General features: G+C 36.3%; 1 protein-coding gene and 1 pseudogene across 1 annotated transcript in view; one reads left to right on the top strand and one right to left on the bottom strand.

Moving 5' to 3' along the window:
• Positions 1 to 65,955, bottom strand: part of LOC149261677 (agamous-like MADS-box protein MADS2) — a 270,101-nt gene extending 204,146 nt beyond the window's left edge. Inside the window, exon 1 of the mRNA XM_089370321.1 lies at positions 65,774 to 65,955. Within this exon, the coding sequence (XP_089226447.1) occupies positions 65,774 to 65,955 (182 nt within the window). The remainder of the gene's footprint in view (positions 1 to 65,773) is intronic.
• Positions 65,956 to 71,329: 5,374 nt separating this feature from the next.
• On the top strand, positions 71,330 to 128,797 carry LOC149261676 (uncharacterized; annotated as a pseudogene).
• The last annotated feature ends 15,382 nt before the right edge of the window (positions 128,798 to 144,179 follow it).

Raw genomic sequence — 144,179 nt, 5'->3', positions numbered from 1 at the left:
ATTTATAGGTTGATGGTTAACAAGTAAGCATGATGGTACATAGGGAGGCTGAAAGCTTGAGACAATCTTAATCCTACCTGAATAGATTTCCCTAGTTAGGAATCTAGTCCATGGCATTGTGGCACCTAAATTCTTGAGAGACCAATGGATAGATTGCCCTCGTCAGGAATCTAGTCCATGGAATTGTGGTGCCTAAACTTCAACATAGATGATGTTGTTTGAGATCTTCCATGTACTTCCTTGGTTATATGTAAATATGAATAATTCCCTAGTTAAGAGGGAGTGTTGGAAAATGCAAGTAGGTTCAATCTTCATTTAAGGTACTTGAATCATCTTGTAAGATATTTCTCAAAAGAAAAGTAAGAATAATTTTATTATTATTTTATTTGACATATTAAAGCATGTGTTTCATGCTTGGGACAAATGTATAGGTAAAGCCTTCATTGTAGGATTTATTGTATTTTCAAAGTCAATTTGTGAAGACTCCTCCATCAAGCCAAATTCTCTCCCGCTATCAAACAAATCTCCATCAAAGTCGGCCTACCAGTCCGTTTTCAAGTTAGCCTAAGATTATGTGTAGACACCACTATTCAAAGTACTCATGTCGGCTTATTTACTATGGAGAATAAAGATAAAAAAGAGTGAAACCTTTGACTGAAATCATAGAAATAAACTCATGTACCACAGATGAAAGTGAGGATTTCAGAGAGATATGTTTTGGTGTTATTACAGAAGATAAATTTGGATAATATTAGACTTCGGTGCAATTATAGTCAACCTCACAATGGTAATGCAGATTGCAATTTGGTATTACCATAGAAGTCATATGTTAGCACAAGTTCGTTGCTATTTCTTTCTCGATATAAATACAATGTTAAGGGCTCGATGTTACAATGACAAATATCTCAACACAATTTTGTCTCAAGTCTAAACACAATGATGAGGGTTCAAAACAGTGGTGAAGATTTCGGTACATTTATAGTGATGAAATATTGGTACTTTCTCAATGAATTAGTTACAAGATCTCGATGCTATGACACTGATAAGGCTATCACAGAGACAAAAATTTGGTACCCTCTCAATCAAAAGGATGTGATGCTGACAAAGATGAAGGATGACTTGATGGAGGGAGTCTTGTCTACTTTGTAAATGGCTTCTTCATTTCATCTTGAATCTAATGAAGGAAGTGTTAGCGCTCCTTAGTTTCCCAAGGCTGAGAAGAGAAACCAAAGGGGTAACCTCAGACCAACTTTGGACTTGGATTCTAGCCCTGCCAAATTAGAGAGGGCCAATGGAAATGACTGGAGAACATTAGGGTCTTAGGCTAGGTCTCATCTTACTAGGGTTTTGATTTAGGGTTTGCTTGATAAAGAGCATTAGGTTTAAGAACTAGGCCAAGTATTCCAAATGATTAGTTGCAGTCATAGAATGAGGCAAGGTAGGTGTAATTGGAGACACAAATGGATATTTCGTTGTAGTGTGGTGAGGAGGAAATCATATAGAAAAAGTTAAGTGAGCATAATGAATTCACTTGCTTAGAGGATAAAACATTTATGTTGCAATGTCAAATAAAATAGAGCATAGAAGGAAATGTATTATGTTTAAAACTTAGGAGATTAACACAAGAAGAATATAGATGGATGCTATAACTACTTAATCTTCAAATTCATAAGGAAAACTGGAGAAAAACGTGTCACTAACAACATCACAAGAATCCCATAAAAATAGCCACAATTGTCTGTATTATTTCTGTCAAAATCAAGTACATTGGTTCATAATGTAGAAGCTTCCAATATTAGCCCTTCCTTTGAATTCATTCTGTCTACATATAGATGAAAAACAATTTTTCCCCTCCAAGGGTTCGAATGCTTCTTCCTAGGAACTAATTACATGATTCTCTCTAACCAGTACCAAAACCTAGGGGAGATAGAAGCCACTTCCCCTTTTAAACTAACTAATTGAGTTTGTCTCTCACAACCTTTATTTATAAGATTCTTAACTATTTAACCCCTAACAAACTCATTTACATAAGATCAAATCATAAGGTAACCATTAACATCAGTATATCTTGACCTTTCACCATTGCAAGCAAGAAAATAATCAAATTCACTGAATCACAACAAATTAGCAGAAGCACAACAAGTCCAGCAGAAGAGCAGCAAGTCCAGCAGAAGCACAACAAGTCCAACAGAAGTGCAACAAAACTCTAGAGGATAATTTTGAGGCCTTCCCCAATGATTATTTTTTGCTAGAAAAGGTATGTATGGAAATATGAAGTTTTCCTCTACACAATGGAGTAACTAAGAACTAAAAAACCCTGCTTAAAACCCCTTAAAAATTGACTTGAAGTCAGACTGTCCAAAAGCACAGCGAGTACTGTCAAAAATTGGCAGAAAGGTGAAAAATACGCATTGTTTGTTGATTTTCTGAAACTTTATGACTCTTCATGAATCCTAAGGTACTTTTCTGGTATCCTTATGCCTTTAGATATCCTAACATGTTTGAAAATCTTGATTCTGACCGTCTGAGAAAAAGCATGGGAACTAGTTGTTGCTTTTATGGGCACTCAAATTTTTGTATTTTTGTAAAAATAGGGGTCAAAGATGAACTAATATATCTAATAAATCTTATAAAAATAGTAGACATTTTTGTAGATACGATTGTTCTAGAGAAAAGCCTCTCTCAATATTTTGAAATTTGTTCCCATATTCTCATAATCCGTGCCATAAAAGAATGACTAGAACAGGCAATTAAGTATTTTTGAAACATAGGCCTCAAATCTCGCTACATATCTCCCAAACCATGACAATTGTGTAGAAATGGAGAGAGGTTTTTGTTATTTAGCTCACCTTTTACAAACTACTCTTTAACTGTTTAAAATTTCATCTCCATTTGGTCATGAATCGCTTTTGAAAATGATGATAAAAACATAGTGAAAAGCGCAACGACTCTCCCGTAGCAGGTTGTATTTTGGGGATATCTCCAAAATCATGAAGTATATTAGAAAACAGAGAGAGTTTATTCTTTTTGGGTATATTATCAACATAAACCTCCTCTATTTTTCAAAAATAATTTCCCATTTGTTCAAACTCCAAGCTTGAAGTTGGCTCATACAATTGTTGTTGCATTTCTATAGGATACTTTTTGCCTGTGTGCCCAAAGACTTCAAAATTTTGTCTTCTCTTCTTTGCTTTTTGCCATGCCTTCAAAAAAATAGTGATGTATTAGCTAAGAGAATAAGGTTATCTCTATTCTTAAGCTTCCTTAGGGTTCTCTTGAGTTTATTCTTCATGTTCTTAACCCTAACTTTACACACCATGTTACTTGCATATTAGTGTCTTTCCATATTTATCTGCATGGAAATATCTTTTTTTTTCCTTGTTCAAAAGCTTCTCTAGGTGCACATTCACTTTCTCAAACAAAAACCCCTGGTCTTCTTCAATTTCAGTAGCTAAGAAGTCATCGAAGGTTTTTAGGGTTTTAGGAGGAGAGGGATTTTATGCTTATTGTCCCTTCTTGGCCATGGCTCTAGTTGTAGGTTGAGACCTTACCTTTGTCCTTTGCTGCTTTGCTTTTCCGCACTAGGGTTTGCTTCAATTGCATGTTCCCTTGTTGTTCTGCTAGGTCAACCATCTCTATTTCAAGATGTACCCCTTGATGATGTTGAAAGAGAGAATCATCTATATGTCTAGTTGATTCTTCTCTCATTGTTTCAACCTGAATTGTTTCTTCACCCACGAGCTCCCTAGGTAGTCTTTTTTCTTAAATGTTCTTCTGATGAATTATAATCCATTTACATCTTGCATATGAGCTAGCACATATCTTGAGACCTTTCCTCCTTTGAAATTCCTTTTTTCACACGGTATTTTCCATGATTTGACTTCACTTTTGACAAAAACACTAATTTCCAACAAGAAAGGGCAAGAGAAAAACAGGGCTAAAAGTGCAACAACTTGAGGGAAGGGAATGGAGGTGGAGGGGGATAGGAAAAGTTATGAAAAAATTAGGGGGGGTTGGGACATGTGTTAGGGACACCATGAAAGTGGGATTTATCAAAATGAGTGAGGAAAGATGGGTGAAAAATAGAAAACTTAGTCGTAGGCCTGAAGTGCAGTAACTAGCTAGGGTTGTGAGGGAAAATGATAAAATGAGTTAGTTTGAGTGTGGGGAATGGTTTCAAGTACTTGATGAAGGTGATTATGGATGTGAATTCTTAGAAACAAAAGTATTTCTCTATCAAGTGAAGCAAAAGCCCATAAAAATGAAAAGCACAACAGAAGCACATCTAAACCCTAGGCAAGGATTTTAATCATCTTTCTGAGGAAATTGATTACATCAAGGGTTTCTAAAGGCTCCACTTACTTGTTTAGAGATGCTTTGAAACAATGAGATGAAGATTGAACCTGTTCTTTCCTCCTTTTGGCCTCCAAATCAAAAGCGCAACAACTCTGCCAGAAACGCAACAGACTGATGAAACAAGCAATTGATGATGAATTTCGGAGTTCTGATGGTTGTGGCAAGTCTCACAATGGCAGAGAGGAGCTCTTGGAGATTTTGGAAGGATAAAATGAAGTTTTAAAATTCTATGATGCTCCTTTATAACTTAAAAAATAGATTTTTGGCTTGATGATTGAATGACATCATGTGTACTTTTTGATAAAATGACTATTGATTCATTTGACTGCAACATTATTTGTTCAAAAGGAAATGTTTCTTTGATTTAATTTATTCCCTAATTGCTAACTCCCATGATGATGACCAAAATGGATGACCTGACTCCCTTGTTTGATATTTATGACTTATATCAGGATGAAAATTCAATGTATATCCTATACCATTACCTATATGGTGACCCACTAACTCTTTTTATGACCTAGGATAGGGAATGATGACATGACCATGATGGGTTATGATGACCTTGAACAAGTGGAGGGAGTAGCAATGATACCTAGACAAATGACTTTGGGACCTATTGACAACTAGGAGAGATGTCAAATTTTATTTGAAAATATAATAATTTGACCCTAAGACTCTATCCACAATATGAAAAGAGTACATTTGATCACTGTGAATATTGGACACTAACAGGAAGAATTTGTAACTGGATTTTTGATGTGATTTAGAATATTAGACTGTTGTGCTAAGCTCCTCCTCATATTAGAAACAAAAAGCTTTCATTGTGCTTAAGGATTCATAAATTTTGGCAAGTGAAATGATGAGTTTTTATCTTAATTTTATGATAAAGTTAACATAAATAAGAGACTAAATAGTAGAATAAACATGTACAGAACATCATCAAAAACACATTACAACAAGAACATGATAAAGGCGTTCACCTCTCCTCTACTAAATCTCCTTGGTCTAGCTTCCAATGGTTTGGGCCTCTCTATTATGCTCAAAAGAGTAAAATATGTGTTTAGAATGCTCAAATGCTTCTGAAACCTTCTCCAGTGAGTCAAGAAGACTCAAAAATGGTACCCCATCCCCTTTTTCCTCCTCATTTGGTTCAAAACTACCTTAGTTATGACTTATGCCAATCTTTCCACAATTTCCTCCTCCAAATCTTGCTAATTTCCAGTTAAATTCATTATCTTGAATTAATTCTCACAGTTCTGCCGAAATTGGCGGTCTTGCCAACTTCCTTGCCTATCTCTTGGATAAGGTCGAGTGGTCACATGCAAGGTGGTTAGGTCCCACGGTTAAGGCGACAGTTCCGACAGCTCCATCACAAATCGCAATCAGTGAGAACCGACGGGTCTTATGGTTTGTGAACGCAGTGTGGGCGATGTGTGATTGCGATAAGTTGTGGACCCGACAGAACTATCAACTGCAGTTTTAACTGTATCATAGCTAGAATATATCACAATTGGCGGAGCCAGGGCAATACATGTAACAGGGATTTATTCTACACGATATACGATTGTGATATAGCAATCACAACATGATCATGTCAGGGCCAATTCTGTAACACCTCCCTTCTGCGATGTGCAATTGTGATCATCACATCACAACCGTGACTTGTCCTGAGGCCGATTCTTTAACACCAACACGCCTATGATATGTTAGTTAAGAACTAGTGTGCGGCATGGCAGTAAATATTGGTTTTGTTGTGGGTGAGGTCACGGGTTCGACCCTAGCCTCGCTACATAAAATTTTAGATGACCTTTGAGAGGGCATGTGGCAGCCAGGGAAAATTTTAAGAACCCCCCCAAATTTACATGTATAATAAATGGGCGAATCTCCATGGTATATAGGAAAAATGGAAGGCGATTTTATCAATAATATGATGTGTATATATAGTTTTTTGGCGAATCTCTCACCAGGCATGGCGAATATTTTACTCAATTATAAAATCTTGTGTTTATTGAATACACAAATGAAATCATTGCATTTCTTTAAAATATCTTTTGAAATCAAAATTACCGAAATTACATATCGATAACCTAGTGGGTGTAGGATAAAATTCACCCATGCCATTCACAGAAAGCATGAGAAAAAACCTAATACTATATATAAAACCAAGAAAAATTCAAATTCATCACTTCTAGGGACCTCGTAACCACCCTGCCAATACACAAGTATGTTCATGTTTGCAATTAGAAAAATTACCCAAATTACAATCTGTTTACTCCAGCATATGTTGGAAAGTTATAGAAGGATGACTAGTGCAATCAATCCATTCCTTTTAGCCCTGGATTTGTTTCAGTTTAAAATAGAAGTATACAAATATACTTGTCCAATGTCTATGCTTTAACCATTCACCTTAAGATGTTTTTACAATATAATTTCCTAAGTCTATTTAATATATTCATTATCATAATAACCAACCTATATCCATCTTAACTCCACATCTACCACTCTTAGGGGGATGAAATCTGTTTATCCCTCTGAGCACTTGGTAGACCCAAAATTAAGATGGATCTAATATTATAGAATTTCCCCTTTAAATAGTCTATGCTCACATGAATACCATGGTATTACCATGGGTTATCATAATCCTGGAGCTTAGAAATTACTATTAGTAATTTATAAAAATTAATAAAATTAATAGTTGATTTTTATTTTATTTTTTATTTTAACCAAGCTAAAATGTTTAGCATACATTAAATTACAACATCCATTTTTACTCTTGATTGGATCAAATATTTTTTCACTCTATGCTAGTTTGCATATCACGATATTTGATACCTATTTGGGGTTAGTAGATCCAGAGTAAAGATGGATCTATGTTGGTTTAATTCCCCCATTTAAATAGGCTACATTCCAGGTGAATACCATGGGTCAATACCATGTGCCATTTCGGTGAATACCATGGGTCAATACCATGTGCCATTTTTATTTTTATTAATACTAATATTAGGGTTAATAATGTTTTTTTGCATGGTATTAATAACAATCTAGTCCATGGTATTTGTCCCATAGTATTTTGCCCATAGGTTTCACCTAAATATAACACATTTTTTGAGTGTCCTTAAATATAAGGTGACTTATGGAGTAAATATAAAAAAATGTTTTATTTGTTTACCATACCTCTCGTTTATTTATATTTTTATTAATTTACCATACCTCTTTTACAAATATGGTATTTGGCCCATAGGATTCACTTAAATAAAACCTCTTTCTTGAGCCTTCATAAATAGAACGAGGGTTATGGACTAAATATAAAAAGAGGTTTTATTTATTTACCATGCGTCTATTTTATTTATATTTTTATTTATTTACCATACCTTTTGAGTAAGTACAAAAAGACGTTTTATTTATTTACCATACCTCCACTTTACTTATATTTTTATTTGTTTACACCCTTGCATGTATATAAGGTGACTTATGGAGTAAATATAGAAAATGTTTTATTTATTTACCATACCTCTCATTTATTTATATTTTTATTAATTTACCATACCTCTTTTATAAATATGGTATTTGGGCCTTTGGCCCATAGGATTCACTTAAATAAAACCTATTCTTGAAAATGGGCGAATGGATTCACTTAAATAAAACTTATTGTTGAAAATGGGCGAATGGAAGGTTGTAACTCCTAATTTCAAGGGCTAAATTTACCTTTTTTACCCTCTCCCTTAAAATAAGGTGGGCTATTTGAGGTGATTTGTAAAAATGTACTATGATACAAAATATTCGCCCACTCAAAATTTAAAACCCCTTAATTTCGCCAAAGGGCGAACATTCGCCCCTAAAATTTTCTATGGTGGCAGCCTCTAGGTTTTCCACGTGTCACCCTCTCATTGGTCCACCTGTATAGCCTTGAACCAATAGCATCCTACCAACTCATGCTTGTACAAACATGCCACATGGCACTCAACCATTCAATGATGAGATTACAGAGCCACCTCAACTGCACAATCAGCGACGACTCGACAACCTACTCAACAAGACAGACTACTGACTAGGTTGTCCCCTTTTTTTCCAAAAATTTACTTGTTTTCCAAAGTGAATAGAACACATTTTTGAAGCCATATGATATCTGTTTTGTGTGAAATTAGTTGCGCCAGTTTCATGATGACGAGTAGTATGCGGTCGTTCATGTTCCACACCATTCTAATAACTTTAATTTTTGAGCATAATTTTGAGCACCTGATCACTCCTCCCTACTAGAAGCATTTTTTACCCCAAAATATCACTTTTAGTTGTCCAGAAAGTGAGGGTATAGTTCCCAAACCTTTCCAATCTCACTCTATTTATCACTGACTTGGAACTTGTGATCTACACGATGCTTTTCGTGCCTTTCTTTGTACTTTGCTTTGCCCTTTTCAAGCTTATCTTGCACTGTTGGATGTACCATTTGGAGTATTTCAATGAACTCTTTCACTTTGTCCATGTTACTATTAGTAGCATCATCCTTCTTACCAAGATGATACAACACACTATGATATAAATGCTAAACAAATTCCTCTACTTGATTCCTTTGACCCAAGCTTGAATATACGTCTTGAAAGTATGTATTTTTCACAACATAACTTTCATGTAAAACAACATGATGCTTGAGAAAAGTAGTTATACAAACTATAGCCCTAGAAAGTACATCAACAAACTTGTCGCTTATACCTTTCTTATGCCCTTTGACCTAGTGGAATAGTAGGAGAAAACCCATCCAATGGAAGTGACTTTGTCGCCACAACTTAAACACTTCACCATTGAAAATTTCTAAATGAAAACAAATGACATTACCAAATTGCATAAAGACTATGCCCATGTCATTGTCACATACATCAACTTGAAACTTAAATGAACTTTTCAAGTTTAGAAGAACAAGTATAAAGTCTGAACTACTCTTTTGACTTAAAGGATCAAATGTCTCTTGTTGTTTGCCTCCCCACTGGAAGACGTTTTTCACAACTGCTAAAGAATGCAAATGAGCTACAATACAAGAAAAATTAACCAAATCTTTCCTCCAACATTGGGTTGCTCCAAAAAAAACTCTTATGCAAATGACTATCTTGAGCATTGACCAATCCATAATGGCATTAATCTTGGAGAAGTCTAACTTCAGCGCATCTTCTCCGACATCATGGCCCAAGTACATCAAAGAAGTTTTATCCAACATATGCTTTGACATCTTCAATAACAAATGTTCTTGACATAAGACATAAAGTATTTCCTTCACATACATGACATGTTCATAATGAAATTTTCTGAAAATCAAAACATCATCCAAGTAGACTATCATGTCTAGAAATCTCTATAATACATCTTGCTTCATATGCATGAAATTAGTATGAGCATGGCAAAGACCAAAAAGCATAACAATCCATTCAAACAATCCTTGCTTGGTTTTGAATGTCATCTTCCATATTTCTCCTTCGACAATTATACTTTGATTAAAACCAGTTCTTGAATCCCATTCAATGAAATGCTTACCATTCTTCTTGGGCATCCAAACATGAGGTGAGCCACATGGTAAATGATAAATTCAAATTATCCTTTTATTCAACAATCCTTGGATTTGTTTTGTTATCTACACACTTTCCATTATTAACATCCTGTGCATGTCAATGTTAGGAAGAAGACACTTTTGCTGCACTGGTATTTCAAGTTGGATTCTCCTCTTTGAGAGAAATCCTTTTTCTTTCTGAAACACCTCATAATCATGGTTAACTACATCAACCAAATAAGTTTTCAATTTTGAATTACAACCATCAAATGCTTCATAATTAATATCAACATTGGGATTGATCATAAGAAGCACTAAATTCTTGTTTGAATTCACTAGTCTTTTCATTTTCCCTATATTAACTAATGAAAGATTTAGTTTCTTGCGATGAGCTCTTAGAATATACTCCACACCATCCTTGAACAAGTGGTACTTGTTTTCATGACGATATAAGATTTATTTTTTATCATAGAGGAAAGGACTACCCAAAACAATTTTTGATATATCAAGCGGTACAACATCTAATTCAGCTTCGTCAATGAAGTTTACTGTGATTGCCAACCGAAGAATACATTTTCTTGTAACTTGTAATTTTGTGTCATTGCATATCCAACCCAATGGATATGGATTGGTATGTAAAATGGTTTCAAGATTAGGTTGTTTGACTAATTTATCAGATATCAAGCTGGCTTGAGACCTACTATCAAAAAGTGTGTCGATTTTTGTATGTTTTGAGATTACTCTGACATGAAATAATTAAATCCTTGTTTCTTCATTTGGAGTACTAGTGTGAAAATTTGATATGATGGACTCCGTAACTTACTTGAACCACTGAAGAGGTGTGCTGAAGTAGAACTTCCTCACATCAACCTGAGATATACGCGGACACATGCGACCCCTTCGCTTCCTCAACGCGCTTTACAATCTCCTACTCTGAGATGATCTTGGAACAAACTGTCCTCAGACAGGCAGCCCAACAGGCTTCAGTATTAATTCAAGCAAAATATTACATACCAAGTTAAGCATCAAGAGAAGAGCTTTCTAGTCTCTGGTCTCTGATAGCTGAGGATACACACACACACTAGCACTCAACACTCTTCTGCACACGATACCTAACTACTCACACAAAACCACTATATAAAGAACTAAAACATATGAGAATTATTGAGGGTCCTTGTTCGACATTTCTTAGCCGAGACGGTGTCTACTCAATATTCTCGGGTACAATGAAAAGAAAACGAACTAACTAAAAGTAAGATGCTACCAAGGTCCTTTCAGACTTCGGTCACTGTCGTAATCTGATCCTGGATCATGATCTTCGGATGATTGAGACGGAAGCTTTTGCTTTAACCAAGAGGTGTTCAACCATTTCAAATATTCGTCCTCCCATGTGGGGTCATGCTATTCTTGAGCATCTTGGTACGTGTCTATGAACACTGTTTCCTTTTCCTCAAATACCTTCTCTTTTCCTTTTCAGCTGATCATGACTGTAGAAGATTCGCCTTTGAGTGGTGCCCGTGAAGTTTGTCCGGTGTCAAACTTTATTGTATATGTTGTGACATAAAGATTCTTTTGAGGGAAAACATATTCATTGTCAACTTTAGTCCATCTGTTAACATAGGCAAGTGGATCGATTTCTATGTTAAGGAAAGAATCTTTTTTACTTTTACGAAACTCGGGCATTGTTTGAACTGACAACTCCACTCCATCTAATAATTCCCATTTGAAGATATGGAACATATTGACCAATTGTTCGATGGGATATTGGACCCACAACTTATAGTTGTGGCTTACATTTTCTTGCTGTTGCCATCCTAGTTCAAAAATCATAGAGGAGCATGTTGAAGTTGACAATAACAGATTGATTAGGCAAACTACATCATCATTCCAATTTCTAGACATTACACTGATCATAATGAAGGTCTTCTGATTAATTAACAATTTAAGAACGCCAAATTTTCCTTGAAGCGATTCCAATGTATGGATCAAAGACAATTTTTCTGGTAGCTTCAGGGTGTGGAATTCTTTAAGCCATAACGTAATTTTCTTGATTTCTTCTTGATTATTGGTGATCTTAGATGCATCAACTTTGCAAGAACCATACATTTGCGCAAAAGGATTTGGCACTATAGGAGTTTTGAATTCCATACTTTGATAATCCCATGGTGCAGAGAAAGTTCTCAAATATTGTAGTGACCTTTCTACACATTGAGAAGCTCTGTTTTGCGTCTTCTTTTGACATAGGCCATTTCAGATTTCCCAATCTGCAAATGGTGCAAAAAGCTCATACTGGGGAAATGAATCTATTCCTGCAAAATTTTCATCGTTGCTTTGGAGGAAAGCAGCTTCCAATTCTTCAAACAGATCAGCAATTCTCAAAGATTTCAAAAATCTTTCAACCTTCTCATTCATATTAATTTCTTCTAAATCTAACATCTTGGCAGTTGTATATACAGCAAAAGAAAAATCAACTCCTCCATTTATCTGATAATAATTCAAAATCTACAAAACTCTAATCATGTCATCAATATAGCTTTTACTCCAGTAATCATCAAGAATCTTGAAAAACAACTTTACTTCCATATTGGGTAAAGAATATACCTTCACCAGATCTTCATCTAAGCCTAAAAGAACACCAACATTTTTAGTCTGCCATGCTTGACATTGCTGTATCCATTGGTTTCTTCTAAGTCTCAGACCGACAACCTTTTTGATCTCTTTAACAACATCATTAAGAATAAGATCAAGGAGTTGGAATCTTTTGACAAAGGTTTCAAAGCTGTCATCCATAGGGGTTTTACCAGGAAGATCAAAAATACCTCTATGAACAAGAGCTTTGTTCATTTCTCTGGTAAGGGCATCAGCTAAATAATTGGAGTTACCAGGAACCCATTCAATATCAAAATCATACATCTGAAACCACATTTTCCATGCCAAGAGTCGTCCTCATGCAAGCTGTTTAGAAATCTTGGCTGTCAAGAAATATTTAAAATTCATAGAATCTGTTCTGATTAAAAATCTGGCAGGAGCTAAGTAAAGCTCGAATTTCTGTATACCATTGAATATGGCAAGGGTTTCTTTTTCAGCTGGAAAATAATTCTTCTGGTGAATTAAAAATTCGCCAGAGGCATATGCACATAACACTTCTTCTTTTTCTTCTCCTTCTCCCTTTCTTTCAAAAAGGACTGCTGCCCAAAAATTATCAGAGGCATCAGTCTGCAATATGAGAAAACCATTACCTGGTGGTTTGAGCTCAGGGAGATTCTGACATTCAGCTTTTAATATTTGGACTGCCTTTGTGGCCTCAGGTGACCAACCAGAATGTAGATGTTTACGAATCGGGGCAGTTTTTTCAGAGAGTCTAGGAATATATTTATGTACATAATTCAAAATTCCTAGAAAACGCTGAATCATCTTAACATCATGCAATTGATCAGGGAATTCAGACAATTTAGTTAGGACATGGGGCTGCATCTGAATTTTCCCATGGCTAACATGAATACCTAAAAAATCAATATTATCTTGAAAGAGAAGCATCTTCTTTTCTGACAAAACAAGACCATGTTGTTTGGCTTCCTCAAGAAAGATCTGTAAGTGCTTCATATGTGTTTCAAGATCAGTACTATGAACCAAAATATCATCAATATATACAACAATGAAATCATATTTACCAAAGATATGATCCATCCGTCTTTGGAAGAAGGCTGGAGCATTCTTCAATCCAAATGGAACAACTCCCCATTGATAAAAACCAGTGGGACATGTGAAAGCGGTCTTATGATGATCTTCTTCTTTGATTTGAATCTGATAATAACCAGATTTCATGTCGAACTTGCTACAGACGTTGTTGTTCTGAATTTTCTGCATTATTGTTTCTTGTCTGGGCAGAGGATATTTAAAACTTTTAGTTATAGCATTCAGAGGCTTATAATTGATGACCATTCTATCTTTTCCTTTAACAATTTCAGAATGATTTCTGACCAAAAATGCAGAACATGAATAATGTGAAGCACTGGGTTCAATCAACTGGAGATGCAGCAATTCTTCAATCTATTTTCTGATTTCTTTTTCATCTGCTGGAGTACAGGGTATTAATTTTCCAGTTACCCCGTTGTCATGGAGAGTAATTATGTCTTGTTGAGGACTCTCTATACTCCATAATGCTTTAGGATTCTCAGAACAACATTTTAACAATTCATCACAAAGATTCTTTTGTTCTAGAGACCACTCAGGATTTATATTGGATTTTTGTTTTGGCTGACTCCTTTTTTCATATATCTGCAACACTTCTTGCCAATCATGAGATCCATTTTTGTTTTTATTGATGCCTGCTTTCCTTTGACTATTTTCTTTTCTGGCTTCAGAATTAGCTAGGGTCAATCTTGGGACTGCTATTGCCTTTTTCTTGATATTACAAATGATCTTGTCTTCACTAATAGTCACAGGAAAAACAGAATTGATAAATGGCATTCCAAGGAACAAACTTGCAGAGGCATCATAATGTTGAATTGCAGACATTTTGACAATACTCCCCCCAATTTTTAAAGAAACATTATCAACATAATGGGTGAGATTTACAGAGCCACCAATGGTCTCAGAAACTAAGATATTCTGCAAAGGTTTCCACAAACCTTTAAATAATGACGGTCGGGCCAAATTATTGGAACCACCTGTATCAATGAAAGCATCAACAGAGATCCAATCTCCTTTAACAAGAACTTCAATAGGAATGTATAGGAGATTATTAGATTTAACAATCTTTTTGAGGAAAGAGCTTTCTTCTTTGCTAACAGGGGTAGCAACAGGCAGGGATGAAGATGAAGAAGCAACTGTCTTTGGATAAGGACAAAAAGAATTCAGAGTGGACTGTGGAGGCGGAGAAACAAAAACGGAGCTTGAATTCTCAGGGACTTGAGATGTAGAGGGGACAGTAGCATCTGAAAAATCTTCTGAAGTCTCATAAGTATATTCATCTGAACTGTATTCATCACTATAATGTAGTTCATCTTCTGATTCAGAGCAATCATTATAATGGCAAATATTCATTTTCTGACTCATGTCTTGGACAGACTCAGTATCGGATAGGGAAGCATCAGTTAAAATATATACATCTGACACTTCATCGTCGGAGTCAACAACAGACCAATTATCTACAAAATCTTCAATTTCAATTCATGATTTTAATTTGTTTAAAGAACTTTTAGGACATTTGCGAGCAAAGTGACCTTCTTTCTTGCAGATAAAACATGCATTGTCTTTCTTTGGTTGTCTGCGTTTTTTCAAATATTTGAACTTTATGAAAGGTCTTCTAGGATTAGCAACTATCTTGGGTCTATACTTACCGTATCTCTTGGATTTTCCCTTTTTAAAAGGCGCCCATGGCAACACAGAATGACAGATGTTTAAACCAGGAGAAAAATCTTGGGCTTGCTTCTGCCAACAAAGATATTTGACTTTTTCTTGACATCTAAACAAGAGATCTATCCAATAAGTCTGATCAATCTTTTTGCCTTGGATTTCCAAATCTTTCATTATCATATCGCCTAGATTTCCAGGCAATTTAGACAAAATGGAAATCTTTTGAGTTGCATCATTAGTGAGATTAGCCTTATAGATCTTTGCCATATAGTCATTGCCAAATTGATCTAAAAACTTTAGATCTTTTAGTTCCATTCTTGTTAGATCAGTGATGAGTTGTTTTTTCTCATCAGCTGGTTCAGGAACAAACTGAGTTAAAAGGAGCACTTCTAATGTGGCTAGACCTTCAGTAGCTACATTCATTCTCTCTTCTTCCGATGGCCCCATCCACCAATCATGAACAATACCGGCCATTCGTTTTTCTGCTAAGAGAAATATAGACATATTATCCAATTTTGAGACAACTTGCATCTGATAAAGGGCACCAATCCATATTCTAATAGATTCTGCTGGATTTGTAGATTTGTCTAGATCAAGCACATATCCAGATGAATTAGCAGCAAACAAATCTTCTTCTACCCTTGGGTATTTTTTGACATCACTAAAAACATTGGCTTTCTGGAGAGAAGGTAATATAAATGAAGGGAATTTAGAAGCAGCATTCTCTAGAGTGGCTATTTCACTTTTAGCCTTTTGGAATTTATTTGGCTTGGCTGGTTCTATTCTCTGTTCGGCTTGAGCACTTGACTCAGCTTCACTTCCTTCTTGGGTTTCATCTTTATCCCAATATTTTGGACTATCCATTGATCTAGAAAATTTTGGTGCTTGGGATTCTCTCCTTTTCTTTTCTCGTTTTCTTTTTTCTTTGGCTTCTCTTCTATGTTTATCTGCTTGTTGTTCATCATGCAACAGCTGGAGATTAGCCAAAATCAACTCACTCTGGCAACCTAAATCATCTAGGACTTCTTCTGCATGTGCACACCATGTTGTAAGATAGTTACCAATTTGGTAAGTCTGATCTAAATCGGTAGTGTTTTGTGCATTATGCTCGATGAGAGGGGCACAATCAGCTCTTGTGGCTGGCTGCTTTGAAGATGAAGAGGTTGTACAGAACTTGGTTCTAGGAGGCCATTTACCAGCCTTGACAAAACGATGGTTGGCATATTGCCATTCTTCAACAGGAGGATATCTAGTATGAGAAACACAATGCATTTTATTTACAGGTAAAAAAGGCTTGGACTCAGGTATATACAAATCAATTGGAGACAACTGTGGTTCAGCAGGATTATTTTCTTCAATCACAGATGGACCATTACTGCTAGAAGAAGCTTCAGTTGGAGCTATTGGAAAGACATAGCGACGAGGCCTGGTAACTGGTTTAGCAATTTTGGGTTTGGCAGGATTAAGCTTCACTTGACCATTATCAATTGAGACTCGTTTAAGCTTAAACTCAGGTGATTTTTCATCAGCTAGTGATTTATATTTGAAATACCAGTTGTTTGGTAATTCAAAAGGATCATACAAAACACCTTCAACTTGAGCATTTGACAAACCAACTGTAACACAATCTTTCAGAACAGGCAGTTTCAGCTTTGTATGAGCAGTATTGGTTAACTGGAAGGACGCTTGAACTATAGTGGAGAGATGTTCACTATCTTCTATCATATTTAGACCTTGAACTCCAGTTAAAAGTTTCCAACAATCTTTTAGATGAGCATCATTCAAACTGATACAATAATCAGGAAATATGGTTCCATATTGACATCCAGTAGACAGATTTCCCATGATAGTTCCTATGCGTGCACTATCATATGTTTGATGACGTGCATCAAATAATTAAGCAATACAAGGAGTGTTTATTCCATGCTGGAATAACAGAGCAAGACCAATTCTGATTCCACCATAATGGAGATAGGAATACTTGCCATCTTTTACATACTGTCTAAACTTTTTAATCTCATCATCAGAGAACATGTTCAGAGCAGTGATTTGAACAGAGGGACCAAAATTTTTTATGGTAACTTCCACCTCTTTCAAAAAGGATTTGCCTTTAAAAACAAAAGTCATAGGCAACTTATAAACATCAGTAACATGAAGGGCAGGAGGATTCCAATTTCCAGGAGTTTCAACAACTTCATGACTTTCAGTAGTTTTGACTTCAGTTTCATGAGAGCGAGCATAAATTTCAGTTATAATTTTACGATCAATAGCAGAGAAAGAACGTAAGAGATTGGCCATGTTTTACAAACTAGACCAAAGGTTGACTAAAGAAGCGTTTATCTACTCAGCAGTTGGTATCAGAGCCCTGTTCTAGTCCTGAGTTTATAAACTACAGACAGAGTCTAAAGAAAGCCAGGTAGCCTTCGAAAAGCTTTTGTTCTACAACTGCTGAGTAGATAAACGCTTCTTTAGTCGACCTCTGGTCTAGTTTGTAAAACATGGCCAATCTCTTACGTTCTTTCTCTGCTATTGATCATAAAATTATAACTGAAGTTTCTGCTCGCTCTCATGAAACTGAAGTCGAAACTACTGAAAGTCATGAAGTTGTTGAAACTCCTGAAAATTGGAATCCTCCTGCCCTTCATGTTACTGATGTTTATAAGTTGCCTATGACTTTTGTTTTTAAATGCAAATCCTTTTTGAAAGAGGTGGAAGTTACCATATAAATTTCTGGTCCCTCTATTCAAATCACTGCTCTGAACATGTTCTTTGATGATGAGATTAAAAAGTTTAGGCAATATGTAAAAGATGGCAAGTATTCCTATCTCCATTTTGGTGGAATCAGAATTGGTCTTGCTCCGTTATTCCGACATGGAATAAACACTCCTTGTACTGCTGAATTATTTGATACACGTCATCAAACATATGATAGTGCACGCATAGGAACTATCATGGGAAATCTGTCTACTGGATGTCAATGTGGAACCATATTTCCTGATTATTCTATTAGTTTGAATGATGCTCATCTAAAAGATTGTTGGAAACTTTTAACTGGAGTTCAAGGTCTAAATATGTTAGAAGATAGTGAATATCTCTCCACTATAGTTCAAGCGTCCTTCCAGTTAAACAATACTGCTCATCCAAAGCTGAAACAGCCTGTTCTGAAAGATTGTGTTACAGTTGGTTTGTCAAATGCTCAAGTTGAAGGTGTTCTATATGATCCTTCTGAATTACCAAACAACTGGTATTTCCAATATAAATCACTAGCTGATGAAAAATCGCCTGCGTCTAAGCCTAAACGAGTCTCAATTGATAATGGTCAAGTGAAGCTTATTCCCACCAAACCCAAAATTGCTAAACCAGTTACCAGGCCTCGTCGCTATGTGTTTCCAATAGCTCCAACTGAAGTTTCTTCTAGTAGTAATGGTCCATCTGTGATTGAAGAAAATAATCCTGCTGAACCACAATTGTCTCCAACTGATTTGTATATACCTGAGTGCAAGCCTTTTTTACCTGTAAATAAAATGCATTGTGTTTCTCATACTAGATATCCTCCTGTTGAAGAATGGAAATATGCCAACCATCGTTTTGTCAAGGGTGGTAAATGGCCTCCTAGAACCAAGTTCTGTACAACCTCTTCATCTTCAAAGCAGCCAGCCACAAGAGCTGATTGTGCCCCTCTCATCGAGCATAATGCAAAAAACACTACCGATTTAGATCAGAGTTACCAAATTGGTAACTATCTGACAACATGGTGTGCACATGCAGAAGAAGTCTTAGATGATTTAGGTTGCCAGAGTGAATTGATTTTGGCTAATATCCAACTGTTGCACGATGAACAACAAGTAGATAAACAAAGATGAGAAGCCAAAGAAAAAAGAAAAGGAGAGAAGAAAAGGAGAGAATCCCAAGCACCAAAATTTTCTAGATCCATGGATAGTCCAAAATTTTGGGATAACGATGGAAATCAAGAAGGAAGTGAAGCTAAGTCAATTGCTCAAGCCGAACAGAGAATAGAATCGGCCAAGCCAAATAAATTCCTAAAGGCTAAAAGTGAAGTAGCCACTCTAGAGAATGCTGCTTCTAAATTCCCTTCATTTATACACCCTTCTCTCCAGAAAGCTAATGTTTTTAGTGATGTCAAAAAATACCCAAGGGTAGAAGAAGATTTGTTTGCTGCTAATTCATCTTGATATGTGCTTGATCTAGACAAATCTACAAATCCAGCAGAATCTATTAGGATATGGATAGGTGCCCTTTATTAGATGCAAGTAGTCTCAAAATTGGATAATATGTCTATATTTCTCTTAGCTAAAAAACGAATGGCCGATATTGTTCATGATTGGTGGATGGGGCCATCAGAAGAAGAGAGAATGAATGTAGCTGCTGAAGGTCTAGCCACATTAGAAGTGCTCCTTTTAACTCATTTTGTTCCTGAACCAGTTGATGAGAAGAAACAACTCATCACTAATCTAACAAGAATGGAACTAAAAGATCTAAAGTTTTTAGATCAATTTGGCAATGACTATATGGCAAAGATCTATAAGGCTAAACTCACTAATGATGCAACTCAAAAGATTTCCTTTTTGTCTAAATTGCCTAGAAATATAGGCGATATGATAATGAAAGATTTGGAAATCCAAGGAAAAAAGATTGATCAGACTTATTGGATAGATCTCTTGTTTAGATGTCAAGGAAAAGTCAAATATCTTTGTTGGCAGAAGCAAGCCCAATATTTTTCTCCTGGTTTAAACATCTATCGTTCTGTGTTGCCATGGACGCCTTTTAAAAAGACAAAATCCAAGAGATACGGTAAGTATAGACCCAAGAGAGTTGCTAATCCCAGAAGACCTTTCAGAAAGTTCAAATATTTGAAAAAACGCAGATAGCCAAAGAAAGACAATGCATGTTTTATCTGCAAGCAAGAAGGTCACTTTGCTTGCAAATGTCCTAAAAGTTCTTCAAACAAATTAAAAGCATGTATTGAAATTGAAGATTTTGTGGATAATTGGTTTGTTGTTGACTCCGACGATGAAGTGTCAGATGTATATATTTTGACTGATGCTTCCCTATCTGATACTGAGTCTGTCCAAGACATGAGTCAGAAAATGAATATTTTCTATTATAATGATTGCTCTGAATCAGAAGATGAATTGCATTATAGTGATGAATATAGTTCAGATGAATATACTGATGAGACTTCAGAAGATTTTTCAGATGCTACTGTCCCCTCTACATCTCAAGGCCCTGAGAATTCAAGCTCCGTTTTTATTTCTCCACCTCCACAGTCCACTCTGAATTCCTTCTGTCCTTACCCAAAGATAGTTGCTTCTTCATCTTCATCACTACCTATTGCTACCCTTGTTAGCAAAGAAGAAAGCTCTTTCCTGAAAAAGATCGTTAAATCTAACAATCTCCTCTACATTCCTGTTGAAGTTCTTGTTAAAGGAGATTGGATATCTGTTGATGCTTTCATTGATACAGGTGGTTCCAATAATTTGGCCCGACTGTCATTATTTAAAGGTTTGTGGAAACCTTTGCAGAATATAAATCTCACCCATTATGTTGATAATGTTTCTTTAAAAATTGGGGGGAGTATTGTCAAAATGTCTGCAATTCAACATTATGATGCCTCTACAAGTCTGTTCCTTGGAATGCCATTTATCAATTATGTTTTGCCTATGACTATTAGTGAAGATAAGATCATTTACAATATCAAGAAAAAGGCAATAGCAGTCCCAAGATTGACCCTAGCTAATTCTGAAGCCAGAAAGGAAAATAGTCAAAGAAAAGTAGGCGTCAATAAAAAAAAAAATGGATCTCATGATTGGTAAGAAGTGTTGCAGATATATGAAAAAAGGAGTCAGCCAAAACAAAAAGCCAATATAAATCCTGATTGGTCTCTAGAACAAATGAATCTTTGTGATGAATTGTTAAAATGTTGTTCTGAGAATCCTAAAGCATTCTGGAGTATAGAGAGTCCTCAACAAGACATAATTACTCTCCATGACAACGGGGTAACTGGAAAATTAATACCCTGTACTCCAGTAGATGAAAAAGAAATCAGAAAACAGATTGAAGAATTGTTGCATCTCGAGTTGATTGAACCCAGTGCTTCACATTATTCATGTTCTGCATTTTTGGTCAGAAATCATTCTGAAATTGTTAGAGGAAAAGATAGAATGGTCATCAATTATAAGCCTCTGAATGCTATAACTAAAAGTTTTAATTATCCTCTGCCCATACAAGAAACAATAATGCAGAAAATTCATAAAAGAAAGGTCTTTAGCAAGTTCGACATTAAATTTGGTTATTATCAGATTCAAATCAAAGAAGAAGATCGTCATAAGACCGCTTTCACATGTCCCGCCGGTTTTTATCAATGGAGAGTTGTTCCATTTGGATTGAAGAATGCTCCAGCCTTCTTCCAAAGACGGATGGATCATATCTTTAGTAAATATGATTTCATTGCTGTATATATTGATGATATTTTAGTTCATAGTCCTGATCTTGAAACACATATGAAGCACTTACAGATCTTTCTTGAGGAAGCCAAACAACATGGTCTTGTGTTGTCGGAAAAGAAGATGCTTCTCTTTCAAGATAATATTGATTTTTTAGGTATTCATGTTAGCCATGGGAAAATTCCGCATGTCCTAACTAAATTGTCTGAATTCCCTGATCAATTGCATGATGTCAAGATGATTCAGCGTTTTATAGGAATTTTGAATTATGCACATAAATATATTCCTAGACTCTCTGAAAAAACTGCCCCGATTCATAAACATCTACATTTTGGTTGGTCACCAGAGGCCACAAAGGCAGTCCAAATATTAAAAGCTGAATGTCAGAATCTCCCTGAGCTCAAACCACCAGGTAATGGTTTTCTTATATTGTAGACTGATGCCTCTGATAATTTTTGGGCAGCAGTCCTTTTTGAAAGAAAGGTAGAAGGAGAAGAAAAAGAAGAAGTGTTATGCGCATATGCCTCTGGCGAATTTTTAATTCACCAGAAGAATTATTTTCCAGTTTGAGAGAGATTTTTCGGCGAAAATCACATGGAATATCATTTTTTGACACGTTTCGAACCAACTAGTGTGGTTCATCGTCAGGAAAATCTCTCTCAAAACTTGATATGGATCACAGAAGGCTGAACTCTATAATTATTTTCCAGCTGAAAAAGAAACCCTTGCCATATTCAATGGTATACAGAGATTCGAGCTTTACTTAGCTCCTACCAGATTTTTAATCAGAACAGATTCTATGAATTTTAAATATTTCTTGACAGCCAAGATTTCTAAACAGCTTGCATGAGGACGACTCTTGGCATGGAAAATGTGGTTTCAGATGTATGATTTTGATATTGAATGGGTTCCTGGTAACTCCAATTATTTAGCTAATGTCCTTACCAGAGAAATGAAAAAAGCTCATGTTCACAGAGGTATTTTTGATCTTCCTGGTAAAACCACTATGGATGACAGCTTTGAAACCTTTGTCAAAAGATTCCAACTCCTTGATCTTATTCTTAATGATGTTGTTAAAGAGATCAAAAAGGTTGTTGGTCTGAGACTTAGAAGAAACCAGTGGATACAGCAATGCCAAGCATGGTAGACTAAAAATGTTGGTATTCTTTTAGGCTTAGATGAAGATCTGGTGAAGGTATATCCTTTACCCAATATGAAAGTAAAGCTGTTTTTCAAGACTCTTGATGATTACTTGACTAAAAGCTATAATGATGACATGATCAGAGTTTTGCAGATTTTGAATTATTATTAGATAATTGGAGGAGTTGATTTTGCTTTTGCTGTATATACAACTGCCAAGATGTTAGATTTAGAAGAAATTAATATGAATGAGAAGGTTGAAAGATTTTTTAAATCTTTGAGACTTGCTGATCTTTTTGAAGAATTGGAAGCTGCTTTCCTCCAAAGCAACGATGAAAATTTTGCAGGAACAGATTCATTTCCCCAGTATGAGCTTTTTGCACCATTTGCAAATTGGGAAATCCAAAATGGCCTATGTCAAAAGAAGATGGAAACCAGAGCTTCTCAATGTGTAGAAAGATCACTACAATATTTGAGAACTTTCTCTGCACCATGGGATTATCAAAGTATGGAATTCAGAACTCCTATAGTGCCAAATCCTTTTTCACAAGTGTATGGTTCTTGCAAAGTTGATGCATCTAAGATCGCCAATAATCAAGAAGAAATCAAGAAAATTACATTATGGCTTAAAGAATTCCACACCCTGAAGCTACCAGAAAAATTGTCTTTGATCAGAACATTGGAGACGCTTCAAGGAAGATTTGGCGTTATTAAATTGTTAATTAATCAAAAGACCTTCATTACGATCAGTGTAATGTCTGGAAATTGGAATGATGATGTAGTTTGCCTAATCAATCTATTATTGTCAACTTCAACACGCTCCTCTATGATTTTTGAACTAGGATGGCAACAGCAAGAAAATGTAAGTCACAACTGTAAGTTGTGGGTCCAATATGCCATCGAACGATCGGTCAGTATGTTCCAGATATTCAAATGGAAATTATTAGATGGAGTGGAGTTGTCAGTTCAAACAATGCCTGAGTTTCGTAAAAGTAAAAAAGATTCTTCCCTTAACATAGAAATCGATCCACTTGCCTATGTTAACAGATGGACTACAGTTGACAATGAATATGTGTTCCCTCAAAAGAATCTTTATGTCACGACAGATACAATAACGTTTGACACCGGAAAAACTTCACGGGCACCACTCAAAGGTGAGTATTCTACAATCATGACCATCTCAAAAGGAAAAGAGAAGGTATCTAAGGAAAAGGAAACAATGTTCGTAGACACGTACCAAGATGCTGAAGAATAGCATGACCCCACATGGGAGGATGAATATTTGAAATGGTTGAACACCTCTTGGTTAAAGCAAAAGATTCCGTCTCAATCATCCGAAGATCATGATCCAGGATCAGATTACGACAGTGACTGAAGTCCGAAAGGACCTTGGTATCATCTTACTTTTAGTTAGTGTGTTTTCTTTTCATTGTACCCGAGAATATTGAGTAAACACTGTCTCAGCTAAGAAATGTCGGACAAGGACCCTCAATAATTCTCTTTTGTTTTAGTTATTTATATAGTGGTTTTGTGTGAGTAGTTAGGTATCATGTGCAGAAGAGTGTTGAGTGCGAGTGTGTGTGTGTATCCTGAGCTATCAGAGACCAGAGACTAGAAAGCTCTTCTCTTGAGGCTTAACTTGGCATGTAATATTTTTCTTGAATTAATACTGAAGCCTACTGGGCTACCTGTCTGAGGACAGTTTGTTCCAAGATCATCTCAGAGTAGCAAATTGTAAAGTGCGTTGAGGAAGCGAAGGGAGTCGCGTGTGTCCGCGTATATCTCAGGTTGATGTGAGGAAGTTCTGCTTCAGCACACCTGTTCAGTGGTTCAAGTAAGTTACAGAATGGACTCCGTAACTTGCTTGAACCACTGAAGAGGTGTGCTGAAGCAGAACTTCCTCACATCAACCTGAGATATACGCGGACACACGCGACTCCCTTCGCTTCCTCAATGTGCTTTACAATCTCCTACTCTGAGATGATCTTGGAACAAACTGTCCTCAGACAGGCAGCCCAGCAGGCTTCAACATTAATTCAAGCAAAATATTACATACCAAGTTAAGCCTCAAGAGAAGAGCTTTATAGTCTCTGGTCTCTAATAGCTTAGGATACACACACACACTCGCACTCAACACTCTTCTGCACACGATACCTAACTACTCACACAAAACCACTATATAAAGAACTAAAACATATGAGAATTATTGAGGGTCCTTGTCTGACATTTCTTAGCCGAGACGGTGTCTACTCAATATTCTCGGGTACAATGAAAAGAAAACACACTAACTAAAAGTAAGATGCTACCAAGGACCTTTTGGACTTCGGTCACTGTCGTAATCTGATCCTGGATCATGATCTTCGGATGATTGAGACAGAAGCTTTTACTTTAACCAAGAGGTGTTCAACCATTTCAAATATTCATCCTCCCATGTGGGGTCATGTTGTTCTTGAGCATCTTGGTACGTGTCTACGAAAACTGTTTCCTTTTCCTCAGATACCTTCTCTTTTCCTTCTGAGCTAGTCATGACTGTAGAAGATTCGCCTTTGAGTGGTGCCCGTGAAGTTTGTCCAGTGTCAAACTTTATTGTATCTGTCGTGACATAAAGATTCTTTTGAGGGAACACATATTCATTGTCAACTGTAGTCCATCTGTTAACATAGGCAAGTGGATCGATTTATATGTTAAGGAAAGAATCTTTTTTACTTTTACGAAACTCGGGCATTGTTTGAACTAACAACTCCACTCCATCTAATAATTCCCATTTGAAGATCTGGAACATACTGACCGATCGTTCGATGGCATATTGGACCGACAACTTACAGTTGTGACTTACATTTTCTTGTTGTTGCCATCCTAGTTCAAAAATCATAGAGGAGCATGTTGAAGTTGTCAATAACAGATTGATTAGGCAAACTACATCATAATTACAATTTCCAGACATTACACTGATCGTAATGAAGTTCTTCTGATTAATTAACAATTTAAGAATGCCAAATTTTCCTTGAAGCGATTCCAATGTACGGATCAAAGACAATTTTTTTGGTAGCTTCAGGGTGTGGAATTCTTTAAGCCATAATGTAATTTTCTTGATTTCTTCTTCATTATTGGCGATCTTAGATGCATCAACTTTGCAAGAACCATACATTTGCACAAAAGGATTTGGCACTATAGGAGTTCTGAATTCCATACTTTGATAATCCCATGGTGTAGAGAAAGTTCTCAAATATTGTAGTGACCTTTCTACACATTGAGAAGCTCTGGTTTGCATCTTCTTTTGACATAGGCCATTTCGGATTTCCCAATCTGCAAATGGTGCAAAAAGCTCATACTGGGGAAATGAATCTGTACCTGCAAAATTCTCATCGTTGCTTTGGAGGAACGCAGCTTCCAATTCTTCAAAAAGATCAGGAATTCTCAAAGATTTCAAAAATCTTTCAACCTTCTCATTCATATTAATTTCTTCTAAATCTAACATCTTGGTAGTAGTATATACAGCAAAAGCAAAATCAACTCCTCCAATTATCTGATAATAATTCAAAATCTGCAAAACTCTGATCATGTCATCAGTATAGCTTTTAGTCCAGTAATCATCAAGAGTCTTGAAAAACAGCTTTACTTTCATATTGGGTAAAGGATATACCTTCACCAAATCTTCATCTAAGCCTAAAAGAATACCAACATTTTTAGTTTGCCATGCTTGGCATTGTTGTATCCATTGGTTTCTTCTAAGTCTCAGACTAACAACCTTTTTGATCTCTTTAACAACATCATTAAGAATAAGATCAAGGAGTTGGAATCTTTTGACAAAGGTTTCAAAGCTATCATCCATAGGGGTTTTACCAGGAAGATCAAAAATACCTCTGTGAACATGAGCTTTGTTCATTTCTCTGGTAAGGGCATCAACTAAATAATTGGAGTTACCAGGAACCCATTCAATATCAAAATCATACATCTGAAACCACATTTGCAATGCCAAGAGTTGTCCTCGTGCAAGCTGTTTAGAAATCTTGGCTGTCAAGAAATATTTAAAATTCATAGAATCTGTTCTGATTAAAAATCTGGCAGGAGCTAAGTAAAGCTCTAATTTCTATATACCATTGAATATGGCAAGGGTTTCTTTTTCAGCTGGAAAATAATTCTTCTAGTGAATTAAAAATTCGCCAGAGGCATATGCGCGTAACACTTCTTCTTTTTCTTCTCCTTCTCCCTTTCTTTCAAAAAGGACTGCTGCCCAAAATTTATCAGAGGCATCAGTCTGCAATATAAGAAAACCATTACCTGGCGCTTTGAGCTCAGGGAGATTCTGACATTCAGCTTTTAATATTTGGACTACCTTTGTGGCCTCTGTTGACCAACCAGAATGTAGATGTTTACAAATCGGGGCAGTTTTTTCAGAGAGTCTAGGAATATATTTATGTACATAATTCAAAATTCCTAGAAAACGCTGAATCATCTTGACATCATGCAATTGATCAGGGAATTAAGACAATTTAGTTAGGACATGCGGCTGCATCTGAATTTTCCCATGGCTAACATCAATGCCTAAAAAATCAATATTATCTTGAAAGAGAAGCATCTTCTTCTCTGACAACACAAGACCATGTTGTTTGGCTTCCTCAAGAAAGATCTATAAGTGCTTCATATGTGTTTCAAGATCAGGACTATGAACCAAAATATCATCAATATATACAACAATGAAATCATATTTACCAAAGATATGATCCATTCGTCTTTGGAAGAAGGCTGGAGCATTCTTCAATACAAATGGAACAACTCTCCATTGATAAAAACCAGTGGGACATGTGAAAGCGGTCTTATGACGATCTTCTTCTTTGATTTGAATCTGATAATAACCAGATTTCATGTCGAACTTGCTAAAGACCTTGTTGTTCTGAATTTTTTGCATTATTGTTTCTTGTCTGGGCAGAGGATAATTAAAACTTTTTGTTATAGCATTCAGAGGCTTATAATTGATGACCATTCTATCTTTTCCTCTAACAATTTCAGAATCATTTCTGACCAAAAATACAGAACATGAATAATGTGAAGCACTGGGTTCAATCAACTGGAGATGCAGCAATTCTTCAATCTATTTTCTGATTTCTTTTTCATCTGCTGGAGTACAGGGTATTAATTTTCCAGTTACCCCGTTGTCATGGAGAGTAATTATGTCTTGTTGAGGACTCTCTATACTCTAGAATGCTTTAGGATTCTCAGAACAACATTTTAACAATTCATCACAAAGATTCATTTGTTCTAGAGACCAGTCAGGATTTATATTGGCTTTTTGTTTTGGCTGACTCCTTTTTTCATATATCTGCAACACTTGTTGCCAATCATGAGATCCATTTTTGTTTTTATTAACACCTTCTTTTCTTTGACTATTTTCTTTTCTGGCTTCAGAATTAGCTAGGGTCTATCTTGGGACTGCTATTGCCTTTTTCTTGATATTGCAAATGATCTTATCTTCACTAATAGTCACAGGAAAAACATAATTGATAAATGGCATTCCAAGGAACAGACTTGCAGAGGCATCATAATGTTGAATTGCAGACATTTTGACAATACTCCCCCCAATTTTTAAAGAAACATTATCAACATAATGGGTGAGATTTACAGAGCCACCAATGGTCTCAGAAACTGGGATATTCTGCAAAGGTTTCCACAAACCTTTAAATAATGACAGTCGGGCCAAATTATTGGAACCACCTGTATCAATGAAAGCATCAACATATATCCAATCTCCTTTAACAACAACTTCAACAGGAATGTAGAGGAGATTGTGAGATTTAACGATCTTTTTCAGGAAAGAGCTTTCTTCTTTGCTAACAGGGGTAGCAACAGGCAATAATGAAGATGAAGAAGCAACTGTCTTTGGGTAAGGACAAAAAGAATTCAGAGTGGACTGTGGAGGCGAAGAAATAAAAACAGAGCTTGAATTCTCAGGGCCTTCAGATGTAGAGGGGACAGTAGCATCTGAAAAATATTCTGAAGTGTCAACAGTATATTCATCTGAACTGTATTCATCACTATAATGCAGTTCATCTTCTAATTTAGAGCAATCATTATAATAGCAAATATTCATTTTCTGACTCATGTCTTGGACAGACTCAGTATCGGATAGGGAAGCATCGGTTAAAATATATACATCTGACACTTCATTGTCAGAGTCAACAACAGACCAATTATCTACAAAATCTTCAATTTCAATACATGCTTTTAATTTGTTTGAAGAAATTTTAGGACATTTGCGAGCAAAGTGACCTTCTTGCTTGCAGATAAAACATGCATTGTCTTTTTTTGGCTGTCTGTGTTTTTTCAAATATTTGAACTTTCTGAAAGGTCTTCTGGGATTAGCAACTCTCTTGGGTCTATAATTAACGTATCTCTTGGATTTTCTCTTTTTAAAAGGCGTCCATGGCAACAAAGAACGACAGATGTTTAAACCAGGAGAAAAATCTTGGGCTTGCTTCTGCCAACAAAGATATTTGACTTTTTCTTGACATCTAAACAAGAGATCTATCCAATAAGTCTCATCAATCGTTTTTCCTTGGATTTCCAAATCTTTCATTATCATATTGCCTAGATTTCCAGGCAATTTAGACAAAAAGGAAATCTTTTGAGTTGCATCATTAGTGAGTTTAGCCTTATAGATCTTTGCCATATAGTCATTGCCAAATTGATCTAAAAACTTTAGATCTTTTAGTTCCATTCTTGTTAGATCAGTGATGAGTTGTTTTTTCTCATCAGCTGGTTCAGGAACAAACTGAGTTAGAAGGAGCAATTCTAATGTGGCTAGACCTGCAGCAGCTACATTCATTCTTTCTTCTTCTGATGGCCCCATCCACCAGTCATGAACAATTCCGGCCATTCGTTTTTCTGCTAAGAGAAATATAGACATATTATCCAATTTTGAGACAACTTGCATCTGATAAAGGGCACCAATCCATATTCTAATAGATTCTGCTGGATTTGTAGATTTGTCTAGATCAAGCACATATCCAGATGAATTAGCAGCAAACAAATCTTCTTCTACCCTTGGGTATTTTTTGACATCACTAAAAACATTGGCTTTTTGGAGAGAAGGGTGTATAAATGAAGGGAATTTAGAAGCAACATTCTCTAGAGTGGCTACTTCACTTTTAGCCTTTAGGAATTTATTTGGCTTGGCTGATTCTATTCTCTGTTCAGCTTGAGCAATTGACTCAGCTTCACTTCCTTCTTGATTTCCATCGTTATCCCAAAATTTTGGACTATCCATGGATCTAGAAAATTTTGGTGCTTGGGATTCTCTCCTTTTCTTCTATCGTTTTTTTTTTTATTTGGCTTCTCATCTTTGTTTATCTAATTGCTGTTCATCGTGCAACAACTGAGGATTAGCCAAAATCAATTCACTCTGGAAACCTAAATCATCTAAGACTTCTTCTGCATGTGCACACCAAGTTGTCAGATAGTTACCAATTTGGTAAGTCTGATCTAAATCGGTAGTGTTTTGTGCATTATGCTAGATGAGAGGGGCACAATCAGTTCTTGTGGCTGGCTGCTTTGAAGATGAAGAGGTTGTACAGAACTTGGTTCTAGGAGGCCATTTACCACCCTTGACAAAACGATGGTTGGCATATTGCCATTCTTCAACAGGAGGATATCTAGTATGAGAAACACGATGCATTTTATTTACAGGTAAAAAAGGCTTGGACTCAGGTATATACAAATTAGTTGGAGACAACTGTGGTTCAGCAGGATTATTTTCTTCAACTGTAGATAGACCATTATTGCTAGAAGAAGCTTCAGTTGGAGCTATTGGAAACACATAGCGACGAGGCCTGGTAATTGGTTTAGCAATTTTGGGTTTGGCAGGAATAAGCTTCACTTGACCATTATCAATTGAGACTCGTTTAAGCTTAGACTCAGGCGATTTTTCATCAGCTAGTGACTTATATTGGAAATACCAGTTGTTTGGTAATTCAGAAGGATCATACAGAACACCTTCAACTTGAGCATTTTGACAAACCAACTGTAACACAATCATTCAGAACAGGCTGTTTCAGCTTTGGATGAGCAATATTGGTTAACCAGAAGGACGCTTGAACTATAGTGGAGAGATATTCACTATCTTCTATCATATTTAGACCTTGAACTCCAATTAAAAGTATCCAACAATCTTTTAGATGAGCATCATTCAAACTGATAGAATAATCAGGAAATATGGTTCCATATTGACATCCAGTGGACAAATTTCCCATGATAGTTCCTATGCGTGCACTATCATATGTTTGATGACGTGTATCAAATAATTCAGCAATACAAGGAGTGTTTATTCCATGTCGGAATAACGGAGCAAGACCAATTCTGATTCCACCAAAATGGAGATAGGAATACTTGCCATCTTTTACATACTGTCTAAACTTTTTAATCTCATCATCAGAGAACATGTTCAGAGCAGTGATTTGAACAGAGGGACCAGAAATTTTTATGGTAACTTCTACCTCTTTCAAAAAGGATTCGTTTTTAAAAACAAAAGTCATAGGAAGCTTATGAACATCAGTAACATGAAGGGCAGGAGGATTCCAATTTTCAGGAGTTTCAACAAATTCATGACTTTCAGTAGTTTTGACTTCAGTTTCATGAGAGCGAGTAGAAACTATAGTTATAATTTTACGATCAATAGCAGAGAAAGAACGTAAGAGATTGGCCATGTTTTACAAACTTGACTAGAGGTCGACTAAAGAAGCATTTATCTACTCAGCAGTTGTAGAACAAAAGCTTTTCGAAGGCTACCTGGCTTTCTTTAGACTTTTTCTGTAGTTTATAAACTCAGGACTAAAACAGGGCTCTGATACCAATAAAAGATGATGGACTCCGTAACTTACTTGAACCTCTGAAGAGTATGCTGAAGCAAAACTTCCTCACATCAACCTGAGATATACGTAGACACACGCGACCCCTTCGCTTCCTCAACGTGCTTTACAATCTCCTACTCTGAGATGATCTTGGAACAAACTGTCCTCAGACAGGCGGCCCAGCAAGCTTCAGTATTAATTCAAGCAAAATATTACATACCAAGTTAAGCCTCAAGAGAAGAGCTTTCTAGTCTCTGGTCTCTAATAGCTCAGGATACACACACACACTCGCACTCAACACTCTTCTGCACACGATACCTAACTACTCACACAAAACCACTATATAAAGAACTAAAACATATGAGAATTATTGAGGGTCCTTTTCCGACATTTCTTAGCCGAGACAATGTCTACTCAATATTCTCGGGTACAATGAAAAGAAAACGCACTAACTAAAAGTAAGATGCTACCAAGGTCCTTTTGGACTTCGGTCACTGTCATAATCTGATCTTGGATCATGATCTTCCGATGATTGAGATGGAAGCTTTTGCTTTAACCAAGAGGTGTTCAACCATTTCAAATATTCGTCCTCCCATGTGGGGTCATGCTGTTCTTGAGCATCTTGGTACGTGTCTACGAAAACTGTTTCCTTTTCCTCAGATACCTTCTCTTTTCCTTTTGAGTTGGTCATGACTATAGAAGATTTGCCTTTGAGTGGTGCCCGTGAAGTTTGTCTGGTGTCAAACTTTATTGTATCTGTCATGACATAAAGATTCTTTTGAGGGAACACATATTCATTGTCAACTATACTCCATCTGTTAACATAGGCAAGTGGATCGATTTCTATGTTAAGGAAAGAATCTTTTTTACTTTTACGAAACTCAGGCATTGTTTGAACTGACAACTCCACTCCATCTAATAATTCCCATTTGAAGATCTGGAACATACTGACCGATCGTTCGATGGCATATTGGACCCACAACTTACAGTTGTGACTTACAATAAAAGATGATGGACTCCGTAACTTACTTGAACCACTGAAGAGGTGTGCTGAAGCAGGACTTCCTCACATCAACCTAAGATATACGCGGACACACGCGACTCCCTTCGCTTCCTCAACGCGCTTTACAATCTCCTACTCTGAGATGATCTTGGAACAAACTGTCCTCAGACAGGCGGCACAACAGGCTTGAGTATTAATTCAAGCAAAATATTACATACCAAGTTAAGCCTCAAGAGAAGAGCTTTCTAGTCTCTGGTCTCTGATAGCTCAGGATACACACACACACTCGCACTCAACACTCTTCTACACACGATACCTAAATACTCCCACAAAACCACTATATAAAGAACTAAAACATATGAGAATTATTGAGGGTCCTTGTCCGACATTTCTTAGCTGAGACGGTGTCTACTCAATATTCTCGGGTACAACGAAAAGAAAATGCACTAACTAAAAGTAAGATGCTACCAAGGTCCTTTCGGACTTCGGTCACTATCGTAATCTGATCCTGGATAATGATCTTCGGATGATTGAGACAGAAGCTTTTGCTTTAACCAAGAGGTGTTCAACCATTTCAAATATTCGTCCTCCCATGTGGGGTCATGCTGTTCTTGAGCATCTTGGTACGTGTCTACGAACACTGTTTCCTTTTCCTCAGATACCTTCTCTTTTCCTTTTGAGCTGGTCATGGTTGTAGAAGATTCACCTTTGAGTGGTGCCCGTGAAGTTTGTTCGGTGTCAAACTTTATTGTATTTGTCGTGACATAAAGATTTTTTTGAGGGAACACATATTCATTGTCAAATGTACTCCATCTGTTAACATAGGCAAGTGGATCGATTTCTATGTTAAGGAAAGAATCTTTTTTACTTTTACGAAAATCGGGCATTGTTTGAACTGACAACTCCACTCCATCTATAATTCCCATTTGAAGATCTGGAACATACTGACCGATCATTCGATGGCATATTGGACCCACAACTTACAATTGTGACTTACATTTTCTTGCTATTGCCATCCTAGTTCAAAAATCATAGATGAGCATGTTGAAGTTGACAATAAAAGATTGATTAGGCAAACTACATCATCATTCCAATTTCCAAACATTACACTGATCGTAATGAAGGTCTTCTGATTAATTAACAATTTAAGAATGCCAAATTTTCCTTGAAGCGATTCTAATGTACGGATCAAAGACAATTTTTATGGTAGCTTTAGGGTGTGGAAGTCTTTAAGCCATAACGTAATTTTGCTTGATTTCTTCTTGATTATTGGCAATCTTAGATGCATCAACTTTGCAAGAACCATACATTTGCGCAAAAGGATTTGGCACTATAGGAGTTCTGCATTCCATACTTTGATAATCCCATGGTGCAGAGAAAGTTCTCAAATATTGTAGTGACCTTTCTACACATTGAGAAGCACTGGTTTGCATCTTCTTTTAACATAGGCCATTTTAGATTTCCCAATCTGCAAATGGTGCAAAAAGCTCATACTGGGGAAATGAATCTGTTCCTGCAAAATTTTCATCATTTCTTTGGAGGAAAGCAGCTTCCAATTCTTCAAAAACATCAGCAATTCTCAAAGATTTCAAAAATCTTTCAACCTTCTCATTCATATTAATTTCTTCTATATCTCACATCTTGGCAGTTGTATATACATCAAAAGCAAAATCAACTCATTCAATTATCTGATAATAATTCAAAATCTGCAAAACTCTGATCATGTCATCAGTATAGCTTTTAGTCTAGTAATCATCAAGAGTCTTGAAAAACAACTTTACTTTCATATTGGGTAAAGGATATACCTTGACCAAATCTTCATCTAAGCCTAAAAGAATACCAACATTTTTAGTCTGCCATGCTTGACGTTGTTGTATCCATTGGTTTCTTCTATGTCTCAGACCGACAATCTTTTTGATCTCTTTAACAACATCATTAAGAATAAGATCAAGGAGTTGGAATCCTTTGACAAAGGTTTCAAAGCTGTCATCCATAGGGGTTTTACCAGGAAGATCAAAAATACCTCTATGAACAAGAGCTTTGTTCATTTCTCTGGTAAGGGAATCAGCTAAATAATTGGAGTTACCAGGAACCCATTCAATATCAAAATCATACATCTGAAACCACATTTGCCATGCCAAGAGTCGTCCTCGTGCCAACTGTTTAGAAATCTTGGCTGTCAAGAAATATTTAAAATTCATAGAATCTGTTCTGATTAAAAATCTGGTAGGAGCTAAGTAAAGCTTGAATTTCTGTATACCATTGAATATGGCAAGGGTTTCTATTTCAGCTGGAAAATAATTCTTCTGGTGAATTAAAAATTTGCCAGAGGCATATGCGCATAACACTTCTTCCTTTTCTCAGGAAAAATGAAAAGAAAACGCACTAACTAAAAGTAAGATGCTACCAAGGTCCTTTCGGACTTCAGTCACTATCGTAATCTGATCCTGGATCATGATCTTCGGATGATTGAGACGGAAGCTTTTGCTTTAACCAAGAGGTGTTCAACCATTTCAAATATTCGTCCTCCCATGTGGGGTCATGCTGTTCTTGAGCATCTTGGTACGTGTCTACGAAAACTGTTTCCTTTTCCTCAGATACCTTCTCTTTTCCTTTTGAGCTGGTCATGACTATAGAAGATTTGCCTTTGAGTGGTGCTCGTGAAGTTTGTTCGGTGTCAAACTTTATTGTATCTGTCATGACATAAAGATTCTTTTGAGGGAACACATATTCATTGTCAACTATAGTCCATCTGTTAACATAGTCAAGTGGATCGATTTCTATGTTAAGGAAAGATTCTGTTTTACTTTTACAAAACTCGGGCATTGTTTGAACTGATAACTCCACTCCATCTAATAATTCCATTTTGAAGATCTGGAACATACTGACCGATCATTCGATGGCATATTGGACCCACAACTTACAATTGTGACTTACAATAAAAGATGATGGACTCCGTAACTTACTTGAACCACTGAAGAGGTGTGCTGAAGCAGGACTTCCTCACATCAACCTAAGATATACGCGGACACACGCGACTCCCTTCGCTTCCTCAGTGCGCTTTACAATCTCCTACTCTGAGATGATCTTGGAACAAACTGTCCTCAGACAGGCGGCCCAGCAGGATTCAACATTAATTCAAGCAAAATATTACATACCAAGTTAAGCCTCAAGAGAAGAGATTTCTAGTCTCTGGTCTCTGATAGCTCAGGATACACACACACACTCGCACTCAACACTCTTCTGCACACGATACCTAACTACTCCCACAAAACCACTATATAAAGAACTAAAACATATGAGAATTATTGAGGGTCCTTGTCCAACATTTCTTAGCCGAGACGGTGTCTACTCAATATTCTCGGGTACAACGAAAAGAAAACGCACTAACTAAAAGTAAGATGCTACCAAGGTCCTTTTGGACTTCGGTCACTGTCGTAATCTGATCTTGGATAATGATCTTCGGATGATTGAGACGGAAGCTTTTGCTTTAACCAAGAGGTGTTCAACCATTTCAAATATCCGTCCTCCCATGTGGGGTCATGTTGTTCTTGAGCATCTTGGTACGTGTCTACGAACACTGTTTCCTTTTCCTCAGATACCTTCTCTTTTCCTTTTGAGCTGGTCATGGCTGTAGAAGATTCACCTTTGAGTGGTGCCCGTGAAGTTTGTTCGGTGTCAAACTTTATTGTATTTGTCGTGACATAAAGATTTTTTTGAGGGAACACATATTCATTGTCAACTGTAGTCCATCTGTTAACATAGGCAAGTGGATCGATTTCTATGTTAAGGAAAGAATCTTTTTTACTTTTACGAAATTCGGGCATTGTTTGAACTGACAACTCCACTCCATCTATAATTCCCATTTGAAGATCTGGAACATACTGACTGATCATTCGATGGCATATTGGACCCACAACTTATAGTTGTGACTTACATTTTCTTGCTGTTGCCATCCTAGTTCAAAAATCATAGACGAGCATGTTGAAGTTGACAATAAAAGATTGATTAGGCAAACTACATCATCATTCCAATTTCCAGACATTACACTGATCGTAATGAAGGTCTTCTGATTAATTAACAATTTAAGAATGCCAAATTTTCCTTGAAGCGATTCCAATGTATGGATCAAAGACAATTTTTTTGGTAGCTTCAGGGTGTGGAATTCTTTAAGCCATAACGTAATTTTGCTTGATTTCTTCTTGATTATTGGCAATCTTAGATGCATCAACTTTGCAAGAACCATACATTTGCGCAAAAGGATTTGGCACTATAGGAGTTCTGCATTCCATACTTTGATAATCCCATGGTGCAGAGAAAGTTCTCAAATATTGTACTGACCTTTCTACACATTGAGAAGCTCTGGTTTGCATCTTCTTTTAACATAGGCCATTTCGGATTTCCCAATCTGCAAATGGTGCAAAAAGCTCATACTGGGTAAATGAATCCGTTCCTGCAAAATTTTCATCGTTGCTTTGGAGGAAAGCAGCTTCCAATTCTTCAAAAAGATCAGCAATTCTCAAAGATTTCAAAAATCTTTCAACCTTCTCATTCATATTAATTTCTTCTAAATCTCACATCTTGGCAGTTGTATATACATCAAAAGCAAAATCAACTCCTTCAATTATCTGATAATAATTCAAAATCTGCAAAACTCTGATCATGTCATCAGTATAGCTTTTAGTCTAGTAATCATCAAGAGTCTTGAAAAACAACTTTACTTTCATATTGGGTATACCTTGACCAAATCTTCATCTAAGCCTAAAAGAATACCAACATTTTTAGTCTGCCATGCTTGACGTTGTTGTATCCATTGGTTTCTTCTAAGTCTCAGACCGACAACCTTTTTGATCTCTTTAACAACATCATTAAGAATAAGGTCAAGGAGTTGGAATCTTTTGACAAAGGTTTCAAAGCTGTCATCCATAGGGGTTTTACCAGGAAGATCAAAAATACCTCTGTGAACAAGAGCTTTGTTCATTTCTCTGGTAAGGGAATCAGCTAAATAATTGGAGTTACCAGGAACCCATTCAATATCAAAATCATACATCTGAAACCACATTTTCCATGCCAAGAGTCGTCCTCGTGCAAGCTGTTTAGAAATCTTGGCTGTCAAGAAATATTTAAAATTCATAGAATCTGTTCTGATTAAAAATCTGGCGGGAGCTAAGTAAAGCTTGAATTTCTGTATACCATTGAATATGGCAAGGGTTTCTTTTTCAGCTGGAAAATAATTCTTTTGGTGAATTAAAAATTTGCCAGAGGCATATGCGCATAACACTTCTTCTTTTTCTTTTGCTTCTCCCTTTCTTTCAAAAAGGACTGCTGCCCAAAAATTATCAAAGGCATCAGTCTGCAATATAAGAAACCCATTACCTGGTGGTTTGAGCTCAGGGAGATTCTGACATTCAGCTTTTAATATTTGGACTGACTTTGTGGCCTCAGGTGACCAACCAGAATGTAGATGTTTACGAATCGGGGCAGTTTTTTCAGAGAGTCTAGGAATATATTTATGTACATAATTCAAAATTCCTAGAAAACGCTGAATCATCTTAACATCATGCAATTGATCAGGGAATTCAGACAATTTAGTTAGGACATGCGGCTACATCTGAATTTTCCCATGGCTAAAATGAATACCTAAAAAATCAATATTATCTTGAAAGAGAAGCATCTTCTTTTCTGACAAAACAAGACCATGTTGTTTTGCTTCCTCAAGAAAGATCTGTAAGTGCTTCATATGTGTTTCAAGATCAGGACTATGAACCAAAATATCATCAATATATACAACAATGAAATCATATTTACCAAAGATATGATCCATTCGTCTTTGGAAGAAGGCTGGAGCATTCTTCAATCCAAATGGAACAACTCTCCATTGATAAAAACCGGCAGGACATGTGAAAGCGGTCTTATGACGATCTTCTTCTTTGATTTGAATCTGATAATAACCAGATTTCATGTCGAACTTGCTAAAGACCTTGCTGTTCTGAATTTTCTGCATTATTGTTTCTTGTCTGGGCAGAGGATAATTAAAACTTTTAGTTATAGCATTCAGAGGTTTATAATTGATGACCATTCTATCTTTTCCTCTAACAATTTCAGAATGATTTCTGACCAAAAATGCAGAACAAGAATAATGTGAAGCACTGGGTTCAATCAACTGGAGATGCAACAATTCTTCAATCTGTTTTCTGATTTCTTTTTCATCTACTGGAGTACAGGGTATTAATTTTCCAGTTACCCCGTTGTCATGGAGAGTAATTATGTCTTGTTGAGGACTCTCTATACTCCAGAATGCTTTAGGATTCTCAGAACAACATTTTAACAATTCATCACAAAGATTCTTTTGTTCTAGAGACCAGTCAGGATTTGTATTGGATTTTTGTTTTGGCTGACTCCTTTATTCATATATCTGCAACACTTCTTGCCAATCATTAGATCCATTTTTGTTTTTATTGACGCCTGCTTTTCCTTGACTATTTTCTTTTCTGGCTTCAGAATTAGCTAGGGTCAATCTTGGGACTGCTATTGCCTTTTTCTTGATATTGCAAATGATCTTATCTTCACTAATAGTCACAGGCAAAACAGAATTGATAAATGGCATTCCAAGGAACAGACTTGCAGAGGCATCATAATGTTGAATTGCAGACATTTTGAAAATACTCCCCCCAATTTTTAAGGAAACATTATCAACATAATGGGTGAGATTTACAGAGCCACCAATGGTCTCAGAAACTGGGATATTCTGCAAAGGTTTCCACAAACCTTTAAATAATGATGGTCAGGCCAAATTATTGGAACCACCTGTATCAATGAAAGCATCAACAGATATCCAATCTCCTTTAACAAGAACTTCAACAGGAATGTATAGGAGATTATTAGATTTAACAATCTTTTTGAGGAAAGAGCTTTCTTCTTTGCTAACAGGGATAGCAACAGGCAGTGATGAAGATGAGGAAGCAACTGTCTTTGGGTAAGGACAAAAAGAATTTAGAGTGGACTGTGGAGGCGGAGAAATAAAAACGAAGCTTGAATTCTCAGGGCCTTGAGATGTAGAGGGGACAGTAGCATCTGAAAAATCTTCTGAAGTTTCATCAGTATATTCATCTGAACTGTATTCATCACTATAATGCAGTTCATCTTCTGATTCAGAGCAATCATAATAGCAAATATTCATTTTCTGACTCATGTCTTGGACGGACTCAGTATCGGATAGGGAAGCATCAGTTAAAATATATACATATAACACTTCATCGTCGGAGTCAACAACAGACCAATTATCTACAAAATCTTCAATTTCAATACATGCTTTCAATTTGTTTGAAGAACTTTTGGGACATTTGCGAGCAAAGTGACCTTCTTGCTTGCATATAAAACATGCATTGTCTCTCTTTGGCTGTCTGCGTTTTTTCAAATATTTGAACTTTCTGAAAGGTCTTCTGGGATTAGCAACTCTCTTGGGTCTAAACTTACCGTATCTCTTGGATTTTCTCTTTTTAAAAGGCGTCCATGGCAACACAGAATGACAGATATTTAAACCAGGAGAAAAATCTTGGGCTTGCTTCTGCCAACAAAGATATTTGACTTTTTCTTGACATCTAAACAAGAGATCTATCCAGTAAGTCTGATCAATCTTTTTGCCTTGGATTTCCAAATCTTTCATTATCATATCACCTAGATTTCCAGGTAATTTAGACAAAAAGGAAATCTTTTGAGTTGCATCATTGGTAAGATTAGCCTTGTAGATCTTTGCCATATAGTCATTGCCAAATTGATCTAAAAACTTTAGATCTTTTAGTTCCATTCTTGTTAGATCAGTGATGAGTTGTTTTTTCTCATCAGCTAGTTCAGGAACAAACTGAGTTAAAAGGAGCACTTCTAATGTGGCTAGGCCTTCAGCATCTACATTCATTCTCTCTTCTTCCGATGGCCCCATCCACCAATCATGAACAATACCGGCCATTCGTTTTTCTTCTAAGAGAAATATAGACATATTATCCAATTTTGAGACAACTTGCATCTGATAAAGGGCACCTATCCATATCCTAATAGATTCTGCTAGATTTGTAGATTTTTCTAGATCAAGCACATATCCAAATGAATTAACAGCAAACAAATCTTCTTCTACCCTTGGGTATTTTTTGACATCACTAAAAACATTGGCTTTCTGGAGAGAAGGGTGTATAAATGAAGGGAATTTAGAAGCAACATTCTCTAGAGTGGCTACTTCACTTTTAGCCTTTAGGAATATATTTGGCTTGGCTGATTCTATTCTCTGTTCTGCTTGAGCACTTGAATCAGCTTCACTTCCTTCTTGATTTCCATCGTTATCCCAAAATTTTGGACTATCCATGGATCTAGAAAATTTTGGTGCTTGGGATTCTCTCCTTTTCTTCTCTCGTTTTCTTTTTTCCTTGGCTTCTCGTCTTTGTTTATGTACTTGTTGTTCATCATGCAATAGCTGGAGATTAGCCAAAATCAATTCACTCTGGCCACCTAAATCATCTAATACTTCTTCTGCATGTGCACACCATGTTGTCAGATAGTTACCAATTTGGTAAGTCTGATCTAAATCGGTAGTGTTTTATGCATTATGCTCGATGAGAGGGGCACAATCAGCTCTTGTGGCTGGCTGCTTTGAAGATGAAGAGGTTGTACAGAACTTGGTTCTAAGAGGCCATTTACCGCCCTTGACAAAACGATGGTTGGCATATTGCCATTCTTCAACAGGAGGATATCTAGTATGAGAAACACGATGCATTTTATTTACAGGTAAAAAGGGCTCGGACTCAGGTATATACAAATCAGTTGGAGACAACCGTGGTTCAGCAGGATTATTTTCTTCAATCACAGATGGACCATTACTGCTAGAAGAAGCTTCAGTTGGAGCTATTGGAAACACATAGCGACGAGGCCTGGTAACTGGTTTAGCAATTTTGGGTTTGCCGGGAATAAGCTTCACTTGACCATTATCAATTGAGACTTGTTTAAGCTTAGACTCAGGTGATTTTTCATCAGCTAGTTATTTATATTGGAAATACCAGTTGTTTGGTAATTCAGAAGGATCATACAGAACACCTTCAACTTGAGCATTTGACAAACCAACTGTAACACAATCTTTCAGAACAAGCTATTTCAGCTTTGGATGAGCATTATTGGTTAACTGGAAGGATTCTTGAACTATAGTGGAGAGATATTCACTATCTTCTATCATATTTAGACCTTGAACTCCAGTTAAAAGTTTCCAGCAATCTTTTAGATGAGCATCATTCAAACTGATAGAATAATCAGGAAATATGGTTCCATATTGACATCCAGTAGACAGATTTCCCATGATAGTTCCTATGCGTGCACTATCATATGTTTGATGACGTGTATCAAATAATTCAACAATACAAAGAGTGTTTATTCCATGTCGGAATAACGGAGCAAGACCAATTCTGATTCCACCAAAATGGAGATAGGAATACTTGCCATCTTTTACATACTGTCTAAACTTTTTAATCTCATCATCAGAGAACATGTTGAGAGCAGTGATTTGAACAGAGGGACCAGAAATTTTTATGGTAACTTCCACCTCTTTCAAAAAGGATTTGTGTTTAAAAAAAAAAGTCATAGGCAACTTATAAACATCAGTAACATGAAGGGCAAGAGGATTCCAATTTTCAGGAGTTTCAACAACTTCATGACTTTCAGTAGTTTTCACTTCAATTTCATGAGAGCGAGTAGAAACTTCAGTTATAATTTTACGATCAATAGTAGAGAAAGAACGTAAGAGATTGGCCATGTTTTACAAACTAGACCAGAGGTCGACTAAAGAAGCGTTTATCTACTCAGCAGTTGTAGAACAAAATCTTTTCGAAGGCTACCTGGCTTTCTTTAGACTCTGTCTGTATTTTATAAACTCAGAGTGCTAACAATGGATTCTTTTCATTTTATACCCATGGATGTTATTTTAGTTTCATCACCTGAATCGGATCCCAAATCCTCTTGAATGATGACAGTGGTCTTTTCTTTTCGTTTGTTGTTGAATTTCATTGGTTTCATTTCAGGATGAAGCTTCCAACAATGAGCTTCATTGTGGCCCTCTATGGAACAATGTTTACATATTGTTTTATCTCCTTCCTTTTTAATGGACATTTTTCTTTCCCTTGAAACCCTTTTCTTTCTCTTTACCCATAAATGGATTTTTACTACCTTCTTCTGGAGTTTCCCTCTTAACTCAATATGAGTGGCTTTCACACACACATCATCTAGATTATTTGGATAAAACATTAAGATAACATTCCTAAGGTAATTGTGTAAACACCCTACGTACTTTAGCCATGCGTCCTATGATTTTAAATATACACCTAACATCAAAGACATTTTTTTAAATTCTTGGGTGTAATCTCATGCATTTTGACCTTTAAGTTGTCTAAAGTTCTACAAATTCATGATGGCTTTCTGCATATAAGCTAGAGTGTAGAATTATTTTTTGATTGCAGCAATGAGATCATTCCAAGGAATTGAGGTCTTATCGTGTTTTTTATTCTCCTCTTGGGTCTTTCATTCGCACCATACTAGTGTTGCACCTTCCATTCTCAAGGAAGCCAACTGAATATTTATATCATTCTTTTGAAGGTTTTGAATCCTACAATAGACCTCCATCTGATGAATCCAATTATTAATATTCTCTGCATTAACTTCACCATTATATATGGGTAGCTCAAATTTAACATCAAGTTTTAAAAAAGGTGATTTACCAATTCCTTTTGAAGTATGACGATGAGTATAAGTAAGGGCTGTGTGAGTCGAAGATGGTGAATATGCTTGTGAAGAAGAAGATAAAGAATATGATTGAGATGGTGGAGGTTTGTCTCCATTTCCATTACCTCCTCATGAAGAGCCTTCTCCTTTGGAAGGTTTGGAACTTTCCCCTTGCAACCTGGTATTCCTCTCTTCATAGAGGACCTTTACCATCTTTTCCATATCAAAGAAAGTCGTTCAGAAGCTCATATCATCTTCTGTCATGTTTGTAGGTTCTCCTCCATGAGGCCTGATATCTGGACTCTCAACTGCAACTTGAGGCTGAAATGGTGTTGGAGATTGTGGAAAACTTTCTCTCCTTCCCCTTGACCCAACTTCTGTTGGAAATAATACTGAGAGGGGGGGTAGTGAATTAGTATTAGCAAATCACTAACTTTTTCATTTCCATAATTAGATTCATATACGCTACTTCAGTTAAGGGAATCCGCGTGTACACGCAACTATGTTTATTGCAACTAGCGTATATCCAACAAACTTATGATTCAGTTAATTCATCATATGTTGATATTTTATCAGTGCATTAGAACTTCATTTACCATGTAAATAGTAACTAGGTGAAGTAAAAATAGAACAGATCATCACACATAAGAAACACACATGAACACCATGATATAAGGTGGAAACCCAATGCGGGAAAAAAACCACCTGCTGTTGCTTTCTTTAAAATAAGAAAAACCTGTTTACAATCTTGTACTGGTGCAGACTCATACCAGTACGTAGGCACCCACCTGCAGAAGGCTACAACTTTCTCTCGTTCTCCAGCTACTACTGGAAGGGAGCTGCAACTCCCTAGCTCTTGTACTAGCCGATCCATTTACTAGTATGTAGGCGGCGGCCTACTGAAGGCTCCAACCTTCACTCATTCTCCAGCTACAATTGGAAGAGAGCTCCAACCCCCTGGCTCTTGTACTGGCCGATATGTTTACCAGTATGTAGGTGCCAGCCTACATAAGGCTATGACCTTCTTTCTTCCTCTAGGGACGATGTTTCATAAATTTTCAGACTGGATACTCCTGAAGCGCAACACCAAAATCCGAAGGCCGCGTTTCATCCAATTTTCATACTGGACCCATCAACAACATTGAAGCACAAATCAATCACTACTGCAATAAAACCATCAACTACACCTGCATCATCAATATCTGAATCACCCAATACTGAATCACTGAAACCTTGTCATCAACACAGTCACTAGAACACAGAGCAGAACACAGAACTCTGCAACAACAACTAGACCCAACTACAACTTCAAATATCATACTTCATACTGTATACACTACTCAAATGAGCCGAACGAGTGTGTATACACGCTTTTACCAAAGTGAACCCTTGTACAGATCTACAAATATTTATTCATAACTTTGCAGCTATTCCAGACATCAGTCATACCCAGATCATAACATTTATACAATAAAACATGCGCCAATAATTCAGATCTAGTCTATCCATCATCAAACCACATAATGATAATACATTCCAAGCCTTATGATCCTGATCCATCATCCATCATCAACCGCATAGGTGCATCCTTGGTTCAGATCAAGCAAAGCATCACAAACCCATAACCAGCATACTAGATCTCACACTTCATTAGGTATTCAATCCTTGCACACTTGCACTTTGGCCTAATGATCTTCTTCTCCTTATATAGGTTTAGGCATCTCTCAATACCATGGTCCAAAACAACGTAGGACTAATACCTTGGACCCAATACCTAGGCTCAATACCTTGGACCAAATACCATGGACCAATGCCAAAATACCATGGACCAAATACGACGGACCAAAACTTAGTTTTCCAACATGTACACACCTTTCCTTCTTTGAAAGTGCATGTGTACGATATATGTGCCTTTGTATATAGTGAAACTACGTGTATACACATCTTGGTATATAGTGAACCTGCATATACCTTTCTTTCTTTATTCTGTGAGTCTGAACTGTGATCTATCATCTGAGTGAGTTTCCATCAACGACAACACTTGTGTCATACCTATATCATAATGCCAACAATCTCCCCCTTTGGACTTGATGGAAACAACCACACCAAGTCACTCTCCCCCTTTGACATCAACGTCAAAGGGCGGACCAAGATATTCTGTCCTTTGATATACATTTTTCTGTCATTACTCCCCCTGAGTACATGCTGAAATATCTGATTGAGCTCTCCCTTTGTACATGCTGAGATGTACCAATCCATCCATGCTTCCTCCGAGAACATTTTAAATTCTCTGATCAAACTCCCCCTTTGTACATGCCAAGATGTACCAATCTGTCCATGCTCCCCCTGAGCACATGCAGAGTCTGCAAAGATATTTTTCAAAAGAATAACATGACTCTACAACTCAACAAAGTGAGTATGACCTTCCTATCACCAATGAATCATACATACATCAAACTCCCAACCAAGTGGGGATACACCATTTTGACTCATCCACCCAACCAAGTGGGGATATACCAAATGTTTATACATGACTGAAATAGACATTATTACATCATCCTTCGCATGCAAAGTGGGGTTACAAATTACATCATATTACTCATGGGTCTTTAAAAGAAATACATGACATTTTAACAAAGACCAATGACCTAAACAAGACCATGATAGTCATCAGCAACTATCATACACCATTTGATCTGCACCATAAGCATCTGTCACCAGCATCCAGACCTGTAACTTGCAATACCATTCTCTTGGCAAACCAACAATAAGTAGCAAGATGTATCATTTAGCCACATAAGCATCATCACCAAAGACTTCTAATCATAATGCCAACAATGCATTATTCGAAGCATATGCTCCCCCTGAACCTGTGCCTACCAACATTGTTACATCTGATCATGCATATATTAGCAAGAAGTATCAAGGCGTCATGATCATCAAGTTAGGATGAAAAGCACTTCTAAACAACATCTTATGAGTACCAACACATTTCCACACATCATCAGCAAATTGTAACCCTCATCAAACAGAGCAAATAATTGACTGAACCATATTAGACCCTTTTTCCTGAGTCTGTCCCACTGCTTTTCCTTAAACCAACATATACACGACTGTGCAGCTTCAAACTCGCGTATACACATGACCTGTCTTCATGAAACTTGTGTATGAGATTTAGAACACTGAGGTTCAACACTTTCAGCTCCCTCTGAGTCTGTGATGTCTATATACTTTGCTATGCCATATATTTCTGACTGTACTTCCTTTTTCTTCCATATCTTCAACTGTGATGATGTTTTCTCCTTTTGGTATGGTGCCCAAAGTCTTCTCCTGCATTCCTTTGCTATATGTCCAAGCTTGTTACATGCATAACATCTTATATGTTTCATATTCCTTCTGTAGCAGTCAACAGCTTTGTGACCAAACATATTGCAAGAAAAACAATACCCCTTAAAGTACCTGGAACGTGATGATCTTTCTGTGTGATGGTCTTGAACCATTCTACTTCTGCATCTGGCTGCAACATGTCCAAAATTATGACATACATAACATTCAACATTATTCATCTGAGAAAATAATCGACTATCACTTCCATAGTTTGGAGTAAAATATTTTCTTTGAAGGATTTCTTTCCTTGGTTGTTGATGGGGTTGACCTCTTATCTCTTTATTGAGCATTTTAGGTTTTGCATTAGAATTCCTTGCCTCACCCTGTGAGCTAGATTCACCTTCAGCAGATTCATAGAAACCAAGACCAGTTTTGATAGCAGGCGACCTTTGACTACTAAGAATATCATCCAAAATCTTAGTACTGTCTTGAAATCGTAATAGTTTATCTTTTTCTTCTAATTTCCCTTTCAAGATATTTTTCTCAACCTGATGTTGTTCTTCCTTTTCCAGATATTGCTTCTTCAAGATTTCTTCAGACTTTCTTCCTTCTTCCACTTGTTGCCTTAGTTTGGGAATCTCATTTTCTTGTTCTTCATTCTACTCCTACAAAATTTGACGTACTCTGAAGGCACACTTCAACTGAGCTTTTAAGCTGATAACTTCTTCTTTGAGGCCACTCTCCCTTTTGTTAAATAGATCCTGTTGATCTATGATTTTATCTAATGCTTCATTTGCTTGTTCATCCTCAATCTGAGGTGATTCAAAATCTGAATACTTCCGTCCACTTAACGGCAGGCTGTCATTGTTCCTTTGAGTTATCTTCTTCTTCTGACACACTTTGTTTCCCATTGTTCTATGGATCTCCTTCAAATGATCAAGCTTCTACCAAAGGACCTACTCTGATACCAATTGTTGGAAATAATACTGAGAGTGGGGGGGGGGGGGTGAATCAGTATTAGCAAATCACTAACTTTTTTATTTCCATAATCAGATTCTTATATGCTACTTCAGTTAAGGGAACCTGTGTGTACACGCAACTGTGTTTAATGCAACTAGCGTATATCCAGCAAACTTATGATTCAGTTAATTCATCATATGTTGATCTTTAATCAGTGCATTAGAACTTCATTAACCATGTAAATAGTAACTAGGTGCAACAAAAATAGAACAGATCATCACAAATAAGAAACACACATGAACACCATGATATAAGGTGGAAACCCAATGCGGGACAAAAACCACCTGTTTCTGTTTTCTTTAAGATAAGAAAAACCTGTTTATGATCTTGTACTAGCGCAGACTCATACCAGTATGTAAGCACCCACCTACAGAAGGCTACAACCTTCTCTCATTCTCCAGATACTATTGGAAGGGAGCTACAACCCCCTAGCTCTTGTACTATCTGATCTGTTTACTAGTACGTAGGCACCGGCCTACTAAAAGCTCCAACCTTCACTCGTTTTCCAGCTACAACTGGAAGGGAGCTCCAACCCCCTGGCATTTGTACTGGCCGATATGTTTACTAGTATGTAGGTGTCGGCCTATAGAAGGCTACGACCTTTTTTCTTCCTCCAGGGACCATGTTTCATAAATTTTCATATTGGATACTCCTGAAGCACAACACCCAAATCTGAAGGCCACGTTTCATCCAATTTTCATACTGGACCCATCAAGAACATTGAAGCACAAATCAATCACTACTGCAATACAACCATCAACTACACCTGCATCATCAATCTCTGAATCACCCAATACTGAATCACTGAAACCCTGTCATCAAAACAGAGTCACTAGAACACAGAGCAGAACACAGAACTCTACAACAACAACTAGACCCAATTGCAACTTCAAATATCATACTTCATACTATATACGCTACTCAGATGAGCTGAACCAGCATGTATATGCGCTTTTACCAAAGTGAACCCACATATAGATCTGCAAATATTTATTCATAACTTTGCAGCTATTCCAGACATTAGTCATACCCAGATCATAACAGTTATACAATAAAACATGCGCCAATAATTCAAATCTAGTCTATCCATCATCAAACCACATAATGATAATACATTCCAAGCCTTATGATCTTGATCCATCATCCATCATCAACCGCATAGGTGCATCCTTGGTTCAAATCAAGCAAAGCATCACAAACCCATAATCAGCATACTAGATCTCACACTTCATCAGGTATTCAATCCTTCCACAGTTGCACTTTGGCCTAATGATCTTATTCTCCTTATATAGGTTTAGGCCTCTCTCAATACCATGGTCGAAAACCACATAAGACCAATACCTTGGACCCAATACCTGGGGTCAATACCTCGGACCAAATACCATGGAGCAAATACCACGGACCAAAACTTAGTTTTCCAATATGTACGCGCCTTTCCTTCTATGAAAGTGTGTGTGTACGATATACCCACTTTTGTATATAGTGAAACTGCGTGTATACGCGGCTTGGTATATAGTGAACCTGCGTATACCTTTCTTTCTTCATTCTATGAGTCTGAACTGTGCTCTACAATCTGAGTGAGTCACAATCAAGGACAACACTTGTGTCATACCTGTATCATAATGCCAACAACTTCAGGGCTTCCGACAAGCTTCCCTTCTCCTCTTTTGAGTTTTAACCTTGTAAGCATGACATAAACTTGCAAACAGTTAAATCCTTCTTTAACAAAGTAAACCTTGTGTTATTATACAAAAATTATTTGATTTAGAATATTAGATTGTTGTGCTAATATCCTCCTTAGATTAGAAACAAAATTATTTCATTGTGCTTAAGGATTCATAAATTTTGGCAAGTGAAATGATGAGTTTTTATGTTAATTTTATGAGAAATTTAACATAAATAAGAGACTAAACAACAACCTAAACATGTACAGAACATCATCAAAAACACATTACAATAGGAACATGATAAAGTAGTTGACCCATCCTGGGATACGTCTCCTTGGTCCAACTTCCAATGGCTTGGGCCTCTCTATTATGCTCAAAAGTGTAAAAAGATGTGTTTAAAATGCTCAAATGCTTCTGAAACTTGCTCCAATGAGTCCATAATACTAGAAAATGGTACCTCAACCTCTTTCTGCTCCACATTCGGTTGAAAACTGCCTTATTTATGACTTCTGGTAGTCTTTCCAAAATTTCCTCCTCCAAATCTGGCTAACTACCAGTTAAATTCATTATCTGAAGTTAATTTTGGCAGTTCCACCAAAATTAGCGGTCCCACCAACTTCCCTGCCTATCTCATTGCTAAGGCTGAGTGGTTACATGCAAGGTTGTTAGGTATAGCGGTTACAGCGACGGTTCCGACAGCTCCATCGCAAATCGCAATCGCCGAGAACCGACGAGTCTTATGGTTTGCGAACGCAATGTGGGTGATGTGTGATTGCAATAAGCTGTGTAACTAATGGAATTATAAACTACAGTTTTAATTGTATCGCATCCAGAATATATCGCAATTGGAGGAGCTAGGGTAATACATGTATCAGGCCTTTACCCTATGCAATATGCGATTATGATATCGCAATCGCAACATGATCCTGTCAGGGTTGATTCTGTAGCACCTCCCTTCTACAATGTCTGATTGTGATGATTGCATCGCAACCTTGAGTTGTCCTGGGGCCGATTTTATAATGTCAACCGGCCTGCGATATGTTACTTAATAACCAACCTCTAGGCGTGGCAGTAAATATTGCTATTGTTGTGGGTCAGGTCATGGGTTTGACCCCAACCCACCTACATAAAATTGTATTTTACCTTTAAGAGGGCACGTGTTGGTCTTCAGGTTTTCCACGTGTCACCCTCTCATTGGTCCACCTATATAGCCTTCAATGAATAGAATCCTGCCAATTCATGCTTGTACAAATGTGCCACATGGCACTTAACCATTCACTAATGAGATTATGATGCCACCTCAACTGCATAGTCAATACCAACTGGGCATCCTAGTCAAGAGTACGAACTGCTGACTAGGATGTCCCCTTTTTTTCCAAAAATTTCCCTGTTTGCAAAAGTGAATAGAACACGTTTTTGAAGCCATACGGTGTCTGTTTCATGTGAAACAAGTTGCACGAGATTCAGGATGACGAGAAATACATGGTCATTTAGGTTCCACACCATTCTGACAACTTTGATTTTTGAGCATAATTTGAAGCACCTGATAAGTTTTCCCCTCATGGGGAATTTTTCCCTGGAAGTGTGCCTATATCTTCTGTTCTCTTATATTTGTTGCTTGGAATTAATCTTGATTATAAGAAAAGATAAATAAGAGAACAAATAATAATAATGAAAATATCACAAGTTAATGTCATTAAGAGGAAAATTGATTTAAATACCACCTCTATGGATTTTACAACATTGTATCATAGTTATGGTCAAAAGGCAGTTTAAAAATCACTTGAGTGAAAAGATCAAGACTAAAGGAATTCAAATGACATACTAAAATGCATGATGGGATAGTTCTATCACTTTCGAAAAATGGACTTTTGGAGATCCTTCGTCCATCCTTCAGAGATGGCTTACATTTTTTTATTTGTACAATGGAGGAGTTTGGATTGATTGATGACCTCTTCAATTCAGTGCAACAAAGGAAATAAAAATCTTCAGTGCCTCCATAGTGACAATCATCTAGTCTTTGTGCTATTGAAGTGATATGATCTCAGAGATAACAAGTTCGAATAAAATAAATGTTTCTATTACAAGGGGCTCGGATAACTATTTAATTCAGTGTTATCACAGTCTTCAATTCGGTGTTATCACAGTAAAGATAAATCAGTCATCACAGGACTCAAAACTCAGAACGATATTAGAGGATCTCGGACAGTGGACAAGAAAGTCTCAGTGCCTATTACCATCTAGATGAAATCTCTGTTTCAAATAAACCTCAGTGATAAATTTGTGTAGCAAGTTCAATATGGAGTTTGGTATTAATCACAGTCATGTCATAAAAGAAAGTTCAGTGTTATGGTCATTGATATGTGCAAGGTAGAAACAATACCTTCTTCCACTCATTGAAGAAACAATGGACTCAGTTATCCCAAGTCTAAAAATCCTATTCAACATACTCTGAGATTATAGAAGCCCTAACCAAATAAACTAGTCATGCATTTGAAGGCATCAAAAGGAGGATTTTTTAAGGCAAAAAACATTTATTTCAAGACTATTTGAAGTCTGACCTATGGAAAAAGAAATCAAGTAAGTATTGTCACTTTCCATCAAGATATCAAATCAAAGGTACATAAATACAAGGTATGTATATCTATGAGCTTTTAAATTTCTGTTATCTTAAATGGTCCATATGATCCTTGGTTATAATTAGACTAGGATAAAGATTGTAATCCCTAATATATCTTGCATCCTTATCTTCTAGGGTTTACATGTAATCTAGGATGTCAAATAAAAGGTCCTACTAATGTTTGAAAGAATGAACAACTTGTCATAAGATTCCCTCCTCCATGATTATGTAGAAGATCTCACTTAAGAAACTAAATTATGTCCTTAGTATCACATGATGTGCTTTGTTAGTATGTACTACAGGTATAAAATATGATGGCTTAACACTTCAAGGAATCATTACCAGGTTTTCCAAGGAACATCTCCAAGTATTTCTAAAACCCTACACCTTACGAGACTCTCTCAAAAGTATGATCATATTACTTTTGAAATTCTGCATTACATGTCTAACATCATTATGTCTGGCCTTGAATCATAATGATTGTTGTTCTTGGTGATTCATCACTTGATAAATCTACCCCTCCTCATATTCTTAATTGATTTTATAGAGCCCTAGAGAGATTAATCAGAAAAACCCTAAACTAAGGGTATGTTGAAAATGAATGAAGCCCTAATCTACTAGAGGTTATTAATGGAGTCTAAAGAAATTTCTATTCTGTTTGGTATATTTAGGGTTTTAGTATGATGACGAAAACCCTAACTTGTCAAGGTTGAAATGGTATTGACTCAGATCCCGAACCTTTGAACTTTTGTTATCGTAAATTTTTCTTTGCTATGTTATGAAACCCGAGATTGTTGGGGTTTTCCTGGGTCTATAAGAAAAGACATTGTTATGTATTTAGAGTCTTAGTAATGAGACCCTCGGTATGTGCCATTGGTTGAAACCCTAACTTGGTCTAGTTCGGTATATGTCTAATATTTTAATATTTCATAACATATGATGTGCTTATGATATGATGATGAATTCCTAGATATATGTGTTTACCTAAGTGTTCATGAGTCCTAGAGTTTGAAAACAAGCCCTAGTGAAAGTTTGATGGTCTAGGAGGATGTTTGGTAGATCTAGGGGTTTGTAGCTAAACACTAGTAGTGGTTAAGTTCTCTGGTATGTGTGACAATCTGGAATATATGAATTTATATAGCGATTGCTTAGAATTTATAAATGGAAATCTAGAGTTTACATCAAGCTCTAGTAGATGCTAGTAATGATAAACTATGATTGGTTTTGATTGTTGAAGCTCATGTATAAAATCTAGGATATGTATGAAGTCTTATTGAAGAGTGTAACATATGAATTCTCAAAAGTTGTTACATTCATTGATTTTATTTACTTCTATGGTTTTATACATCAAGGAACTTGTTCCTGAAAGAATATTGAAACTCTAGATATAATGAGATTAATATCTTGAAATGCTATGGATGTGATTTATGTTTTGTAATAAGACCTGGGCAAGAAATTGAAGTACTGAGATATATTCTCTTTATAATTATGTCATTAAATTCTTTTGTTATTATAAGATTTAGATGTGGCTAACTTTGTGTGTCTATAAAGTTGGTTGTACTTGCTATCTATGTGGTGCAGGTACACAATCTGCAAGATGGTGGAGATGTTTGTTGATATGATAAGCATGATGTGAATAGCTATAAATCCGATGAGATGATTGGAAGCCACGAAATATTCTTCAATGAAGAAAAGAAGAATTTGATCTCCCTAAGTTAAGAGGGGGCCTAGATAGAATAATTCTCCCTGAGTTAAGAGGGAGCCTCGCTAAAAGAAATATCCCCTTTTGAGAAGGAGAACATAGTTTTTATTGGAGAATGAAGGATATGTTGTTGCGTGTGAAGTAGGAAAGGAAAGTGTATGATTAAGTAATATTTTGTTAAATATCCAGTTGATAGTCCTACTTTGCGAGAAGAAACACCTCTTCTTTGAAAGACCCCGAAGGTTTATGTTTGTTTATGAATATGTGAAAGTATATTATTAATTGGGGTTGTGTTTATACAAGTAAATATCTGGAAGGTTTTTTTTTTTGTTACTAATCAGTTTGATCAGGAAAAATTTTTGTTCTTGATCTGGTGGATCAAAGGGTATTGAGGCTTTATGAGTGAAGCATTGGTAGGGTGGACATCTAGCTAGCACTTTGTGTTGATCTTTAGGTCCCGAAGTTGGAAGGGTGGCGTTGTTCATTGAGCTCTCACACGCACCTCCATTTCTTGGTTGATGGTTACAAAGTAAGCCTGATGGTTCCTAGAGAGGCTAAAAGCTTGAGTCCATCTTAGTCCCACTCGGCTAGATTGGTCTAGTCAAGGATATAGTCTCTGACATTGTGGTGCCTAAATTGTTGAGAGACAAATCGAAAAATTTCCCTGCTCAGGAATGTAGTCCATGGAATTACGGTTCCTAAAATTCTTCATAGATGATGTCGTTTGAGATCTTCCATGTACCTCCTTGGTTATATGTAAATATGAATACGTCCCTAGTTAAGAGGTAGTGTTGGAAAATGTAAACTAGGTTCAGTCTTCATTTAATGTATTTGAGTTAGCTTGTAATATATTTGTCAAAAGAAAAGCAAAAGGAATTTTATTATTATTTTATTTGACTTATTAAAGCATGGGTTTCATGCTTGGGTAAAATGTATAGGTCAAGCCTCCATTGTAGGCGTTAGGGTATTGTCAAAGTCAATTTGTGAAGACTCCTCCATCAATTCAAAGTCTCTTTTCTGTCAAACAAATATTCTTCAAATTTGTCCTACCAGTTGATCTACAAGTCAACCTAACATTATTTGGAGACACCACTATTCAAAGTACTCATGTTGTCTTATTAAATATGGAGAACAACTATAAATAGGAATGAAATCTTCAACGAAAATCATAGAAATAAACTCGTGGATCTGAGAGAGAAGTGTGGATTTCAGAGAGATATGTTTCAATGTTATTACAAAATATAGGTTTGGATAATATAATATTTCAGTGCAATTACAGTCAGCATAAGACTAGTCATGCATATTCCAGTTTGGTATGTTTGGTATTACCACAGAAGTCATATGTTAACACAGGTTCAATGCTATTTCTGTCTTGGTATAACTATAGTGTTAAGGGCTCGGTTTTACAACAATGAAGGTTTCATACACATTTGTCTCAGTGCTAAACATATAGATGAGGGTTCACAACATTGGTGAAAATTTCTATATATTTACATTGATGAAATCTTGGTACTGTCTCAATGAATTACATAGAAGATCTTGATGCTATGGCACTGATAAGGCTATCACAGAGACAATAATTTGGTACCCTATCAATGACAAGGATGTGATGCTGAAAGAGATGAAGGATGCCTTGATGGAGGGAGTCTAGTATAGTTTGTAAGTGTCTTCATCATCTCATCTTAAACCTAATGAAGGAATAAATTTTTACTCGGTTTCCCCGTGAGGGGTGTTTTTCCCTGGAAGGGTGCCTATATCTTGTGTTCTCTTCTATTTGTTTCTTGGAATTAATCTTTATGAGAAGAAAATATAATTAAGAGAACGAACACTAATAATGAAAATATCACAAGTTCATGTCATTAAAAGGAAAATCGCTTTAATTGCCACCTCTATGAATTTTCCAACAAAATGATCTTGAAACTACATGGATATTCCACTGGATGATTCGTCATGATAGATCAAATAATATTGTATTAAAAATTCTTAATTTGTAAACTATTACAGTTTTATTAAACCTCTAGATCTGTAAATTTAATGGTAATTAGTGTATGCATGCGAATGGAAATTATGCAGAAAAGTAGAGAATGACAAAATAAACTCTCATACATGCAAATAAGGAAAACAAAATTCTTTGGGAAACCTTTTTGGGAGAAAACCCAGCTAGAAGGTGAGGCCGTTTCATTATCTTTCTCTGTCTATAGAATAAGGCCGCATGTACAAAGAAGTAATACATCTGGCTCATGGGCTGCTACAATGCACAAATTATCTTTATGTGTTCTACCTCCTATCACTCTTGGCTACCTTTGTTTAGATATGGACCAAGATTCTCTCGAAAGAATGGAACACCTCTTCCTCCTATTGACCCAGTTATAACACAACACGATAGCCCACTAGTGGTTAAGTTTGACTACATCAACTCTTAACTAGAGTTATAATATAGAATCTTCTAGATTATTTTACATCAAAAAAATGTGGTTAATGTTTTTTCCATGAATAATACATCCTCTCAAACATGGCGGTGAAAATAGGAAGGTCAGCATATGAGTGGCATATATTTTGCATACAGACTCTAACTGACGTGCTTCTTACATCATTGGAAATATATTTGTGTCTAGAACACAATGAGAAGGTCTTCCACAAAAGGGGGAAATTTTTACCCTAAAAAAACGTCATTTGATGCCACAAAACGGTTCTAAAAGGTTTCAGACCTGGTTTTGCCAAGCTGGATTCTACTGGTAAAAATGGTCCCATGAGTTGATTCCTCCACTTTTTCCACTCCAAAGGCATCAATATGGATGAAAATAAATATAATGATCCAACTTGTATCATTATCCATAGAAATGTATTCCTTTCAATCCACACTCAACAACTATTGTCTTAAAGACATCGTCTAATCCCTTCCCTACTAGAATAAATAGAAAAGGGGAGACTGAGTCCCCTTTCCACACCATCCTAGTGGAATGGAAGGGTGTGGATGGTGAACCATGAATCATAACTAAAAAGGAAATTGAGGAAACAAAGTTAGATACCCACGTGAACTAGTCATTGAAAATCGAAAAGCTTTTAAGGTCTAACACATGAAGTCCCAATTTAACTTGTCCTAAGCCTTATAAAAGTCTTACTTGAGCATCATACCTTGTTTTTTTGGTAATATTCAATGTGCATGGCATCATGGATAACCATTATTCCATTGATAATTTTCCTTCCTTCCACAAATCCTATATGTTCCAAAGGAATACATTTGGGAAGGAGTGGTTTCATCTTGTTGGAAATGATCTTGGTTATTATTTTATAAAGCACATTACGTATGGAAAATGGTTGATATTCAATGGGATCTTCCACCTTATCCTTTTCTAGGATAAATTCTAAGAATGTGGCATCAAGTTCCTTGTGTATTGTTTTTCTTTTTAATTCTCTTCCATGACCCTCTAAACTTCCTCCCCAATTATTGGTTAGCAATATTGAAAGAACTCTATGTTGAACTCATCTCAGCTAGGGACATTATTGTGGGGCATCACCTTAACAATTGATTTCACCTCCTCCTAGGTGTTTTCTTAAAGGGGTGGATCATTATGCTCATTAGTTATTATTGAGGGTATGGGGTTGGTTACCTACTTTATGGCCTCATGTTTCTCCACTGTATGTTTTGAGAGGATGTGTTAAAAATATTGGGTCAACTCATGGGAGATCCTTTGAGATAAGAAATTTGATTATAGTGTGTTTGTTATAATATTGATTTATAGAAAAAGGTTGTATTATTATCTCCTTCTTTTAGCCACTGAATCCAGGATTTCTTCCTGCAAAATATTTATTTTATCCTCCCGCACTCTTCTATATCCTAAATTTTCTCCCCCTCTTCCTTTATCAGGTCCTATGATCGACCTTTTTCTATGGCCTCCTATTGTATCTCTGACATTTTAAGCTCTACCTAATTCTTTTCTTAGATAATATCACCAAACCACCATTTATTCCATCATTTTTATTTCCTTTCAATGCATTTTGGCTCTTTATATAGAGAGAAAATTGTTGATCCTTCGATATATCCTATTTTCTCCCACCATTTCTAAATATTTGGGAGAAACTCCTGATGCCTAACCAATATTTTTTTTTTCAAATTGAAAGCATGATTCTAGGGGTGAGCCTTCACGTCTAGACTAAGACTATTTGCTTAATGATCTATACCATGGTTGGAAGTACAGATGCTTCTATGAATATCTCGCAAGCTAAAATGTTTTTTGTGATCAGGAAGTAGTCCAGCTTTGAGGAAATTTTTGGCCTCCCTACTTATTATTCTACTTATACACCCCATTTGTGGCCTCGACATCTATGAGTCCCAGGCCTTCCAAGGCTTTCTCGAATGATGTGGCATCCACATCCATCATCGAATGCCACCTTTTTTCTCAGCCACATACTTAATTAGGTTAAATGTGTGAGAAAAAGTAACTATGTTCAGTCTTCAATAATGTACTTGAGTCATTATGTAAATGTACTTGTCAAAAGAATAAAGAAGAGAGTTTTTATTATTGTAACAATGATTTTTTAAAGCGTGGGTTTCATGCTTGGGTAATCATTATATTAGTCAAATACCCATTATGGACTCCTAGGATTAATATTGAGTTTATATAGTCATTGTACATTCGAAGAGACACCCTTATATGTCTTTGAGATCATGTAAAAATGTTTTGTATCAAGTCAAATATGAATTATGTGTCCTCCACATCGTGTCGGCCTAAGGAAGATCAAGTCAGCCTAAAGGCCCCCATTCGACCCACAAGAAGCCTATATACTGAAGGAGGTCAAAGTCATATGGAACAATCACTCTCTCCAGAAATTTGATATCTCTACAAGAGCTAGGAAGTGTGAATTCTACTGTCAGAAGAAGAAAAGTAGTGCAAGTTTGGGGGAGTCTCTAAAGAGGAAAAAAAATGAGCTTTTGGTGTCTCTCTTTCCCTGTTTTGTGGTCTAGTTTGGGAGATCAAAGTCTCCTACATTTTTGCTACTACAGAAAGCTACATGTTTCTGGAAGCTGTTTCCTAGTCGAAGTTGTTGGAAGGGGTCGGAGATATTCGAGGATGACATGGTGTGGAGGGAAAGTTTGGTCTTGGTCTTGGGTGAAGGGTATCAAATAATACAATTGAAAGGAAGAATTATCTGGACAGGGTTTTGCCCTCAAAGGATGTTTTTCCCTCGCATGTATCTATATCTTTTATCTCTTGTTTTTGTGATCTTAATATGTATAATTGCTTGATGAAATATAAGATAATAAATAAGTAAAAGAAGCCAACACACTGACAAGTAATTATCAAGAAAGGAGAATCAAACCCTAATATAATATCTTTGATTTTCCTACATTGTATCAGATCTAAGGTCAAGAGAAGTCATAGATCACTTTGTTGGCATGGATTCTCCCTCTATGGTGAGCTACATAAGATTGGGTTTCAACTCTGCCAAAAGATGGATCGAGAATATCATCTACTACCTATTCAAAAAAGTCAAGATTCATGGATTCTTGTGTGCCCTTACAAGATCTCTTACTAATGACAATGCATGGATCATTGAAAATGAAGCATTGACGCGCATGATAGGTGAAAGTAGGCAACTACACACACTGTCAAGGGAGTCATACTCTCATGCATTGGAATTGGGTGAGAACAAAAGCTATGTTGTTAGAGGCATGTGAGATACATCATTAAAGTTGGACAATGGATCGAAGCTGCATCTCAACAAAATTCTCAATGTTCTAGGTTTGAAAAAGAATTTACCTTATGTTTCTTGTTTAGAATATAAAGAGGAAAGAATTTCTTTTGTTGATGGAAAAGTATTGGTTTGGGGAAAGAACTCCAGTATTGACAAAGCTAGCATTATTGGAGTTCGTGAAGGAAGTCTTTACTGGGTTATCACTCCATCGCCTCAAGATTTGGTTCATATGGAAATAAGTCCCATTGAACTATGGAATTGAGGGTATGACCATCTTCATTAGGGGAAATTTTAATAACAAAAAATTATCTCAAAGTTTACAAACCTTAGCGAATCTCACTAGTCCCTAATATGAAAATTATAAAATGTTTGTTGATATCGTTCTCAAAATATTAAAATTCCTAATGATTTTATACATAGTATCCCATAAAATTTTGGTGATTTTAAGGGTAAAGTAATTTTATACTATAAAATTTGGGTGAATCGTTTTTAGAAAAAATGGAAATTTGTGAATCTCTTTTTTGGAAACATAATGAAAAATTAGCCCACCTACGAATAGTAGGCCCTAAAATTTTCCTTGACCTTTGTTATAAGGTCATCCCGAATCTTAGTCAATTGGTTCATGGTATTCCTGATATGAAGTTAGACCATGAAGGTGTGTGCAAGGTATGTTCTTTGGGGAAGCATACTAGAAAGCCATTTCATCATAGTGAATCTAGATCTAAAGAAATATTAGATCTCATCCATTTTGATGTATGCTGGCCCATGTCTGAAAAGACACTTGGAGGTCATCTCTACTATGTAACACTCATTCATGACCATTCAAGGAAGACTTAGATCTACCTACTCAAAACTAAAGATGAAGAATTACATAACTTCAAGGAGTTTAGGGTTGAGGTAGAAACCCTAACCAAAAAGAAGATAAAGACTCTGAGGTGTGATAATGATGGGTAATACACCTCTAAAGAGTTAATTACATATTGTAAGGATGCGGGTATTAAGAGGGAGCTCATTGTTCCCTATTATCCTGAACAAAATGGATTGGTCGGAAGGAAGAATAGGTCAATCGAAGAAGGCATTTGAGCTATGCTCCTTGATCAAGATCTATTGAAGTTCTTATGGAGTGAAAGAATGATGAATTCTATGTATGCTCAAAATAGAAGTCCTCATAAGAGTTTTGAAATACTACACTCGAGGAAGTATTCACAGGAAAGAAGTTGAGCGTAGATCATTTCTGCATATTTGGAAGTCCAGCATATGTCGATGTTCTAAAACACAAGAAAAAGAATTTGGACTCGATAAGCATCGAGGGAATATTCGTTGGTTATATTATTTCCTAAAAATCATATAGAATATACATAAAGGAGGGCACATACATTGAATTAAGAAGGGATGTTATATTTGATGAGAATCAAGCTTACAAAAAGTCAAAGGATATTCCTATTGATTCTGATGACGAAGAAGTTCTCGTATTTGAAGGAGATGGAGTTCATGAGAACTCTACTGCAAATGATGAAGAAGAAGGACCAACTGAACCTATTCAATCAATGGTTTTCCCAACCGCAAGGAAGAAGCAAAATTACTTGAGAGCTACATTATAATATGCTGAAGGACATGGAGGTGCGGAAGGGTCCTCCACGAAATGTAAGAAATTGAAAAGGTATTTTGGTTATGTTGCATATATGATAAAGTTGATTGAAGGTGAACCATCTACATTCAAGGAAGCTGAGCATGAAGGGGTTTGGAAGAAAGTTATTCAGGAAGAATATCAATCCATCATGAAGAATGGGGTTTGGAGAACCATTCCTATACCTAGTGACAAATTGGTTGTCAGATCGAAGTGGATCTATAAGTTCAAACATGTTGTTGATGGAAGTATAGACAAGTATAAAGAAAGGTTCATTGCAAGGGGCTTATCTCAAAACGAAGGCATTGACTATGAAGAAAGATTTTCACCTACTTCAAGGTACATTACCATTAGATCGTTGGTTTCATTGGCTACTACAATGGGGTGGAGTATCCATCAAATGTATGTTAAGCCCACATTTATAAATGGGACAATTCATGAGGAAGTGTACGCCGACCAACCTAAATGATTTGAAGTGAATAGCAGGGACTCTCATGTTTGTAGACTCAAGAAGCCTCTATATGGCTTGAACCAAGCACCAAGGTCATGGTATTCAATAATGGATTCATATGTTCTTAGAATTGGGTTCGTGAAGAGTACTGCTGATCCAAATCTATATTTTAAGGTCGTGAATAATGAACCAGTCATTATTCTACTATATGTGGATGATCTATTCATCATGATGTAAAATGAAGAATTCAAGAATGCAAGAAAATTTTGGCACTTGAATTTGAGAATAAGGATCTAGGACTCAAACATTACTACCTAGGTCTAGAAGTATGACAGAGACCTTTGGAGACATTTCTGGGGCAAGGAAAGTGCATCATCAAGTTATTAGAAAGATGTGGGAGGATGAACTCCCAGACAATGATAGCTCTCTCTTGAGGTAACCATAGGAATAACCATATAGTTTGAGATCTTGGAGTTTATCCTCCCAAATTTGGTCAATATACATTTCAAACATGACACCTCTCTCCTGAACCCATAAGTTGGATCTACAATATTAGGACTTGGAATGTAGCAAACATGTTTATCACTCTTACCTCTTCCTCATCCCATACCATTGATATTCCTCCTAAGTGTCCATGAGCATCTACTATAGTTGGAGGACATTTTCTTTTCCAATTGTTTGGTAGGTTGGCCAAGGCTTCCTCAAAGATCTTAGATACATGAATCATCATAATAGTGGGATTTTATTATACCCATTTCTCTTTTAATATCCTTTGTTTTTTGTGGTTATTTAGACCCCTCATATTCCAAGATATAATATTCATGTTGAAAGGTTTTTGGAGCACAATAATACCTTTCCAATGACACTAACTTACCGGAAATTTACAAGGTGGTCGCCTATTTCATCCAACATTTGCAATTTGTTCATATTCCCCCTCCTTTTTCCCTATTTATTTGGTTTTCCTAATTCCTTCAAAGATTGTTCTTGAACCCCTAATAACCCATAACCTGATCCTAATTTGGTGGCTATATGTTTGTACTTAAGATATGCTTGAGCTAACATGGACACTTGTTGTTATGGAGGGTGAATGTGTCCTTACATTGCTATGATTTTTCTATAGATTTAAAACCTCCATATGTAGTTGTATATCATTGGCATGTTCTAGGCTTGCATCAATGTCCTTTGACACTACAGGAAATTCAATTAGAAGATAAAGAAATGGGGTAAAGGAGTCAAAGGTTTGTATATTAGAAGGTGTCACGGTTTCCATTGGAGATGAAGAAGGGTCTTCTCCATGTTTTGTGTCATCAAAAGCCTCTCCATGATTCATATCATCTAAGGACAAGGAAGGTCCTATCGTCTCCCACATTTCCACATTGATTGATTGGCCCGGGTCACGGTTATCCACATTACTCAATAACATTTAGATGATCAAACTTATTCACCACTCCTTCCTTCCTTTATGTTTTTCTTTGATGTTGGGGAAACTGCATTTGATTGCATCAACCTAGATGTACAACTGTAAACCCATCTCTCACATGGATTGGCATCATCTCCGAGGTTTTAGTTTTCTTCATCATTGGGCAGTCTTGATATAAATCTCCATATTAATGAAACCTTCTACATCTGAAGGGTGTGTGCTCGTAATTAATCATTTTCTTCTATTGCTCATCCTAGAAGTATATCTCAATAGATTCCGGGAAAGGTCTTAGATATTTTCATGTACAGATGTGGGTATATGAAATATATCAACCTTGGTTCATGGCCTTTGATACTTTTAACGTAATTCCCAAGGGCATTTCCAATTCTAGCTAGTGTCTCATCCTCCCAAAACTCTATTTGTAATGAATACATTTAGATCCTCGCCAAATATTCCTTGAAGTATTAGTTATCTAGGTTAAATCTTTTCATCCAAAAAGGAATATACATACCAACAAAATTAAAAAAGCCTGGTTTGTTCTTAAAATCTCTATGTCAATTTTCAACATTGTAAAATATTGTAGTAACATCTTCTGGCATCGAGCTCCAACTTTTTCCTTTTGCCTTCCATTTGATATGGATCCATTGGGACAGGGCTTTCTTTGCACGTGAGATCCCCAAAAATTTCCCTATGAGCGCATGCTCATGCATGTGTTGTATAAACTACCCGATCTCGTCCGATCGAACTTCATCTTTACGGTCTATAACTACTTTCTTCCTTGTTGCTGCAAATCGAGCTTAATAGTCATAAAATCTGTAGACTAATTCAAATTCGAGATCATCGCCTTCACACTACAAGATTATTAAGCAATAATTTATTCATCTTATAGTGGTAAATGATCCAAACAATTTAATCTTAATTTTCTCGCAAACGCAAATAAAAGGAATTATATATATAAAATTAGAATTTAAAAATTCACACTTATCAAATAAAATGAAATATATATATATATTACCATTATATATAATTAGAATTTAAAAGTTCACACTTATCCTTAGTTCCAAGTTGGCATTATAGGAGGGTTTCTAACCATTTTGGTAAACATGTATTTAAATTATATTTTAATTAAAAAACTAATTTTCTTTATAATATATAAACTATATATAATACTTACACTTGATTTGGAAAAAGGAAAATTCTTCAAACGCTAGACATTAAAATTTGGAAAACGGTTATCATATTTTTTCCTTATACCTAATTCTACTGCAACACACCTTTATCTGCTGATGTGGGCGTGTGAGGCGTGAGGTTGATTAATGACCGTACAAAATCTCAAACCTATCATGGGAGCACCCAAAGTTTGCCTTTGCCAACAACTGAGTGTTCCTGGTTAAACATCGATAATGAATTTTATTAATTATTACATTTTAATCAATAACCACTCACGAACTCTCATTATGAAATGTTATGGATTCACACAAATGATGGATTATAATTAATAATTAATAAATAAATTTTATTAAGAATATATTTATATTAAATTATTTTATAACTACATTGTACGCTGTTTCAACTCTCTAATATTTTTGTTCAAACTTTGATTAATCTACATATCATATGTAGAAATATTTAAATTTAAATACGCCTGAGGATTAAGCCATCTAATTGTGACTGCCACCTTTTATCCAAAAATAATTCATTTTCTAACCATTGCCTCATGTTTCTTTTCCCTTTGTCTTTGTTTATATTCAGCCTTTTCAACCTGTGATCTTGAAAACTAAATGATAATTGAATGATTATTGTACATATCATATGATAATTGAACGATATTCTGTTTTGTCATCTACATTCATCCTTCTAAAATCCATGGGGAAAATAATTTTATGCAAACACTGTGTCAATTAGGATTTGATCTAGAATGCAATTAGGGTTTGTTCGGGGATGTAAAGATAAATCAGAAGTGAATGCATAAGGATTAAACGTCAATGACATATATTTTGAAAATCACGCGAATATAAGGTTTATCTTTGGAAGTAAAACCAGCACAAGCCCATCTTAACCCTAAATTATGAAACAATTAAGAAAAAAAAGCTGTATCCTAATCGGAGATGAAAATCCCTAAATTTATTTATTAAATCATAAAATGACAACTTATATACAAACCTGAATTTGCTCTGGTTGGTAAGGACAGATCCAATTAGAAATATTTAGTAGATGATAATGGTCGTCTGAATATTCTGACTAACCTACATAAACTGGCACCTTAATTTTATTTATGATTAAAGCCATATAGGTAATTTTGTGTGTGGTCTACGTCATGATGTGAATGCATAAGGATTAAACGTCATTGACATATATTTTGAAAAACAAGCGAATATAAGGTTTATCTTCGGAAGTAAAACCAGCACAAGCCCATCCTAACCCTAAATTATGAAACAATTAAGAAAAAAAGATGTACTGTAATCCTAGATGAAAATCCCTAAATTTATTAAATAATAAAATGACAACTTATATACAAACCTGGGTGTAATCCATGAGGAATCACTAAGGACGTACACTATGCTGAATTTGCTCTGGTTGGTAAGGACAGATCCAATTAGAAATATTTAGTAGATGATAATGGTCGTCTGCATATTCTGACTAACCTACATAAACTGGCATCTTAATTTTATTTATGATTAAAGCCATCTAGGTAATTTTATGTGTTGTCTACGTCATGATGTCCAGAGAGAGAAAATGTGTGTTAATGTGTAGGAGATGGGGAAAGGAGGGCAAAGGCAAGTAGGGATGCACCTGGAACTGGAGAACTCATAGAGTTTGCCTCTGTTTGAGAAGACGATCATGGCCACTTCCGCATCACAGAGGATAGACAGCTCCGATGCCTTCTTCATCAGTCCGCTCCGCCTCTTTGAAAACGTTACCTGACGATTGATTTTGTTTTCGATCATTCTCAGCTGGACTCGACCTCGCCCCATCTTAAATGGGCCCTCAACACTAGAAGCACTTTATCTTTCTCTTTCTGAACCTCGCTCGCCCTTTCCCTCCCAGAGAAGACACGATCAGGTGTGGGAATTGACCCACGCCGCGGTAATGGCGTATATGACACTTTCTACTTCAATCCCCTACTAAGTGCGTACTTCTGTAACAGATGACGAAGAAATGTATGTAGTTTTTGTGGAGCTGTGGGTCTGCGAGATTTTTCCAGAGAGCTCCTAACTAGTGGCCATGTTTGGAATTGTTTAATTTTCTCCTTGAAATATGTGCGCGTGGCAGTGGTTGTGGCGAGCGTTACAAAACCCTACATCAAATAGATGATCGCCATGTGAAGTAGAACTTCACATATCTTTTTCTGGCACCCCAACCGAAACATGATTAGAAGTTGCACAGCTGTTTGTGCTGGCTGAGCTCCCAATATTGATATTATTATTCTTTAGACCGTCGTTATTATTTTTTTGTGATGGTGATTCCCGTGCACACACTTTACAATGGTTCAGCGACAGAGCAGCCAGATAAGCCATGGTACGAGCAAGATAAGACCCTTGCATATGCTTTGCAAGAGCCATTGTTTAAAGCATTCTTTGAGATAAAAAATGTGCCGAGGTGTACGATAGGATAGTATAGTGAAAGTGGGGGAGATGTCCCATAACGATTAAACATCCCTTAGGCTCAAAAGGGATTAAAAATGAAAAAATTCAAATATATATTTCAGTGAGTTCTATATTACAATAAGAATAATAATCTTCCTCTTTATGTTCAATCAACTTTAAAGTGGAAACCAGGGACATCACAATTGTTAGGCTTAACAGGGATTACTTTAATCGGGAAATCATATTTACTTCATATGTATGACGATAATAGATAGAGAAATATGTATTTAAATTTTTAATACTATGGGAAGGGTATGCTGATGTTTAATTTAAATGTTAAAATTTGTAATACCATATATATATATATATATATATTTTAATTATTTGAATATATTTTATTTTTGTTTATATATTTGTTTCAGCAAAGAAAATATTTAATTGTGATTCAATTTAACATTTTCTATTTAGTAATATGAAAAAGAAATTCATATTACATTTTGATGGGTGTTGATGCAATTTAAATTTCATAATTATTAAAGTACATATGTATCAAATATATTAACAGAGATAAACATTAACAAAAGTTGTAAAAGTTATCATTGCTGAGTTATCTTTGAGTTGTAACTAGATAAAGTCATTACAAGAATAAGTTAGAAACTATTCTACTACATCTTTCTATACCTAGAGTGTGTTATACTTAGAATGTGTTCTAGTTTATTATGACTAATATATTGTGTCTTATTATAATAGTTTGTATCTAAAATGGACTTCTTGCTATGATAGGATGGATTAAGTTAATGAAAGTAAATTACTAAAATTTCAATATTAGTATGTTTTCCTATAAATATTTTATTAGTTAAATATCTATCAATAGTAAAGTATTAAAATATTGAGCAGAGTGAACCTCAGTCGTTTAGTGAAAAGATTTGTTTGATGTTTTGGCATTTTGAATTTTTCTAGTGCATTTTAGACCCAACGTTTTGAGGGAATTTGATGAGGTCATTATTGATGTATTTTTTACAGAAGGAAATATGACTCACCAATGAGGGAAATGTAATACCCCTCGGTTCTTTATGTTAATGATTTACTATTTTTAGACTTGAACTTTTTTTAGGGTGACGGTAAGAAAGTCGTGTTAGATTACCAATGAGGGAAATGTAATACCCGTGAGTTCTTTATGTTAATGATTTACTATTTTTAGACCTGAACTATTTTTTGGTTGATGGGTAAGAAAGTCATGTTAGATTTGTGAACAACTTTGATCAAATAGAAATTAGTGTGATCTAATTAATAGATTATTATTAGTAAATATAATGTTGCAAATTACTAAGGGAAGAGCACCACACTCAAAAGATTTTATTGCGAGTGGAAAATAGTTGTGGATAAATTCCCATGAGAAAATAATTGGATAATAGTAGATTTATTATGATGGAAGATAATGATTGTAATAAACCCCTTAGTTGGAGAAAGACACTAATTTGGGGGTGAAATAAAGGGTTGTTGGAGTAAAAGGCAAGCATTAAAGAAAAATGAAAGTATCTTTTTTGAAGAAAAAATATAAAACAAAAAAGGCCTACATAGTTGTGCTGGCAGACCCAAAAAGGCAGGACTATATAATCAAGAAGGTTGTTGATTCCAATGGCAAGCATATCTTAGCTCGGGGAAATGGAGGAAGGTTTCTGTGGTAAGTTCCTTAGTAATTTTCGAGCAATGTTTTTGGTTAGGACTATGGTTTTGCTAAATTTTACCGCGTGTTAATATTGAAAGGTTGGCTTGCATAAATTTATGCTCTATAATGTTATTGATAAAAAAGGCTAAATAATTTCACATAGGAAAGTGAAATAATCATACAAGTGTTGTCTGGTGATATGTAATGATGAGGTTGATTGTATAAGTGTATAGATGATAAATTTTAAAAAGATATAGGTAAAGGTATGTCGAATAGTATCAAAGGATTTTTTTTTAAGAAGGATGCATGGGTAGATCAGGCCTTATATTTATTTAAAATGTGTTTATAATAAGTGTATCTAGTTTATGTTCCTCTTAAAATGGAACTTGTTCCATAGGAATGGGAGGAACCTAGTATAAAAATCATAAATATGGAAATCGTCGAGTTATATTAGAGGATACATAGTATAGGAAAAAAAGTTACTATCTGATAATGAGGAGGGTTGTAGCCCTCATTCACCATATTCTATTATGCACATACATTATTAGTTTTAGAAAAAGGGAAAAAGAAAATTGACAAGGTTTTGAAAATAACATACTTGAAAGGAATTAAGAAGTGCCAATGGAACGTTTGGGACAATTTATCTAAACAACATACTAGAAAGGAATTAACAAATTCTTATGGAACGTTTGGGAAAATTTAGATATCAGTACTAGTTATTCTATATGCATGGAGTTGAGTCTATGTAATTAGTTGATTCTATGTAGTTTAAGCAATTATAGAGATTGACTAAACTATGCACACCAACATTAGCTAAGGAGGCTATAGATGATTGAGGATGTGGGATATCCAACAATATGGGACACCATAAGTTAAAATAAAATATGAGTGAAAGATTGTACCAAGAGAAGTTACAGACATGAGAATTAAAGCAAAGGAATAATGCAAGTAACCAAAAAATATAATACATTTATATCTTCTTAGAAAAAAAAAAATTGAGAATGGAATTAACAAATAGAAAGAAAGCATGCACATTGTATGTGTTTACTAAGCAAAAGTACATACCAATGGAAGTGGAATTTCATTCACAAATGAAATCATTATTTCAATTACCTAGTTAAAAAGGAAGAGCAGTAAAAACACAAAAAAGAAAATCCACAAATCATATGGAACCATAACATTAAAAACATGAGTTATGCTGTAAAATCCTCAATATACTCCAGATTCACAACATTAACAATATTAGTAATATGTCTCATGTACAAGGGTGAATTCAATTCATAAGTGGTTAAAATACTAATGAAAAACCTTCGCAGGATTCATCGCAAAATATATTGACTATACAATGCCAGTAAGAAGTACAACCACCATGATAGGTAAATTATACAAACTCAACATAAGATGTTATAAATTTTAAAAATGTAGAAGGTGCTAGGAGACACCCATAATCCTAATGCCACAAGCGTGGAAACATTTTCCTAATTTCATTGCCTTCGGATGGAGGGACCGCTAGTAGTCACTCGCTAATTTAAGTGCTGAAAAAGAGCACTAAACATTGAATCCCATATTCCTTGATTAAAATAGCAAGAATTTGAGAGGATATGTAGTAAAGACACTAAGATCAAGTAGGATTCAAGTGTGGGAGGCACGCCTCTATCCTCGAAACCCTCCAAGTTAACCCAAGAATTATGCATAATTGTAATCAATTTCATGAACAAGAACTAATCAATATCAGGAATAAGAAATGAGTATATGTATCCCTAGTGTAATAACTGTCATAAATAATAAAATTAAAAAAAGGGAACACTTACCGAACAACAACAGTATACCTAAGGGTTTGACTGTAAACCCCGCACATCTGAAGAACCTGCCCCTCCATTATAACCAGCTCCATTACCACCTTGATGTCGTATCCTTCTGACGTTGTTTGTACTCGTTCCCATTCCCCGGTTGCTGCCCTCACGTTTTATCCTTCCCATGATTCTATCATGCCTCTCACTGTATTCCTATCTACAGTTGGTTACAACAACAACAACGATTTATCACCTCTTGGTGGTAGCTGGCATGTAGAGTTCGGAAGAAATTTATGGAGATGGATATGGTTGATTACTCAGAAGACCCTTTCGCGGATGTCTCCATTTGGACATCCCCCCCTCGAACACAAATGGTCTGCTCCCCTTCGGTAGTGAATTTTCGAATGCCATTGCTCATTTTCAATCGATTTTGGGAGCCTCCTACCTGGTTGTTACCCTTCCAGAGGCCCCCCTCACTTGGCTGGTTTTCACTAACCCTCCCCCTTCACTGACCTCCCTACAATTTTTGGCTCGATGTATAGGTCCTGACCACACCATGAGCTCCTCGGGTTACCCACCATACCCTCTGTCCACCAGATCATACTTCCCTACATCTAACCCTCTCGGCAAACCCTCGGTCTTCCCACATGATACCCCTCTCACGGCACCGGTATCAACTCCCCTCTCCGACAGCTTCACAGGCATACCACCGTATTCAAAAGCTAACCCTTCTGGGCCTGGTCTGAACCCTACAAACCCTCATCTGAACCCTCATCTCAGTGCCTCTCAGGAGGACATCACCGACAAGGGCCACAGGCCGGGAAAGAAGCAAAAGTGCGTCAAAGCCAAGACACAGGATGTGGCAATCCATTTGGGTGAAGATATCCAGTGGGGTGAAACCATGGATACCACAGATAGAGTCTTGGTAGGTAGGGTTCACGGGAGAAGCTACTCTGCGGCAAGGCTTAAGCAATGGACAACAGAAATCTGGGGGCATCATTTGGCTGAGCTACCCTTCGTACAAACCTTTGTCTGGGGATGGTTTGCACTATGCTTCACCAGAGCTGAGCACACCAATTGGGTTCTATCTTCCTTTTGGCACATTAAATAAGCCCCCGTGCTCCTGAGATGATGGAACCCTCTTTTCGACCCTGAGAGGGAGCAATTAGGTGCTAGACCACTGTGGGTTCGACTACCAGGCCTGCCACTCCATTTTTGGTCTGAGGACATTTTCAGGTGCATCAGAAATGCCTTGGGCACATACCTGGAGCATGATAAATCATACCTCACTATAGGCATAATGGCATATGCAAGGATATTGGTTCATCTAGACACCAGGGAAGGGATGCAGGAGCATATCACTCTGCTCTGGAGACATTTTTCATGGATTCAGATCCTTGATTATGAGGGGGTCCCTTTCAGATGCAGGAGGTGCAATAAGGTGGGGCACTTATTCAGGGACTATCCCCTGAATGGAAAAGCAAGAGCAGTGGAAAAGGGAAAGACAATCCCAACAAAGGATACAAAGGAGCACGACAAAGCACCATATTGGCCTCCCTTTCCTCCTCTAACTAAGGCAAGGACGACTGTGGCGGCTATGCTATCTTTGGGTATGTCCATATCTAACCCCTACTCTATACATTTCTCTACTTCATCTTGTATCATAGAAACATCCTTGGTTGATCATCAAAGATCTAAATTTATGCCTTCGCCCCCCATATCATTGGTATGCACTCTGTAGCCCCCCCTCCATTTACTCTAGCACCCTCGCATCCTTTTTGAAGGCGACCCCATCCACGAGATCCTTAGACTCTGAACAAGGGTCTCTATCTCATAGCTATCCACTACGATCCCTTTCTCGATCACAACCTCATGAATCCATTGGCATTGGATTGGTATCTCCCTCCATCCCCCCAAAGCCACCGAGAGGCAAACCCTCCTCCCTATCCAAAGCCAAGCAACAGGCAGGGGAGGAGATTGCTTCACGCCAATAGCTTGCTATTGAACAGGTTCTTAGAGCACAAAACACCTTGGATCCATCTCCCCCATGAAGTTGCTATCCTTTAATTGTAGAGGGTTAGCTAGCCCTGAGAAAAAACTAGCTTTCCGTAGACTTCTTAGGACTGAACTGGTTGATGTAATATTCCTACAAGAAACCATGGGTCTTGCAAAAGTCATCTCACACCTGCTAGAATCCATGCTACCTAGTTGGTCATTCCAAGCCCTTCATGTTAATGGCCGTTCTAGAGGCATTGCAATGGGATTCAACACTCGGACTATCAAACTATGTAACATCTAGGGAGGCATTGGCCATATCGGGGTGAACATCTTCTCATCTGAACTTGGCTCTGACATCAGACTTATCAATGTATATGGGCCATGTTAAAATCATGGAGATTTCTAGGAGCATTTACTGAACACCAATCTTCTACAAGTGGACAACATAATCCTTGGAGGAGACTTAAATTTCTCTATTGGATTCTCGTAGTCATGGGGACATCATGCCCAAATCAACCCCCTATCTGCTTTCTTTGAGAACATCCTGGAGAATCACAGCCTCATTGATATTCCATCTACAAAAATACAACCTACTTGGAGGAACAAAAGAATTGGGGAGGACAACCTTGCTAGAAGGCTAGATCGCTTCCTCATCAAGGAGCGACTGCTGGGTATGGGCTATAACTACAGGCAGTGGGTTGGATCAGGGGGTATATCAAACCACATGTTGATATACCTTGAAATAAGAGGTGGACTAAACAAACCCAAAGCTCCTTTCAAGTTCAACTCTACATGGCTAAAAGATGCAGCCTATATTCGAATGGTAACTGATTATTGGAAGACTCACCCTCCTACTACTGGTGGGAATATAGCAGAAGGTTTTGCACATAACCTAAAGGAGCTGAAGAGATTATCAAAAATCTGGGCTCACAATAAGAGAGAACTGGATGATCAAACCCTAAGGGACACTGAAGCAGAGATTGCTTCCTTGGAAGATGAGCATGGGGTGATTCACTACTACTGATCAGAAGGAGAATCTCACTACCTTAGTAGCAAAGAGAAGTAAAATTCTAAACTCCATTTGGAAACAGACAAATGAGTAGGGTATTAGAGTGAATACCTTCCAGCAATTAGCCTCCCTAGCCACATCTCACTTCAAGCAAATCGACAAGGCACCCCCCAATGTCACACTTGCTGAAGTCATTAGAGTGGCACAATTATTTCCTTGGTTTGTGGACCAGAAGAATGCCATGGATCTCAACAGGGAGGTCACAATGGGGGAACTTGAGGCTACCTTGAAATGGTTCATGTTATAGACATTTTTGGGCACTGCAACCCCAATCATATATGTCCATAAACCAAGGTCTCCTAAGTTCCTAAAAGTGTTGTTCCAACCCCTAAAAGAACAAGGTCAACTGATTACATCATCTGCCAGAAGTTCTCCATGAAAAACTACTCAGAACTGGTCAAAGCTGGACCATCTCACCTGCTCCATGGTCAAAGTGCGCTGCATCCCATCTAAATGCACACGGGAAGTGCGATGCATACTGAAAATCCCTTCTATGGGGTGCGATGGGCGAGCGTGGACAAATGGCAGAGTCAATTTGCAAGGTGGAGGATCATGGAATCTTCCAAAAACTTCTCCTGTGACACTTGCCTCTCTGCATTCGCCCAGGGATGAGTAAGAGATCATCAATCTCCAAGTGGAATCAAGAACTATCAGAGATAGGACACTAATCAAATCTCAGAAGCTGACTCACCTCCCTGCAATCTTTTATATATGGATCCCTCATCCCAGAGATCCAGAGGTTGGAATTTTGTATCTTGTAAGGAAGTGCTACTGGTTTCTTGGTGTAACATCATAGTGTTGGGTGATCTAAGCTTTTCATGAGGTGAAGAAGGGCTTTCTTGCTGAGAGGACAGCACTGGATCAGAACAATTGGTTGTAATCCTCTTTGCTATTCTTGATATTAATAAAGATATTCAAGTTTTCCTCCACATTCTTGTCTGATTGATGATATATGCATTTGTGTGGTCAATATATATATGGTCCTGTATTGTTTATGATAGTAGATCTTCGTTCTTGTATAGTGTTATGCTGCTTGGATTCCACAGGTGCTCTTTGAAGCTGGGTAGACGAGGAAGCAAGTGGCAAAGATCTATCAGAAGGGAGAGGAATCAAGCAAGGAACCAAGCGCAAGACAGAGGTTGGTCTCCTTTGTTCCCCTCTTATTTACTTCTCATAAAGGAAAACGAAAGTAGTTTTAGTTTGTTTGTTTCTAAGATAGCTACCAGTCTTAGTGGGACTAGCAGCTCTGCATAGACACTAGATTTCTCGATAACAGTTCAAGTGAGACAAGAGTCGAGGACCAGATGGCTGGTTGGTGGAGTTCTACATTGCTTTCTTCGATATCCTTGGAGAAGATCTTCTTAAGGTCATTGAAGACTACTAGATCACTGGAAAGATGTATGAGGCTTTCAATTCCACCTTCATTCCACTTATCCCTAAATCAGACAACCCCGTCTCCTTTGATGACTTCTGCCCCATCTCCCTTTGCAATTGCATCTACAAAATCATTGCAAAAATTATAGCCAATCGCCTCTGTCCCATCCTATCCACCCATATATCCTCAGAACAATTTGCCTTCCTCCAATATCGACAGATTCATGAAGCTGTTGGAAAAGCACAAGAAGTGATGCACTCTATATAGACAAAGAAGCTAAAAGGTATGATCCTCAAGGTAGACCTCTCAAAAGTCTTTGATCATGCAAGTTGGTTATACATCAGAATGCTCTTAACACATCTAGGCTTCCCCATTGAATTTATAAAATGCATCATGTGTTGTATAGCTAATATATCATTCAGGATCTTTGTTAATGAATCAACATCACCTTTCTTTCACTCAGAAAGAGGACTCAGGCAGGGTTGTCCTCTGTCCCCATTATTATTTCTTCTTATCATGGAAGGGCTCAACAGACTTATTAGGGAAGAACATAGCAGGGGAAGATTTAAGGGAATTAGGATCACTGACAGATGCATTCTGACTCATTTACTATTCGTGGATGATGTGTTGATTTTCCTCAATGGTGGTATTGCAGATTTGACCATCTTACAGAACACCATAGCATTATTTCAAACTGTTACAGGTATGACCATCAACAACACTAAATCCACCATTACAGCCACAGGATGCACCCCTCATGAGATTCTGTATGCACTCCATAGATTCCCAATCACTTTTCTGCAGATGGAGGATTGCCTTAGATACCTGGGGTACACACTTAAACCTCTTGGATACAAGATAGCATACTCGACGTGGTTAATCTAGAAGATAGAAAGAAGGCTTTGGTATCATAAGTACCTCTCCAGAGGAGGGAGACTAGTACTCATAAAAGTTGTTATTGAAGCCATCCCTATATATTGGATGTCACTGGCATGGATCCCCCAAGGTATTCCCTACAGAATACAAAACCTGTGTTGTAGATTCCTCTGGAAAGGCAATCAGTCAAGGAGAATCTTTGCCTTGGCTAAATGGAAGTTGCTTGCTCTCCCAAAAAAATGGGGAGGATGGGGAATTAAAAGGTTGGATGACTTCTCATCTGCACTAGCAGCCAAGCTAGGCTGGAAATTGATCACCACAAACAGCCTATGGACAAGGGTGGCTTATTCAAAATACATATCCCCCCTAAATTTGATGGACTGGATCCGACAACCAATCTGGAACAAAACAAGGATCTCAATCATCTAGAAAGTTGTGATAAATTCCATGCCTATTATCCGAGAAGGGCTCACATGGAAAATCCAATATGGCACATGAGTCTGCATCAGATTAGACCCTTGGATAGGATGTGGTAACGCTCACAAACTACCTTAGGATCTCATGCTACACCTTACTAATTTAGGCATCACACATATCAGTCACATTGCAGATCTAGAGAACACCACCTTATTTTATCAGGCCTGGAAATTTGCTCGTAGCCTGCACATCCCATAGAACTGGCATCAACAATGGGAAGATTAAACATAAGAATTTATAGAATCACACATCAGAATTATTGAAGGGGATGATGAGATGATCTCAGTGCATGGTAAAAATGGGGTATACTCCCCTAAGGAGGGATATCTCTACTTGGCTACTATTCATAGACCACAGGCTATCAAACACTGGTGGAAAAACCTGTGGAAATTAAAGGCACCACCCAGAACTAGATTATTCATGTGGACAGTTCTAAGAAATAAGGCACCCACGGGAGACAATCTGATCAAAAGAGCTCAACATGGACCTACTTGGTGTTGCATTTGTAAGAACAACTTCGAATCAATAGATCATCTCTTTCTTACCTGCCCAGTTATTCAGGACCTTTGGAACTCCATCCTTTTGACAAGCATCCCCCAATGCAAATGGTAGGGCTTGACAACAATGGAAGCTTGGACCACATGGTGGACCACCGCGACCCCGACCAAGGCTAGGAATCTTCCTCTCCTCATTTGTTGGGTGATCTAGATTTCCCATAATCGTTGCATTTTTCAGGACATCATACCTCATTGGCCCTCAATCACTTCCCGTCTTCTGGCAGACTATGACTCCTTACTTGATGATGATGATAATCCTCTCTAGGCATATTGTTCCTGAAGACATCAACTGAGAACATCCCCGGGCTTTTTTTGGTGGCTGATCATAGGGCACTAGGTGTGGGGGAGGAGGAATTCTATACCTATCTGATTCCCACCACTATAAAATTCAAATGGGCCTCAGAAGGGGCACCAACAACTTTTCAAAGTTGATCACTCTAAAACATCTCATACAATTTTCTTTGGAAAAACATTGCAGGAATATTCAAATATTTGGGGACTCAAAAATTATCTGCAACTGGATTAACAAAACAACAAATTGTTCTGCTTACACACTGAGACCTATTCTGGAGGAGGCACATAGACTCATTACACATTTTGATCTCTTTGTTTGTCATCATATCTACAGGGAACACAACCAAACTGCCAACCAGTTATCCAAGGAAGTTGTGATCCGGCCTCGTGGCACATGGTTGATCCAGGAGCAGAGAGACAGTGCCCATTATCAGTATTACCACCGTCCATATATGGATTATATAGATTAACTGGCTCAACATGAGCCTATTTTTTTGCACATGTTTATAGTATTTTGCTTTAAATTATCAGATGTATATATATGATAGACATACTTACTCCCTGTGAGGAGTCTTTTTGCTTATCTTTCTTATGAACAATATTGAAGACAGAGCCTCCCTGCATGTAGAGCACTGAGTTATTTTGTTACTCTCTTACTCGATAGGAACTGAGCCTTACATACAACATATGCGAATCACATCTACAATATGTCATTTTCCTATATTAATAAAAATTACGATTTTTCCAAGCGGAAAAACAACAGTATACCTGTAGCAGAGGTGTTTTCCAAGATTATCCTTCTGCACATTTCCACAAATTTTCTATTAGAATAATAATAGCATGTAAAGGGTTACCTGCTCGTAATAAGACTATATAAAGTACCAGTATCCAAAATCAACCCATAATAAAAAATTGTGTAACATAGCAATACAAATCCACTTCTAAGACTTAACTCCATAGTGTGGTTCAAGTAAGCCCAATTAATAACCATTTGGGAAATAATACAATGAAGAAAAAAACCTTCACATGGAAAATTACCTTGAGTAGGGTCTGTGTCCAAGAATGTCTACCCAACTCTACATAGCGAAGGCTTGTTGTGCCAGACTGGTGAATCCAACATAAGAAAATTGACAGAACACCCAAGAGCAGAATTATCAGCAGAATGATATTATGATACAAGAAGATGCACAATAAAGAAGAGGATTGAAGTTACTAGTGGAAAAAAAATTGATAGTAATGTTAAGAGGTTGTAGTGCCAACATGAAACAAAAAAAAAATTTAGGGTCACCATAGGCATTAGAGAACCTTGAAATAACACGAAGAAATACTTAACTCGACTCCCAAGAAAGAAAGAAAAAAATAGAGAAAATGAGATACGGGAGAAATATTAAAGCCACAACATTTTTAACCTTAGCAACGTTTTCTTTTGGATCAAATCACCACATTGGCACAAAGCCTGGAAAGAACCCATAGCTTCCAAAGTAACAACTCCTTCCATGGCAGACCTCTACAAGTGACACAACTTACTGGGTAAAAACAAAAGTAAATGGAAGCGAGATTAACCTAGTTTATAGGATTAGGGTTGGGGATGGAATTCTCCATCCTTGGGTTGACAAAGAAAGATCGTCACCATCCACGTAAGCCAATTAACATTTCCACATGAATATCACATAGACCAAGTGGACGTGGATGTCATCCATTCGTCTCACAACTACGAAGGCATAGTCCTTCAGTAAAAACTGTAATCCCACTTGAAATCTATTGAATGGAGATATGATATCATATAAAGTTAACAATGCAAGGTTTATAATAAGCTTAGGTCAACCCACTTTATAAACCTTCGTTGTTTCAACATTAAGATATGGAAATTATATTGCTCTATATCACAACAATCCCTATGTGTGCATAGTAACACAAAAAAAAGAAATGAAATGAGTTGGGGTTAAGGTTTTTAGTCCAAGCCTAGATAGATGGGGTAAAAGGTTGGTTAAATGAGGTAGGAATTCATTAGAGGCACCAAAATTTTCATGTATTATAAATTAGTAAACAATGGTTGCAAAATACATATAAATTAAACTATAAGCCTTTTTTGGGCACTTTAGGGAAATACATAAAAATTAGTTTCATGCTTTCTCTATGCATTGGAGAAGACAAAGATCATTGTTATTGGATGACACACTTTATATTAAGTAAGTCTTAGTGAGTTTGAAGTAAAGGAAATAAAATTTTAATCAATACTTTTGGAACCTAGGCATGTGACCTATGGTATGAGAGCACTAGTTTCAAAATTGGGGTTATAGGAAAGCACCACATTGGAATTATACTTATATGCTGAATTGTAAACCCAGTTTAAGAATTGGTATACTAATACTACTTCATATGGACTATAAGCTACTTAATTGAAGCAGGGTTTCAACACCAAAATGGCAGATGGTACCAACCCACCTATGATAGAAGGAGAAGGAATATATGTGGAGTTAGGAGGAGGAACTACTCCACCAACAACTCATATTATGCAGATTGTGAGAATTCTATAGCAGGGGTTGATTTATCTTATAACTAGTAATGAGTAGTTGCTAAAGGCAAGTGAAGAACAAGAATGATTGATCAGGTATTTGATGGAAAAGTGTAGTCACATGATAATAGAAACATGAGAGTTTGGGGAAAAACATAACCACTAAAAAGGGAAAATGTTGAGATAGAAATAGAAAATTCTAGAAGTGGGGATGATTTAGACAAAACTTATTGAGAAACCCATAAACAGAAGCAGAAAGTGGAGTTGCAAAGGGAGTTTAAAACATAAAACCCCTACCTTTGATGGGGATAAGGAGGAGGATGCAGAACCATGCCTTCTCAACCTGGTCAAGTATTCCATGTTTATGAATATCAGAGTAATTTGTAGGCTAGATTAGCCATTTATCAGCTACAACGGATGGCTGCCATTTTGTGGGAGGAGGCCAAAAGTTTGCATACATTGGAAGAATGGAAAGATTCCTAGGAGGAGTTATAGAAATAATTTAAATATAGATACCTCAATGAAGGATATGATGATGATTGAGCAAAGGAGTTTCATTAATTGACACTGGGACAATTAATTATGGAGTTTGTGGCTAAATTCACAAATTTGTTGCGGTATGTTACTTATATTAGGGAAGAGAAAGCCAAGGTGAAAATATTTTTAAACTGCCTACCAGTCCCTTATAAATAAAGGATTGAGTTTGAAAATGCTAAAAAAATGGATATAGTAAGAAATTAAAGATTGTGTTATGAAAACATTAAAAATAGAGGAGAAGGCTCAAAACCATGGAAAAGTAAGGACAAAGAAAAATCTGCAATGGGGAAAAAAGGAAAAATGTTGCATACCTTAAAATTTTTGGAAGGGATCATTAGTGGAAGAAATTTGGCAAAGTGTTATAGACATTTTTGGGCACTACAACCCCAATCATAAATGTTAATAAACCAAGGGCTCTTAAGTCCCTAAAAGTGTTGTTCCGACCCCTAAAAGAACAAGGTCAAATGATTACATCTTCTCCCAGAAGTTCTCCAAGAAAAACTACTCAGAACTAGTCAAATCTGGACCATTTCACCTGCTCCATAGGCAAAGTGGGTTGCATCCCACCTTAGTACACACAGTAGGTGCGATGCATGTCAAAAATCCCTTCTATGGGGTGCAATGGGAGAGAGTGGACAAATGGCAGGGTCAATCTGCAAGGTGGAAGAGCATGGAATCTTCCAAAAACTTCTCCTGTGACACTTGCCTCTGTAAATTCGACCAGGGATGAGTAAGAGATCATCAATCTCCAAGTGGTATCGAGAACTATCAGAGGGAAGACACTAATGAAATCTCAAAAGCTGACTCACCCCCCTTGCAAACATCTATATATGGATCCCTCATCCCAGAGATCCAGAGGCTGGAATTTTGTATCTTGTAAGGAAGTGCTACTGGTTTCTTGGTGTAATATCATAGTGTTGGGTGATCTAAGCTTTTCATGAGGTGAAAAAGGGCTTACTTGCTGAGAGGATGATGCTAGGTCAGAACAATTGGTTGTAATCCTCTTTGCTCTTTCTTGATTATCATTAAAGCTATTCAAGTTTTCCTGCACATACTTGTGTGATTGATGTTTTATGCATTTGTGTGGTTAGTATGCATCTGATCCTATATTGCTTATGATAATAGATCTATGTTCTCATATAGTGTTATTTTGCTTTGATTCTACATATGCTCTTTGAAGCTGGGTATACAAGAAGGCAAGCAACAAAGGACTATCGGAAGGGAGAGGAATCAAACAAGGAACCAAGCGCAAGACTGAGGTTGGTCTCCTTTATTCTTCTCTCATCTATTTCTCATAAAGGAAAACTAGAGTTCTTTTAGTTTGTTTGTTTCTAAGGTAGCTACCAACCTTAGTGGGACTAGCAGTTATGCATAGACACTAGTTTTCCCGATAACAAAATGGCGACTCCACTGGGGAGCGAATAGATTGATTGTTCATCTACATTTGTTTACTTTATAAACTTACAAGACGGAGCTTGAAGTCAAGCCAGCTAGCCTTCAAATTGCATTTGCTATGCAAGTGCAAAGTAGATCAACGCTGCGTCAGTCTATCTCCGGGTTTTGTTTATGAATTAAACAATTGATTTACAAGCTCTCTAATTGACCTCGTTGTGGCTCTAGTAACCTCTTTAGGTCTACCCCTGTGATTGATTTACTGATTACCACTTGCTCGGCCTAAATCCCTGAACTGAACTGCAAACTGTGACCTGGAACCTAATCAAAGTCTCGTCCCTGGTCCAGCGCACTGTTTGTTCTGTGAACTTCAAATGCATCGCACTTCCCGAGTGTAGTAGGTGCGTTGCATTTTAGTTTCACTGTGTTACAGGTGTGCTGATCAGACAAGGCCTTGTTCCTAAATTTTGGTTTCTGTGTTCATTCTTTTTAGCTCTATTCAGGAGTTTTGCTGCCTATAGTTAGTACACCTCTGTTGAAACCCCTTTCCTTGCCGTTATTCTGCCTCCATTGTGAAAAGAATTGTAAATGTTTTTATGTATTTTTTTTTAGTCATTTTCAGTTCTCCTTTACAAAGAAGTAGCGTAGTTGTACTGTCATTTCTTGATTTGAAAGTGTCGCAAGTGTCGTTTTCAGTCATAGAAGAGAATCTGATTGTTCTTGATAGTCGATTACCCTGTTACTCTTGTATTTGATCTGAATTAGTAGTTTTTCTAGTGTCGAAAGCAAGTTTTCAATTCCAAATTGCAAAGTGTTGTCATTGTCCTCATTTTGTCTTGAAAAGAAACTTGTTAGTAATTGTCGCTTTGAAAAATAATTCAGATTTGCACTTAGCTTTCTTTTTATCATTTACACATTAAGAAGGCTGAAAACAAATACATGCATGTGCATTTGCATTTAGACTATTTGTCGGTTTGATTTAGGACAGTGCATATAGTGTGTGCTCTTTGCTCTTTGTTGAAAGAACGCCATCTCTCTTTCCTTAGTAGCTAGGATTTTCATTTGCAAAAAGAAGATTAAACGACTGTTTATCATCTTAGATAGCATTTCAGGAATTGTACATCTACATCACGCGGTAAACTTGAAAGGAAAATTTCCTAAGCAAGATCAACTATAAAATAAATTTAATGAATCTAAAAACGCTTTGGAACCCCAACGCACAACATCTAGAAGTCTAGGCTAGAGACATATTCCGGCATCGTAAAGCCTGGTAACTGTTGTTTTCACTTTTGGTTGGGTGATTCCTCCACTGTGAGATGACAAGTACCAGTATGGACTTGTGATCCCACGTATCGTCGAGTATATTTTGGGAGACCACAATAGGCTTAATCCTTTATCCATAGGAAGCCGTGTCTGCCACCCTATCGATCGCAATGCACTGAACATAGCATTCGGGAAGACTGACTGCCGTACCGTAAAAAGTATTCTGCAGTTTTGCGATTGGTTTGGTAATCCCTCTATCTAGATTTCTAGAGCAGTCCCTTTCCTTCCTTTTCAGACTCCTTAACGGAAAAGGTCCATCTGAGCACTTCTCACTTCAGGCTCATTAAAAATCGAAGGTGACTAGAGTCATCTTTTGTTTTTTCTTGACTCTTAAAAATTGAAAAAACAAGTTGTGTCAAAGCATCTAAAATTTATTTTAAACGGAATAATTATCACCTTTCCTACATTGGTCTTAGGTTGCGGAAAATGGAGTCCACCAACCAAGGAGTTCCCCTTGGAGGAAATCCTAGTCGCTTCTCCTCTTGGGGAGATGTTGGTGCATCCCATATGGCCACATTGTTGCTTCCAGGATTGACAATTGGCTTGCTCGTATGGCTCTTCTCAACCTTTGTCATTCAGAACACTGCAATTCCTGAACAATCTAGTCAACAACTAAACGATACCAGAGTTACCCCCCAACCCTCTACTTCATCCAATTCTTCCTCTCCTCCTTCCTCTTCACTTGATGAAGCTGGTAAAGCCAAAAATCAAGTACCTGAGAAGAAGAAGGAAAAGAAGAAGAAAGAGAAGAAGAAGAAGGAGCCAAAGGCGAAAAGGGGCAACCAAGCATCGTCTAGCGAAAATCCACACACTGCACCGACCAGGCCTAAATCACCATGTGTCATTTGCAAAGGAGACCACTATCATCGAGATTGTCCTTGCATCCCTCGGATCTTAAGGGACTGGTCTCCTCGTTTGCACAATCCGGTGTCATCAACCTCTGATGATCATGTTGAAAGTACACCGTCAACTAGTGAAAGTGAAGCCCCTAGACAAAAAGGAAAATGTAAATTTCCTTGTAAACTGTGTGAAGGCGATCATGTCGTCCACCGTTGTCCCTTCTTAGATGAGGCTAAAAGAGTTTTGGACGACTGTCTGGTTTCACCGTTATGGCTTCCTCCTGGATATAAGAAACTCTTGCCGAGTCCGTCGCTAGTTGAAAATCCGGCTGACACGCCCTTGTGGTCGGCCGAAGCGTCTATCATTGAAGATAAACCATTTGAATCCACACCATACGAAAGTCCAAAGGTCGAGGCAGCAGTTGACCTGGTCTTGCCTTCAGAGGATCCATCTTCAGATGATACAGTCACCGAAGAGAATAAGGATGACACCGTCCAAATTCTCTTCGTGAGCACAGACTCCGATGAACATGGGGGTAGTCTACCCATTCCTTTACCGCAGGAAGGAAGTTCGTCAGAGCCGTACCTGGCTGTCTATTCGGTCCCACCTCCAAGCAACCTGGTTGTTTCCTTTGATTGGAATCTATTAGGCAGACCCCGTTTATCGGCTAGTGTACCATTTCGAATCATTGCTCAAATATATAGAATGGTCATGGCCGTTACCATCATAGATGAAGCGGCTTCTGTGAGTATCCTTTCCTCAACTGCTTGGAAAGTGCTTGGTTTTCCATCGCTTTTGCCTGAGATGAGAAATCTAACAGGCTTTGACTAAGGAACCAGTCGACCGTTAGGGATCCTTCCCAATGTGCCCATAACATTGAGAGGGAAAACCGTTCACATGAACGTAATGGTAGTCCAAGGACCCCTGGATTATAATCTACTCCTTGGAAAAGACTATATTTATTGCATGGGAGCCATTGTCTCATAACTCTTTAGAGTAATGTGTTTTCCGCACGAAGGAAGAGTGGTCAAGCTCGTAGACCAGCTTTCATTTCCCGGTTCACACATAGCAAATAGTCATATACCAACCCTGAATTGTCTTTTCACGCAAGGAATGTCTCATCAACCCCCAGTCCGTCCTCCTGATGAGCGCGAGTGATTCGGATGATATGACTGAAACCCAGGGGGCATGCACATTGGTCTGCTTCGACAGGGAAACTTCAGGAGTAGGGTAGGTTTCCACGAAGGATATATGACTAGTCTGACACACCCGTCCATTTAGGAAAATGGGATTAGGCTAGAATAAGATTCCCTCGTCAAATTTATGTGAGTGGAGGCGTCTGCGCCATTCACCTTTGTCTATTTCGGTAGACATCGCCGAAGAAGTGTTTTGTTTGTGGTATATATAGAACAATCTTTGGTAACCTGAAAAAGGTAGGCCTTTCCCGGCAAAACAAATGTTTTGTCTGCAAATTGAGGGGTAACCTCGAAACTCTATTTCTCTATACCTGGGGGCATGCAAACCTTTTGGCATGCAAGCGAAGAGCGACCATTTATTTTTTAAATTTGTAGGTCCTCTAACCCTTTAAACTCATAGGATTGGTCATTTCCTAACTTGCATAAAGAAAGGATGCGGGGCAAAGCTTTGAAATAATGCCATTTTTAGATGAGACATTCTTATTATACGACTGGATCGAGTAGTTTTAACGTGGACTTCAAGCTCGTTAAAAAATAAACATAAGCAATGAGAAAATGTTTTACTAGTGTTTAAGCTCATTTTAAAATAAAAAATAAACCAAATTCTGGTAAATAACCATCGTGAATGTAGTACTTGAGCCTTTAAAACCTTGGTCATGTTCTCATCATCACCTCCACTTTGTATTGGCCGATCATTCACCTCCATTTGATTGTTTACCCCTTTTGAGGAACAGCTGCGAAGGGTGATCCTGTTAGCCATCCTTGTAACACTGTCGTGATTGGAAAATTCCAAACCTTACCTGGAATCAGCTGCTACCCGAATTTATCACTCGTTCCTCAAAGCCGAGTCTCCTTTAAGCTCTTTTCAACTGACTCGTAAAATATGAAAAGATTGCCGAGCCATTGGCCTCTCCAGCTCGTTAAAGTGACCGGAAGTGCTATCCCTCCTTTAGATTTTAATCTTTTTGGACCTGAGGGATTATTACACAAAAAGATCGAGTGCTTGTTTTGTTCGGCTCATTAAAAATGCCGAAAATTCATCCCTTCTGTATTGTTTTATACTTTTTCGGACTTAAGGGATTAGATGATGAAAAAGGATTTTTTGGAGTTTCCTTTACGTCCCCCTTCAAACTCTCTAAAATTGAAAAGGACCGAGTTATCTTTGTCGTTAAAACCTAATAGCGACAAACTTGTCCATAACAGATAAGAACGAGTTTCACTATCGCTAGGATCGTTAAAACATAGCGATGGGTTTGCCCGAAGGGCGAATTATAGAACAAGCATATGTTATTCTCCTAAAGCTTGACAAAAATAAAAAGGTACTGGTCAGCAATGACTGGGGAAAAATTTGGAAGAAAACTTGAAGAAACTTTGTTGGTAGCAAGTCGCTCTTGAACATGACACTTTCACTCCACATCCGAGTTGGGTTGGGTTGTTCCATTCACTGGTCACATCACCATGGTTCCGTCACACCATCCACATTTGGGGTAATGCTACCAATCCATCATGCCATTGTCGCCGATATGTTCAAGAGAAGTCGCTCAGAGAATTCACCTGTGTCTCACCCACTGCAATACATTTACGCTCCATTCTTTCATGACCGCAACCCTGAACCTTATATCACCAGATCATTTTCACCTCCATTAAAATCATTTGCTCCTTTCCATGTCAATGATGTGGGATTCACTAAGGCCCTCCTATGACGGATCGCTTCTTGTCGACATCAACTCATCATCCAAGAAGTCGATCTAGGAACAACCCTATCAGTACTTTGAAGCTTGCATGCCTCAATGGCAAGTTTCTCACTTCCGGTGACAGGTTTACATCAATGGCCTTCGACCGAAAGATTTTGCGTGGTGTTCGACGCCAAGTCCTTTATTCACGCCACGTGAATTGTATTGTAGTACCTTGAGGGTCATCATCATTATTGATGATTCCTCTCGCGCCTGTTAACAGCTTACATCATTGGCTGGTAATCAAGCGATGTATTTCCATGTTCGACTCTAGAACATCTCTCACATGGATCGACTTGTACTTAGAGTGAAGATCGAACGAGATTGAGGACCCCGGATCTAGTTTCATCCATCCGGGCTGCGATATATATTCAGGAAAATAAAGACATCAAATGTGCATCATTGCTGCACAGATAATCATCCAATCTAAGGGATGATGGCTCTACCAGAATCATCAGTCTACACTCAGACAATTGTCTCTCTCATGTACATGAAAAATGAATTTATAAAGCTGAGCATTGGAATGCCTACCTCAGCTAGATAATGAAAATATTATGAAGATAATGTATTGTATTGTATCTTATTACAGGTCTCCTTCCAGCTTTAAAGAACTTCAGATCCTCATGATAAAGAATTTCACCCGACATCGACAAATTAACGACCTCATGCTTTAGGGGGCAACTGTTATAGACATTTTTGGGCACTGAAACCCCAATCATAAATGTTAATAAACCAGGGGCTCTTAAGTCCCTAAAAGTGTTGTTCCGACCCCTAAAAGAACAAGGTCAACTGATTACATCTTCTCCCAGAAGTTCTCCATGAAAAACTACTCAGAACTGGTCAGATCTGGACCATTTCACCTGCTCCATAGGCAAAGTGCATTGCATCCCACCCGAGTACACACAGTAGGTGCGATGCATGTCAAAAATCCCTTCTATGGGGTGCGATGGGCGAGAGTGGACAAATGGCAGGGTCAATCCGCAAGGTGGAAGAGCATGGAATCTTCCAGAAACTTCTCCTGTGACACTTGCATCTCTGAATTCGACCAGTGATGAGTAAGATATCATCAATCTCCAAGTGGAATCGAGAACTATCAGAGGGAAGACACTTATCAAATCTCAAAAGCTGACTCACCCCCCTTGCAAACATCTATATATGGATTCCTCATCCCAGAGATCCAGAGGCTGGAATTTTGTATCTTGTAAGGAAGTGCTGCTGGTTTCTTGGTGTAATATCATAGTGTTGGGTGATCTAAGCTTTTCATGAGGTAAAGAAGGGCTTACTTGCTGAGAGGATGATGCTGGGTCAGAACAATTGGTTGTAATCCTCTTTGCTTTTTCTTGATTATCAATAAAGCTATTCAAGTTTTCGTCCACATACTTGTGTGATTGATGTTTGATGCATTTGTGTGGTTAATATACATCTGATCCTATATTGCTTATGATAATAGATCTATGTTCTCGCATAGTGTTATGCCACTTTGATTCTACAGGTGCTCTTTGAAGCTGGGTATACAAGAAGGCAAGCAGCAAAGGACTATCAGAAGGGAGAGGAATCAAACAAGGAACCAAGTGCAAGACTGAGGTTGGTCTCCTTTATTCTTCTCTCATCTATTTCTTATAAAGGAAAACTAGAGTGGTTTTAGTTTGTTTGTTTCTAAGGTAGCTACCAGCCTTAGTGGGACTAGCAGTTCTGCATATACACTAGTTTTCCTGATAACACAAAGGGAATTCATTGCAGCCAACACAAAATCAAACTAGGTATAAGCCCATGGAATTGAACAATAAAAATATAGGTGGGGTCAAAGAAAGAGAACCATCAGAGTGTTGAAGGTGTGGGGAAGCTCATTTTTAAGGGATTGTTGGCATTATGATACACAATGTTGTCCTTGATGGCAACCCACTCACAGGTCAGTTCATATTTCTAAACGGTAGCTCACACTGTAATAGGTCAATTCAGAGGTAACAAGGAAATGGTACAGAAGAAGAAGATGATGGAACAAAGGACTACAGATCAGAATCACGCAATTGAAGAAAAAAATTGTTTTTAGTTGTATTAAGGTGTATACACTAGTTCACCTAGTGCAGGTCGTGTATACAAGCAGGTTCACTGGACAAAAAGCATGTATATGTATGCACACACATTCACAAGAGTAAAAGCACGTATGAGATGGAAAATTATGGAATTTTAAGGTTCATAAATACCAAGTGTCCATATCATGGTATTAGCCCGAAATATTGAGCAGAATTAGGATTACTTGATCCCGTCTAAGAATACGAGAGCTTTTAAGTGTTGTTTTGATCCGAGGTATTGAGAAAGGCTAAAACTATATAAGGAGGAGAAGATCAAAGGGCCAAGTGTGTAAGTGAAAGGGATTTTCATGAATACTTCTATCTAAAGTATATTTTATGTTGTAAGGGTTATGGTTATGATATAATCTGAAATACCTTGCGCACCTTGCATACAATGTTGGATCAGGATCATGAGAGCTGAAATGACTTATCATTGTATGATCTGGTAATGGATGGGCTAGATATGAATGCTAACACACCTTTTATTCTTTAAATGTTATGATCTGGGTATGTCTGAAGTCTGGAATAAATGTGACTTTATAAGTTATTATTTGCAGATCTATACACCGGTTCGCCTTGGTGAAGGTGCATATACACATTGGCTCAGAATTTCCCAGGTAGCGTATGCAAAAAAAATCATGTTGTTCAGAGATGATTGGTCTATCTGATTAGTACTGTTGTTTTACTGATGTATGTCAATGATGTCTTCATTAGATCTGAAAGGAAAACTTACTGTATAAGGAGATTGAGTCTGATTGATTGATTAATTAAGTAAGAAGGATGATGTTTTCTCTGTAATTTGACAGTAGATCTTCAAAATGATATTGGTTGGTACAGTTTTTGGTTCAGAAGTTTTATGATTCAATATTTTTAAAGATATACGTAGGTTGGGTTAAAAGAAGTAGTGTATACATGCAGGTTGGCTTCACTAAAGTAGTGTATACATTATGACATATGATTTTGAGGTTGTAGATGGTTCTAGTTGTTGATGCAGTGTTCTAGGTTCAGCTCAGTGTTCTGGTGACAGTGATCTGACTGTTCATATTAATTGATTGTTGGCAGATGCAGTTATTGCAATGGTGATTGATTTTTGAGCTTCAATGTTTCAGACGGATCCAGTATGAAAATTTGATGAAATGTGGCCTTCATATTTTATTGTTGTCTACTAGGAGTATCCAGTCTAAAAAATTATGAAACATGGTCCCTAGAAGAAGAGTGAAGGTAGTAGCCTTCAGTAGGCCAGCACCTACATACTGGTAAACATATTAGCTAGTACAAGAGGTAGGGGGTTGGAGCTCCCTTCCAGTAGAAGCTAAAAAATGAGTGAAGGTTGTAGCCTTCAGCAGGTAGATACTTACGTACTGGAAAAGTATGCACCAGTAAAAAACTTGTAAACACTTTTTATTATAAGTAGACTGAAGACTGAGACAAAAACAGTGGTGGTTTTTTCCCACATTGGGTTTCCACCCAAAAAATCATGGTGTTCATGTGCGTTTCTTACGTGTGTTGATTTATTCTATTCTCATTGCATTTGTTTACTGCTTAATGCATCACACTCTGATTTAAGACAATGAATTAGTTATTTATTACATATACGTTGGTTTCATACTTTATAGTCACGAACATACGTTGGTTGGTTTCAGTAAAATAGTGTATATTGTTTGAAAAGGAAAACCATTATTGTGAAAGTTAAAATATTGATTCAACCCCCCCCCCCCCCCCCCTCAGCATTTTTACCAACAATTGGAATCGGAGGAGGTCCTTCAGAAGAAGCTTGGTCGCTTGAAGGAAGATCTCACAAGATGAGCAATCACGAAATAATGGAAGCTATCAGACCACCAATCCTCTACGGAAACAACTTATTATATTGGAATATAAGAACTAGAGCCTATCTTCAGTTACTTGGAGATGATGTTTGGGAAATTGTGCAAGGAGCATACCAATTTCTAGCAGCAATAGCCATAGATACGGTAGGAAATAAGTCATATGAAACCAATTCCAAAGTCATCAATACATTATTAGGAAGCCTGTGAGAATCAGAATTCATCAAAGCCATGCAACTCAAGGCAACCAAAGAAATATGGGACAAAATCATTCAGAGATACGAAGGAGACTCCCAAGTAAAATGTGCTAAGCTCCAAACTCTCATAATTCTATATGAAACTCTCAAGATGCATGGTGATGAAAGTATTGCTAGTTACTTTTTACAAGTAGCTGAGATTGTAAATTTTATGAAGAATTTGGGTGAAGAAATAAAGGAGGCTACTTTAGTAGAAAAAATTTCGAGATCTCTATCTTTTCAATTTGAGTCGAAAGTATCTTACATTGAGGAGAAGCAGGATCTACAATCTATTACTGTTGTTCAAATTCATGGAGTTCTAACTGCCTTTGAAATGAGGAAAGGAGGTCCATCAAATATTAAATAAGTCGCTTTCGAAGCTTCGGCAAAGGGAAAACAAAAGGAAGATTTCAAGGAATCACAATATATTTCAGATGAAGATGAGGTAAACTTTATAAAGAAACTCCAATCGGGTTCCAGAAGATTCATAGGTAAGCTTCCATTCAAATGTTTTTCTTCTAGTAGAGTTGGTCATTATGCTGCTAAATGTCCTCATAAAGATAATCATGACAAAGGAAAGGAGCCTGCAAAAGGTAATAGAAAACAGTTTATTAATACAAGAAGTTATTATACTCATGAAGATAATGATGGGTTCTCTACTAGTGATGAAGATCAATCTGAACAAGATATTAAACTACTCATGGCTTATGAAAATGATGATTTTATGGATGTCTTAGAAGAGGAAGATTTTCTTGAAGAAATCACTCAACTTAAAATCTGTTTGGAAGAAAAGAATATGACCATAGACACTTTGACACATCAACTCACTGAAAGAGAAAAGCACAAAGAAAAATTAGAATGTGAAGTACTAGGTCTAAGAAAAGAACTTGAGAGGACAAAATCTCTGAATATTAGATTTACTAAAGGATCAGAACCCTTAGATGAAATCATCAAGGTTCAATGTTCTCCTCTTATAAAGACTAGTCTTGGATACACTGGAGAAACATCCCAACCAAAAAAGCCTTCACCCATCACCAGAGACTATTTTGATGCAGCAAAAACTAGTGAACAACGCATCAATCCTTAGCAAATTCCTAAACATACTCCGCAGGTAAATCATGCTCATTTTACTCAAAGGGTGAACATCAATAGAAGGACCAACCAAAAGGTGAACAATACCAAAAGATTTTATGATCACAGAAACGTGTTCTTTAATGGAAAATATTTTTCATGCCATAACTTTGGTCATAAGGCTACTCAATGTGTTGCCTACAAAACTATCATGACTAGAGAAGTAAGAAAACAAAGGTGTGACAGGAGTCAAGAAAAGATCTTATAATAACTTTCCTCCTCTTCAATATGAAATTGAATGTTCATTTTTCAATAACTTTGGTCATGAAGAATTTGAAGGCAGGAGAAAATTTTGGCCAACAATTCAAAAGCAACAAACATGATCAAATTCCAAGTTATTGTAAAGGAAAGAATTTCAGTTAGAAAGATGTGGCATAGATCTGTTTGCAGAAGGACAAGAAAGTGGTATATTGATAGTTGATGCTCTAAACACATGACAGGTGATAAAGATAAACTCCTTTCATACAAAGATTTATAAAAGGAAAATAGTGTCTCTTTTGAAAATGACACACCAACTGTCATTCAGGGTAAAGGTTTTATTTATTTAAAATAAAAGGTTAAAGCTAGAAAGGTTATATATGTTGATGGTTTAAGTCATAACTTTTTGAGTGTTAGTCAAATGTATGAGCAAGGAAATGAAGTTGTGTTTCGATCAAAAGAATGTGTGGTTTGTGAGCTTGACATAGGAAAGACCATAATTAAAGGTATAATAACTCCAAGCAACCTATATATAATAAAACGGGGTCAAGAACAATGTTATCTAAGGAAAATAGAAGAAAATTGGTTATGGCACAGAAGATTGGGGCATCTAAGATTTTCTCAAATAAGAAAAGCATGTAGATTCAAGGCAGTTCGTGATCTTCCAGATATCATCATCCCAGAAAATACCATCTGCAAACCATGTCAATTTGGTAAGAAAACTAGAGTTCAATTCAATGCCAAAGAAGGATCAACAAGAAAGCCTATTGAACTCATTCATATTGATTTGTGTGGATCAACAAGGAAAAATTCACCTCGTGGAGAGGAATACTACATTTTATTTATTGATGATTTTTCTAGAATGTGTTGGATTGGTTTACTAAAGCATAAAGATGAAGCATTTGAAAAATTTAAAGTCTTCAAAGCTTTAGTTGAAAATGAATTATATCTAAAAATCAAATGTCTCAGATATGATCGGGGAGGAGAATTCATATCAGATCACTCTTTCGAATTTTGTGAACAACGTGGAATAAAGAGACAATTCTCTATTGCCAAAACTCCTCAACAAAATGGTGTGGTGGAAAGAATGAATAGGACAGTTCAAAAAATGGCTTGAGATATGCTTGATGAATTTGAAACTCCTTACACCATCTGGGGTGAAGCTGCACATACTGCAATAAATATTCTCAATAAAGATCATGTTCATGTAAATAGTGATCAAACTCTATATGAGCTTTCATATGGTAAGCCTCCTACTATAAAACACTTCTGAGTTTTTGGAAGCAAATGTTTTATCAAGAAGACTGATGAAAAACTTGGTAAGATTGAACCAAGAGTAGACGAAGGAATATTCCTTGGTTATTCATCTAGAAGTAAAGGATACAAATGTTATAGTAAGAGACTTCAAAAAATTGTTGAATGCATTGATGTTGTAATCGATGAAGCATGCATAAATATGGAAGAGGTGACATCAGAAAAATAAGATGATAATGATGAAGATGGTGGATTCTTTCCCATATCAAATTGAAATGATACACAGGAAGAAACCAATGAAGCATCAGAAGAAGATAAATTTGACAGGGAAAAGTCTCCATCCAGGTATGTTTAAACGAATCATCCAGAATCTCAAATTCTCATAGAAAAGAGGTCTGGAGTAGAGACAAGAAGAACTCTTTTAGGAGCTTCTAGTTATCTAGCATTATTATCATCCATGGAACCACAAAATGTAAATGAAGCTAGCAGAGATGAATGTTTTCTTAAGGCCATGGATGAAGAACTTGACCAAATTGAAAAGAATGATACCTAAGAATTAGTTCCTAGACCTCATGATAAAAATGTTATAACAACAAAATGGATATTCAATAATAAGTTCAATGAAAATGGAGACGTTATTAGAAACAAAGCAAGGCTTGTTTGTAAAGGGTATGCTCAACAAGATGATATAGACTTTGAAGAAACTTTTGCACCTGTTGTTGGATGTGAAGAAATAAGAATCTTTCTTTCTCTTTTCAGTTTTCGAAAATTCAAAGTGTATCAAATGGATGTAGAATCTGCATTTCTTAATGGAGATTTAGAAGAAGAAGTATATGTTGAACAACTAGAAGGATTCATTGTGGGAAATGATGCAAATCTTGTATGAAAACTCAAAAGGGCTTTATATGGTATGAAACAAGCTCCAAGGGCATGATATTCTCATCTTGAAAAATATCTTCAACAACAAGGTTTCACAAAAGGATCTGCAGAAAGCAGCTTATATACGAAAATTGAGAATGGTCAACTGCTAATTATTGTTGTTTATGTTGATGATATCATCTTTGCCAGTAATGAAGAATCTATGAGTCAAAACGTTTCTTCTATTATTCAGCAAGAATTTGAAGTGTCTTTACTTGGAGAACTAACTTATTTTCTTGGTCTACAAGTACAAAAAACAAAAGATGGCATCTTTCTTTCACAAACTAAATATCTCAAGCAGATTCTGAAGAAGTACGGAATGGAAGATTCCAAACCAGTATGTACTTCAATGGTAACAGGATGTAGTCTCAGTTCTAATGATGAATCTCCTTCATTGAATCAATCATCATACAGATCTACGATTGGAAGTCTACTTCATCTAACAACTACCAGACTAGATATCATGCATGTAATAGGAATTGTTGGAAGGTTCCAAGCCAATATAAAGGAATGACTTCTTCGGGCTGTAAAGGGCATATTCAAATATCTCTAGGAAACTCAAGACTTTGGACTATGGTATCCTAAAGATATAGATGTCACACTTCATGCTTATACAGATGCAGACTATGCTGTAAATGTTGGTGACCAAAAAAGCACTAGTGGAGGTGCATTCTATATGGGATCATGATTAGTATCTTGGTTTAGCAAGAAACAAAGTTCAATTGCCTTATCTACAACTAAAGAAGAATATGTGGCTTTTGCATCTTGCTGCACCCAACTACTCTGGGTGACGCAAACATTACAAGATATTCAAATCACATGTTCTCCACCCATGTCTATTGTATGTGATAATACAAGTGCTATTAGTATTTCAAACAATCCAGCCATGTGCTCAAAGAGCAAGCACATACCCATTAAGTACCACTTTCTATGAGAACAAGTGCTTAAACAAAAGGGTAAATTGGAGTATGTTCCCTACAAAGAACAGGTTGTTGGTATATTTACCAAACCTCTTCCCAGAGAAGCGTTTTAATATCTCAGACAAAAGATGGGAGTTGTTTCTACCTCATCCTACTGTTAAAACCAGTGTTGAGGGGATTGTTTCCTATACGTGGGTTTCATGAACTAGAGTCACATATATACACGAGTTTCTATGGCTGCAGTAGCTTATGTGCTTTTTTGATAGAAAAACAGTGAGTCAGATTCAAAATCAGTTTTTGACATAGGTGTTCAATATGATATTGATGATTAAATTCTACTGATATGCTTTGTTCATTATTGTTTGTTTGATTGATGAAGATGCCTTGATGAATGAATTGTTGACTATTCACAGCTAGCACAGGTTCAGGGGGAGGATTAGCCTTAAAAAGCATTATGCATTGTTGGCATCACGGTTGATGAATTCAACTATGATCTCAGATATTCATATCATTTGTTGTAAAGGCCATGTAAAGACCTATGGTGTATTTATATGTCTCTTTTTGTCATAGTCTATTAATGAGTCCTTTTGGACATATGATGTAATTTGTACCCCACTATGCATGGGAAGGATGATGTAATAATTGCAGTTTTTCAGTCATGTATGAACATTTGGGACAACCCCACTTGGTTGGGTGATTGATGTATGTATGAGTTATTGGTGAGAGGATGGTCATACTCACATAGTTGAGTTATAGAGTCATGTTATTCGTTTTAAAATTATATTTGCAGACTCTGCATGTACTCAGGGGGCGCATCGATAGCACAATGCATCTCAAGGGTGGAGAATATCTTGGTCTGCCCTTTTCCCTTGATGTCAAAGGGGGAGAGTATCTTAGTGTTGCTTGATATATCTAACAGGTTCTAAAACTTGAGGTAATCAACTCCAATATGGTTTCCATCAAGTCCAAAGGAGGAGATTGTTGGCATTATGGTACACAGTGTTGTCCTTGATGGCAACGCACTCACAAGTCAGTTCAGATTTGCTAAAGGGAAGCTCACATTGTAACAGGTCAATTCAGAGGTAACAGGGAAATGCTACAGAAGAACATGATGATGGAATAAAGGACTACATATCATAATCAAGCAATTGAATAAAAATAATGTTTTCAGTTGTATTAAGGTGTATATATTGGTTCACCTATTCTAGGTCATGTATACAAATGATTCACTATACAAAAAGCACGTATACGTATGCACACACTTTGACAAGAGTAAAAGAGCGTATGAGATGGAAAATTATGGGAAATTAAGGTTAATCAATAACAAGGGTCCATACCATGGTATTAGCCCACAATATTGAGCGAAATTAGTGTTACTTTATCCCGTGTAAGAATGCCACAGGTTCTAAGTGTTGTTTTGATCCGAGGAATTGAGAAAGTCTAAAACTATATAAGGAGGAGGAGATCAAAGGGATAAGTGTGTAAGTGAAAGGGTTTTTCATGAATACTTCTATGTAAATTATATTTTATGTTGTAAGGGCTATGGTTATGATATGATTTGAAATATCTTGTGCACGTTGGATACAATGTTGGATCAAAATCATGAGACTTGAAATGACTTATCATTGTATGATCTCATAATGGATGGGCTAGATAATGATGCTAATGCATGTTTTATTCTTTAAATGTTATGATCTAGGTATGTCTAAAGTCTAGAATAGTTGTGAAGTTATTATTTATTATTTGTAGATCTATACGCTGGTTCACCTTGGTGAAGGCGCGTATACATGTTGGTTCGGCATTTCCAAGTAGTGTATGAAGAAGAAAAACCTATTGTTCATAGATGACTAATCTATCTAATTAGTACTATTGTTCTACTGTTGTATGTCAATAATGTCTTCATTAGATCTGAAAGCATAACTGACTGTATAAGGATATTGAGTCTGATTGATTGATTGATTAAGTAAGAAGGGTGCTGTTTGTTATAGAATTTGATAGCAGATCTTCATAATGACACTAGTTGGTACAGTTTTTGGTCCAGAAGTTTTATGATTTAGTATTTTTAAAGGTATACGTAGGTTGGGTTAATGGAAGTAGCGTATACGTGCAGGATGGCTTCACTTAAGTAGCGTATATATTCTAACATACGATTTTTCATGTTGCAGTTGGTTCTGGTTGTTGATGTGGTGTTTTGGGTTCAGCTCTGTGTTCTAGTGATAGTGATCTAACTCTTCAGATTGACTGATTGTTGGTAGATGCAGTTATTACAATGGTGATGGATTTTGGAGCTTCAATGTTTCTGATGGGTCTAGTATGAAGATTTGATGAAACGTGGCCTTCATATTTTATTGTTGTGTAACAGGAGTATCCAGTCTAAAAATTTATGAAACATGGTCGCTGGAAGAATAGTGAAGGTAGTAGCCTTCAGTAGGCCAACACCTATGTACTGGTAAACATATTAGCTGGTGCAAGAGCTAGGGGGTTGGAGCTCCCTTCCAGTAGAAGCTTGAAAACAAGTGAAGGTTGCATCCTTCAGTAGGTAGATGCCTGTGTACTTGAAAAGTCTGCAATAGTACAAAACTTGTAAACACTTTTTATTATAAGAAGATTGAAGACTGAGATGACATTAGTGATGGTTTTTTCCCACATTGGGTTTCCACCTGAAAAATCCTGATGTTCATGTGTGTTGATTTATGTTGTTCTTACTCCATCTGTTTACTCCTTAATGAATCACACTCTGATTTATGACAATGAATTAACTATTTATTACATATACATTGGTTTCATTCTTTATAGTCACAGTCATACGCTGGTTGGTTTCAGTAAAATAACATATATTGTTTGAAAAGGAAAATCATTATTGTGAAAGTTAAAATATTTATTCACCTGCCCCTCTCAGCATTTTTCCCAACAGGGATTTCCCTGACAACCTTAGGTATATTCAAAACATCTAGGTTATCCATGGGGCAACAATTGTGAATGATATTGCAAAGAACATTCCAAAGATAAGTGCAACACTGGAGGATAGGTAAGCGAAGCTCCAATCAACTATGAGAAAGATTGAAGGTATGATTTTGAACCAGTCCATGTATATCATAATTGATCCAGGGGCTAGCTTAAGCTATATTAGTCCTCAAAGTGTGGAAAATTGTAAGCCAAAAACTAAAAATTTTAAAAGTGCATGGCTTGTACAGTTAGCTAGTCGCACAAAATGGAAGGTATTTAGTAATTTAAGACAGTGTTCTATAGATTTAAACACTTATCACAATGAAGTATATTTAAATGTACTTCCATTAGGTTCATATGATGTGGTAATAGGCATGGATTGGCTAAAAAAAATGGGGAAATAATAAATTGTTTAGAGAAAATGGTCAGTTGTGTAAATCAGGAGGGATAAAAATAACTTATAAAAGGCATACCAAAAGCAATTTTAGTTAAACGGGTCTCATGCTTACAACTGAAAAGAGTTCCAGAAAAGGGTGTTAGTTATTTGCAGTGCATGTTGAATCAAATGAACAACAAACATAAAAATAAGAACTAAATGAATTTCCAATTATTAATATTTTAAGGATGTTTTCCCAAAAGAGATTCTAGGTTTATCGCCTCACAGAGACATAGATTTCTCCATTTATCCAGTGCCAAAAGAAACCCTATTGTCTAGAGAACCTTATCAAAATGAGTATTAGATAGAATTACTAGAATTGAAGGCGTAGTTACAGGAACTACTTGATTAAGGCTATATTATACCAACGTCTGACTATGGGGGGATCCTGTGTTATTTGCGAAGAAGGATGGAACATTCAAAATCTGCATAGATTACTGAAAATTAAATAAATTGACCATTAAAAATAAATACCTGTTAGCCCATATTGATGATTTGTTCAATCACGGAAGAGGGGTAACAATATTCTCAAAAATTGATTTAAGGACTTGGTATCACCAGTGGAGAATAAAGGATGAAAACATTTATAAAACTTCTTTTTGAACCATCTATGGTCACTATGAATTTGTAATGTTACCATTTGGTCTTACTAATGCATCAACAACCTTTATGTGCTTAATGGATAGCCTGTTTACTAAGTACCTTAAAATTCGTGTTGGTATTTATATATGACATTTTTCATGTATTCATAAAATGAGGAAGAGCATAAAGAACATTTGAGTCTAGTGCTACAAACATTAAGTGAACACCAATTATATGCTAAGTTTAGAAAAATTGAGTTTTACAAGGAAAAAATAAAATATTTGGGACACACCATTTCAAAGGAGGGACTATATGTTGAGCCTCAGAAGGCTAGGGCCATTTAAATTAGCCCATACCTAAGGATGTGTCAGAAATTGAATGATTCATGTGAATTACAAGATACTGAAGAAGATTTATTGAAGGGTTCTCTCAACTGGCCTACCTTATCAGATCTTTACAAAAAAAAGGAACAAAATTTGTGTGGAGAGCCAAGTCCCAGGAATTTTTTGACAAATTAAAGCATATGTTAATAGTAGCACCAATTCTAAAAATAGCACATCAAGAAAAGGATTTCGTTATATTTATTGGTGCTTGTTTAGAAGGTTTAGGAGGAGTCTTGATGCGGGGAAATTCAGTACTCGCGGATGAGTCTAGGAAAATAAAACCACATGAATAGAACTATACAGTATATGATTTAGAACTCACTTTTACTAGAGGCACCATCTACTGGGAAAAAAATTCACCTAGGCAACAGACTATATTAGATTAAAATATTTGTTAATGCAACAAAATATTAATGCTAGATAAGGTAGGTGGATGGATTTTATTAGTGAATTTGAATTCGCTAGCAAACACATTAAAGATAAAGAAATGAAATAGAATATTCTTTAAGTAGAGATGCACACGCCCTAATGGAAATATACGTTAGCAATGTTGGTACATATTTTATGGAGAAGATTAGAAATTCAATACAAGAAGATCATAACAACTGAGAAATTCAACAAAATTTGAAATGAGTAAATATTCCAGGGTATGCTGAAAATTCAGAAAAGTTGTTAACCTACAAAAATAGATTGTATGTTCCAAATGCAAGTTCTCTAAAATAGATTATATTAGATGAATATCATAAGAAACTACATGTTGGGCACCCCAGATACAAAAACATGAGAATGACACTAAAGAATGTTTTTTACTGGCCTGCCATGAAAAAGGAAGTAGTTGAATATTTGGCTAAATGTTTAGAATGTCAGGATGTGAAGGTAGAACACCAACACCCATCATGACTATTGAACCTACTACCCATTTTCGAATGGACATGGGAAGTGATTTCGTAGGACTTTATTACAGGATTACAAAAATTGAGATGACAACATGACTTCATAATGGTTGTAGTGGACACACTAATCACGACAACACATTTTATACCTATATAGTTTAACTATGGAACAACTTAGATTGAAAACATTTTTATGAAGGATATTTTTCGATTGCATGGAATACCAAAAATGGTAGTGTCTGATAGGGATGCTAAATTTACTTCCAAATTTTGAAAATTTTTGTTTGGAAGAATAGGGACACATCAAAATTTTAGCACTGCATATCACCCCTAAATTAATGGGAAGACAGAGAAAACCAATCAAATTTTATAGGATATGTTAATAATATATGTCATGGATACACCAACTAAATTGGAATATTTCCTACATTTAGTAGAATTTGCCTACAATAAAAATTATCAAGCTTCAATAAAAATGAGTCATTTTGAAGCCTTGCATGGTAGAAAATACCACACACCTGTCAACTAGAGCCAGCCAGAAGACATGAAAATTTTGGGACCCGATGCATTGCAATAAATGGAGCAAGTAGTGCGAAAAAATAGACGGAACATAAAAAATACATAGGATAGACAGAAAATTTATGCTGATAAAACAATGACTCACAAGGAATTTAAGGTTGGAGATCATGTATACATAAGATTAAAACTTAGGAAAATCACTTAAAGATTGAGAACTTGTACCAAATTACGCCCAAAGTTGTGTGGTCCTTTTTTGATTCTGGATAGGGTCGGACCAATAGCATATCAGCTCGCATTGCTCGACCATATAAAAGTAGACAATACTTTTCATATATATCTGTTGATTAATATGTCCATGATAATTGTCACATAAATAATTATAATTTGACACAGGTAGAACCAGAAGGATATTTCTTGGTAGAGACAATTCACATGTTAGACCAGAGAGAGATCTTTCTTCATAATTGATCCATCACTTAGGTTAAAGTGCAATGGAAGCACTTTACACCTGAGGAGGCCACCTGGCAGATGAAGAAAAAAATACAAGAGGCCTTTCCAACACTATTCTAGAAGGGAAGAAATTATACAATAAACACCCAAGACAATATAGAATAAAAGGGGGCGAAGATATAATACCCCTTTATTATTTATGTTAATGACTTATTGTTTTTAGACCTGAACTATTTTTAGGCTCATGGCTAAGAAAGTCATGTTAAATTTATGAACCAATGTGATCAAATAGAAATTAGTATGATGTAATTAATAGATTATTATTAATAAATAAACTATTGGAAATTCATCAAGGAAAGAACACCAAACTCAAAATATTTCTTTCCAAATGGAAGCAATTGTGGATGGATAGGTTCAAGCTACACCTTCCCTAAAATCTCCTAAAATTTCCAAGTGAAAACAATTGGAAAATTGTACATTTATTATGATGGGAGAGAAAGATCATACTAAACTACTTAGCTGCAGAAAGATACTAAGTTGGGGGAGAAATTAAGGGTTTAGGGAGAAAAATGAAGGATTTAAAGAAAATGGAAAGCACCCTTTTCGAAAGAAAAAGCCAAAAGGCCTAGGTATTTGGGCTCGCAAACCGAAAAAGGAAGGGTGCTGCAAAAACAAAATCTATTGGGAAGGAAAATTAGAAAAGGTATCATTCGTGAATCAAGAAGATTATTGATTCAAATGGAAATCATATCTTATTTCACGGGGAATTGGTGGATTCATTTTTTGGTTGAGAGGAATGTGCTCGCTTCCAAAGTAATTTTCCAGTAAGGTTTTTGGTTAGGAGTATGGTTTTGCTGAAATTTTACTGCAAGTTACTATTGAAATTTTGTATGTGTTATGGAGGACACAAGATTGATTACATAAATTTATGCTCTATAATTTTAGTTGGCTAAATAGTTTCACATAGGAAACTGAAATAATCATGCAACTATTGTGTGGTGTTATGTAATGATGAGGTTGGTTGTATAATTCTGTAGATGATCAATTTTAAAAGGATTATGATTATGTGAGAAAATCCTTGATGAAATATAAATCAAATATGGTTAATGGTCTGTCAAATAGTATCGAAGAAAAGTTAATTTTTTTAAGTAACATGCCCTAGTAGATCAAACCTTATCTTTATTTATGATGTGTTTATAATAAGTATATCTAGTTTATGTTCCTCTTAAAATGGAACTCGTTCCATACCTTCGTGAGGAAGGGGAGGAACCTATTATAAAAAGCATTAATTTGGAGATTTTCGAGTTATATTAGAAGAGACATAATCTATGTAAAAAATTACTATCCAATAATTAGGATGGTTCTAGCCCTCTTTCACCATATCCTATTACACATATACACTATTAGTTTTAGAAAAACTGAAAAGGAAATTTTGACAGGGTTTGGAAAATAACATACTTGAAAAGAATTAACACGTGCCTATGGAACATTTAAGACGATTTAGATATCAGTGTTAGTTATTTTGTATGCATGGAGTTAATTCTATGTAGTTTAAACAATTACAAAGATTGAGTAAACATGACACACAAACATTACCTAAGGAGATCATAGACGATTACAGGTGTGGGTTATCCAAAAATATGGGACATCATCAATTAAAAGAAAGTTTAAGTGACAAATCATACCAGGAAAAGTTACTGACATGTGAACTAAAGCACAAGAATAAAGTAAGTAGCGAGAAAATAGAATACATTTCTTTCTTTTTAGAAGAAATAATTTTTTAGAATGGAATTAATAGATGGAAAGAAAGCATGCACACAATATGTATTTACGAAACAAAAGCACATACCACTGGAAGTGGAAATTCATTCACAGGCGAAACCATTATTTCAATTACCTAGTTAAAAAGAAAGATGAGTAAAAACATAGAAAAAAATTCCACAAATTGTATGGAACCAAAACATTAAAAACATAACTTGCACTGTAAAATCCTCAATATAGTCCAGATTCGAAATATTAACAATCTTAATAATATGCCTTATGTATAAGGATAAATTCAATTCAAAAGTAGTTAAAATACCAATGAAAAATGTGTGCGTGCTTCCACGCAACATTTATTGAATATAAAATGCCAGTAGGAAGTACAAGAACCATGATAGGTAAATTATACAAACTGAACATAAGATGTTATAAATTTTGAATACATAGAAGGCACTAGGCTGCACTCATAACCCATATGCCACAAGCGTGGCAACATTTTCCTATTTTTATTTGCTTTGGATGAAGGGAACACTTGCAGTCACTCGCTAATGTAAGCACACAAAAAGAGCACAAAACATTGAATCCACTATTCCTTGAGTATAATAGTAGGAAGACGAGAGGATATTTGGTAATGAAAATGACCTGTACAGAGAAAACATGAGACAAGGGTGGGAGGCACGCCTTTATCCTCGAAATCCTTCGAGTTAACCATAGAATTGTCCACACGTGTAATCAAGATCAAGAAATAATCAAAATGAGGAAGAACAAATGATTATATATATACCTAGGGTAATAAGGGTAAAAAATAATAAAAGGAAAAAAAGAAACGCTTACAAAATAGCAACAATATACCTATAGAAGAGTCAATTTCCAAGATTCTCCTTCTACACATTTCCACAAATTTTCTATCATAATCATAATAACATGCAAAGGGTTACCTACTTGTAATAAGATAAGATAAAGTATGAGTACTCTGAAGCAACCCATAATAAGAAATTGTGTAGCATAGTAATGAAAATCATCTTCTAAGACTTAACTCGATAGTGCAATTTGAGTATGCCCAGTCAATAACCATTTGTGAAATAATATAAATGAAAAAAAAAACCTTCACACAAAAAATTACCTTGAGTAAGGTTTGTGGCCAAGAAGGTCTAGCCAACTCTACAAAGGGAAGGATTTTCATGCTAGGCTATTGAAGCCGGCTTAAACAGAGCGGCCAAACATGCAAGAGAAAAATTATTAGCAGAATGATATTATTAGATAAAAATATTCACAATAAAGAAGTGGACTGAAGTTACGTGTGGAAAAGAAAAAAAAAGGTTATATCAAGAAGTTACAGTGACAATAAGAAATGATAATGAAATTTCAAAGTCACAGTAGGAATGAGATCACAATAACACAAAGAAATACTTAACTCAACTACCAAGAATGAAAGAAAGAAAATAGAGAAAATGAGATATGAGAGAAATCTTAAAGACAAAACATTTTTAACCTTACCAACATTTTATTTTGGAGCAAATCACAACATTTATGGTGGACCATGGTTGCCATAAATCTTGGAAAGAATCGAGAGCTACAAAAGTAACATCCCCTCCGATGGTAATGCCTCACATGCAATGAAGCTTAAGCGGGGAAAACAAAATCAAATGGAAGTGATATTAACTTAGTTTATAGGATTAGGGTTGGGGAAACAATTCTCCATCATTGCAATGACAAGGAAAGATATTCAACATCTCCATGAGCGAAGTACCACTGTCACAAGAAGGTCACATGGACTACGAGGACATGGCCATCATCTATTTATCTCGCAACTCCATAGGTTGCCTCGTGCACTAAATACTTTAATCCCACATGAAATTAGTTCAATGGAGAAACAATATCATATAAAGTTAACAACCCAAAGTTTATAATAAGCTTAGGTGAACCCACTATATAAACCTTCATTGTTTCAGCATTAAGATATGAAAGTTATAATGGTATATATCACAGCAATTCGTATGCATACATAGCAACACAAAGAAAAAGAAATGAAATGAGCTGGGGTTGAGGTTTTAGTCCAAGCCTAGTTAGATGAGGTAAAAGACTAGTTAAATGAGGTAGGAATTAGTTAGAGGCACCAAAATTATCATGTATTATACATTAGTAAACAACAGTTTCAAAACACATATAAATTAAAATATAAGCCTTCTTTGGGCACACTAGGGAAACAAGCATAAACATTAATTTCATGCTTTCTATAGGCATTAAAGGAGAAAAAGGTCCTTCTGCTTGGATGGCACACTTTATCTTAAGGAAATATTAGTGGATTTCAAGTAAAGGAAATAATATTTTAGTTAATATTGTCTTAATTGTGAATCTTAGAAGTAGTTAAAAAAATAGAAATGTGGGAACCTAGGCATGTGACATATGGTATGAGAGCAACATTTTCAAAACCGGGCTTATAGGAAATGACCACACTATAATTATAGTTATATATAGAATTGTAAGTTTGGTTGAAGAATTGATATATTAACAATAGGTTGTATTGACAATAAAGCACTTATGTGAAGGAGGGTCTCAACACCAAAATAGAAAATGATTCCAACCCACCTGTGATAGAAGGAGAAGGAATCTATTTGGATTTGGGAGGAGGAACCACTCCACCAACAACTCAACTTATGGATATTATGAGATGTTTACAACCGTGACTGATTTATTTTAGAACCAGTATTGAGTGGTTGTTAAAGGCAAGTGAAGAATAAGAATGAATTATTTGGGATTTAACTAAAATGTCTAGTCACGGGATAATAGAAACAAGAGAGGATGGGGCAAAAAAATAACCACTCAAAAGGAAAAATGTTGAGATCAAAAAAGAAATTATGGAAGTGGGGAAGATTCATATGAAACTTATCCAAAACCAAGAAAAGTTCGCAAAAAGTCGAGTTTCAAGTGGAGTTTAGAAAAATAAAACGTCCTACCTTTGATAGGGAAAAGGAGGAGGATGCAGAAGCATGCCTTCTCAACATGACCAAGTATTTCCATGTTTATGAATATGAGAGTAATTTGAAGGCCAAATTGAATATTTATCAAATACAAGGGAAGAATATAATCTGGTGGGAGGAGATCAAAAGCATGCATACATTTGAAGAAAATAGAATTTCATGCGAGGATTTCCAAAAAAAATTCAAGTCTGGATACCTGAATGAACGATATTATGATGATCGAGCAATGGAGTTTCATGAATTAATAACACATCAATCAACTATGGACGAGTTTGTGGCTAAATTTACAAATTTGTTGCGGTATGTACCTTATATTAGGGAAGAGAAAGCCAAGGTGCAGAGACTTTTGTGACTTCCTACTAGTCTCTTATAAGTAAAGGATTGAGTTTGAAAATCCTAAAGAAATGGATGAGTCAGTAAGAAAAGCAAGATTGTGTTATCAACAATTTAAAAATAGAGGAGAAGGCTCAAAACCTTGGCAAAGTAAGGACATAAACAAATCTGCAATGGGGACAAAAAGGAAAAAACATACATACCTTAAAAATATTGGAAGGTATCATCAGTAGAAGAAATTTAGAAAAGAGAATTCAACCCAACCATTACAATATCAAATAGGGTCCAAGCCCATGGAATTGAAAAATAGAAAGATAGGTGGAACCAAAGAAAGAGAACTTTTGAAGTGTTGGGTGTTTGGGCAACCTCATTTGTTGAGCGATTACCCGCATAACTTAAGGTCTATTCAAAACATCTAGGCTATCCATGAGGTAATAACCGTGAATCGTATTGCAAGGAACATTCCAAGGATAAGTGCATCGAAGGGGGGCAGACAATATGAGAACCAATCCACTATGATTGAGATTGAAGGTACCATTTTGAACCAATCCATGTCCGTCTTAATGTATATAGGGGCTAGCTCAAGTTACATTAGTCCTCAAAGTAAGGAAAAATGTAAGCTAAAAACTAAAAGATTTAAAAACATGTGGTTGGCACAGCTAGCTACTGGCACTAGAATGGAAGTTTGTTACTCAAGCAAGACAATGTCCCATAGATTTAAACAACTGCTGCATAGAAGTAAATTTAAATGTAATTCCATTAGGGTCATATTATGTGTTAACATGCATGGATTGGCTGGAAAAGGATGGGGCCGTAACAAACTATTTATAGAAAACATTCAACTGTGTAAATCAAGAGGCACAAAAACAGTTGATAAGGGGCATACCAATTTCTTTTTAGTTAGACACATCTCAGACTTACAACTGAAAAAGAGTGCCAGAAAATGGTGTCAGTTATTTGAGGCACATGTTGAACGAAATGAACAAGAAGCAAGAAATAGATGAATTCCATGTTTACCTCCCCACAGAGACATAAATTTATCCATCAGTCTAGTGTCAGAAGAAACCCCGGTGTTTATAGTGGGTTATCTAATGAGTATTATAGAATTACTAGAATTGAAGATGGGGTTACAAGAACTAATCGATTAAGGCTATATTAGACACAACTTCTCACCATGGGTGGCTCATGTGTTATTTATGAAGCAGAAGGATGACACATTCAGAGTGTGTATAGATTACTAACAATTAAATAAATTGACCATTGAAAACAAATACTCGTTGCCCCATAATGACGATATGTTTGATCAGGAAAGAGGGGAAACAATATTCTCAAAATTTATTTAAGGATCAGGTATCATCAATTGAGAATAAAGGTTGAAGACATTCATAAGACAACTTTTTGAACTAGATTTGGCCACTACAAATTTGTAGTGTTTCTGTTTGGTCTCACAAATGCACCGACAACCTTTATGTGCTTAATAGATAGTGGGCTTAGTAATTACCTTGAAAAATTCATGCTAGTATTTATGATGACACTTTTTTGTATTCCAAAAATGAAGAAGAGAATAAAGAACATTTGAGTGTAGTGCTACAAACGTTAAAAGAACATAAATTATATGCTAAGTTTAGAAAATGTGAGTTTTACAAGGACAAAATATAATATTTTGGGCCATGTCATTTCAAAGGATGGACTGTACGTTGTCCTAGAGAAGGTTAGGGCCATTTTGAACTCGACCATAACTGGGGATGTGTCATACATCTGATCGTTCATGGGAATTACATGATACTACAAATTATTTTTTGAAGGGTTCTCTAGATTGGCCTAACATATCAATTATTTACGAAAGAAAGGAACAAAATTTGTGTGGACAACGAAGTGCTAGGAAATGTTTGATAAATTAAACCATTTGTTACAACTAGCACCTATTCCAAAAATTGCAGATCCGGAAAAAGGGTTTGTTTTATGTATTGGTGCTTGTTTAGAAGGTTTCGGAGGGGTCTTGATGCAACAAAATTCAATAGTGGCACATGAGTCTAGGAAACTAAAGCCACATGAAGAGAGCTATGCATCATATGATTTAGAAGTATTTTTTGTAATACACACTTTAAAAATGTTGATACACTACCTACTTGGAAAAAAATTCACCTTGGTGACATATCCTACTAGCTTAAAATATTTTTTCAACCAACCATATATTACTGTTAGACAAGCTAGGTGGATGAATTTTCCTAGTGAATTTGAATTTGATATGAAACACATTAAATGTAAAGAATATAAATTGGTGGATGCTTTATGTAGGCATGCATATTCCCTAATAGAAATATATTATAGCAGTGTTAGTGCAAATTTTATGGAGCAGATCATAAATTCAAATATATTAATCGAGGGTTTCATAAACCCTCTATCGAGCAAGCTACGTCATTAATAAGGGCTTGATCGAGTGCTATCATTCAACTGAGCCTTTTTATAAAAAAAGATGAATCCCATAATCTATATTTTAGAATCAATAAAGGTTTATATTTATGTTTTTACCACATTTTAAAATTCTAAATTTTATTATAATTTTTGTTATCATTCATGTAGAAACCTTAGCAAATTGAATATTAATATTAAAAAAATATTATTATTATTATTATTAAATTATCAAATATGATATTAATATAAAAAATTAATATTCATATATTTTAATGTTAATATTAAATTTAATAATTTTGGATAAATATAATATTATTAAGTTTAATATAATATAAAAATTGTTATATTATAATATATACTACCATGACCACATTAATAAATATGGTTGATATACACCACAGGCATCAACAAAAGAGTCATTAACATAAAAAGAGTCATACAAGCTCACTTAATATGTTAATTTTATTTAACCTAATTTTTTTATAAATCTAACATAAAAAATATATAATATTTTTAAAATCCCGATGTAATCATAACCTAAAGCTACCTAAATAAATAATACCCAAACACTTTCAATTGGAAAACATGAAGCGATCTATGTATCTCTGATCGAGGTAGCTGGAACATTAATATTGTGGAAACTTTTAGATAATATTTCCATGGAAAATTATCTTTTTCCCTCTAGGTGGATGCACAAAACACATTTGAATCATGAATTTTAAAATATTATTATATAAAAAAAATGAATTTTTGTATGACATCAAAACAAAAAAAATATTTAAACATGATATTTTAATTGTCAAAGTATTTTAAATTTTTGAAATATAAAGGAGAGTGAGTGGGAGAGAAGCATAAAAGAGAGATAGGGGGACACAAATATGGACAGAGGGAGAGGAGGAGAGAGTCTCCAAGAAAGAGAGGGTGCTCAAGAGATGGAGTTGGAGGAAAAGATAGGGAAGGAAGAAGTTCAAGACATATAGATAGAGAAAGGAGGAGAGAGAGAGAGAGAGAGAGAGAGAGAGGAGTAACAAGGGAGAGATAGAGAGAGACTGTGTATGTTTGGGTGTGAGATAGAAAGAAAATGAAGGAGAGATGGAGAGAAGGGGGAGAGAATGAGAAGAGGTAGGTAGATATTAAAAAGAGTTGGAGGATGAAGCTAGATAAAGACATAGATAAATAGATAGATAGATAGAGAGTGACAGAGTCATGAGGGGAAGAGACAAAGGGAGGTGGGAGAGAAAGGAAGAGAGAGAGTACTTGAGAGGGAGGGAGAGAGAGATGGAGTTGGAGGGGGAGAGAGAGAGAGGTAAGAATAAATACATATAGATAAATAAAGGTGGATAGAGAGAGAGAGAGGGAGTGACAAGGGATATAGAAAGATTGGGAGAGAGGAGTGTACGAGTGAAGGGAGATATAAGTGGAGATAGAGTGAGAGAAGGGAAAGAGAGAAAGAGATGGAGAGGGAGAGGGAGCGAGACATAGATAGATATGGAGAAACAATGTGTATGTCTGCAGAGTGATGTAGAGAGATGAAGAAGGAGAGACAAAGTGAGATAGATATAGATGGAAGGGGGAGAGAGGGAAGAAGAGAGATAGAGGGATGGAGGGGGAGATAGATATATATATGAAGAGAGATAGGATGTGTGTCTTGGGGGGTGAGATAGAGAGAAAAAGAAGGAGAGATGGAAGGAGATATCAATATAGATGGAGGGGGAGAGAAATGAAAGAACATTTCTTTCACTAGATACATTGATTCTAGTTTATAGATGTCGATTTCTAATCTTATTTGATTTGTTGCATTAGATGCATTGATTTCTGTGGAGATGTTGATTTCTAATTCTATTTCATTGCTTACATTAGATGCATTGATTTCATTAAAGATGTTAATTTTTGACCTTGTTTGATTGAGCTTGCATTAGATGCATTGATTCCAGTGTAGATGTTGATTTCTAATACTACTTGATTTATAACACTAGATGCATTGATTTGAGCATAGATGTTCATTTTAAATCCTATTTGATTACTTGACCATTTGATGCATGTATTTAAGTGTAGACGCTGATTTTTAATCTTATTTGATTATTTTCATTGGATGCTTTGATTTTAGTGTAGATGTTGGTTCCTCATCCCATTTGGTTGCTTGCATTAGATGCATTGATTTCAATGAAGATGTGTATTTCTAATTTGATGTAACTAGATATATGGTGTACCATAATTTAAAGGTAATTAATTGAACATTGTGAATTTTTTTAGTGTAAGGACAAAAAAATGATTGATGACATGCATTATGACTAAGATTTTGAAGAAAACATCAGACAAACTAAAATAAAATAAAATAAATTATTTTTAACATTTACATCTCCACATCTCTTAAAATTCAATAGAATTTATTTCAATCATATTTGAGTTTTTAAAATTTGAGTAAAACTTATTTCAGTCATAAGGAATTGATTGAAATATTTGGATAACTACTTGTAAGTTTAGGAAAGTTGAAAAAATTATATGAAATTATAGAAATGTTGCCATATATTATTTTTTGACCTATATATTAAATTTCAATACGATTGAATTATATCATGTTATGACTAAGCTCTTGTAGATAATCTCAAAATAAATAATGTTGAATAATACCTAGTTTTGTTTACATGAAATCTTTTAAAATTGAATAAAACTTATTTCAATCCTATTTGTGTTTTTTAATTGAACCTTGAGATAAGAAATCGATTGAAATACTTAAAAAAATTTACCATGCAATGGTATATCCGTGGGTATATATATCTATATTTTATTATAATATGGATGAATTTACAATTCAACCAATTTATTTTCAAAATTGAATTGTAATAACATACATGTTGATTGCACTAAAAGACACTTTCTACAAGAAAATATGAAGCATGATTGTAATTATTTGCATGTTCAATATTAAATTGATACATGATATATTTTGGTTCATTTTAAGTATCAAAGTGACTTGGATTTTTGGCTTAGGGGCTCCCCACCTAGGTTCAGAGTTAGTTGCACCAACCAACAAATCACTGCACTACTGTCCCTTTTGGCAATAACCCACATAGCGTAGGCTATAGTCTCACCCGAAGCAATATGGGGGGATTCAAGAACCAATTTTTTGCATCCAGAGATGAGTGCGATGTCTTTTAGCGCCTCAGATCTGGCTTCACATAGATCAATAAGACCTTAGGGCTCGATACTGCAACTCTACGGAAACAACCTTCAAACCTTCACGAAGGTCTACAGTCAGCCTTTGCTGACCCTTAATGGTTTATTTATCCACATTCGCACACTAGATAACAATACTTAATTAGTGTTCATGAAGATCTACTTAAGTTATTTAGTAAACATAACAGAATTCATCACAGTCTTCGCAAAAGTACTTAACATGCATTGTGTACATTTATTAAGACTTATTCAAGAGAATTGCGCATCATTAGATCAATATTTCATAAACACAATATTCATCCATAACATATATCGTAAACATAAGAAAAAAAAGATAAACAAATATAGACAAGATTTCTTTGGTAACATTCTTTATTTATCTTCAATTCAGCTTTACAGACTCGAAACTACCCCGCGCACTCAGTTGCAGGGGTCTGCGCTCTCAGCTATAGACTCTACCTATGCCTCTGGGAACTTAGCTGCAAAGCCTTTCTTCTCATGTTTGAAACACTTCTTTACACTATCACTTTCCTCTTATTGACCCATTACATCCCATAGATATCCCTTAGACTCTCTAAGGCACACCTATTTATAGCCTTTTTCATACAATCCCATGGTCTGCGAAGCATGGTTGGATCTCAAAGCCGACTCAACTTTACATAAACAAGGGTCTAAAACCCCTTTGTCTCCTAATCATATACGCACTCTGAATCCACAAATTTCGAGGACTTTATATTACTTACAAAAAATACATCAAAACTTGGGTTATTTTAACGCCAAAACTGACCCAAGGGACCCCATCCCAATAGGCCCCCAATAAAAAGATCATGACTCACCCTCGAGTCACTCAGCTAGTGTTGTAATCTTATTTTGAAGGTTTTCTAGCTCTACCTAGATCATGACAACTTTAGCAACGCTCTGAGTGGTTGCCTGCTTTACCTCCTCAAATAACTTCTCTGTAGTTGGTCCTTCTGCAGCTAACCTTATTGTCTGTTGCGTCTGCTATGAGCCCTTTAGCTTATCCTCAATAGTGGTTGTGACCTAATAAACCTTCTCTAACCAAGGTTGTATCCTGGACTTAAGCAAGGCCTCCTTCTTTTGTCCGACCTCTACCTATGCGAGGAGCTACTTCCCCTCCTATAATTTGGCTAGGTGCGGCGCTGGTGCACTAGAGCATGTGGTTTCCCTAACTTCATCATATTTTTGTTGCAGCTCCCTTATCCCCTATTCAATGTATGTAGGTTCCGATCCTCCTGCAGATTTGTAACTAACTCCATGGCTTGCTCAAATAATGTCATGCAGTGTGTAACTATGGCATGTAGAGTGGCCATTGCTTCCTTGATCATGGCTCTGCGCTTCTCTGGGACCTCTGGCGGAGTCATGGGCTGCAACTTCAATTGTAGCTCGGTGATCTTCATGTTGAGTTCAAATTGAACTCAGCTAACCTCAGCTTTGGCTTCGTGCACACGAGCAACTAATTTTCTAATCGTTGCTTCTAGTTGTGCGTCCTTGGGGATATCAATCTCAGGCAACGTCCTGCATGCCTCTTTGACTGCTGACTCTAGTTGTGAACTATGTGCCTGGATCGTCTCCTTCTCCTACAGAACCTACATCTTTTCAGCGAAGAGCTACTCATTATTGACTTTGATTTGGCTGACAACAATTAGTGTTCGTTGTTCCCTGATGCCAAGCTCTTCCACGACTCCGTGTAGTAATGCATGCAATGACTCTAGTGATATTGGGGCAAGGTTCAAGCCCATATTTGGGGCCTTGTCAAGGAGGGAGCATTGCTCCTTGGTGTTAGCATTGATTGAACCTATAGGCAAGGGGATGTATCACACATCCTGCAGCCATGGAACCATATCTGTAGCTATACTTTTACCCCGTGCCAAACTGCCTTGTGCATCACTTTCCTTCACAACATCTTCTTAGATCTTGGTCGCTTGGAGCTACAACTCTCAGAGATCCTTTTGTACTCCTCCGAAATTCTACATGTACTATTGTTCAAACTGTTGTAATACTTCTGTTGTGGTATCCCTAAATTTGTCATCAATCTCATCAAGGTCACTTTTTGTGAGCACAATGGGATCAACCTATGTTTTCTAGTCTTTCTACTTTTTCCTTGATCTAGCTTACTTCTCCAGTTCATGCCTTTTTATAATGAAGCGGGTGCGCTGCCCTTCCTTGCCTCTGCCACCTTGTCCTCTAAGCTCTTCTATTTCTGTTTCTAGCGTACGTGACTTGTCATCTTTTTGGGTCATCCACTACTCCTGTTCCACCTTCTCCTTGGCATCATGTTCCTTCTCAACAGGAGCCTTCTCTGCATCATCCTTCTTTTTCTGCGTGGCTAGGTTCTGCACAGCCTTCTTAGTTGCCTCCTTCCTTTTCTTTGCGGTACCACTCTTGGTACCCGTGCTTGGCCTAATAGCTATATCTGAAGGGGCATGCCACTCTTTTGGCCGTCACACTACTACATCCTACACATCTGTCTCCATTAAAAAATATGGCAAGTCATGCCACTTTTGCGCTGGATCTGTCTCAGCCTGGATATACACCGATGTGGAAGTCATCCTTGAAGGTTGCATAGGCTAATGACTGCATGTACAAGGTTGGGGGTCTTGACATGTGTAGCGCAGGCTGTATTCTCACCTGACGCAGTATGGGGGGATGCAAGAACCAAGTTTCTGCATCTAGAGATGAGTGTGATGTCTCTTAGTGCCTCACATCTGCCTTTGCATAAATCGATAAGCCCTTAGGCCTTGATATAGAAAATCTACTGAAATATCCTTCAGACCTTCGTGAAGGTCTACAATCAACCTTTGTGTATGCTTAACAATTGATTTATCCACTTAGGTGCATTAGAGAACAATCGTAAATTAGCGTTCATGCACATCTACTTAAGTTATTTAGTAAAGATAACATAATTCATCAGAGTCTTCATGAAAGTACTTAACATGCCTTGCATACATTTATTAAGACTTATTCAAGAGATTCACGCATCATTAGATCAATATTTCATAAATATAGTATTCATCCACAACATATATCATAAACAAAAACAAACAGAGATATTCAGATATACACATGATTTCTTCAGTAACTTTCTTTATTTATCTTCAATTTAGCTTTACAAACTCAAAACTACCATGCGCACTCAGCTGCAGGGGTTTGTGCACTCAGCTGCAAACTCTACTTAGGCCTATGCACACTCAGCAATAGAGCCTTTCTTCTCCTCTCTGACCCACTTCTTTGTGCTATCACTTTCCTCTTATTGACCCATTACATCGCATAGACATCCCTTAGACTCTCTAAGACACACCTATTTATAGCCTTTTTCATACAATCACATGGTCTACGGAGCATGGGTGGATCCCAAAACTGACTCAACTTTACATAAACAAGGGGCTAAAACCCCTTTTACTCCTAATCATCTACACACTCTGCATCCACAAATTGTGGAGACTTTACATTACTTAGAAAAAATACATCAAAACTTGCATTATTTTAACCCAAAAATTGACCTAGGGAACCCCATCCATACAAGCCCCCAACACAAAGATCGTGACTCATCGTCGAGTCACTTGGTTGGCGCTGCAATCTTGCTGCAAAGTTCTTCTAGCTCTACCTAAATCACGAAAACTTTAGCAGTGCTCTAAGTGGTTGTCTGCGTGACCTCCTCAACTAACTTCTGTGTAGTTGGTCCTTCTACGACTAACCTTATTGTCTGTTGCAAGCCCTTTAGCTTATCCTAAATAGTGGTTGTGACCTAATAAGCCTCCTCTAACCAAGGTTGTAGCCTAGCCTTAGGCAAGGCCACCTTGTTCTGTGTGGCCTCTACCTGTGCGAGGAGCTACTTCCCCTCCTGTAATTTGGCTAGGTTCTGTGCTTATGCAATGGAGTGTGCAGTTTCCCTAACCTCATCGTATTGTCATTGCAACTCCCTCATTCCCTATTCAACGTCTATAGGTTCGGATCCTCCTGTAGATTTGTTACCAACTCCATGGCCTGCTCAAATAATGTCATGCAGTCTACAACTATGGCATCGAGAGTGGCGACTCCTTCCATGATTATGGCTCTGCCCTACTCCCATACCTCCCGCAGAGTCATGGGCTACAACTTCAATTGTAGCTCGATGATGTTCATGTTCAATTCAAATTTGACTTGGTTAACCTCAGCTTTGGCTTCATGCACACCAACAGCTATTTTTCTAATCTTCGCTTCTGGCTGTGCATCCTCGGGGATATGAAGCTCAGGCACCATCTTGCATGCCTCTTTGACTGCTGACTCTAGTCATGAACTGTACGCCTGGAGCGTCTCCTTCTCCTATAGAACCCGCATCTTTTCAGTGAACAACTACTGATTATTGAATTTTCCTATCGCTCATAAGATTGAGTGCTCATTGTTCCCTGATACGAATCTCTTCCATGACTCCATGTACTAATGCATGCAATGACTCCAATGATATCATGGCAATGTTCAGGCCATATTTGCGACCTTGTCAAGGAGGGTGCGTTATTCCTCAGTGTCAATGAGGACTGAACCTGTAGGCAAGGGGAAGACTTGCACATCCTGTGGCCATGGAACCATCTCTGCATCTGTACTTTTACCCCTCGCCAAACTACGTTGTGCACTTCTTGCCTTCCCAACATCTTCTTGGACCTTGGTCGCTTGGAGCAACAACTCTCAGAGATCCTTTTGTACCCCTCCGAAAGTCTGCATGTACTGTTGTTCAAACTTCTGTAGTACTTCTATTGTGGTGTCCCTAAATTTATCACTGATCTCATCAAGATCGCTTTCTGTGAGCACCATGGGATCAACTTGTGTTTTCTCGGCTTTCTGCTTTTTCCTCAATCCATCTTGCTACTCTAATTCACACCTTTTTAGAGTGGAGGGGGTGTGCTACCCTTCCTCACCTCGGTCGCCTTGGCTTATAAGCTCTTCCATTTCTATTTCTGGTGTAGGCGACTTGTCACCTTTTTGGGTCGCTTGCTACTCTTGTTCTGCCTTCTCCTTGGCAGCGCATTCCTTCTCAACATGCGCCTTCTCTACAACATCCTTATTTCTCTGCGCAGCTAGGTTCTGCGCAACCTTATTAGTTTCCTCCTTCCTTTTCTTCATGGCAAGACTCTCAACACTCATTCTTAGCCCAACACCTAGATTTGAAGAGTCGTGCCACTCTATTGGCCATCGCATTACTACCACTTGCACATCTGTCTCTGTTACCAAATATGGCAAGTCATGCCACTTCTGTGCTGGAAGTTAGCCTTGAAGGTTGTGTAGGATGACACCTGCATGTACAAGGTCCCTACACTACTAGCCCTTTCAGCAACAACCTACATAATGCAGGCTACATTCTCACCCGAATCGGTATGGGGGGATGCAAGAACCAGGTTTCTGCATCCAAAGATGAGTGTGATGTTATTAGCGCCTCAGATCTGCTTTCGCGCATATGGATAAGCCCTTAGGGCTCGGTACTGCAACTCTACTAAAACAACCTTCAGACCTTCATGAAGGTCTATGATCAGCCTTTGTAGACCCTTAATGATTGATTTATCCACATACGTGCATTAGAGAATAATCCTAAATTAGTGTTTGTGTAGATATACTTAATTTATTTAGTAAACATAACATATTTCATCATAGTCTTCGCGAAAGTACTTAACATGAATTGTGTACATTTCTTAAGGCTCATTCAAGACAATCGCGCATCATTAGATCAATACTTCATAAACACAATATTCATCAACAACATATATTGTAAACAAAAGCAAACAAAGATAAATAGATATACACAGTATTTCTTCGGTAACCTTTTTATTTATCTTCAGTTCAGCTTTACAGACTCAAAACTACCCTTCACACTCAACTATAGGGCTTCATGCACTCAGCTGCAGACTCTACCTATGCCTCTGTGAACTCAGTTATAGAGCCTTTATTCTCCTATCTGACCCACTTCTCTATGCTATCACTTTCCTCTTACTAACCCATTACATCCCATAGACATCCCTTAGAGTCTCTAAGACACTCCTAGTTATAGCCTTTTTCATACAATCCCATGGTCCACAGACCATGGGTGGATTTCAGAACTGACTCAACTTTACATAAACAAGGGGCTAAAACTCCTTTGACTCCTAATCATCTACGCACTCTGCATCGACAAATCACAGAGACTTTACATTACTTACAAAAAATACATCAAAACTTTGGTTATTTTAACCCCAAAACTGACCCAGCTGACCCTATCCCAACATGGATCATAACTTTAGATTGCACTTATTGTCTTAGTCTATGAAACTCGAAATCAAAATTGTTATATTCCACTAATAAAAGTTATCTTATATAGATTTTTTTTTAAATTAGAAAAATAATTTTAACACACTTATAAACTTAAAAAATTAATGAGAGTTCATAAACACATTATACAAATCCATAAATTGAAATAGTGAATACTTGTATCAATAAAATATCCATATGATAATATATACAGGTTACATAAACTAAAATAATGTCCATGTACATGCATAAACTGTCAATGTATGAAAATATACAAAGTTTGTATCACATGTGAATCTTCCCTATGAAATGAGCCTGAAAATATACAAATTATCCACTTTAAGTACCACTAGAACTCCTATCTGAGTTCCAACATGCAAAGTAAGTGTCCATAAGCTGGTATTGCACTATAACACATTCATATTCAAACTAATTAGATTAGAATTTGTACAAAATAAACAATATGGAAATAATTAATTTTGAATCACATTTTTAATTACATATACATGAATCCACTAACCTCACTCAAGTCCAAATGCAAATCAAATAGGATGAGGGTCTGATGAATATGAGTTTGGTGCCCCCTTTCCTATGGCTCAATGATTGGGGCCTGCATCGATGGACTCGCATCATTAGTCCCTCTAAACCTAACATCCACTCACGTGTCAACATAATAGCAATATCAATGAAACTTTGCATATGGGCCTATGTACATAATGACAAGGACAAATTATAGTTAGTCTACAAATTAACTAGCATATATCTGTAACTTAGGAATAAAAAAGTTTACTTCAATTGTTAGTCCATGTGGTTGTATATAGTGACTCTCCTCAACATATGATGTAGAGGTGCAGGTGGAGGAGAATCCATGGAAACATGCTTTAGTCAAGGATGGCCTAGTTGATCAACTGTCCCCTCGGATGACCTCATAAGCTCATCCATGTAGTTGGGTTATGTATACATGTTATCGTGAACTTATTACTATAAATGGAATCTAATATGAACTAGAAATTAATATTAATAATTATGCATAATTTGATAATAAAAGTCAAAAGTTTCATATATATATATATACCTAGTCTATGTCACATAAATTGTGCATCCTCCAACTCTCAGGAATGACATCAAAATACATACACGTATATGTCAAAATCCAGTCAACGAGTAAACTCGCGAGAAATTCATCATGATATAAGGGCACTAGCGGGTCCCAAGGAAATGGTGGTGGTGTCCTAATCTCCCCATCTAATTCAACATGTGCACTAACCAATGACGTTTTCATGCCTTCTGCAATATATATATATATATATATATATATATATATATATCATGCACCCTCCAAGTCTGAGGAATGGAATCACAATACATACATGTATATGTCAAAATCTAGTCAACGAGTAAACCCGCGGGAAATGCATTATCATATATGGGCACTGGCGGGTCATGCGGAAATGGTGGTAGTTTCCTAATATCTCCATCTAATGGAACACACACTATCCAATGATGTTTGCATGCTTTCTACAATAGTTTCTCTCCTGTCACCATCAAGCTGCGACAAATCCTCTAGCTTTGTCAATAATACCAAGCTCTGAGATGCTAGTGACAGGAATATTGGAGGTGGTGGTACATTCGTAGGGTCCCTACGAGTCATGTCAAAGACATAGGTACGTCCCCAGTCAGGTCCATAATAATGAGATCCAATATTAGTGTATTCTAACCTCATATGTAACACAAACTCTACATATAAATGATTTGAAAAATAAATGGAGACCTAGTCATGGTGGGGGAATTTGACCAAAGCTCCAATGAATCTATCAAATACAAAAATGGTTTCATAACATTCCTAAAATATTTCAGTGCAATCATACCTCCATGTCTAGTAGGGTGATCTAGATGGATGTCAAACAACTCCCCACGAACATCAATGTTCTTGGTGGCCTCTTTCATGACCTCCCAAGTATATGGGCCTCTAACCTTATGCCTCCTAATCCTCTATATGTACTATAGGATTTGGACCTATGGGCCTGAACTCTAGTAGTTGTTGATAAACCTATTGATGTTATCCAACATCAAAGACAAACTACGACGATTGGATGAGTTGGTAGTGATCTTATGTATATGTTGTGTGATCCATGTATGATGGCTCATAACATCCTCCAATATCATATGAGTTGTAGCATCATCCCATGGAGGAATTTCTGCAACACTTTGATCCTCATCTTCAGCTTGCTAAGTGCCTACAAATCATAAACATAATTAAACATATATAATTAACAAACTAGAAGCATAATAATATATGCATTAAATTCAAACACATCAGTTGAAGAAAATTAAAAAATTAAAGACAAATTCAAGACATATACACATAAAGTTTAAAAATGGTTTAAAATTCAAGGCGTGTACCTAAAATAGGCAAAGAAAGTCCACTAGAGGTAGAATGATCATCAATAGAGATAGGAACACTATCTATGACACTCTAATTGGCGTCGGAGGGATGATCTATGAGTGTAACATGAACTTTCGGTGGCCTACGTGATCTATCATGAGCTCATCCATGTATAACATAACCCCTCAAGCTATGATGGCTTCCAGTTGGGGTGTGTATATGGGATGCCTTATCATATTACATATAATACATATATACTATCAAGAAAAAAAAGTTGACTAAATTATTACATATGATACATAAAGTGAATCCAATAAAATTTTTTGACTTAGAATGAATGTTGAAAAAAAACCATTTCTAAACTTAAGCCGAATAATCTAGCCTGAAGTCCTAAACTTTAGAGTTCATTTTTTGATAATTTATTAACAAAAGTATTGAGTTCCATGTAAACACAATACAAGAAGTGATCAAATCTACTTTCACTCTTTTTACTATGTATAAGTAATGCATTTTAATCATAGCACATGAATATGTAAATATATATGTAAGAAATTGAAATAAATCTATTTGCAAAACTAATAAAATTTCATGCCAACCAGATATTTCAATAGACTTTAAGTTCTTAATGTTTGACATTGACACATGACATGTACTAGGTGCAAGCACATGAACACAATGTTTCTTATACAACACACTACATAATGAAACAATATGATAAAACTTAGAAAAGAGTCTAAATGTTTTTATTCACTAGACCAAATACACTTTTCATGATGGATTTAATGTGTCTATCATTGATGCATTTTTGAAACATAAAATTATATCTATATAGTGTTATATAATTATATATAGTCATATGTTAAATGATATATATATATATATATATATATATATATATATATATATATATATATATCTAAGAGTCTAAATGCTTTTATTCACTAGACCTAATACGCTTTTCATGATGGATTTAATGTGTCTATCATTGATGCATTTTTGAAACATAAAATTATATATATAGTTATATAATTATATATAGTCATATGTTAAATTATATATATATATATATATATATATATATATATATATATACTACATGTTGCAAAGGCAACCTTGTAAGGAACTAGCATAGGTAAGAATAGCATAGATGAGAAAAATTTGATATGTTGTGCCATTTACATAAATAAATTAATGTGTATAACAATATGTAATAAAATAATTTAACTTTAGAAGAAGTTTATAGTTTAGTTTGTATAATATAGATTTCAATATAAGAAAATTAGAATAAATTTATATTGATTATTTGTAAATTATTATAGCTGTGATATTCAATTTTGGTTGAATAGTGACACACAAATTAGTGCCTCTAACAATATGTAATAAATTAATTTAACTTTACAAGAAGTTGATAGTTTAGTTGTTATAATATACCTTTTAATATAAGAAAATTAAAATAAATTTATATTGAGAATTTGTAAATTATTGTAGTTGTGATATTCAATTTTGGTTCAATAGTGACACATTAGTCAAGTGTAGATTTATTTGAATGGTTTGGAGAGACGGAGTGGGGGACTTCAACTAAAACTAATTGGTTCATTTATGGATTTATTTGCATGGTTTGCATAGATGGAGTGGAGGACTTCAACTAAAACTGATTGGATGGTTTGTGGGTTAATTTTGTGTTCAAGGGTTTCCATATTCACTTTAATTTTCATTTCCATAATTCCAATAATAATGAGTTGTAAACCAATCAACTTTATATCTCTAGATGTTGGCATTGTTTGAGATTTTCCACTTCTTTGAAAGCATGTTATATATTTTCCTTAAATAAAGAGTCTTAAGTAAGTGATGCAATCTTTGTGAGATTTTTCTTACCTCTCGAACTATGGGTTTCTTCTCTATCTTCCATCCATTTCTCAAAAACATTATGACCAATGGGTATTCCATCTTTATGATATTTATTTTTTCCCTTACATTTACAATAACAATGAGCAATATCCATAGGCTCGACAAGATTTTTATCCTTTTTGTCATGTTTCTTGGAAGAATCATATTCCTTCTCACAACACTCTTTATATCACTCAAGCTCTTCCATATGACATTGTGCCTCACTTAATGCAATATCTAGCTTAGCAACATTTGAGTTATGCTTGTTTTCAATATTTCATGTTTCTCATAAGGAAATCCATGCATGATCATTCTCCACAGAGTTGGCATCACCAATTCAAAAACACATTTCAAATATCAATTAGTTTGACTAAATTAAATAGATACAAATTTAGAAGATGAAAAACAATGCTACATTAAAATCCTGAATCAAATCTTACACAGTAAGAAAATACAAAAATAGTAAGCTCAAGAGATCACACTAGCAAAAATACAAAATTCATAGTAAAGATTGGTAGTTCATCACATTGCAATATTATTGCATTGAGACAACCTAGGAGATTTATGTTTTAGATTGGGGAGATGATCATCTGAGTGTATGTTTATATATTACCCTCTCCATATTTTCTCTCTTTCACATTCATTCTATTATATGAAAGGAAGGAAAGGTGACATAGACAATTCTTCATTGCTTGCAGGAAGTGACTTTATAAAGCCTTCTATTTTATGAAAGGAAGCCAAGGTGACATAAACAATTCCTTCATAGTCATTCAGATTAAAAAAAAATCATTGTTTGCAAGAAGAGACTATCGCCTAGCCTTGGAAAGTATTTTGCATGAAGAAAGGAAAGTTGTAATCTCTTGACCAACACTAAACCTACAACAACATTTCTGTCAATTAGCCCCATATGGGCACTCGAGAATGGACACCTCTCAATTTATAATTGCATGTTTTTCTATAGAAAGGCACAACATCCTAAATTAGTACCAACGACATAATAATTTCAAAACCTTTTATATCAAAAGGAAATGACTATATTAACCTTAAACAAGCTAGTATTACTATGAGCATCAACAGTACTAAAAGGATCATCCAAAAGATAAATATACGAATATTAATATAAAGCATGGGCAAGTTGTATCTGCTGTTTATGGCCACAACTGAGATTGACACCTCTTTCTCCTATTTCAGTCATATCACCAAAAGGGAGATTATCGAAATCTGTGCATCTACCAAATATTCATTCTTGATCTATGTATCTCCTGTTCTGGCCACCACTGTGATATACACCTATTTCTCCTATTTCAGTCAGATCAGCAAAGGGGAGATTCTAGAAATCCGTGCATCCCTCAATATGCATTCTTGATCTATCTCTCGTTTGTTTTCATGATGATGGATCACATACCACGGTGACTCATGTTGTTTTGAACAAAATGAATCCAAAAAGTAACAACATCTCTACAATTAATTGACATGGAAACCTCAAGTCCATTTAAATAGCGTTGAAAATATTCAAGTGAATATAATAAAATTTGTAGATAGGTTTTTAGTTCTTAAAATTTTGTGTACCTTTTAATAATATTGCTAAGAGGCTAACATGAGAACATAAAGGAAGTACACCCTAGTATTTTACGAAAACTATACCCCATCGATAGCCAATACAGTGAATTCCTCTCTTTTAGTTAAAAGATGGTAAGAGACATCAGGAACAGAGATCAAGTCAAATTCGTTTAGAAATAAATCACTAAAAGCTCTAGTTGTAGCCAGCTCAGGCTCATCATGCAATGCAAAAACTCAGCCCTTTGCATTGTTAAATGCTCTCAACTTCACATGAATAATATTGAATATCAGGATCAAACTTTAATGTACAAATGGTAAATCTATATCAATACAAATAAGGCATTTCCTATTGACTAGTTCTAAATTTTAACTATACAACCATGCTTGAGAGAAAATAGGAACATCTACTTCAGAGATTGGGTTTGGAATCCAAAGTAAACCGCATTGCAGACAATGAATTACCTAGAACTCCTGTACCCATAATTTTCTCTCGAGTCTCCAACATTACTGATTACCAAGTCTTGTCCTTGCTCGATAATGGGAGAAAAAAGTAATAAATTAGCCCAAAAATATACTTGTTTTTTCTAATTTATGTCAAAGATTGGAAATAAGAAGAGGTGATCGAATTGTATTTATGCAATGGTCTAAAGGCAACTGTTAGATTTGTTGTTTCTATGTACTATGCCACTTACAACATATATTCTTAATGCTTACCTACTTCATGAAAGTTATTGAAGTAGTTCCACTACAAAAGAAATATATTGAAGGATGCAACCTCAACTCCTTATCCATCACTTTGAAGCCTTTCTGAAATGACTCTTTCAATGTCAAAAATATTTATGGGCACTTCTCCCTCTCTTCCATATCTATTGACTCCCTCCATTCATTGTCCATGATAACTGATAGTGATTCCTCAGAATTCATGCTTCCCACAGTGCTATTATTAGCTTCTTTGATGTCTTCATAATCCTTAATCTTTGCTTCCCATTAACTGTTAAGCGCAAATAATAACAACAACACTAAAATAACAAGGTGGTGGCACAGTGGGAGGCCCCAGTCAACATAGAGCAATCCTTGCTACCAATAATTCCATTACAACAAAGCTAACACGTGGATTTAACCAAGTCACTAAGCTACATACCAAAGAAGAAGGTATATTTGTTGAAGGCATGTAAAAAAGTACATAAAGTTTCATTATCGTCTTTGATCAACCAACACTGATAAGGGGCACTGAAGTGAACCATCAAAAATTATCTCAAACTTGTACAAACTATAAAGGGAAGGACCAAAGGAGATAACACATGTAAGAGAAAAATCAGGAGCTCAGGTCATTAACAAGTATGAGATAGTAAAAAAAAAATGTTCTACTAATAGTCTTCTTATTTTTATATTTTTTCTAGGTCCAGAATGAATCCAAATTAAGGATAGTTAATATGTTGGATGGGTTTAGTTTAAATATTGGATAGAAAAATTATCTATTCAATTGTAACATCATGTGACAAAGATTGTGTAAATTTAGAAAAGTTTGGACACTAGTTTTTATCCATAAGACAATAAATATTTTATATACTTATAAAAAATGTAATTCCCAACCCAACCATATATTGAATTGAAGAATGATCTATCTCATTCCAAAATGTTATCACTGGGATTTTATTGATTGTGTGGAGCCTAAAATACCTTTTGAAATCGTTTTTATTCCCCAGAATAATAAATGTGCTATATGTTAAGTTTTTATCTTTAACAATAATAAATGTCCTATATTTTAATAAAAATAACATGCTTTTTGGTCCAACACATTCCATATATTGGATGGAAGAATCATTTATCTATTTGCAAAATGCTTTCACCAACCTTATACAAATCATCCATAGATCTCAAAACCTCTTGAAATACTTTTTATGACGGATAAAAATAAATATGTGAGATAAAAAAACATCCACCTAATTATAAATACCAAAATTGCATAAATTCTATGAAACAAACACTTTTAAATCTACTATAATTTTCTAGATTTTGTTTAGCTGAAACCCTTTAAAACAATTTGTACTTCAGAATAATAAATATACCAACTCAAACACCATTTAAAACAATTTTTGTCCGTCGCACTAATAAATGCCCCAACTTAAACACTATTAAAAACAATTCTTGTCCCGGACAATAATAAAAGGACTAAACACTATTAAAAACAATTCTTGTCCCGGACAATAATAAAAGGACTATATGTATTAATTATAGGTTATTTGAAGTACTTTCCAAAAGGATGTTGTGTGAATGTCAATGATAAATTCTATTCCAAAAAACCATTTAACATGTAGGAGTGACCCGGAAAAAACACTGTAATCTTTGTATACAAAGGCATGGACGGCTAAAATTCACTAGAATTTGGCTAAACTACCCTAAACTGTGTAACATGTAAAAGCTACAAATCCATGGAAAGGCTAACGAAAATTGTAAAACCATGTTTTTGTATTCCAAACATTGCAATGGAAATGAAGGAATGTAGTAAGCCCTGTTACCATTGTTGTGATATGAAGACAAATAAATTGGTACTACCATGATTATATAATTCAAAATTTTCATGTATTAATGTATTATGGAGTTGTTTTTTCCATAATGTTGCTTTTTTTCAAAATGTGCGCATATATTGTGTGTAATTTTTTTTGTTGTTGTCATTTTTGTATGTAGTAAAGAATTCATGGTGCATTATTAAGACAGATCAACCGATATAGATCCGATAAATTCACATTAACAAAGATGTACTTTAAATCCAAGAAACGTCGACATTTGATAAGATTAAGTAGGTTCAACACTTGTAAGTGGTTTTGGTACTCCAGTTTATTTCATTTTTTTAATCAAATTTTGAAATGTTTATGAACCAACTAGAAACAAGATCGAGTTTGAATATATACTTCGGGGAAATGTAGGGCCAGGACAAACTAGATTATTCTTCTCCTAGTGGAATGAAAAAAGGAGAGGATACCAACATTCCAGCTTCTGTGACCAAATTAACAGTTCATGTACATATGAATCTCAACATTAATTAAAAGAAATTATGAGATGAACACTTATGTATGTTATGCCAAATTATGAAGCCATCGCCTCCTATAATGGCCTTATTTGGGCTTATTTATGAGGGATAGCCATTGGATTTTTGCGTGTACGTAGCAGAAAGAGATATTTGGTAAATTTATTACCAAGATGACAACATTAATGGAACAGTAAATGCCGTCACTTGAATGAGAAGATGATGTGAGGATGTAATCAATTCCTCATAGTGTTGAATCAATGCAACTGCAAATTGCCTGCATCACCTCCCACTCTACCCCTATTTCCATTTTATGAATCCTTTAGCACGACAACAACATGTAATAAATTCCCTATGGGAAATTCATAGAAACTAGTCTATTGGTGAATCACAAGGAAAATGTAAAACCATTGCCTGTTCCCTCAGATTGCTGAGTTATATGGGGTCCCTAGCACTCGCATTGTATATGACATAAACAAATACAATTTTCAATGCTTTGCAAAATGCAAAGGCTACCTTTTTGCACTCTCTATACTCCATGTGACTGAAGCTCAACTCAACACCCTTCCACCTCTACCTCCACGACTCTTTTGTGACACCCTTATGCTTCCTCCTCAGTTTTACACTGCAGTTCCAACGGACACCTTCAAGCCCTTGCAGTATCCTTACCTACTTGCATACCCTATTCACAGAATCCCTATTCGGTTCCCCGATGTTGCATTTTTCTATCAAAATAATTAGTCTCGAAATACAGATCCTCAATTGGATTGAAGGAAACAATGATCTTGCATTGAAGTTGGAGGAAAGCATGGGTTTCATGCCTTAATTGTACTCTAAAAGACACAGTCGATGTTTTAAGGAAATGGATATTGAAATTAGCACTGCGTTCTTGTAGTGTGACGTTGGTCCTGTGTGTTTTGATTTCATGTTTTTTGATAGCATAAACAAATTCAAGCTGATTTCTTACAATCTTCTTACATTCTTTTCATATGTTCCACTTTTTGTAAGTCTTTAACACTAAATACTTTTTTCCAAATTTGAACTCACTTGCAAACAATAGATGTGTGAATTAGTTATATTCAATTCACTTTTATTTATGACTGAGATTTTCAAGTTACTGCTTCGATTATTTTTAGTACATAGTTTAACAGTCCTAAAAAACTAAGCATTTGAATATGTAAGTACAAGGGAGGTCTAGCAATGTGGGAGATGCATCTGATCCCAGCTTGTTAATTCCTTCCCTCAGCATTAACATGATAAAATATGGGAAGGATCAGGAAGCTACTCCCATTGGAGATAAACTGTGTGATATATTCAGTTCACATGAGTTCTCTCATGGGAATTTAGCTGCTAATTCCCCAGTATAGGACTTGTATGGCATTTTGGATTTCTTAGATACTGAAAATCATCAAGAGGCATCCAAATTTATTACTCTCATAGAAGAAGAAAGCAGTACATTTAACAAGAATGGTGATAACTTCGCTGAATTGTCACACCTTCACGAATTACATGTACTTGAGAAAGAATATGACCTAGAACTGAAGACGAACCACAACATTTGAAATTTGTCTTTCTCAGCAAACCCCAGTGGCCATGGTTTCTTGGATACGAACGTACAACAGAGAATAAATTCGACATCACCAAAGGATTCATATTTAGTTTCATCAGATATCAAAGACTCACATAAATTTACAAGCACAGAAGATCATTTAGTGAAAAACTAGGTTTAGTCAGACTCATGCAAATCTCTTTTGCAGAAATCTATGAGTTGTCAATTTCGTTCATGCACTCATCCATCAGATTTCTTAGAGTCCGAAATAGATCAGGGGTTAGAAAAACTAAATCATAAGCACATCAAGGCCTTGGCAACTGCAACTAGCGATGAGGGGGAAGGAGATGGCCAACAATGTCTGACACATATAGTTGTGGAATGAAATAGGAGAAAGAAGATGAATGAGCATTTGGTTGTGTTACGTTATATCATTCTAGGAGTTTATGTGGAAATAGTAATGTCTAAACCGTAACTCTATCCCTAAAGTTACATATATTTAGACTTAGAAATATTATCATAACTTCACTAATTAAGCAGACAAAATCTGGAAACTACCAATCTGTGTTTCCAATTTGCCAAGCACAACCATACGTGAGATGGGCCTTTATGTTCTTGCTAGTTTCTGAAACCTATCATTAATATGAAAGGCTAACAGTTTACTACCTCCTAGTGACATTTTCTAATATCCTTGTAGATATTTCCCACGACAAGATTTATGTGTAGCCAATACCATACTAATATAATCCCCATCGGTATTTATGTCTAGCCTGAGCAAATGCTCATGGATATGAGCCAGCGACTGCAAATTACATTTAACAGTGGCATCGGCGAAAAAGCACATATATTTGGGGCTATTCCCCTCTTTCACAGCCACAACATAAGATTTGATCACCAGCTCGCCTGCCTTCCCATATTTTGTGGAGAGTGGAATAATATCAGATCTCCCCCATAAAACCTCTAACTGGAATTAACATACCTATAATCAAAGTAATGAGCTTACTTTTAAATATCATAAAGTTTTGACCGGAAAGTATTGAGAGCAGTCTCTATGGCATGTAGGATGAATCAGTAAGTGCATGCGAGGCAGGTGGTTATAGATCAACAGTTAAAAATATTGTCAAGCAGCATAAATAAGCAATGAGCTTGCCTGTAAATATCACCATCCTTCCACTGGAGGGTGTCAAGCACATGCAAAGAGTGTCCAAACCAGACGCTGTAGAAGGTATGATGGACATGTAACCGCATGCGAGGTAGGTCATTATAGATGAACAAGTAATGGCATGTGAGGCAGGTCGTTACCATGAACAGTTGAACATAGTGTTAACTTGTGTAAACCAAGAAGTTAGTTGAAATTCCAATCAGTGGATCTAAAGGCGAAAGAAATTTCAATCGTCTAAGAATTGATCCAATGGCAAATTATGCCAAAGTGAAATGAGAGGGGAGTTCTTCCCAAAGCAAAGCCTTATGGCTTAATTAGTTATGTTAAATAATAAGTTATGTCTCGTTAAATAGTTACATAACAATGATATGATATATTTAATATATGTATGCGTGTGAGATGTGATAACTTTATATATAGTTATATTTATAATTACATAGCTATATAATTGTGAAATATATATATATATATATATATATATATATACTAACTTTATATGTTATGTTAAACAACTATAAAACTATGTTATGTTATAGATAATATCTATAGAATTATATTATGTTATAAACAATATATATATAATTATAGTATACCGCTACGTGATGTTATAACTAAGTTATAATTTAGTTATATATATTTAATAAAAAAGATTTTTTTTTTTACTTTCACTGTACAATTTTATTCTACTGAGCAAATCTTCATATGGAAAATCTATTTTATTTTTAAACTCCTCTTTTTGGTCATCTATTATAAAGAATTATTATTATTGGTTTAAATAATTTTTTTATTTTTAAATAACAATAAATTTAAAAATACAGAAATCTAATTGCATTTTTCTTCATTTTTAAATATTAAATGATTTCTAAAAAATAAAAGAATTTCTTATTTTTAGTTATATTTGCACTATTTTAATAATTTATATATATTTTTTATGAAATTAAATTTACTAGTGAAATATTGAGATTCATTATGCTCTCAAATCGAATTGCAATTTTCTTGATTTTTAAATGTTAAATTAAAACTAACATTAATTTGTCTCTGAAAATCAAAATCAATACCAATTTTATAATAATTTCTTATTTTTAGTTATGTTTGCACTATTTTAATGATTTATATATATATTTTAAGAAATTAAAATTAAAGTGAATTAGTTCATTCATTATATGCTTTATTAAAAAAAACAATTAGCATTGGAGGAGAAAAAAATGCTTAATAACTTTAGAGGAGAAACATAAAATATTCTTTGAAACCTCACTCCAACTAAACCTTAAAGCCCTACTTAATTCCATGGCACCCCATGCATTATATATTTCTTGTCCTATTTGAGTCCATAATCACTATGATCCTAGATAATAGAGTCCTCCATGAAATGATAATTATCATCTAATGCATATAAGTGTGCATCATCAAAACCATGTTGCTCTCTAGTGGAAAAAAATGACTGAGAAGAGAATTTATGACAAAAGTAAGAGATGACTCAAAAAGAGAATCTATCACAAAAGTAAGAGATTGATTCCGCGAAAAGAATTATATGCCACAAGTGAAGTGAACACCACTATTATATTATATAGCATGTCATGTTTAACCTAACTATGTGATGTTTAATGTAACTATAGGTACACACCACTATTATATTATATAGTATCTAATGTTTAGCCTAACTATGTGATGTTTAACATAATTATGGGTGCAAATTCAACAAGGTTGGTTTTAGGCATCGAGGAAGTTATTAGACAAGTAGAAATTTTATAAATGTTTTAAAAAAGACAATAATCTAAACTAACTCTATTAAAAACTAGAAATTTTAGGAGAGCGTTTAAGAAAAGACTAGAACCTAAACAATGTGTTTTTAAAATTTGTAGAGATCCCAAATGGCTTGTCTCTTGAGAAATATCAAACTAAATTATTAATAGTCAACAAGAAAATTGATTGCTATAAAACATGCTTGATAGGAATTAATAAAAACGTAATTTATATTATCTTATTATTGAAACCTAAAATATAATACGTTAAACTATGTACTATTTATAAATGATGAGATTATGCAATAGGTGATATAATACATTAAAATTTGTACTATTTTTAAATGATGAGATTATGCAATAGGTGGAAAGTGATATGAGATGAATTATAATGACCTTGTAATGAAGATGTGTGTATGGATTCCTACTACAAAACTCAATGCCTAACTAGTGACTCCTTATGATTCTCAGCAAAAGGTTAGGCTCATGGCTATTACAGATCCATTTGGGCACATCAACCCCAAATTACAGATTAGTACTATTAGGGCTCATCAACCCCTAACTCAGTTGTTACATGCCCTAAAGAAGTAAACCATCAGAATGCCTAACTTCCCAAGAAGTTCCATAACCAAAATCATCCAGAAACTATCTCTAAGAAGATTAGCGTAGGTAGGCCTTCATTAGGGTGCACTGCAATGCAAACCATACACTGATAGGGTGCTATGCAGCGCACTTGGTCCCTCTTTGGCCTGTGCTAGGTGAATTTGAGCGAATTTCCATGAGGGTTTGAAAGATTCCTTATCCATTGGATGCCTCTAGAAGTTTCTCAAACCTATCTACTCCTTTGAGCTCGTATTTGGATGAGGAAGGGAGTTAAGGAACATCAATCCCTTATCCCTTCCTCCATGGAACTAAATTCTATGTTTGGGAGGGCATTCATTATCACCATTTATGGCATAACTTCCTTCATTCACCTATAAAAAGACCACTCATTTAAGTGATCAGGGGCTGGAAATTATTGAATTATAGGGAGATGCTATTAGTATGAGACTTGAGTTGATTTCAAGTATTGTAATGATGTCAAAATGTCTTGCTTGTTATGAGGAGAGGATGGGATTGAACTGGAGGAGTGATGCTGAATCGAGCAATGGGTTGTAACTCTTCCTTTTACTAATAAAGTGTTCAAAGCTTTTTCCATATGCTTGTGTTATTCATTTATGCTTTCATATGTGTATCATGTACTTGATTCCATGCTATGTTTAATCAATAGATCATTATCATATGCTTTGATCAGTTGTTGTCTTTTGTCTATGTGCAGGTACTCTTCAAGCGGATTAAATATGGAGAGGAGCAACAAAGTTGGTCAAGGGAGATAAGGAGCAAGCGAAAGCTATAGGTAGGCTTATTTGCCTTTTATTTAATATATTGGTCATAGGAAAAGTAGAGAATGCTTTGCACTATTGTTCTAGACTTAGCTACTAGTCTAGGGGTTTAAGCGTTTATCTGTAGACACTAAAACTTCCCAAAACAAATTGGTGACTCCACTAGGGAGTGATCATCCATATTAGTAGCCTATCAGCCTCTTAAGACATTTCTACATACTATACTTGTGGTCGTTCATTGAATCTCAGTCTTCTTTCATTGAAAATTGAGCCAAAATTGTGCCAAATTGTCTTCAAAATTTCTTACTGTCACCAACATAGCCTAATGAAGGACATAGTGCGCTACAATGCACTTCTTGCATAGGTACACTGCGCTTTCGTGCATTATCTCTCATTGCTACCCGCACTAATCCCTATAGGGTCAGTTTCCCATCTAGGAACTAAAGTTTTTGAGCCAATTTTCTCCTGTTTGAAAGATTTACTGAATGTCAATGATGTTTTGTCTCTGAAAAAGTGTTTCATCTCCTTACCTAGCCCTACTTAGACTAGGATTGATAAATGTTTCTTATGTATTTACTTTTTCATTTTCAATCTATAGTCAAAAGTTAAGTTTTTGATCGATTAATCTTTAGCGAAAGAAAGTGTTGTAAAATCATCTTTTCCTTCAAAAAATGAATTGTCCTCAAATCTTCATTCATGAAAGATCAATTGATTAATGCGTGCAAATGATTAGTCTTTTCGTTGAAAGTGTCGTAATTCCTCATTTCTTTGAAAATGAAAGTGTCGTAAAGTCTTCCTTTCCTTGAAGAGAAATTGTTGCAAAATCGTCATTTTTATGAAAAGATATTTTTGATCGATTGTGCATATTTCCTTTTTGTTCATTCACATTAAGGGAAATTGAAAAGAAATACATGCATGTTGCATTGAAAAAGTTTGTGTGTGTTGATAAGGAATAGTGTAGGGAATTTGCATTTAGATTATGCTCTTTGCTCTTTGATCAAAAGAAATCTGATTGCTCTATCCCTAAGTAGCTAGGATTTTCATCGTTAAATTGAATGAAAATAATGCTTATCATGATAGTTGCATTCCTAGGAATTTAAGAATACATCACATGGTGAACTTGAAAGGCAAATTTCTAAGCAAGATCAACTTAAAATAAACATCAATTTACCTAACGAAGCATTGTCATTAACACAAACATTTAGTGGTTCTAGGGTAGAGACGTGTTTCAGTGTCGTAAAACAAAGCAGTTGTCGCTAACTTATCTGTAATACATCTTGAGTGTGACACCTCATTCCACGTATGTGAGTATATCGTAGCTCGTACACATACCTTTGGGTATATAGGGTAGTGTTACAGTACATAAAGTATATGGGAATGCTCTTACTGTGCAGTTCTACATTAGACAGTGCTTATATGGACTAGGCCTCCACATTCGTTCGGGTATATATGGGAGGAAAAATCTAGGTTGCTATCCATACTTAAGTAACTAAGTCAGCTGCCTTGTAAATTGTGATACACCGAACAGAACATTCGGGGAGATTACCTAGTCATACTTCTTGGTTTGCCAGGAGGTATTCTGCAGTTCACAATTGCTTTGTAAACCTTTTGTCTAGTATATCACTTTTTGTTTATTTCTTTTTTGATAATAAAATTAATCAGCAATAGTGGAGGAACATCAATCCCTACCCCATCGTTCGCGGAGAACAGCGAGAAAACTGCCTTTGCCTCCTGAAGTGACACCAATTCGGGCAAAGCAGTCTCGCTTAACTGAGTCTAGTACATCAAGAACACCTAGTTCTTCATCTAAGTTACCTGAATAATCTATTTCGATAAGTACAGAGACTCCAGTTACTCCAATTATTTCTGGTACATTCGTTCCTTAAGAAGAAGTTTCACAATTACCTTAGGACATTAACACTGATTCTAGTGAAACAGTAACCGAAGCTGTTCAACCACAAGTTGATCCTCAACTTGAGATTGCTCAACAAGAAAGTACTTCTGAATTTGAATCAGTTCAACTAGAAGTTAATCCAGAAACAATCCCAGTTCAAATAGAAGCCACATTTGAACCTAAAGTTGTTCAGGAACCTCTTACTGAAACTGTTGTTCATTTACCAAAACATCTCGACTTCGAAGTTCAACGTTCAGAAGTTGTTACTTTACCGGTTACCCCTCAGACATTAGTAACTATTGAAACTTCAACTTCACCAACACCAGAAATCTTTTACAGACCTGACGGTGAAGTTCTTCCACCAGGTTTGATTGCCATTGAGGAGGAATTGGAAGAAGATTCCACACCTGGAACCTCGTTTCACTTTGGAACTGGGCTTTATCTTTACCCAAATACTCCTGATTTCTTTGCTTCATTTGATCCTGCTTCTTTTCAAGTACCCATAGAATCTTTAGGACAACTTTTGGGCTAGTTAACTATGGTTGAACAACCGTTAACATCTCAGACTGTATCATTTGATGCAGCTGTAATAGATTCATCTGTTGTCACTTCTTTGATGTTTTCTACCACACCTGAGTCACACCTGTATGGTGAATCGTCCGTCCCAATTGGTTACCAATCATTATCTGGAACCCACTCAGGGGTTGCTTCTACACCATGGTCATCACCCATGTCCTCAACTGGAATTTTACCTAGTTCTTCTCTAATGGTAACTCAACAGTTTGATCCTACATATCAGTATCAAGTTGGGCAATGTGGTCAACCAAGACCTATGTATCCATTAAATATTGGATTGCCACCATATGGAGAGAAATATGCTTATTCACTGTATCCTCCTTATTTCGGGGGACTACCATATGGTAATATCCCACAATATTCAGGTCAACCTGAAATTAGATTTTGTCAATGGCAACCAACAATGCCAGTTCAACCAAGGCTTGTGTATCCAACACAACCAATGCAAACTGTGTCAGTTATTCCAACTACACCTATTGTTACTATTGTACCATAGTCACAAGTTCAAACTGTTGTATCACAACCTGTTCAAATTGATCCTTCTACCTTGCAATCACAAATTTCAAGTCAAGAAGCTCAAATTCCTCAAGTTGTTGTACAACAACCACTTGTTTCTGGGATTCAGCAACAACCTCAGGTTAGTGTACCCTTATTTGGACTGACCAAGGCTTACACTGGTATAGTTTATTCACAACCTGGCCAACCTCTCATTGCCGGACAGTAACAACAGTTGAATCCACAACAATTATACCAACAACAACAACAATTGATTCAACAACCGTGGCAGCCTCAATTTCAACAACCCCAATTCCAGCAGTACCAACCTCAGTTTGGACCTATTTCACAGGCTCAATTTGGTTTTGGTCAATCTCAAGCTTACCAAGGTCAAGGTCAACAAGGCTTTGCAGGTTATGGACAACCACTTATTCAACCTGGTTATCAACAACCACCTTACACTGGTTTTGTTCAACAACCATACCAAGGTTACCAAATGCAGATGCCCTATGCCGGTATGCAAAGACCTATTGCCCAAGAAATTCCATCATATCCTGGGTATGCTCAACCTAACTTGAATCAACAGTTGCCATTTGTAGCAACTTTAGAATTACCAGATTTAAATCGGCTCACTAATGATCCAATCTTATATGCACCTTGGTGGTCGGTAATTCCACATAAGTTACCATCTGACATTCCGAAGTTTAACAGAAATCCTGGAGAAGACCCATCAAATCATGTTATGACCTTTCATTTGTGGTGATCATCTAACTCCTTAAATGATGATTTGGTCAGGCTTTGTCTTTTCCAAAGAACACTTACCGGTCTAGTTGCTAAATGGTACATTGAGTTACCAAGAGCTTCTCTTGATAACTTCACTACTTTAGCCACTACCTATTTGACCCACTTCCAGTTACCTATTAGATACGAGACCGGAACAAAACTCCTAACCAACTTTAAACAGACTACTACTACCCATATATAAGATCACATTCGTGAGTGGCGGCGTTGTCGTCGAATGGTTAAGACATATGTTCCCAATTAGCTTTTAATGTGAAATCTTTTCATTCATGGATGGATTTTCTGGCTATAATCAAATCAATATCCGCCCACAGGACCAATCTAAAATAGCTTTTATATGTCCTTAGGGCACATTCTTCTATCGAAAGTTACATTTTGGTTTGAAGAATGCAGGGGTTACATTTCAGAGGGCAATGAATTATACCTTCCATGACATCAAGCACATTGTTCAACCTTATCTTGATGATTTACCTGCTCATTCACAAAAGCGGTCTAATCACCCGCAACATTTAAGAGCAATAGTTTTATGGTGTTGACACTACAAGATAAGACTCAATCCACACAAGTGTCTGTTTTGTGTTGGCTCTGGTCGATTGCTTTGATTCGTAGTATCAAAAGATGGAATTCAACTCAAACCAATAAAGGTTCAGGCAATCCTTGACTTGCCTCCACCTTCAAACTTGTTACAGTTATAAAGACTTCAAGGGAAGGCAAACTTTCTGAGGAGGTTCATTCCAAACTATGCTGAGTTGGCTAAAGGTTTTACACATCTATTGAAGAAATAGGTACCCTTCCATTGGGATCAAGTTGCGCAAGCTTCCTTTGATGCTCTTAAATATTCCTTGATTAGAGCATCATTAATGTATGCCCCAAACTATCAAAAAGACTATTACCTATATCTCGCTGCTGTAGATACAACCATTGGTATGGTTTTAGTCCAAGAAGAAGATGGAATAGAACATCCTATTTATTACTTGAGTCGTAATCTCAATGATACAGAAAGTAAGTATTCCTATGTTGAAAAGTTAGCTTTGGTAGTTGTTCAAGCTGTACAAAGATTTCGTCATTACATCCTCCTTCGTAAGACTACCATTATGTCGAATTGCAACCCTATGACATACATTTTGTCACATCAATTGCTGGGGGGCAAATATTCAAAATGGATAGTAAATATGCAGGAGTTTGATTTAGAATTCATCAAGTCTAAATCAAAGAAATCTCTTGTCTTTGCCAAGTTACTTTGGGATCTTCCATCATCCTCCAATGATTTAAATCAGAAGCATCAATCTTGGATGAGTCTCTGCTTCTTATTTCGTCAAGTGATCCATGGTATGGAGATATACTGGTCTATCTCCAGACCCAAGATTTTCGGCCTAACACCTCTCGCTCTGAACAACGACGTACTTGATGCCAAGCCAAAGATTATCTGATCGTTGGTGATACCCTTTACCGTTGTCGTGCCGATACAAGTTTATGTAGGTACCTCACTCATGAGGAAACCAAAAAAGCTTTGAATGAATGTCATTCAGGTGCTTGTGGTGGACATTAATTTGGTTACGCTATGGCACAGAGAATTCTTTGTGCTGGTTACTTCTGGCCAACTGTATTCAAAGATTGCATTTTGGCTGTTAGAAGTTGCCATGCTTGTTAGATATTTGACCGAAAAACCAGATTACCACTTGCACCGTTGCATCCAGTCATTGTTGTTGGCCCATTCGCCAAATGGGGCATTAACTTTATGACATATAACCCCACCTCGATCGGGGGGAATGGGTATATTATAGTTGCTGTTGACTATTTTACCAAATGGGCCAAGGCGATGCCAACATTGAACAGCAGTGGCGAAATGGCTGCTTTATTTTTCTTCAACCATGTGGTTGCCAGGTTTGGTGTACCACAAGCCATAGTTACAGATCATGGATCACATTTTCGTAGTCACATGATGGTTGAATTGACCACCAAGTTAGGACTGTCACATGATAGTTCTACTCCATATTACCCACAAGCTAATGGACAAGTTGATGCTATCAACAAAGTCCTTAAGCGCATGTTGCAAAAAATGATTGGAGTTCATAAAATAAATTGGCATTTAATCGTGTACTCGGCTTTGTGGGCATATCAAACCTCAGTGAGAAATGCGACCGGATTTACACCCTTTTTCAATTAGTGTATGGTTTGGAAGCAGTCCTACCAATCAAATGTGAAATCTCATCTCTCAAACTCACGATTGACCTGCTACCTAACACTTCTGAAGAAGAAGCACGTTTCTTGGAGTTAATCCGTCTAGATGAAACTCGTCGTGATGCCACAATGGCTAACGAAGCACACAAGAAATGTGTTAAGGCGCAATATGATAAAAATGTCAAGCCTTGTGTCTTCTCAGAAGGTGACCTGGTCTTGCTTTATGATCAGGAGTCTGATAAACTTGGCACGGGAAAATTTGAACCACTTTGGATGGGCCCTTATATTGTTAAGCAAGTTTTGATGAAAGATGCCTACGAGTTAGTAGAATATGATGGGATTCCATTGTCACAGCCCCGAAATGGGTTGTACCTTAAACGTTACTATGCTTAGCTAAGTGTAATAAAACTCATTGTATATATATGCTTTGATTGCATGTGTGTGTGTTTTCTTTTAGAGTTCTTATTTGGTTAAGTAATCCACTTTGCATTTGTTTCAGATGTCGAAATTTTCAGAACCATTTGTTGGTTACGCCGATGGGGCTAGTCGTAGTACACAAAATTTATCCTCTCCAGCATGGGCCATTTTCACTCCAAGCGGTGAGTTAGTGAGTTTTATAGGGATATGTATTGGACGATCGACAAAGAATATCGCTGAGTATAGCACGTTGATTGAACTCCTCTCTAATGCCATTTCAATTGTTATACACTGAATCATCATTAGGCTAGACTCACAACTTGTTGTACTACAACTTACTGGCATTTATATCGTCCGAAACCAAGCAATTCATCGCATGTTCCTTATACTTCATATTTTGGAAAGGTATTTTGAGTTTATTCAATATCATCATATTTCCAGAAATCTAAACAAATTAACTGATTCTCTAACAAATTATGTGTTAAATAGACATTTGTGACATATGTAAAGTAAATATTTTCAATTCGCATCATCAATTGAATAGGATTGCATCACTTAACTATAATAAAACTCTAAAAGTAAAATAGATGATTGTTTTAAAAGTTTTTACAAATAGTTTGTGTCCAAGACAAAAATTGGTCATTTGACCCAAAAACTCAAAATGTATGCAAAATACATCTAAGTAGACTAGTGTTGCTAGTGATAAGAGGTCACAGCCTATGCTATCATATGTAAGAGTCTCATCCAACAACTTGGCACACCGATGGTGTGATGCTGCAGTCGCATAGGTAACTCCTTGATCTGGACATCCGGAATGCCAAGCTTGAACCCTCTATATGATCTTGTAGCTCAGCCAATGTTTCATCTAAGTCTAAGTCTCAGAGAAATGCTCTCCCAACAGGTCTCTGTGCTGACCCACCTACCTCTCGTTGGTGCTCCATAGGTCGAATAGGTCCAACATCTGCATACATTAAAAAATGTTTTGTTTAGTCTTGGAAATAATCAAAAAACACAAAAAAAATGTTGAAACTTTAAAATCAAAAACACTTCGGTCAAACAATTTACCTATAGCACTCCACTGTGCTCCAGTAGGTAACATCAAATCTGGATCACCATGGAAATCCATTCTTAAATATGGATATTCTGCGAAGGCCATATCCTGTCGATCAAACCACTCAAAGAATGCAGGGGTAAATGAGATCAATGACTAACTAGCATGTCTAGCCATAAGATCTACCCATCTCTGCATCCGTGGATCTCTAGGTCCAGATACTCCCAGTGAAATAAGTTGTGGCTGCATAAGTGGAATTCTCTCCAAGGTGAAAGAGATCAGGATCGACCCATAGCCAAAAAATTTTGTCTTTCCATTCTTTACCTTGGTCAGTTGTTCTTTCATGGATGAAAGAACTGCCTCACACCAGTTGAACACTTTTGGCTCTAAACACTCTAAAGCATATTACATATATGATTTGTTTGCCAAGTGTAGTGTTGCACTGCTAGCCAATTTGGCAAGGGTAAAGAGGATTTTCGTCAATGGTAAATCACTAACATCCCTGATGTTAATCTTTCCATCTCTGCTAGGTTGAGCTCCTTCCCGGTAGAACTGTCGTATATAGTCTCTCACTGATTCACCTCCTCTGGTAAAACCTGATAGTGAGATGGGGGAACCCTGCCTCGACAGTCCAGTCAGAAAGTATATATCATCAATGGTAAAATGAATCACTTTGTCCCTGATTTGAAAGGCCTGATCGGTAGGATCCCAAGAATGAACAAGGAACTATAAAAGCTCAATTTGTTGCCACATGCTAGATAATCGAAAATACTTGAGTAACCCACAATTCCTTAGGGCCTCAACCGTGCCCTAATTGTTTAGGGCAATCATATCTTCTTCTTCATGCTCTCATTCTCTCCATATATTCACCATTTTGATCTGATGAATGTCTACAATGCAACCATTAGAGAAATTAGGAATCATTTTTTGCAAAAACCAGTAGAAAATGTGGGAGAAAACAACTGTGTAAATTTGGTTTTTGTGCCCAGTGCACCGCTCTCTTAGAGACAATGCCCTGCAATGCATACAACCTTCTGGGTGTGTGCAATGCAGCACACCTTTCGATACTGAAAGGGTGTGCTGATCCATAGTTAAAAAAATGAAACCCTAGGGGCCTCAAAAACTCAAAATTTTGCTTAAAACTGAAAATAAATGGAATGAAAAGAAGGAGAACAGAGATAGTTCCCACCTGGTCCGGATGGCACAAGGAATGGTCCACTGAATCCTCCACAATCAACGAGTGAACTTTGAGGCAAAAGTTGCTCCAGAGCACCAAAATCAAAGGGTAAAAGTGAAATGGTAAAAATGAATGGTAAAACTTGTTTTTATGTTTATTTCTTGCACATTGATCGAATAAACATTAGTTTTTATTCATTTTTATCCATGAAACAAGTATTTTTAATCTATTTTGATGGTGTTTTGAGCAGGTTTAATAATTGAAATGTAGAATTTCACGTGCTCAAATGTAAATTGAACATCTTTGACCACAAAGCAAACTTTTATCTCTTTTTCGAGCTTTGTTAAAAACGAAAAAGGAACCCCCTTGGAGTCCTATTTAAGCTCTATTCATAATCTCTAAATATGAAAATATTGTCGAGTGCTTGCCCATTTCAGCTCATTAAAGGATTGGAAATGATATCTCTCTTTTATTATTTTACGCTTTTTCAGACTTGAGAGATTATTTTACGAAAAATAACTTTTGGAGTTTCCTTTTCATCCCTTTTCAAACTTCCTAAACATGAAAAGGACCGATTTATCTTTGTCGTTAAACTTGTTAAAAGCATCAAATAGTGACAAACTTGTCCATCTAGACAAGACTGGGTTTCACCTTCGCGAGACTCGTTAAAGCATCAAATAGCAATGGATTCGCCCAAAGGGTGAAATTATACAACAAGCATATGTTATCCTCCTCAAACTTGATAAAAATAAAGATGTACTCATCAACAATGACTGGGGAAAATGGGAAAAAGCTGAGAAAGCTTTATGGTAGCAAGTCGTTCTTGAACATGACACTTTCACCTCATCATTGTGACTATGTGGGTTGGGTCATTCAACTTGATGGTTATCACACCATTGGTCTATCATACCATACATTACTTTGTTTTGGGTCAATGTTACCAATTCATCTTAGTGTCGCTGACATGTTCAAGAGAAGTCATTTAGCTCAAACTTCATCCTTTGTAATACCATAAACCTTCATTTTCATGACCACCATTCCTGAACCTTGTGTCGTCAGTCGATTTTTCATCTCCAAAATCATTTACCTCGTTTCGTGTCGTTGTTGTGGGATACATCAAGGCCCTCCTGCGACGAGTCACTTCTTGTCAACATTAGCACATCATCTAAGAAGTTGACTTAGAAACACCCTTTCAGTACCTTGAGGCTTCCATACATCAATGGTAGGTTTCTCGCTTCCGGCGATAGGTTGATATCACTTGCCTTCAACTGAAAGACATTGTATGGTATTCAACATCAAATCATTTATTCACACCATGTGAAATGTATTGTAGTACCTTGAGGGTAATTATCATTATCGGTGGTTCCTCTCGCGTATGTTAACGACTTACATCATTGGCTGGTAATCAGACGATGTCTTTCCATGTTCAACATCAGAACAACTATTCACATGGTTAGACTTGTACTTGAGTGAAAGATTGAATAAGATTGAAGACCCCAGATCTAGTTTCATCCATCCAAGCTGCGATGTTTTGAGGAGCACTAAATCAAATGCATAATGGCCTTACATTCATTGTCATCCATTCATGGGTCTATATCTGTAGATGACTATATTTGTACATGTAATGAAAGTTTATGAGCTGAGCATGGGTATGCCTTCCCTCAGTGAGTTCATGAGAAAAATCAAGTTATTATGATATATGTATTGTAATTTATGCAGATCACTTTCTGCTTCAAAACCTCCTCTCCACATCATAAAGCAGTTCACTTGACATACATATTTACGACCTCATGCTTTAGGGGGCAACTGTTACCGATCCATTTGGGCACATCAAACCCAACTTATAGATCAGTACTATTAGGGCTCATCAACCCCTAACTCAGTCGCTACATGCCCTAAAGAATTCAACCATCAGAATGCTTAACTTCCCAAGAAGTTCCATAACCAAAATCATCCAAAAACTGCCTCTAAGAAGATCAACGTAGGTAGGCCTTCATTAGGGTGCACTACAATGCAAACCATACACTGATAGGGTGCTATGCAGCACACTTGGTCCCTCTTTAGCCTGCGCTGGGTGAATTTGAGTGAATTTCCATGAGGGTTTTAAAGATTCCTTATCCATTAGATGCCTCTAGAAGTTTCCCAAACCTATCTACTCCTTTGAGCTCGTATTCGGATGAGGAAGGGAGTTAAGGAACATTAATCCCTTATCCCTTCCTCCATGGAGCTAAATTCTAATTTTGGGAGGGCATTCATTATCACCATTTATGGCATAACTTCCTTCATTCACCTATAAAAAGACCACTCATTCAAGTGATCAAGGGCTGGAAATTATTGAATTATAGGGAGATGCTGTTAGTATGAGACTTGAGTTGATTTCAAGTATTGTAATGATGTCAAAATGTCTTGCTTGTTATGAGGAGAGGATGGGATTGAACTGGAGGAGTGATGCTGAATCAAGAAATGGGTTGTAACTCTTCCTTTTACTAATAAAGTGTTCAAAGCTTTTTCCATATGCTTGTGTTATTCATTTATGCTTTCATATGTGTATCATGTACTTGATTCCATGCTATGTTTAATCAATAGATCATTATCATATGCTTTGATCAGTTGTTGTCTTATGTTTGTGTGTAGGTACTCTTCAAGTGGATTAAGTATGGAGAGGAGTGACAGAGTTGGTCAAGGGAGATAAGGAGCAAGCAAAAGCTACAGGTAGGCTTCTTTGCCTCTTATTTAATCTATTGGTCATAGGAAAAGTAGAGAATGCTTTGCACTATTGTTCTAGACTTAGCTACTAGTCTAGGGGTTTAAGCGTTTATCGGTAGACACTAAAACTTCCCAAAAAAATGGCGTCATTGTTATGTTTATGGAATATTCTTGTTTTTATGTGAAAACATGTATAAAAGGGAATATATTATGCTATATTGTCCACCAAAAATATTTCTTGATATGAAAAGTGTTGTAGGGGTGATTTCATAT

This window comes from Pinus tabuliformis, chromosome 6, assembly GCF_031772625.1.
Source record: "Pinus tabuliformis cultivar Carrire ecotype Pingquan chromosome 6, CPIR1, whole genome shotgun sequence".
Taxonomy (NCBI): domain Eukaryota; kingdom Viridiplantae; phylum Streptophyta; class Pinopsida; order Pinales; family Pinaceae; genus Pinus; species Pinus tabuliformis.
Note: the sequence above shows the minus strand (reverse complement) of the source record. Positions and strands in the feature narration are given on the sequence as shown.